General features: G+C 37.1%; 4 protein-coding genes, 1 long non-coding RNA gene and 1 other non-coding gene across 11 annotated transcripts in view; 5 read left to right on the top strand and 1 right to left on the bottom strand.

Annotated features, from left to right (window-relative positions):
• The first annotated feature begins 1,187 nt into the window (after nt 1–1,187).
• LOC131547438 (uncharacterized) lies at nt 1,188–5,006 on the top strand. The gene is made up of 4 exons (XR_009272933.1): nt 1,188–1,991; nt 2,718–2,833; nt 4,530–4,602; nt 4,693–5,006. It is a non-coding gene; the product is annotated as an uncharacterized LOC131547438 (long non-coding RNA).
• A 31,909-nt stretch (nt 5,007–36,915) lies between these two features.
• On the top strand, nt 36,916–112,726 carry tmeff2a (transmembrane protein with EGF-like and two follistatin-like domains 2a). Its single transcript, XM_058788233.1, has 10 exons — nt 36,916–38,505; nt 46,025–46,134; nt 66,011–66,140; nt 72,501–72,527; nt 99,695–99,794; nt 108,929–109,077; nt 109,394–109,453; nt 109,558–109,681; nt 110,745–110,903; nt 112,311–112,726. Exons 1-10 carry the CDS (start codon nt 38,322–38,324, stop codon nt 112,405–112,407), a joined length of 1,140 nt encoding a protein of 379 aa, XP_058644216.1. The 5' UTR covers nt 36,916–38,321; the 3' UTR covers nt 112,408–112,726.
• A 1,521-nt stretch (nt 112,727–114,247) lies between these two features.
• On the top strand, nt 114,248–129,810 carry cavin2a (caveolae associated protein 2a). Of its 3 annotated transcripts, none has more exons than XM_058787380.1 (4): nt 114,248–114,265; nt 116,553–116,616; nt 116,978–117,518; nt 127,468–129,810. In XM_058787380.1, the coding sequence occupies exons 3-4, from the start codon at nt 116,991–116,993 to the stop codon at nt 128,308–128,310; spliced, it is 1,371 nt and encodes a 456-aa protein (XP_058643363.1). In that variant the 5' UTR covers nt 114,248–114,265; nt 116,553–116,616; nt 116,978–116,990; the 3' UTR covers nt 128,311–129,810. The 3 variants fall into 3 exon arrangements, with proteins under 3 accessions (XP_058643363.1, XP_058643362.1, XP_058643361.1); XM_058787379.1 differs by lacking the exon at nt 114,248–114,265 and adding an exon at nt 114,902–115,143; XM_058787378.1 differs by lacking the exon at nt 114,248–114,265 and adding an exon at nt 115,312–115,569.
• A 4,751-nt stretch (nt 129,811–134,561) lies between these two features.
• trnas-cga (transfer RNA serine (anticodon CGA)) lies at nt 134,562–134,643 on the top strand. The gene has a single exon. It is a non-coding gene; the product is annotated as a tRNA-Ser (tRNA).
• A 1,774-nt stretch (nt 134,644–136,417) lies between these two features.
• nabp1a (nucleic acid binding protein 1a) lies at nt 136,418–142,455 on the top strand. The gene is made up of 6 exons (XM_058787381.1): nt 136,418–137,414; nt 137,649–137,787; nt 138,025–138,096; nt 138,939–139,023; nt 139,343–139,403; nt 139,688–142,455. The coding sequence occupies exons 1-6, from the start codon at nt 137,321–137,323 to the stop codon at nt 139,888–139,890; spliced, it is 654 nt and encodes a 217-aa protein (XP_058643364.1). The 5' UTR covers nt 136,418–137,320; the 3' UTR covers nt 139,891–142,455.
• Nucleotides 142,456–142,660: 205 nt separating this feature from the next.
• ftcdnl1 (formiminotransferase cyclodeaminase N-terminal like 1) overlaps nt 142,661–144,179 on the bottom strand; it is a 3,766-nt gene continuing 2,247 nt past the window's right edge. For 3 of the 4 annotated variants that reach the window (XM_058788160.1, XM_058788159.1, XM_058788158.1), the window contains exons 6-7: nt 144,042–144,179; nt 142,661–143,349 (exon numbers count right to left, since the gene is read on the bottom strand). The exon at nt 144,042–144,179 is cut by the window's right edge and continues 51 nt beyond it. In XM_058788160.1, coding sequence (XP_058644143.1) covers nt 142,913–143,349; nt 144,042–144,179 — 575 coding nt within the window. In that variant the 3' untranslated portion in view covers nt 142,661–142,912. The remainder of the gene's footprint in view (nt 143,350–144,041) is intronic. The other variant, XM_058788162.1, reaches the window with a different exon arrangement.

Raw genomic sequence — 144,179 nt, 5'->3', positions numbered from 1 at the left:
ACAGTATGTGCTAAGAATGAGAAGGAATGGATGGTTATGATATGTGAACTCAAAAGTGCAAGTGATTCTTAAAAAAAAAAAAATCAAAGTGACAATGCCATCTCCATGAAGATGAACAGGAATGCTAATGATAAACTTTTGCCAGTTATAGTAGACCTCTTAGAGAAGTAGCACTCCTCATATTTGCAGCACCCATTGGATGTTCAAAGTCTTGTTTTATTATGTGCTGGAGAGTGAAGACAGACACAGGAGGGTTGTTGATGATGTGCATCCTAAAGTGCTTTCATTTTAAATACAGATACAAATCAAAGGGGATATAAGAGAAAACAGAAAGGGCCGCAGTGTCCTTGATGTTAGAGACAGAGTTTATTGTCTTGGTGGTTGCCCGGTTATGTCATGACCTTTCTCATACAGCACATTGCTTCTTTTATTAACTTCATGTGCCTCGTAACATTCTATGAGAAGCATTATTTTTTGGCTACATCACAAGAAAAAAAAAAGTTTCTCCAGTTCAGTGAGACAGGATTTTTAAAAATGCTATAAACTTAAAAGATACCAGATTCCGTAACACTTTATTTTGATAGTCCACTTTAGACATTCTATTAACTGTAAGCAACTATACGTCAACTGCCAGTCATTAGAGTATTAGTAGACCGTCTGCTTCATATCTGCAAATACTTTATTTTGATGGTCCCCCAACACACATTCTGCTGACTATAAGTTACTTTCTACCTGGTCTCATGGCATTTACGTACCTGGGTGCACTTTTTAGCGTGACATGAAATACGTACAATAAGTACATATCAGTTTCCAAAATAAATGAACACTTTCACACAAATTTACAGAGTTGTGATTAATAAAGCGTAATTTTCGCACAATTACTTGAAGAATATCATGCTATGACTTCAAAACAATATTAATATGCTGGGAGATTTGAAAACTGATGCTTTTGAACGTTAGCATGGCACACATCCAGCTTCATATCTATGGGTTTTCATAGAAGATAAGTTTGTTCGGTAGCTCACGGAGTACGGAGACGGAATTAAGAGACGAGAAGCACCGGTTCGAATCCCATGTAACTACGGTTCGACAAAGCAGATAAAATTTGTGTAAAAGGAAGTTCAAACAGTTGCATCAGCTAATACGTTTTTATATCAGTTTTGCATTTGTTAACACTATCGGGTAGGTTTAGGGCTGGATTTGGTGTATACTCTAAAAAACGTTGGGTTATTTACTGTACCCAATATCTGGGTTAAACATGTTGGGTCGCTTTGTTGGGTTATTACTATGTTTATTGGGTTATTTCAACAACAACGCAACCAGTTGGGTTAAAATTTAAATTCCAACGGTCGATTGGTGCAGCTGCGACAGATGATACAGTGGTAAATTAATATGTGTGCGTTATGTGTTTCGTTACAAAGTGTCTTCATGCCCTGACACAATAATATTTCTGTTTTTCCTACGAGTTTGTTTACATCTCCTCTGTTGACTGAAACTTTAATTCGTTTTTTCTGCACTCTTGACTAACGACACGAGCGTTTGTAGCAGATCGATTTCAAACGTATAAAAAACGTTTTCCTTACTTTTTCTGTTCGTCTCGACAATTTTGGGGATTTTTTTTTTTTTTACATAACTTACATTTCCGATATTAGGCAGAAGCGCTCACCTTGAAGACCAGCGGAGCCTCTTTCGTGGTGTCGTGTCCACTCTGAGTGAAGGTATGTCGCCATTTTATTCAAATGTAATGTCCTTTCTCCAGGAAACTACAGTGTAAAGTTAAAACACTACGAAACACGCAGAAATTAAGCATTTTATTCTCTCTAAGTTGCTGGTTACCAGAGCAATCATGTAGTGATTATTTTCACCAACAGAGGGCGCTGCGAGCTACACTGATTACACGCGCCGCTTCTTCAGCCACGAAGAACTGAACATGGAAGAGAGTGGGGCATTGTTATCATCAATTATCAAAAGATACCGTTATCGGTTTCAAGGTATAGTCACATACAAACTGTTCATGTTAAATTAAATTAATACTGATTTTGTGTACTATATTAGGGTCTGAACAGGATGCTGGATTTTATAAAATTTTTACTATACCACTTGGATGAAAGTGCACTCTGGTGTGGATAAATGAAAATACAACTAAATAATTGGACATGCAACTATTACATTTTCAGAATGTAATTACATTTTATGCTCAAAAAGAAGCTTAAATGCAAAATAATAAGGCTAATTAAAGGTGAATTTCCAAAAACAAACATAATCACATTTGAAAAGTTAAAAAAGTTTGTATTATATATGCACTGCATGTAAGTTTGTGAAAATGAAAATATGATTGTACACTAGAACTTGTTTAAAATATTTGTTAAGTAGTTTATATTTGTTTTATTTATCATGTTCTCATATTTATTTTTGTAATGTGTTTGTGTGAAGTCATAACCTTGTAATAATGTAGTACTGTTTTAATCTGTTTGCTATTTGGAATGATTTAGGTTTAATATTTTTCATAGTGTGATTTTTGGTGTACTGTATTAAAACCAGTTAGTTAATTAGAATAATATATGGAACCCACAAAACCATAAAAATGCATGTCTCTGTTTTTCAATTGATAGATAATAACAAGTGAGATTTTAATTATATTTTGAACACTGAAGTAGGAAATGTAGTCATCTTATGTTAATGTTTGATTTTAACTTCCATTTCTTTGTTAATTTTAGATTACTCTGGACTAAGGTATATTATACCCACATGTCAGGGATATATAGACTTTGAGCTCTAAAGGGCATGGAGAGATGAAGAGAGCCTTGGTTGGATCTTCTGGATGTTTCTTCTGGTGAGAAAATCCTGCTCTGTATTTCATGCCAAATTGTAATATTTTACATTATGTACTGACAAGCACACCAACACACACTAAAAGGGTTATTTCACCCAAAAATAAAACTTTTGTTCTCATTTATTCGTCCTCGTGTTATTCCACATCTCTATGAGTTTCATTTTTCTGCTGAATACAAAATACATTTTACTTTCATAGTATTAATAAAAACACATTCTACAAAATCTTTTGTGTTCAACAGAAGACAGAAACTCATACAGGTTTGGAACAACTTCAGGTTGAGTAAATAATGACAAAAGTATTCCTTTGAGCAATTGCACAAAAACAAGAGTACTGTGAAGGTGTTTTACATAGCTGAGTTAAAGGAGAAGTTCACTTGCAGAATAAAAAATTCCTGATAATTTACTCACCCCCATGGCGGCCAATGGTATGAAGGTCCAAACTACAGTTTAAGTGCAGCTTCAAAGGGCTCTACATGATCCCAGCCAAGGAATAAGGGTCTTGTCTAGCGAAATGATCAGTCATTTTCTTAAAACAATAAACATTTATATACTTTTTAACCACAAATTCTCGTCTTGAACTAGCTCAACCTCACACATTACATAATCACACATGCATGACATTGGTGGAAGTACCGACCCAGTGTTTACAAAGTGAACGTGCAAAGAAAATCAAATGCCCTTTACAAAAAAGGTAAAACAACAATGTTGAACGATTTTGAAGTTGGAGGAGAAAATGAGATGGAGTTTTTCACCCTACCCTAACTTTTTGAACCGGAGTACACACATGAAGAACTAACCACACGTGACCTTTTTTCAACATGATTACATAATGCATGAAGACATACATGCGCATCACAGAGCTAGTGTAAGACGAGCATTTGTGGTTAAAAAGTAGATAAATGTTATTTTTTTTAAGAAAAATTATTCTTATTGTTCAGCTGGGATTGTGTAGAGCCCTTTGAAGCTGCATTCAAACTGCAATTTGGACCTTCAACCTGTTGGCCACCATAGAAGTCCACTATATGGAGAAAAATCCAGGATTGTTTTCCTCAATAAACGTAATTTCTTTGTACTTAATTTGTATTCTGGAAGTGGACTTCTCCTTTAAGGCTGCTTGTGCCAGCTCAAAATTCTCTGTATAGATGCAATGCAGCATAAAAGGTAAACTAAATTCCAGCTTTGACCCGTTTCATAATCTGAGTATGCACTTGTAATTCTGTAAAGGCATTTATGCCCTGAGAGGCATTAAACAGTATTGTAAAGACACATAAATGCCACTTTCAGAAGTGCTTTTGTGCCATCTTTATAGTGTGAATTTGGCATTAGACTCTAGATCATGTATGAGGCCACAGATAACCACAGCCTGCTGATATAGAGTCTAACAGCACGATTACGAGTGATATAGCTTTTACATAACTAAAATTTCATTCAGTATGTCATTGATACACTCACATTACCACCCACTAGTTTAACAATGTAACATGCAGAAAGAGTTCAAAAATTCACACACCTGTCTACAATGATACAAACACAACTCTTGTAACACACGGCTAATCAAATTGATATATAACAGACATTAATCCATTATTACAACAGTAAGAAATCAAATGAAAAACTGCTACCATGGCTTAGAAAAGATCCCCCTTCCCCCATTCTTGTTTGGAGATTAACCCATTGTTTTTTTTCTATTTAAGTTGGTCTTGGAGATTGCATTAAAGTTGCAGTAAAACCCTGCCAGATATCCTCCTTCATTGCCATACAAAGTGGGTAAGTGCATAATTTATGACAAAACATTTTTGGGTATTATTTGATCCGATGTATGTGTGCATATTTACCATTTTAAATTTCTGTTTAAAGGTCGGAACAAATTTCATTCTGTATTTGGAGGAGGAGGAGCAACCAAGGCAATTCCCTCATAATCAAGCCTTCATTATTGTGGGAGAAATGGCACTGAAGCAAGGCCGTCTTTTTTACAAGCAGTTGATACATGCTTTAAATTATTTTACATTTTGAACATTGAGTATCCCAAACCTGTTGCAACTGTAATTGCATTGTCTGTACTAGCTTTGTTCTGTTTGTTTGTTTGTTTGTTTGTGAATTTATATTTATCTTGTAAACTGAAACAATTGCATATAACCTAATGTGATAAGGAAATAATAACACAATTTCAACCAGTCATTTAATTTAATAGAAGTATTTGCAACTTTTAATGTAATGGAAATAAAGCATTTTCCATATATTTGTATGCTGTACATTATTATTTATTTACATAGCAATAATAATGATGATGATGATAATAATAATAATAATAATAATACCAGGATGGTTAAAGCATTTTAAAACATTTTGGCCAAATAACCCAACAAATTAGTTATTTTATAACCCAATGCATTGGGTAAAACTTATTACCCAATCCATTGGGTTAAAATAACCCAACATTAGGTAGGTGCTATAGTAACCCACCATTGGGTTATCTGTTGGGTCATTTTTAACCCAACTATTTTTAGTGAGTAGGGCATATTTCCAACACGATAGAGCATCAACTTTTAGCGACAGTCCCCGGATATTCGAATTCTGAACCGCCGCAATACGTATCTGAAGCAACGTAATAAAAAAACAGCAATACGTACCAATATCTACATAATAAAAACGTGCCAGGGTTCACATATTGAACCTGTGTTTTAGCGCCACTCAGTGGACATTTCTATTTGAAACTTCGGCGAAACGTGCAGCAAGGTACATAAAACGGTGTCGCACAAAAAGTGCGCAGAGGTACGTATTTTTATGAGACCAGGTTGGGTACTTTGCAAGTACATGTCAGCTTTTTCTACTAACCCTAATCTAACAGTCTACTAATACTCTAATAAGAGTTAGTTGACATAGTTTCAAATTAAGGAGTGTCAGCTGACATGCAGACATTCTATGTCTAAAGTAGACTTTAAAAATAAAGTGTAACCACAAAATCCAGTGTTGTTGAGTATATTGTTGGATCAGTATGTTTACTCTGCTGGGGTTTGTAGGGGCAGCATGAACCAGACTTGAGTCCAAATAAAATCACCAAAGAACAACATAAAACAAATCTCTCTTGTGCTATATCTGTTCTTGTTGTTTTATTTCACCTCTGAGATCAATAAATAACCATCTCCCAAATACAATGACAAATGGCAAATTTACGACAGTATGAAGAATAATGTTTTTAATATTTTTTCCCTCTCTCTCTTTGTTTCTGTTGTGATGCACACTTGAAGGAAGAAAAATCTATAAGGCCGTGTTCACACTTGGCGTCTTTTTTGACTAGGAAAAGTCGACGAGCGCTTTTTTAGTAAAATAAAAAGCTGGCAGCGTTTTGGCTACAAATAGCAGCCGAGGGTGTCTTTTGTTGCTATAACAACAGCTGAAATGTCGGCTTTTGAAGTTAACGGCGAGGGTGTCGGTTCACAACGGCGTTTGTGGGAGCGCGACATTATACGGGGAAGGAAACTGTATGGCGCTTCCAACAATTTAGTCCAGGAGCTCCGGTTGGATGATGCACGGTTTCATACTATTCCTTGTGCTCCGAAACTAGTACGATCTGTCTACCGGCCATCTTCTCCTTTTTTCTTGTTGTTTTTGTTGTTATGGAAACGACTCGCGACTCGCTTGTCATTGGTCAGCTGTCAAAAAGGCGCTTGACGTAGGGCGTTTTTTTTCAGAAAGGTTCAACTTTTTTCAACTTGAAAAGACGCTCTGAGCTGCAGAAAAAGACGCCGGCGGTGGCGTTTTAAAAAGCGCTCAGGACATTTTTGAAAACACGGTTTACTCCATAGGATTATAATGTAAAACAGACGCTGGCAGCTTCACAAAAGACGCCAAGTGTGAACACGGCCTAACACTCTCTTTTGGAAACAGATTGACAAGTATCCCACCTAAAGCCCGGTGTGCTGTGCACACAGTTGTGCCATCTGAAACAAATAGTTTATTTCGTCATAGGAAGAAATCTTAAGTCTTTCCTTTCTGTGTGACATGTTAACTTAATTGCCTTTGTGTTAAATCCTAGACTCTGTCATTATGTTGGTGTGAGCATATGTGTTTGAAAATGAGAGACGTTGCTCATCTTGTCAATGTAAATATCTCATTATGTGCAATTCATACTACCAAACTGACCTTTCATTTGCTCTAAAAAATGAACAGTCCACAAATACACTGTTTTCCAGGCTGAATATTGCTGACATTAGCCCAAGGTTTTGCTTAGGTTTGTGAAATTTCATTTTCATTTTTAATGTAAATGAGGATGTCAGTCAAAAAAGACTGGAACTAGTGACTTTAAACGTCTTGCTAATGCTGCCAATAATGACTAATGTCTTTGCTAAGATGCATGTCATACAGTCTGACATTGAAGACTGTCAATGTTGTACATTCTTGGCAAGATCTCACCGGCTCATATACAATCTGACAAGCAACAACCACAAAGTACAGAAATCTGTACCATATATAAGCTGTTCTGCAGACGATAATGGAAAGAATATGTGTTCATCACTCAACCTCATTGCTCATAATTCCAGATTAATTGATTTTTGAGCTGCTTAACAAATTGAAAGTCGTGCTGTCCTTGTAGGTGCCTTTTATTCAATAAGAATGTAATCATCACCTGTAAATGAAAAATAAAGTTCACACTCACAGTTTCTATAACCTTCTGAAGAGTGCAAAAGATTGATTGCAATGGCTCTGTGCTGGTCATTTCTGTGCCTTATCAGTCTTACTTTTATCTAAAGTAATTCTGTGCCAATTCTGGTTCATTTTAATGACAAGTATATAAATAGTCAAGAATGAGGACATGTCTCAAAGTTCTTGTTATTTTTTTTTTTTTTTTGCTTTAGAGAGCCACTGCTAAACTATAGTTAGATTAATAAGTGATGAACAGCAGTATGGCAGATTTAGTCAAGACGTGATGTTTAATGTTTGGATTAAACTATAATACAGCAATTTTGAGTTTTTCAAATAGTACAAATTGGGATCAGTATTAAAGCTATTTAGACAAGCTTAAGAGCCTCTGATTGCAAACAATCCAAATGTTAAAGAGTGGAACCAGTAAAATACAATTATGAGCTCAAATTTACTGCATGCTCCGTTTTATTATTATTATTTCAAATGTATTTCAAACTAAGCTGTATAAATATCAGTTTGAATCCATGAATTTAGTTTCCTTTTTTTAATGTAATATAAATTAAAATCATTCATAATTCTTTTTGCCATTGACATTATATATTGCTGCTAAAATAGCATAGTTTGTCCATTTCTAGCTTATTTATGGGAGTAATGTAACATTTAATTAAATTGTTAATACTATAATTGTACAAATGAAGGTGATGGGTTGTTGGATAAAAAGATAGGTCTGAAAAAAAGGAAAAGGAAAGACTCATTAGTAATGCCTTAAGCAAATAAAAGTTTAGTTTTTTTTAGATTTTTTTCCAGCATGCAGCGAGAATTCAGTGCTCATTGCTGTGTTAAAGATTATAACCGTTCAATACTATGAACATTCATATAATACATATTATAGCACAAATTCATTCTATTTAAACATTTAACTATAATATAATATTTAACTCTTAATGTAATTGTCCCACTTTGATTCATTTGAAACAGTATTAATGTTTAAATACACATTTGATTTACATAAATGGTATTCACTTTCAGTCCTTGAAAACTCATTCAGTGAATCAAGGTTGAGTTCAGTATGGTGTGTTGGATGAATCAGGTGTAGTTTAAAGAAAAATGAAAACCAGGCAGGGGGCCAAAATCATTTAGGAGTGCACTTCAAACTACCAGTGAGAGAGAGTTCATAAAATGAACTTTATTCTCTAATCTACTGGGTATTTTAGATGATTTTTATGTCTTCTGTACTTTCCCTCTAAGAGCCTTCCCTCATGTCCTGTTTAGACCCTGTAAATGAGTGCTTTTCTACTGGTGGGCCAGTGAATGTGATAGGGTCACAGACAGGAGGGGAAAAGCAAAGATGAAAGCGAATAATAAAAGATACTTACCCTATAGTCATATACACTGGAGACCAAAAGTTTGGAATAATTAAGGTCTTTAATGTTTTTGAAAGAAGTCTCTTTCTCATTAAAGCTGCATTTGATCAAAAATACAGCAAAAACAGCAATATTGTGAAATATTATTACATTTGAATTCTGCTGAAAATTCAGCTTTGCAATCACAGGAATAAATTAGATTTAAATTGTAATAATATTTTACAATATTACTGTTTTACTGTATTTTTGATCAAATAAACACAGCCTTGGTGAGCATAAGAGACTTCTTTCAAAAACATTACAAAATCTTAATTGTAACCCTGGACCACAAAACCAGTCTTAAGTGTCGATTTTTCAAAATTGAGTTTTATACATCATCTGAAAGCTGAATAAATAAGCTTTCCATTGATGTATGGTTTGTTAGGATTGGCCGATATACAACTATTTGAAAATCTGTAATCCAAAGGTGCAAAAAAATCAAAATATTGAGAAAATCGCCTTTAAAGTTGTCCAAATGAATTCTTAGCAATGCATATTACTAATCAAAAACAACGTTTTGATATATTTACAGTAGTAAATTTACAAAATATCTTGGAATATGATCTTTACTTAATATACTAATGATTTTTGGCATAAAAGAAATTATATAATTTTGACCCATACAGTGTATTTTTGTATATTGCTACAAATATACCCCAGCGACTTAAGACTGGTTTTGTGGTCCAGGGTCACAATTACTCCAAACGTTTGGCCACCGGTTTGAAAATAAATGGGCTTTAAAAAAGGATGAAAAGACATCAAGAGTCACTTCAAAGACTGAAATTTTGACGATATTAACATGAAAATTCATATTAATAACTCTGTAAGGATATTTTGTTGACTTCTGTACCATACATTTTGGTTGCCATTTGACGTCCAATGTAAATGGGTTCTTAAGGAAAACCAGCTGAAAACAACTACACTAAATATCATTATCTCTCTCTTCTCATTCCATATCCTTCTTATCCTACATTCTTTACCATCTCTTTTTTCCTATCCTTATTCCTTCTCTTCGGGATGAAAGAGACGGATTAGGCGTGCTGCCCAGGTGGGGAGGCATTCATCTTTTTCGGCCCAAATGCCAGCTGGAGAGCTGCCCTACAAGCGCCTGGGTATATCAAAGGGGTCCTTTCTTAGGCGCCTAGCTTGGCGAATATGGATGACAGGGAAAGAGCTTCTCAAACTAGTCCACAAGAGAAGAGCTCAGCAAGCGACAGAGAAAAGGTATTATTTCACAGAGACAATCCACATGGAAAGCATATATAAATAAACTCAGATCTGGTACTTCAAGTGTATCAATTGTATAAGGAGATCAGGTATTTCATTTTACTAATTTTCACAGTTATCAGGAGAAAAACTGTTAGATAAATGAACACTTCATGCATGATAATGTGAATTATTAGAGAAGAGGCCATTATTATTCAAGGGACCACTTGATGAGTCGAACGATTTCCGCAAATGTGCTCAAGAACCTATTTTACAGCAATTACACCAGGGAGCCAGAAGAGAGTGGCATTATCAGCCTCTTGCCCAGGGCAACACAAAATCTCTATCAAAGCCCCCTACCTCTTTTGATCCCATTGCAGATTTCCAGAGGAGCATCCGAGCCGATCTGACAGATGTAAGAAAGCCAGATGCCAAAACTGAGCGTGGATCATCCCACTGAAAGATTTTTGACTTTGAATGCAGATTTCCAGCTTTGTTAATCTACACGGTTTGGACTCCGACTGTGGCTGAAGACCTTTGTGACTGGAAATATACAGCAGCCTGCTAATGCTAATCTGGCGCTGCAAACTATAGCGCTCTCCAAACGCAAGAGATGGAATGAGATTGGCTAGCACTGATTGTGATTCTGTCAGGCTTCAGAGTGAGTGAGGTTCAGACTTATGAATGCAGTAATTACTGCTTCAATAGCCGAAACTGTTCACAGAAGAACTCAGAGAACTAATTAAAAAGAGGACAGAGATGTGGCTTATGTTCCTCAGGGCTGTAGAAGTCAGACTGTGCTTAGTATTTTGGCGTCGAAGAGTCAATAATATGGATTTTCTTATTCTCATTTGTTGCTGTTTCAAAATGGACAGCAGCTTTTCAAAATGAAAATGTATGAATATTAGCAAAGCTACAGACTCTACATATTTTTTTTTTTTTTATGCAATTGTAAATTACAATTATTGTGTGTGTGTGTGTGTGTGTGTGTGTGTGTGTGTGTGTGCAACATATGAGGAATTACTCGCATATTTTAACCATTTTTTTTTATTCGTTTTTATTATGCAATTGTAAATTACAATTAGTGTGTGTGTGTGTGTGTGTGTGCAACATATGAGGAATTACTCGCATATTTTAACCAATTTTTGGCCCTTTTTCCAGAGAAATATGTAAAAGTTTGGAATACTTAAAACAAACTAAAGCAGATACAGTATATTTGACTGAAGAACAATGAGTCATTTCATTTGGCAAGACAGCAGTAACTCAGATGTGCAGGTGTGAGTCAGTTCATTTTATTTATTTATTTATTTGTGTGCTGTTTGTGTGCTATTTTGTTTTTCCTTTTACTTTAGAATGAAAGATAAAAGAGCTTTCTCCTCTGTTCTTATCATCTATACCACAACCATCCTGAAATTGACCTTCTGGTCCACCTGGGAAATATATTGGCTTGCTGGAGGGTGCGGGCCTTAATACAGGCCAGCGTAAGAGCTGTCAGCCAGCCTGATTACCTTCATATACACAAGCACCTGCTGCCATCACACACAAACTCCCACCATCTCATCTCAGGGTTTCTGCAAGCCGATGGTGGCCTGATTAGAACCAAATGTACACAACTGAGCATGATATATATATATATATATACATAGACAACTTCTCCAATGAAAAAAAATACAATTGAGGCCTTGCACACATGCAATGACGCACTTGCATATCTACTCACATATTCTAAATATAAATATAACCATGCAATTTATTAACCAGCACGAGAAGAAAAGTCCCACTCACTCTCTCTCACATACACACACACACACACATACAATCTCTCTCTCAGACAAACCCGCCGTCTCTCGAGCAGAGACTGTCTGCCCCACTTTCAAACGGGCAATTTTTCATCGGGCCCGCTGAAAATTTCTCTATTCTTACCACAGGAAAGCTAATGCACATCATCTATCTCAAAGCAGCCAGCAGGAGCCAGAGAATCCATGCTTATATATGGTCTCATTAGCCAAGCAACTGATACCTCAACAAACTAAATATGCCTGTCGGTGTGATCTTACAGCGACTGGCAGACCTTGAGTACAGTTACTCTTACAAAGGGACATTAAAGATCATGGAACCTGAACAACAGGCAATATTTTCACAGACAGACCTGGACTTACTGTGATTAAGAGATTTGTGGCATATCATTTAATGTGCAAACAAACTTGCATATGACAAATCCTGTGTAAAAAATTAATTTGAGTGTTTTACAGCACATATTTGTTGAACAAAAATAAAATATATTGCATATAACGATTTTTTATTTTTATTTTTTTTACTCAAGATTTGCATATTTGTAATTCATCTGCAAAATTATATGAAAAAAAAAAAAAAAACATCTTGCCTAAAGAAATGTGGGATGGTAACTCAAATTTCATTTACAATGGATTTTGGTTTCTGGCAGAATTAATGGAATAAATGTGAACATATTTAGCGAATTGTATTTGTAAATGCATGTCCTGTAACTGTTTGAAAACAGTATCAAGCAAAACTGCTGTTGGTCCGAATAGGTAACCACATAAGTGATGATACTAATTCAGACCAACAATATTGTTTTAATATAACAGCAATAAACAGTAAGTCAAGTAATTTATATTTTAGACAGAATACTTATTACTTACCAATTACTTTTATGCACTTTCACTCCACCAGTGAAAATATTTCCAAAAGCCACAGGCATAGTAGTGTTTAGTTCCTAAATTAATTAGAAACTAAACACAAAAATCAACGATAGTGGTGTTTCATTTTAATTTAAGGAAAGGTAAATGATTCAATGACTCCCTCATGAAGACAAGAATCAGTGCTTCGAATCGGTTGAGTGAACGATTAAAATCACTCGCTCATAAAGACAGTCACTTTTTGTCACCTACTGGTGTCACAATATATCATGCAGAAAGAATAACTGAAATGTTACCACCAATGACTGCGAGAACAAGTGGAGTGATACAAACAGCGAAAACTCCCAGGACTGTATCAGCACTCGTAGAATGCCACTCAGCCAGAAATCGAGGGCCAGAACTACCTGTTGAACCAATGGCTTTTGAATTTTCTTGTCAGTTTTCTAGCAGTTATCATCTCAAGAGTACACATATAAATATAATCACTGAATGGAGGACAAGAAAATGTTTTTGGCTTATCCACGCTTGAGGACTTGGGTCCATGGAGAGGTAAGCAGCGTTAGGTATATGCTTTACTCAAGCCTTGTAGTTGGTTGGATTAAATAAACATACCCTGGCACTTCTCTTCAGAACTTCACCTGGCTACGGCTGAGTTCACTCAGCAGCAGAATACGGTCATCAATGCTGTATTTCATGGTTACGCAGTTCAGATATTCATGAGACAGACACTCGCATTTTATAACCAAACTCAAATCTGTAAATTATCAGGACTCACAACTGCATTACAGGCGAAAACCTACTGTGTGAATGGGTTAACCACTCAGGTATAAAAGCCACCGTTGGTTTGTCAAGATTGTACTGTTGGACTGATGTGGTACTGTTCGTGGTGTTGATTAAAGAAACAGAACTTTTCGGAACTTTGAATCATTGAACCAATTGATTCGCAAAATGATGCTTCGAAATGCTGAAACACAGGCTGGCCACACCTACTGTGTAAAATAGTGTAAATGCAACAAAAACTCAAACATGAGAAAAGGAAGCCCAACATGTTTCTTACTAAGAATTAGTAAGTATTTATTAATTGTAAACTTGGTCAATTTCAAGCAATTAAGTATCATTCTACTTTCTGTATTATGAATCGGATGAATGTTCCAAACAGGTGTGTAATTCAACTATAGACACTTTAGACACTTTAAATTCTCCATAGAGGCAAATTACTACTGATTGTTCCTTTACTGGTCCACATGCTCTTTTTTCAGCTTGCTGAAGAAGTCGTTTTACTTCAACAGAGCATTAGGTACCTAGCACTGGCTAATATAAGTGGTATCTGTAAGTGTCATGTTAAACCCAAGACACAGAGTTTGTACCTGAGGTTAAACAAGATTTTTCAGTCTTTTCTACCTAGTTCATCTGACCCTGCTTACCCACAGTTTTCTAGTAAATAATAGTGAAGAATACTAATTAGTTGCTAAATATTTGAAATACGATTTTAACAAAGAAATTCTTATAATGACATGAACATGACATAAACCCTATACCTGTACATCAGATTCCAATAGGAATCCATTTTCTAAGGTGCAGTCAAATTAGTGAAATTTTCCTGGAAAAATTGTCTATTGTAAAATAATAGTTCACACAGAGGTTACATTCAAACCAAGTAGCTTTCTGTTGGTCAGTGTGGCAAGTTTGCATGACCAGCTTAAACCTGCCTGCATAGGAAAATGGTTTGTTCTTATGAGGAATCCTATTGAAAGGACTGGATTTTGGGCATGAAAATTTACCGAACAAAGGTAAATGTGGTCAGATCTTTAGGGGGCATTAACACAACTTTTTCGATCTCCTTTTAACTTGAGTGTTGCATTTCAGAACACCATGTCGATGTGAACGCTCAATTACAAGGCTCAAACACACATATTTGCATAAAAAAATGGAAAAGCAGTAGTGAAATACAAAAACATATTCTGTATGAATGGCCCCTTATACAGGTTGGTCATTTCAGTGTGCAACTAAGTAAATAAATATCTCGACAGGTCATTTGAGAATGTCAATGCCTCCATCCACAGTGCAGCTGAGAGGATTTTGAGAGGAAATTGGAGCTCCTAAGTTTTAGAAGCATATAAATCTGCCTCCTCTAAAGCTTTAACTGCAGAGTCTGTTCGACTAGAATGACCAAAGATTTGTGCCCTATCTCTGTAAAAAAAAAAAAAGTTACACAGTAAAATGGATAGCAGTGCATTCCAGCCTCTTCGCTCCTGCAGCAGCTTAAAGATTAAGACCCAAGAGTCAGTAGGTTGAATTGCAGGTTAGTACTGTTGTTAAGCAAGTAATGAAATGCTAATATGCAGCTTGACTTATGCCCTGTAGCTCTACTGAATAATCATAGTGTAAGTCAAAGTAAAAGAATGACTCTTTGAAGCAAGAAATGTGCATAGATTTTTGTTATTTCTACCTGTTTTTGGGGGTTCTGAACAGTATTGTGTAGATTTCTGTGCTTTGTGGAATGGATGGATGGATAGATAGAGAGGGTGCAGGTGCCTGCTTGTGAACGTGGGATTTTCCTATTCATGAATCAGAGCTTTAAACACCTGTCTCCTGGGATGCTTTAGTTTTAATACCAGCTAATGCACAGAAATTCAGGATATGTACATATCTAATTTCTGCTTATGTCTCTTGCTAATCGTTCCATATTACATAATCACATAAACGGATCAATTTTTTAATTTTGTGGACATGTCTTTTAAATCGCAACCCTCGGAGAGAGGACACACACCCACAGAGCTCTCACTGCTGGAGCCCTATTGCATCTCCCCAGCACATTAGCCAGCATTAACGTGCATTAGCAGGGGAGCTAAGCCTCCGGTTCATCTCCCAGAGTCTCGACCTCCTACCTACCAGAACAGCGATTAGCATGCCGGCTAATGTGCACTAATGTGTCATGCTACCCTATAGTGAAGCTGTTGCACTCACGTTCAGTGCAAAATTAAGACCCTCACTGAGCCTATCAGACTGATATGAAGTCTTGAAAGCGAAGCCATTTTTCTGGCTTAAGGTGTAAAACCAATAGTGCTAATGAGAATTAGGATTGTGAATGAGAAGATAAATTACATAATCTGTAGCACAATTTATTAGGGACTCTGTTTGACAATTTAAATATAGCTTTTCATGTGGATCAGCTTCCATAACATAGCTTACTGATTCTTAAGACATTTGACGAAACAAGTTTTAGTAGCAATGAATTGTTTTGTATCAATGTCTATGGCATTCATGTACAGTTTTCTGCTTCTACTTTCTCATTAAATTTCTTTGCTGTTACTTACAGTATGTGCCTGATAGAAAGTAGTGTGCTGTAGTCAGAGCCATGACCACGTGGATGGCGTTCCAACGTGCAACAGTGCTTTTGACCCAAGGTCGAGTCCCAGCTCTTGGCGCTTTCCCAGTCCTACTGCACTATTGTTTCCTCTCTCTCTGCAGTACTTTCAAAATAAAAGAAGCAAAACATATTATATTGTTTATTATAAAAATTGGCAAATTTAACAGTTTTTAATGAATAATGAGTTCAAACTGATTTTCTGCTCCATGTATTGAGTTGCCACAGCTGCAGTAGCCCCTCACTGCAGAACAAAGATCCAGGGGGCGGGGTTGGATCCACATCTAGGGGGTGGAGATTGGTAGGTTTAGGGGTGGAGATGGGTGGGTTTAGGGATCAGGGGGTGGAGACGGGTATTAGGTAAATGTAAGGTAGAAGGAGTTGGATCTAGATCCAACCACACCCCCTGGATCTTGTGTTCTGCAGTGAGGACCATCTCCACAGCTGTCAGATATCTTACTGTGTTGACAATATAATAAGATTTTGCATAACACATACAATATGTACTAAATGCAGTAGTCATTTTGTTTTTCCTATTCTCGGTAGCTGTAATAGTGTATATTTCAAATTAAGAAGATATTTTAGATATTTGAGAATCGGTCAACCAAGAGGTGATATATCATTGCAACCAGTAGCAAGTGAGTTATGCAAAGATGACCTTAGTGATAATGGCTGTATTCATTAATATCTGTTTTAAGTTAGGGACATGCCTAAAGGTACATAAAAGGAATTAAAGTGTATATTTAACAATTTTTTTTTTTTTAAGAAAAAAAAAATACATGTACACATTAAATTAATCAAAAGTGACAGGTCTATTCATAAACGTTTCATGGTTTCCACAAAAATGTTAAGCAGCACAACTGTTTTCAACATTGAAAATGAAGTCAAATCATGTGACACTGAAGACTGGAGTAATGTCTCCTGGAAATTTTGCATCACCATCACCGGAATAAATTACATTTTAAAATATAGTAAAATATAAAACAGTTATTTTAAATTGTAAGAATAAAAAATCAAATAAATGTAGCCTTGGTGAGCAGAAAATATTTCTTTCAAAAACAATAAATAAATAAATACATACATACATACACACACACACATATATATATATATATATATATATGAAGAGTTCAGATGCAAAAGCCTCTAAGTGCTGTCTGAAATTTTCTTCTAAAATGAGCATTTTTCCCAGGCTCCTATGTTTCTGTTCAGTTATTTCACTTTAATGACAAAGAAAAGAACCTATTCATTGCCATTAAACTGTAATTACTGAACCTACACATAGAAGCCTGAAAAAAAAAAATGCTAATTTTAGAAGAAAATTTTTGGCTTTTATATATATATATATATATATATATATATAATGGCATGCCTTTCAGGAAAATTTGAGTATATGGAATGGAATGAAACTTGATTATATGGAATGAAACTTGAATATATTGAATGAAAGTATGAATATATGTTTGAATATATGGAATGAAACTTAAATATATTGAATGAAAGTATGAATATATGGAATGAAACTTTAATATATTGAATGAAAGTATGAATATATGGAATGAAACTTTAATATATTGAATGAAAGTATGAATATATGGAATGAAACTTGAATATATTGAATGAAAGTTTGAATATATGAAATGAAAGTCTGAATATATAGATTAAAAGTTTGAATATATGGAATGAAATTTGAATATATGAAATGAAAATCTGAATATATAGAATAAAAGTTTGAATATATGGGATGAAACTTGAATTGGATGGATGATTGACATTAAAGAGTATGTATTTTGAAACAAGTGAATGGTATCTTACAGGTAAAAAAAAAAAAAAAGGCACATTGCTTGTGTGAACAGTACATTTGTGTAGTTCTGTATTAATCTTCATCGATGCTATTTTTGTCGACAAATAAAAATGAGACAAAAATTCCCAGTCAGAACTGACGTCCCGTGTGATAGATGTGCACATATGAATTGTAAAGTTCTGATCTAACCGCGGGAAAACTCTGCGCTGTTGCATGTTCTACAGGCTCGAACAACAGTGCATCAAACTGATTCAGAGCGGTTTGCAATAAATGAATAGCACACATTTATGACAGGCAACTGCTTATGAACTAATGCTGATTAATTATAGCGATGTTTACTTTACAATGTTTATATGGTAATGTGTTTTAGACGGTTGTAAGAATGCATATTTTATCTCCCTCATGAACTTGAATGAACAGCCTGCAAATAAGAATTCCGGTGTATTTCGGTCTTGTTTCAGGGATTCCAGTCACAGGAAGGAAAGACTATGGACATTATTTGACATATTATTCAATAAATAGATTTTACTATCAGGATTATTATAGTTAACTAAAGCCATAAAAAGTATGCGTTAGGCCCTGATGAGCACAGAATTTAGCTCTATTTTGTCTTTTTGCACTTGAATTGTCCAAAAACACACACAATTGTCAAACTGTCAGTTTAGTCATGTATTCAAGTAACAGTTGTGTGATACTTAAATGCTTAATTAATGCATTACAGTTTAACCAAACTCAGTAGATTTTAGTCGAACAAATCTACTGTATTTTTAGTCGACTAAAACTAAAACAATTAAAATGACTAAAATATGACCAAAACTATATGGCATTTTAGTCAAAAGACTAAAACTAAATCAAAATGCTTTCAGAATTAACACTGTGTGAGAAATGTCTGAGATGATGGGATATCAAGATGATGGGATGTACACTCCAAACTGTTTGTATTGTTTGTTTGGAATATGATCAGCTGTTGCCAAAATTTTTAGTTCAACAAAGTATTGGAAAATTTGAAGAAATTATATTTTTAAAGTCATTCAATTCAGAAAACTATTGCTCTGATAACAAGGATATAACTAGCTACAGTATATTATTATTCATTAAATACTGTCAAATTTGCATTTTAATTTCATACACTGCAAATTTCATTCCATATATTCAAACTTCCATTCAATATATTCAAGTTTCATTCCATATATTTATACTTTCATTCAATATATTCACGTTTCATTCCATATATTCAAGTTTCATTCCATATATTTATACTTTCATTCAATATATTCAAGTTCCATTCAATATATTCATATTTCATTCAATATATTCAGACTTTCATTCCATATATTCAAACTTCCATTCAATATATTCAAGTTTCATTCCATATATTTATACTTTCATTCAATATATTCACGTTTCATTCCATATATTCAAGTTTCATTCCATATATTTATACTTTCATTCAATATATTCAAGTTCCATTCAATATATTCATATTTCATTCAATATATTCAGACTTTCATTCCGTATATTCAAACTTCCATTCAATATATTCAAGTTTCATTCCATATATTTATACTTTCATTCAATATATTCAAGTTCCATTCAATATATTCATATTTCATTCCATATATTCAAACTTTCATTCCATATATTCAAGTTCCATTCAATATATTCAAGTTTCATTCCATATATTCATATTTCATTCAATGTATTCAGACTTTCATTCCATATATTCAAACTACCATTCAATATATTCAAGTTCCATTCAATATATTCATATTTCATTCCATATATTCAAACTTTCATTCCATATATTCAAGTTCCATTCAATATATTCATATTTCATTCCATATATTCAAACTTCCATTCAGTATATTCAAGTTCCATTCCATATATTCATAATTTCATTCAATATATTCAATCTTCATATTATAAATACCATAATTTCCTGAACGGCATGCCATAATATATATATATATATATATATATATATATATATATATATATATATATATATATATTGGTGCTGCCAATTGATAAAAAATGTAATCGCGTTAATCTCAGGCATGGACTGTGATTAATCATGATTAATCACACATTTAAAATACTAGGATTTACCTGTAAACGTGTTGAAATAAAGAAATGCATGACAAACTAGTTTAAGGAAACAGAACCTTTCACACTTCCGCCAGGTATGAGACATAATCCTTATTATTCTTTTATCATTATTCTTTTGTTTTTATTCAGCCATTATCAGTCTTTAAACTGGCAATAAACCGTTTACCAAGCCACATCGCTTCAATCCCAGTATACATTTACCCAACTATTATCAAAAGTATTTCTAAATAAATACAACAAAACATTTCTTGCAACCTTACGTGAAGTATTATGACAAAATGCATTATGAAGAATTGGCCCTGTTCTGCAGCTGCATTAGAGCTAATATTAGCATCATGCTACATAAGATAATTTATGAGATTAATAGTACACTTTTACTCAGAACTCACTTCAAACCACCATCGACTGTTTGTAATAACTTCCTTTTACGATCACATGTGGAATTTGGTCGTTTATTGTTGTTAAAATATGCTATTTATAGCCTTTTATATCACTGCACAAATTAGCATTTCAGATGTACACATTAATCTAAAAACAAATCACATACAGACCATATCCTATCGTAATCGTGTGTTTATTATCTTATATAATCTATAGTGGCTTTAGTCATGTTTATTTCTGCTGTGTAAAAGCCTTAACATGTGTGCTCTGGCTGAAACTCACTTTGTTTGATGTTACAACCGCCTCTCCGTTCTTAAGTTGCCAGGGATACATTCCAAGTATAATACACATTAGTAAAAGGATCTTTTTAAATTTTATTTGTCTATATACACTTTGGGCGGTCATGTACATTAAAAAGTAGCCCAAAAAACCTCAACCCACGGCTCTGTAATTTTTCCCGCGACTGTATTTTCAAAATAGCCCACTTGTGCCGTTACCCTGGCAACACTGGTTCGCTGCACCCTCATCACACAATGATGAGGGTGCGCTGCGATGACGGGAAGAAGTTGGGGTCAAACCTTATCAAGCGATTAATTTGCGTTAAAAAAATATTAACGCGTAAAAATTTTTGATTAATCGCATGCGTTAACGCGTTAACGTTGACACCCCTAATATATATATATATATTATTGCTTTAAAAGTGCGGATGGCGATGGGCGTCCCTCCTGCTGGTACTTACTGAAACTCATCTCTCACTTTGCTCAAAGTGAGCCCCTCTTTGATCGAGTACCACTTTGAGTGACGTGCAACTGCTGGGCATGCAAACAATGTGCCTGTTACATGAAATGGATTGAAAATTTAATTAACCACAGCGTGACTTCCTCTTATTAATTATGCTTCAAAGACAAGACATGAAGCTCCGTATCATGATGGGCTTGCAGAAATTGTGACTACAGTTTCCTGACAAGGAGAACGGCAAACAGTAAACAATGCAGCGCCTGTAAACACATACTTTTGAGTGTTTGAGTGTGTCATTCTCCAGTCCCTTAGATTACTGATATACTGTAATAATGTTATTTATAGCCAACAAACTACCCAAAGCACTTCTTCTAGCAGTTAAATTGGAAATGATCAACAAGAGGCATTCAATTTCACTCACTCCACTTCTTTTTAACCGAATGCCAGCCAACAATATGCTGTTTGTTTGGTTGTTTGTATTAGCTTTGATTTATGAAGCACATCTTTCATAAATGTCAGCTGTTGTCCACTTCCCTTTCGTCTGTCTACGGTGATAGGCTAGTCGGGCTTGACTTGACATTCTCAGTTGAATGCAGGAGCACAGGTCACTTCCTCTTTTAATTTGTTAGCGCTGGAATTGTTTTGAACGGTTCAAGATTGAACTGCCAAACTGGATTTGTGGCTAAACGCTAGCTAAACCTCTGACTTGGCATTTGGCTCTGATCCTATTAGCATGTAAATGCAGAATTTACAAAAGAGACAAAACAGTGAAGGAAAAAGTATATTGTACTGGAAGTACATTTTCATTTGTTCAACTCTGTCTTAAGTTTTTTTTTGTTTGTTTTTTTTGGTCATTGAATCTATGGCAGGATATTTTTACTATGAACATGAAGGTTTTTCCAAATTGTGTCCATTGTCATTTGCTTCAGTTGTAGGGATGTAATGAAGCCCCTCGAGTCAGTTAAAAATTGGTAAATGTGATGATTCTAGTTGGTTGAGATGGTAAACGAATCGCGATACAGTTGCGGTGAGGGTTTATATGAATGTATCTCTGGGTGGAACTGACTGTCTTCAGAAGAGTTTAAATGGTATTTTCTTTTCATCTTGCCTCTGTATAATGAATATTAAAATAGTGCTCATAAGCGTTCAGATATATTTTGTTTATATAAAGAGATTTATTTTTTTTGTATTATTTATTTATTTGATTTGGGATTTGCTTTGTTATTAGACATATTTCAGCTTCACAAAGAAATGTGCAGTATTTTGTCTGAGAAATAAGAATGCCTTTTCACGTCATAATTTTGTGTAAATTGTAATTTTGTTTAAAAAAATCGTGAGAAAATCGTATCGCATCATGAGTTGAGGAAATCGTTCTATCCCTATTCCATTGTCATTTTAGCAGTACAAAAACATCTCAAGGTTACGTATGTAACCATGTTTCCCCGAAGGGAATGAGATGATGCGTCGCACGCTTTGGGAACGCCCTGGCGAGACCATGTTCTGAAGCATGTGTGAAATCAGTCCAATAGCAAAGCGAGACATCACAAGCAGGGTGCCTTGAGCAACCAGGAAGCATAAAGGCGCATTCGGCAAGTGCGCATGTTAGCTTCTATGGAAGCGAGCACCTGCAGGGATGCAGGGAGTATGGCAGGGATATGCAGCGTCTAATTCCCTTCGGGGGAACCATGGTTACATACGTAACCTCGAGATGTTTCCCTTCAGGAACTTGAGCTGCGTCGAACGATTTGGGAACGAGAATACCCACTACGCCATACGAGCAAGTCCCTGTCTGGTGTGTATCTGGCGAGCACATCAAGGCGAGAGAACTTGGGACCCTGGGGTAGATGTCAGGTCCAGACTGTAGAAATGAATGTGTGCAGAGAGGACCAGCCGAAGCACAAACATCCTGATGGGCTACACTCACTGATAAGGCCTGAAGGTCACCTATGTTCTTCAGCGAGGATATGGCGAGTAAGAATATCGTCTTAAGCATGAGGAGCTTTTCAGAGATATCTTCAATGGGTTCGAAGGGAGCTTTACACAGAGCCTCCAGAAGCACTGCCAGGTCCCATGAGTGTACCTTAATGCGTAGTACTGGCCTCAGCCTCCGGATACCACAGAGGAAACGTGTAACTAACGTGTGTCTTCCCACTGACTGGCGATAACCCTGCGGAGAATCGCTCCTGCAGAAACTCCAGAACTGAACCAGCTGGGCAGTTGACTGGGTCTTGCAGTCGCTGTCCGCATCAAGAAGTGAAAAGTCTCCACTTCAAGGCGTACAGTTTCCTCGTGGCAGGAGCTCTGGACTGGAGTATGGTCTCAACAACCTCAGTTGAGAGACCGGATGCTATGAGCTGTGCCCCCTCAGGGGCCACGCCCACAACTTTCATAACTCCGGGCAGGGGTGAAGGATGGTGCCCCACTCCTGAGAGAGGAGGTCCCTCCTGATCAGAATCTCCAGCGGAGAGCCATCGAAGAGGGACACAAGGTCCGAGAACCATACTGGCCGAATTCCCTCTAAAGGAGGTTCATCACCTCTGGGTGGAGCCTCCATTCCCCGGGCCTCAGCCCCTGTCTCGACAGGATGTCTGCTCCCTGATTGAGATGCCCAGGGATGTAGACTGCTCTTAGTGAGAGGAACTTTCCCTGAGCCCACAGGAGAATCTGGTGCACCAGCCTGTAAAGGGGGCGCGAGCGCAGACCCCCCTGCCGGTTGATGTAGGAGACCCCCGATGTCTGTGCGGAAAAGCACATGATGTTCCCTTAGGTTTGGAAGGAAGTGTTTTAAAACTCAAAACATGGCCAATATCTCCAGGCAGTTGATGTGCCACGTGAGATGATGGCCTTCCCACAGACCTCGGGCAGAGCGGCCACTCATGACCGCTCCCCAACCCATGAGGGAGGCATCCGTCATTAGCATTACACGATGACAAGGAGCCCCCAGCGACAGGCCTTGAGACAGGAACCAAGGTTCTTCCACATGTCTAAGGCACGTAAGCATCGCCGCGTGACCTTGATCATGTGAAGCGGGTTCCCCCTCGGGGAAAACCCTTTGGTCCTGAGCCACCATTGCAATGGTCTCATGTACAGCAGGCCAAAAGGTATCAGGTTGGATGCAGCCGCCATCAGATCAAACAGTCTCTGAAACTGTCTGACAGTGAGTGACTGCTCGCTTTGCTATTAGACTGATTTCACACATGCTTCAATTTATTATCGTAATCATATATGCACTGGTTTTTATCAAAAATAGTTTTCAATATCACCGTTTACTGCACTTTGATTGTTTTCTAGTTATTTACCTATAGTGGATAATGAAACAGAAGTCTTGCACATTCACAGGAAATAGCTTACTTCTGCGCTGAAAAATAAGGTGGGTAGCGGAGATCATTTTCAAACATTTAAACCAGACAGGGTTAACCTTACAGTACTCAACACTGATAACTGTCACACTTTCAAAATCCTTCATCACTTGAATTAAGATTATAATAAGTAAGGGATAATGTACATCTTTATTTTGCGATAACGACAGAATGTACATTATCCCGCTTATTACACGGCTGCTTGCCACAAAAGTAAATAATTAGACATGAAACACTGATCTGAGTTGAAATATTTGAACGCAAAGCATCCATGAAGAAAGCAATTGCTAGTAAGTGGCAAATTCAAACTAGACGGACATTTAAGGAATATGGTGCAGTCATACCACTTTGATTACACAACATTTGACCACATAAATAATAAGTATTAGTACTTACAGTACTAGTTTGTTAGTTATCTTATAATCCATTACTGTGTACAAAACAAAATGGCAGCAGCTGCGTTTTTATGAAACGAGAGAGCGAGTCCATGATACCAGGTTGACAGAATTAAGGAATTGTATACATAATATTGAATTGAGTTTTAATATTTAACTAGCTAACCAAACGCAAAGCTTCCACCAAGAAAACTTGCTGTTCCTAGCAAGCGTATAGCACCGACTTAAGTTATCTGGATGAGTCTGTGTTATTAGCTTTTACCAGTTGAATAACATACCTTAAAATGTCACGACTGACCAATCAGAATCAAGCATTCCACAGAGCCGTGTAATAATTTAATTTAAAGCACAGCCACCACAAAATCAGACTTAACACCTGTTATTTACTTTGAGATCATTCTGAGGTTAAATACAGATTTAAAATCATAATAAGAAATAGGGTAACACTTTAGAATACTGTTTCGTCTTTAATGAATAACTACACAGGAACAAATTACTAATGCACTATTAACATTGTAGTAACTACTATTTACTAACAAGAAACTCTGATTAACGATATATTAAGTAATAATGCTGAGTTGAAACTGGTAGTTCACTATTAGCTAACCAATAACTCCTTTTTTTTTCATATATCCTGAGAACTTCTAAGAACTACTTTATACAGGTTCATAATTAATGTGAATTATGCATAATGAATAATTAATTCTAAAATGAAGATCATGGTAACCCACTAGTAATGACTCAAGTATTACCAAATCCTTCTAAATGAACTACTAATTACTTGAATCAGTATTCTAAAGTGAAAATCAGCATAACTTCCTAATATTGACTGATGTCATTGTGAGCTTTTGAGATATATGTAAGGTTTTGGATAGTAATGACTCAAGTGTTACTACATCCTTCTGAAGAAACTACTAATTATTTGGATCAGTATTCTAAAGTGAACATCACCGTAACCCACTAGTAATGATTTAAGTGTTACCAAATCTAGCTAAATGAATTATTAACCAGGACCTTACAAAAACCTTGAAAGTTTACAATGACTTCAGTAATTACTAGGGAGTTATCACGATCTTCACTTTAGAATACTGATCCAAAAAATTACTAATTCCTTTAGAAGGATGTAGTAACACCTGAATAATTACTATTCAATACTTTACAAAAACCTCAAAAGCTTACAATGATTTCAGTCATTACTAGGGAGTTATCATGATCTTCACTTTAGAATACTGATCCAAATAATTAGTCATTCCTTCTGAAGAATTTGGTAATACTTGAGTCATTACTAGTGTGTTACCATGACCTTTACTTGAGAATGAATTATACATTATGTATTATTCATATTAATTATCAACCTGTATACATAGTTCTTGGGGAGGTATGAAAAAATAATAGTTACTGATTAGCTAATAGTGAACTACCACATTCAACTACCACAAAGCGCTATTACTTACTAATTCATTAATCAGAGTTGCTTGTTAGTTACTAGTAGCTACTAGAGTGATAATATTGCATTACTCATGTGCTCTTGTGTAGTTATTCATTAATAATGGAACAGTATTCTAAAGTGTTACCAGAAATAGTTTAATAGCTATGATACTGGTTTTGAAATGAAATGTTTGCATAGTTATGACAGAAAACACTGGCATCTAAAAATGCCTAGGAAAAAAACTATTAATCTTAAAAAATAAAGCATATGCATAAACCCAAATAGGAAATAAACAGTTATCGAATAAGCATGTGTCCTATTCTGTGTCCAAGACTCCTGAAACACTGGTGTCTCATTTTAGAGCAGTCAGTGCAATTTATGAAAGAAGTCAATTAAATCTGTATGTGTGTGTGTGTGTGTGTGTGTGTACCTATTTAACCATATTTTGAGGACAAATTTGTACCCAAAAGTGAGCTAAACCTGACAAAATCTCCAAAAACCTCCCTTTGGGGACGTCCTCATTTGTATAACCAGTTTAGAAATAAAGTAAACAAAGGTTTTTTGAAATTGTAAAAATGCAGAAAGTCTCCTGTAAGGGGTAGGTTTAGGTGTAGGGTTGGTGTAGGGCAATAGCACATACAGTAAGTACAGTATAAAAACCATTACGCCTATGGGATGTCCCCATTTAGATAGCTAAGTAAACGTGTGTGTGTGTGTGTGTGTGTGTGTGTGTGTGTGTGTACCTACTTAACCATATTTTGGGGACAAATTTGTACCCAAAAGTGAGCTAAACCTGACAAAATCTCCAAGGTTTAGGTGTAGGGTTGGTGTAGGGCAATAGCACATACAGTAAGTACAGTATAAAAACCATTACGCCTATGGAATGTCCCCATTTAGATAGCTAAGTAAACATGTGTGAGTGTGTGTGTGAAAAAAAATTCAGATGTAACGCCCTTTGTAATCATTAACATTTTCAAAAGTAACTGTAATTTAATTGCACATTTTTTCTCAGTAACTGTAACTAATTACAATTACATTTATTTTGTAATTAAATTACGTAATTCTGTTACATGTAACTAGTTACTACCCAACACTGGCTATCAGGAACTGCTCTACCGGCATAATTCATAGTTAATTTCCCCCAGAACCTGAATAGCTTGGAATGACTGTTTGTTTCTTATGTTATCGCCCACTGATCCTCCATGTGTGTTCAGATGGCTTTCATGGACACGTTTTTATCTCCATGTCATTTTCTGGGGCTTTCATTGATGTCCCTGGTGGTCTCCAGCACACACCTCCGGGGCCTGTGAAATGAGCCTGTCTGATCAATAGCGCTCTTCATTCCTTGCAGCTTGTGTGAAATTCACACAGGTTTAAGAAGATAACAGCAGTGAAAAGTAACTTGAAACATTTTCAAGCAGAGATTGCTTAGTTTGACAGTAAAGTTTAGATTTTTTTTTTACAGGTGTAAGTAGTGTGAATAAATTGTAATTATGAGTGTGAATTTCAATGGAGATTCTCCAAGAGTTTAGTTTGCACCTAATTTTTTTTTTTTTTTCAGTAAATGGAATATCCAATGCTATATATAATATCACTTATAGGCTTCACAGTTCATAAATTATGTATAATTAAAAAAAAAAAAGAAGTGAATAATGCTAGAAAAAAACATTAAAATGCTGAGGAAAAAAATGTATATAACAGTAGGGTTGAGTGTTTTGAGTTCCCAGCATGCACTGGGGAATGAATAAATAAAATGGATGCCTCGTTTTGTCAGTTTAGTTGTTATTTTTGCTGTTTTGTTGATCAACTTCTTGTCTTGTGATGTCAAGATGTGTTTGTTCCTAATGCTAATTAGATTGTCATCCTTGTCCTCTTATTTCATCTACCATGTGTTGTGGTCTGAGTGTAGCGAGTCAAGAATTTAAGTGTTTGTTGTGTTAAGAGTGGTCATGCGAAAAGTGTTCATCCAATGTTATCATTAGTTTAAGCAGTTTGTTCTCCATTTCTTATAGAAAACTAGAGATGAAGCACATACTGTAGGACTGAATTTAAAGCCATGCAAATAAAGAAAACCATTTATAGTCCTTTTAAGTTGAGCCAACATAAGATCGCTTCTTAATCTTAATAGGCAATTTTTCAATTATGGTAAATTCAAATAAAAGTCATAACTTAACATTTTAAACTTAGCGAGTCCATTATATAGGTGTGTGTGTGTGTGTGTGTGTATGAACTAACAGTTGCCTTCATTTTTTAAAGATCTAAAGTTGCCCGGCTAATAAATGATGATTAATTATTGCTTTGAGGATCTTGACCTCTAACATAAGGCGCCCATGAGATGTCTTCAGGAGGTTTTCTGTTTTCCTTTTAAATGAATTACAGATCCCACGATGTCTGCCATTAAGGTTTATACCGGTTGCGGCCTCATGATAGTTCTTTTATCTCTGTCATCCTGCCTCAATCTGCTCTGGATTTACTTTGACAACGTTTCCCCATAGGTTTTAGATTTCATTTATTACCCTGATCACAGAGGGCCATCACCAGTATATGGTTTTCCAGAAGGGCTTTGTAAATTACTCCTAGCGCTCAGTAGTAATAATAAGAATTTTCACAGAAAAGTCAATGCTATTTTGAGGAGAAGTGTGTTTCTTGGGAAATCCTTAGAATGTTTCTTGGGCAAAGGACATATCATCAAATTAGGGTTGACTGTGCCAAGACCAAGGTTAGCAAGGTCCAGTTAGGCCCTGCTGGTAGATTACACTATTCTCCTGCTCCTTTGACAGCCATATTCTAACTATACATCTGAATATATAATATTATATTAATACAATATATCATATTGTGGCATGTATTTCAATTATTCTTTGTAAGTAATGTATTCTGTGTTTGTGTAGAAGTTTATTTCCATCACACAAAAAGAAAAGTAGTTTCTTCTATAAATACCGGTTTGCTTATACACCTCTATGCGGAGCAACAGGTCAGAAATGATCAGCTCGGGTGTAACATCCCTCATTCTGTGCCGTAGCATGGCATCGGCCAAACTCTTTCTGTGACCTCTCTGTACTTGGACAGCTCTTGACTGCCGCCACAATATCACCTGCTGTTTCGAAGAGGAGTGCTAATTAAATTTGGAATCCAATTACAGCAATGGTAATGAAATTTCCAAATGGGGAAACTCTTAATCTGTTCATTGAGGTGTTTAATTACTAGTGAGTGTGTGAGTTAGAGATAGACTGCACCGCTGCATTTCAAGACGGCCGTTGTGGAGAAACACGAAGAAACGTGCCTGTATAGGTCTGTGTCCAACATTTGACTGAATCCACACAAAGAGCTTTAGTGGACTTTTTTCACACCAGGGGTTTGGTATTTGACGCAAGGCTAATTTGAATGTCTGCGAAAATGAGGAACTGAAGGAGCTTGGTAAAAAAGGATGAAAAAAGGAGGTAGCCTGTAGAGACTTGGGAGTTTAGAGATCACCTGGCATGAAAGATTTTATCCATGCATGAATGGACTCTTTTTTTTTTTTTTTTTTTTTTATTCTCAGCTTGAAAGAACCTCACTGAAATCCCTTCTTTTAACCCCAGAATATATGGGTCAAAAATGTGGGTGTCCCTTTTTCCCCTACATTTTTCATATGATGTTTCTGACACTGAATGTTTTCAGATGTAGTATATATTTATTACATAATATATTATATTAATAGGACATTTGATATCTTAAAGCGTAAATCCTGTTGATAAAATTTACATTCTGTGGTTTTCCTGAGAAGGAGCAATAAAGTGTTACTAAACAGCCTTGTTAAAGGCAGTTTAGCGGCCCTCATATTGCTGTGTTGTTCGTGGTTGGCAGTCTTTGATTGTTCTCATGAAATGCTCGCTGTTTATTGCACAATCCACAACACCTATTTGTAGTATGACATTTTAACTGCTGCTTTTATACCAGAGCCTTAATAACAGAGCTGTACTGAATGAAGGCAGAGGCTGAATTCTTTTGTTCACATTAAGCTATTTAAATGCTCCATGATTACTCTGAGATATGTCTAGTTTAGATGCAGGCTATAAAGAAACATATTATTTCTGATAAACAGAGCAGAAGTAAAGTTGATTCACATGTGAAGGTTAAGTTTTTGTAAGTTCCTCTGAATAAGAAAATGCACACTAAATGCCGTAAATGTTAACAAGTGGGAGGATCTAGGAGCAAAAGTAGAAAAGTTCATGATTTAGAAGTTCAGGTTAGGAAATTCAGTCGGGGGCAGAGTGATGCAGTCAGTTTACATAATGTATGTGGGGGCATGTTCAGCTCAACAATACAAGGAAATGTTTAAGAATATGGATATTATACAACAGGTCATATATGTGAATAGGCTTGTAAAACACCATTATTTTCCACTAAGATAGATAGATAGATAGATAGATAGATAGATAGATAGATGCAGTTGCTTTAATGTCCACAGGAGGCAGCATGTGGTGTTTAAAGACTTCTGCAATAAACCCATGAGGCTGTGCAGGGGTTGATGGGTAAAGCCTGTGGAGCACAAAGGTTCGGGCAGATAAGGCTGTTGTGTGTCCCCATGGTGAATCAATATTTTTCATCGTAGCAGCTTAGCCAGAAAAAGGAGAAGGAGGAGTTGGATTTCACAGCCAGAGAGCGTGACATTTCTGCAGGCAGCTCGCTCAGCCTCACAAAGTATCAGAAAGCTCTATGTCGCTCAAATTTCCAAACTAACACTTTGCTGTGGTGTTTTTTTTTTTTTGTTTTTTTTTCCTACTGTGGATGAGTTACACTTGCTGTAATTTACACTCAGTGGATGGTAAATAAAGAAAAAACAAACTGTGAAAATGAAAGTTTCAGCAAGTGCAAATTTACAGGTTTAGAAATCTGAAAGTGCCTGTAGCTTTTTTCTCATCATAAATCTCACAGTAAAAAAAAAAAAAAAAGTATTGCTTTTTAATCCAGTCCTTTCAATGATGGGAACTTCAAATAACAGGTTTAATGTAAATTCAAACCCTGAAATTGAAGTAATTTACCTCAGAGAACATCTGATCTACTTAATCATGTGTATAAATCACTAATCCCTAACTCTGTACGTGGTACTATTATTAAAATAGAAATGGTAATGTTATTAAAAATGTTTAAAGAAATAGTTCTGACACCTCTTTGAAATTAAAGAGCTTGACAGTGTCTTCAACTTCTTCCTTTCTTTCTTACTTTTTAGCTTTAGAAATTAAAATGGGCAGGTTAATCTCTCATTATCATACTAAATTCATTCACCTCATTTCAATTAATAAACCTACTAACTTAAAAAAGTTATCCTAAGCTTTTTAAACAAGCATTTCTAAAATGTGGCATTTGTTTAGGCATAAAGCTAATATATACTGTAGTTATCAGACATCTGTAGATCTCTGTCTAGAAGCTGACTCTGAAGACTATTTACTAATTTAGTGTTAATATGAATGTTAGGTTCAGGGAGAGTTCAAAGATCACAATAACGGTTAAATTCACCATTAGTTTAAACAGTTTATGAATGAATATACAATACATTTTTAATTCAGTTCTTGATAATAATGCATTCTTCCTTGACTGACCCTCGTAGTCATTTGAAGGTTAATAGACATTATTCATTATGGCAGTCTTCTGCCCTTCACACCTTTGCTTTTATTTCAGTTTCCACTACTTTGTCCACTACAGATGTGTTATCAAGCATTGAGAAGCTCGGGAATAGTGGCTTTCATCCTTTAAATTCTTTTTAAAGCTGGAGTGCTCCTACATTAACACTCATTTTCAGGTTCAAAACCTGAGTCATCTTTGCTTTAAATAACACTGCTACAGGCAGAGTCCATAACTGCAGTGATTATGTCACTTGTATCATAGAAATTAGCTTAATTTTAATCAGCGATTGAAAATTGAACAGCAAAATATAATTTGCTTCTCTGCTTCACATAAGAATAGCTGGATTTAAAGTTGTGATTGCATTTAACTCACCATATGGCTGGAAATGGAAGCATTTGTAATGTGATTATTGATCATCATACTTTGAAAGCCACATGAGGTCATGACGTCTTGCTGTGGGACTTTCTGATCAATAGATTACAAGCAAAAAATAGATGCAGTGTAGCTTTAATAAGCTGACGTCAAGTTATTGTTTACATGTTGCTAGTCCACAAATAGCAGTCATTCAGATAACAGCTTGCCAGTCAATATCTCTCATCTTCAGTTGCATTCATGCACAATAAACTGCAATGGATAATACTTTTTGTCTGCATCTTTTTTTGGAGCTTGACAGCCACTTGTCACCATGCACTTTCATTGTGCCTAATACTTATTTTAATCCAAACTGTACTGTAGTGTTCCTCAATATCTATGGGACCATGCTCGTATTTCACACCGCCATCTCATATCCTGTGTGAAACAAGCACCTTCTCTGTCAGTCTGTGCCACAGTAGGCCTTCGGGGCCCTGGCCGACAGCTGGAAGTGGCAGTTTGCCAGAGGTGCTGTTATTTTTTACTGCTGTCAATAAGACTCTGAACTGGCAGTAACCCATGACTATAGCTGATTGGCAAGACTCACCCATGGCCAGGTTATGGTGTGACAGGGCTATGATTAAAGAGCTCATGAAACTGGCCCTGTTTAAGCTTGTGTTGAGATAATGTGGTCCATCAGTTTAAAGGTGTGAAGTTGCATGGTGGTGTGCTAATTGATTTGATGTGATCATTTTGCAAATCTGTGCGAAGGCATACATCATTCTGATATTGTGCCAGACAGAATCATGCCACACTAAAGGTCGTGACAAACCAAGTCAGCGGTCAGTCGTCGGCGAACATTGGGCCATCCCTAAGCAGCTGTCAGCTCTCTCTGACTGGCTGCTCAGTTTAGCGAACCAGTACAAAAAAATAATAATAAATGAATGAATAAACTAAAATAAAGTGATAAAGCAAATGATAAACATAGAAGGCTGTTCTAATTTTACATCATCTTTCCAAAGCATTGTAATATGCAAATATTTTCATGATTACGTACATGATTAGTGGTCAATATGATTCGTATTCAAAAGTGTTCAAACTTTGCAGTGCAAATTAGCGAAGTCGCAAATAAGCAGAGCCGATGCTCATCAAGTGTGGGTGATCTACTTACAACACAGGCGCAAAATAGTTTAAGACATGCCTTTTTGGGCATTAAATAATGTCACAAATACCAGTAATTTGACGGACACAAAGTAAATCACGTTGCGTGATTCATTTTAATACTCTCCTCCCATAAATTTTGCTTCTGAAAGGAAACTCTTACAAATGCATGTTCAATAAGGTCAGGCGCAAAAATAGCCTAACTGTGTCCACGCCTTTTTAGCACTAATTCTTCCCTATTTCCCTACTATTTTAACGCCAAAAGAAGGTTTGTGCTAGTGCAAGCTGTTAGTAAATCTGGCCCATTGGCTGTTACAATATTTCCTCTCATTCAGTCGAAAACTGAACATTTAGTTGGCCATTGGTTTTGCGGTATGTTCAAGCGCAACGTTTTAGCCCAGATGCACATGACGTGAGGTGACAACACATGGGTCATTATACATGAAAATGTAATAAGAGTTGATAACAAACATTTATTCAATTCAGCAACCCTGGGAAATTTGTCCTAGAGTAATTTGGCAACATTTGGGTTTGCTTGTTGCATTGAACAGTTCAAAACTGGAAGCAAATTAGTGAATTCATAAATATCCCCAACAAGCCATATAATTTCCTTGGCATTTGTCTAGGATGTCCAAGAAGGACGATAGCAATTAATTTGTTACTGCTGAGAAAATTCACAGCTGTACTGAAATCTGTGTGCCGTATCCAGCAGCAGAGAACAAAAACATCTGGTCGACTCTGTATTGTGAGGGAATGAGATTTAAAAAAAAAAAAAAAAAACTGTTCAATGGGTAAGCAGGAGTTCAACTGTGAAAACAAATCAATTAAGTCATAAAACTCTCCAAATGACTACATTATTCACTTAGAGTCTATATGGATTATAGATTGCATGCCTGTGGTACAGTTGTTATGTAATAAGTGATTTACAATTTTCCTTACTGAGCTATTGTTCTAAAGGGAAATTATTAATAATACCAAACTACAGGCGTCTTGGGTATGAAACTATCAGTTAAAGAATTTAACTTTTTACAGAATATACAATCTTATATGATGCCATGCAAAGAAGATCAATATCCATTATTTATTCACATGATATGCTTGGCAAGTTTTTTTACATACACAGATAAAGAGAAGAGCTTCTCAGCAGGAATGCCAAAGCACCAATAGAACTTAAGGGAGCGTTTTAAAACCGCCTGCATCATTAACGGATCCCATGCTGCTAGAAGACTCAAACACCATACGCTCCCTCCAGAGATGTGACCTTCTCACCGGTCCCCAGGCAGCCTTCCTCATTACCCTGCTCACCATACTCTTCCAGCGAAGACTTACATTTAATGAAACCATGAGACTCCAGTTGCCATGTCAACTCTCCAAGTATGTTCCACAGGGGATTTTTCCAGTCTGGGTGAGAGATGACATGTTAGATGTAATGTAAATGAATTATAAAAGGTATGGATCTAACTGGGTGGAATGGGGACAGTTGTTGTAATGCAGAAACCAATGCTGGGACTGAACAGTGGCCCACAAACTACAGTAAATGAGCCTTTACCTGTCAGGGGAAGAATATACTGAGGATGGCACTGTGAAATAAGTCTAGGTTAAAGAGTCTAGAGAGAACAAAGGCAAGCTTCTATAAACCTAATTTATCGTTTTATCTTTGACACCATTACTACTTCATACGCTTAATTAAACCCACATTATACCGTATATATTCCTTTGAAAATGTTAAATTCTTGGTGTTCATTGATCCTGAATATTTTTGCTATATCAAATAACTAAAAGCAGCTGAGGAAGACTTGCCAAGACTCCTTTTAAAGGTGTTTAATTTCATAAAGCTCTGATAGGAATAAAGATGTCAGGGCTCAACTCCATTGAAAAATCAAAAATCATTCAAAAATACACTTTTTAACATTGCCGTTGGTTTGAATATCTTTTATCAGTTTTCTTCCTATTTCTGAACATGTTCTATAAAGGACATGAACCTTTCCATGTCTCCTACAAAACTGAATGATTAATTAATGTTCCATAGTCTTAATTACAAGGACAGATCCATCATGTGATACATGATACCGCATTGAGAAAACTACAGAAATCCTATGGCAAGGGTGTGCTGTTTTATCTGTCAAGAGTGTCTGTCGGTGATAGCCCAGAGCCAGCTGCTCTCCAGAGGAGCTCTGAGTTGTGCTAATAATACCGAGCTGGTATGGAGCCAGACTCCAGGAGAAATGTGGGAATGATCAGGTAGGAGAGAAATGAACAGTGGAGAGTATATCGTAATTTTTCTTGAGGACATGCCCAGAAGTCCAGCTTTAAACTGTTAAAGCAACAGGTCTCAAACCTATTTCACAAATGTGCTCTTTGCTTAAAAAGAAAACACACAAGTAACTAAAGACGTCTTATTGGGAAACGCATATACTGTATGACAACATTTCTAAGAAAATAAAAAGATTTGAGTTCATTCATCTTTTTTATTTGCTGACATGAATTTGATAGATGAGGCATGTCAGCATGTTGTCATCATTTATTAGTTCTGCACTCAAACAGCCTTCAAAATGACTTGCATTAGTGAAAAACTAAGAGTATTCATTTTCATAAAGGACAGTGAGTTTAAAAAGCTCTGGGAAAAGAAGAAGAGCTCACCCAAAAGTAAAAATGTTGTAAGAACTAAAACACCACAAAACAAAACAAAAAAAAAAGCATTCTGACTTAGTACATGAAATTGCCTTCCATAGGTTTGACATAAGTATCATCAAATGCCTCTGGTTCTCCTTTGTCTTGTAACTTTGGCTTTCATTTTGTGGGAAAGAGTTGTAGAAACATTTATTGTATTTTTGTGTTACACAGTTTGTAACAGCGAAGGTGGGTAAATGGTCCTTAAAAACTCAGTGACTAAGAAGGAGATTGGTGAGGGAGGCCATCAAGAGACCAGTGACAAATCTGATGGAATTACAGGCAGAGTTTGGAGAAACTCTGCATTCAACAACTGTTGTCCAGGTGCTTCACCACTTACAGTTTTATTAAGTGGCAGAGACAGCCACTGTTAAAAAACCCATATGACATCTTGGCTACAGTTAACCAGAAGCCATGTGGAGAATTATGAATCCAGCTGGAAGAAGGTTTTATGGTCCAATAAGACCAAAATTGAGCTTTCTTTGCCATCAGACTAATCGCCAGATTTATGGGTGGACTTGAAAAAGGCTGTCCACTCACAGTCTCCAATTGGGAAAAATAATAGTGACCTGATAGCTAATGGAGACCTATTAGCAAGACTGTAATTGCTGCTAAAGGAGGCATACTAAATAACTAAAAAAAAAAAAATACATTTGACTCGTTTTTTTTTTTTTTTTTTAAATCATTTGAATTTTTTTAATCCTCTTTGGTTCAAGTCAAACATGAACTAACAATTTTCATGTAGATACTTTTTGAAACACTGTATGACAGGGGCCTCAAAGTATTTGTAGGCTACACTTTATCATCTGCAAACGCGTGTTTCAGTCACAAATTTCCTCGGGTTTATTTTTTAATAAATGCTGTTTGTTTTGATGTTTTGTTAGCCTATATCATGCCATACATTTTAAATGAGGCATAAGGGTCCACATATTTTGTGCATTTCTCGCTGCGACTCTCTCTGGGTGTTTACAGCAGTCTTTAACTTTGCCTCTCCGAATCAGATAGAAATAAGATACTGTAGAGGTTAAAAAATCACTTTGTTGCACCAAGTTCAAGTTTGATCAGGTATCTTGTATTGTCCTATAGGAGCAACGGGCAACACGTTATTGGAATGTTTAAGTGATAGAGAAAACCAGTCTAACGTAAGTCAATAACATACAAATTGCTTGCTATAGAATGTGAGCTATTTTATCATCGTCGATGATCCTTGCGAAAGTAGCTTTTCTGAGACGAAATGTTGCGTCAATAAATGCCGTTAAAAATGCCATTTCGTTTGCTCATCTCATCAACGTGTCTCTGCATTTCCATGTCCACCGCCGAGATCATCCGCGAGCGTCGCAGACAGTCGTGAACTCCGCCTGGTCCCTCGGTTCTCTCGTTTAATGCTGTAAGTCTTTTGTTTAGGACAGGGGGATCATTGCACAACACCGCAAGTTTCCGATCGATTTCTGCTGCCATCGTGCTCAGAGCAGTAGTGCTCAATTACTAAGAAGACTTTCTCGGCATGGCTCTTCGCCCACGCGTTTGCAAACCTAAGCTCTGTAGACTAGGGTACACTATTCTGCACTGGCCGTCGATATGCTCGAGCTGGACCATCGCCTCGCTCCCGAAACTCCTGCATCCCTCTCGACCAATCAGAGCTCGGCATCGTCCCGCCCCTCCCGGTTACTTGAGAACACGTGATCCGAAGCGGTCTGGAAACCTGCCGCTCGCCTTCAGTGCGTTATTGTGGTTCACAGGTACAGAGGAATGGCCCTCCGCGAGACTCTGACAAACTCACGGCTCTCCGCGAGCGCACGGAGTGAGGACCGAGGACAGTCTCTCTAAGCCGCGCCTCAGTGGATGTTGTAACTTCGGCATGTCACTCGAATGGGATATATGATTTTTTGCCCCACTTCTGTTTCTTAAAAACACCCCTTGCGTCTTTTTATTCTTGCCTTGCGTTTTGAGTATCTCGCTTACCCACTTCCCTCCCGATACCATCCCTCCCCCTGTCATCGCATCCAGACCTCTCTCATCCCGCATCTGCACCCTTTTGCTTCGGGCGGATCCTCGCTCTGGTCATCCACAAACAACTGCTTCATGGGGCACACTCCGTCCGTCGGAAAATGTCCCTCTCTTGGCTTCTAAGCGCACCGGCAAAGTTGACAACACAAGGACCAGGGCTGTCGTTGCGCGTCTGCGAGCAGCATCGGGGGAACTGAGATGGGTGTCACGGTGGCGGCGGCCCTACATGAGCCCCGAAGTCCGCACCAGTGGAGCCGGATAGTGGGACACTGGGTATGGATTGCAGTCTTGTCCTTTCTCGCCACTTTCCCGGTGCAACAACTTGGCGCTTTCCCGTCCTCACTCAGCGACTGTCAGACTCCGACTGGATGGAATTGCTCGGGTAAGATGTTCAAGAAGTCCGTTGAAGAGAATAAGGTTTGACGTTCCCTTGGCAACGGAAGACGGTTGTTTATCACATAAGTAGCATAAGTTATGCACCTAAAATGATCCCAATGTGTGGTGGAGCAAGCTTACGCAGTTCACTGCTGCTATAAAGATGCTGAAGACCTGTTTCAGTTAGTTTACTGATGATCAGATCGAGCTGTTTGGTGCGTTACCGTGTAAATAGTTTATTATTTATTTCCTGTTCTTCCTATTCTTACGCGAAATGTAAATAATTCCGTTTTCATTGGAACAAAACTGAATAGTTTTCTCCCCCACAATTCGCCTCAAATAAGTGTAGCATGTAACCCAGTCGATCTATAATCGTTATTATTCACCGCAATAGTCAATAAACTGTCAACTGTTTTTAGATATTGTTTTCCTGCGGTTTAAATGGCTCATTCTTGTTCGCACGGATGAAACCATGATTAGTCTACTAACAGTCGCTGATACCACATTTCCTACATTAATTGACCTGTTTTTCAAGTTCAGTTCGTTCAAAGGAAAAACGGATGCTTCTGCATTAAACACCCTGAAAACCCAAAAACAGGCAGATTAGCCTATCAAATATGAAAATAAGTGGCCAGAAAAGCGGCACTTGTCATCATTCTATCTATATCACCTGAAGTTTCCAAGGAAATTAACTTTTGCTCAGAGTTCTTTATTTTCATGTATGGAACAATATGTTTTTGTTTGTTTGTTTGTTTGTTTTTTGGGTAGAAAAAAGACAAGCATACGGTCCCACACTATCAATTAGCCTATGTTCAGTAGAGAATAACACTAAATTAATCTGCAAATGATTGTAACGTCAAAATTTGTATTTAAAAAAATCGTTTTACCGTGGACAATTTTTAAACTTCTCGTTCCTAAAGTTATAGCTACAGCGAGTGAACAAATGGCGATATTTTGGTCAAGTTTAAAAGCTTGCCGTCTTGAAGAATGCAATGCACGTGTAAGAATCCTTTTAGAAGCCGTGCTTTTCTTGGTATCAATTCCATCAAGTCGGCATAATAATCTGGAGCATCAGTTCATTGTAGACTGGAATATTAAACGGGTTTTGATTTGGATTGCGGCCGACCTCTCACCCTCACTGTCAGAGCGCCGTTCAGATGATTGCGGATGCACGTGAAATAATCATCATGCGCGCCCTGAGGCGCGAGAGACACTCGGAACTCGCCGCATATTTCTGCTCAGTTTCCCGCTGTGGCGCCTGACTATCAATCAGCAGGTTACCGTGGGCAATTAGGTGTCGTTCCAAAACGTCTATCCTTGCCTCTTGCTTGCACTTTGATTATACAACTCATGGCAATGGCATGCACGAGACGTGGGAAGCTCTACCACAGGCATGCCTGAAGGCCACTTTAGTGTTTCCATGATTTACAAAAAGGTGTTGATAATATGATGAAGATGAAGATGCATTTTACTAGTAAACCTTGACTACAAATGCAGTCATACAACCAGTGCAGATTTAAAAAAAAAAAAAAAAAAACATAACACAATTGCCATAATCAAACAGGTTTACAGATAATGGTCTATTCAAACAGGTGTGGCCAGTGTTTGGAATTATAAAGTGAGTTTTTAATAGCAGATATGATTGTCAGGAGTGCCATTTAAAATAATTTAGTGACAGTTATTCAAACAGTTGTCAGCACATTTGACAAGCATTTTGAAAAAGTGTTCTTGCCTGTTTAATGAAAATAAGTGGTTGTTTTAGAACACATTTACAGGATTTTCATATTTCTTAGGTTAGCTGTCCCTTTACAGTATCCACGAATTAGTGAACACAGCAAACAGAATGGCTATATATTTGGACATTGCATTGCAGTGCATTTACAACAACATAATAAGAGAGGAACCTGCACCTATGGCATAAAAACTGAATTTCCAACTGACTGCATGTAGTTTAAATTCCCAGCACAGAATTATGTGCTGAACACAGCAACAATGTCCAGCAAAACAAATGCAAGCCAGCTGTTTAGTCAACAGTCCTAACCTAAGGCCATTGGCAGTGGACACAAGTAGTGTGAATACTTTTGCAAAGTAAGTGCCTTATTACTGAAGTATCTTTTCTGTTCATGATCAGAATTCAGCGTCAACTCTGTAAGCTACTTTGTATCAATTTTATGCTAGCTACTGCCTCAAAGTAAGTCACTGCCCAAAGGGCCGTAAGCTTTTATTTGTATTGTTCATAGATGTCAATAGCTCTCCTTTGGAGAATTTTTTGCAGTGCTGGCTCACCGAGGGCTTTTGCATATCAGCTTTAAAGGAGGCGAGACAAGCACAAACGAAGTAGGCGAGAGGAGACAGCAGACTTTTATGAATTTGAAGAGACACAACAACATAAACTGCCAGTTTTTGGTAGCTCAATTGAAGACTTAAAGGGATAGTTCATTAAAAAAAATTAAAATTCTGTCATTATTTACTGTCCCTCGTGTCATTCCATATCTGTACTGTATGGCTTTTTCTTTCTGTGGAACAGATGTCAATGTTGTTTAGACCATAGCGTTCTCGAAAAGTTCTTTTTTTGTGTTTCACAAAAGAAAGTTATACTGGTTTGGAACAACATGAGGATGAGTTAATAAGTTTCATTTTTGGGTGGCATCGCGAACATTTGCTGTCTGTTAGATGTTTGTTAGAAGGTTTTTTTCATATTAGTTACAAAGTATCCAGATATTTAAAAACACACTTGTTCTACTTCTCTATAAAGAACGGAGAATTCTGAACAGATTCTTTTGTATTACACCTCAAACAAAAGCCAAAAACATTTTCAACTGATAACAATGTCCTGAGGTTTGAAATCCAGCTCTTTAATGGCCAGACAACTGGTCTGATGTCTCACTCACAGGAGCTGTCTACACTTCACCTTTAGAATATTTGTGTCTCTGCCAGCTTGCTTCTTTCAATTATTCACCTCGCTGGCAAGGCAGAAATAACAATCTGCATCTCCCCCGATACTCTCCCGTTTGGCACATTGTGAGATGTAACATTGGCTCACACTTCTCGTTTGTTTTGATAAAATTACAACACTCTTGAGGAGAGCGAGGAGACCTGCAATACCAGGTGTGTGAGCCAAACAAAGTTTCCTATTTCACTGCAGAATGAAGAACCAAGCAGCTGGAGGTAGCACTGGCAACACCCTTAATTTGGACTGTTAGATCTCTATTACTGGTGAGGTGGATGTTGTTGGCTAATTATAATATTGGAGGTGGAATTTTTAATTAGTAGTCTTGTGTTCTTCATGTGTATTTGTAAGTTACGAAGTTCTGCAACACATTCTCTATACTAAATCTGCCCTTCACCTTGTCACTTTTAAGTTACAGCCATAACTCACAACCTATTTGTTTTAAATTGCCTCCATTAGCTACTAAATAGCTATTATGCAAAAGTGGCTAAGCCATAGGACAAATTATGCTGCTCCAAATACCCGTTCAAAAGCTCTTACCAAGGTTATACTGATTATGAATTTTTTTTATAGAATTTGTTGCTTTAGAATCTTAAACGAACGTGGCGGAAATCCCTATGAGGCAGTATGCAAATATTTGGCCTTATATATAATGTCTTAAAGTTGCAATGAAACAGAAATAGCAACAGAGGTTTTCTTCCAGATTGTACCGTACATCTGTATGCAACTAATTATCAAACAAGAAAAAAACAAAAATGTAAGTGTGGGACTTGGTTCTGCCCATCAGTTGATGATTGGATTTTGAGGAAGAGTTTAATCAGCCTAAATGATTGGAGAAGTCTGATGTACATCACCAGAGAGAACTATGTTGATTTCACTGGAAGATCGAATTGATATTTTTGATTAAACATTATGAGGTCTAAAATACAGTATATCATTTTAGTAGTATGTTATGCAGCGTATGAATAAAAAAAAATTAAACCAGTTGTTCACAAAAAAATTCAAAAGACTTTTTTTATTATTAAAATATTTTTGCCTGTAGAGCATCATTGTTCAGGACTGTCTGTTTTTGTGACCATTGGCAGATGAAGAAACTATGGGAAATTATATTTAAAAAAACATTTTTGGTAATATTTAGTGGCACAAATATTACACATATCTTTTAAATAGTGTTTTAAAATATGAAATAATTAAAAATATTTCATTTGTATTGTATTTAAAAATATATATTTATTGATATGAACTTAGCAATGTATTAATGCTACAGGAATAGTATAAATTCTATAACCTTCCTTTAAGTCTGTAATATGTATTCTTGTTCTGAATGTAATGTGTTCCAGAATGTTTTGATGTCAGTATAAGGCTGTTTATGGGGAGGTTAAATATAGTGTTTGCCTTGCTAGTGACAGCTCCAAAAGAATCGACTCTGCAAACCATTGTTGTGGATAGTCATGCATCAACTGTTATCTTATTTACGGCCGTGTGTCATGCAGACTGTTTGCACGTCACATTTTCATATACACATACCTTGAAGTTCATAAGAGTCCTGTGTTTAAACCGAACTGTTTTCGTACTTAGAGAAAGTCTATTTTGGATTCAGGAAGAGTTGCTTTAACTTGTTTTTGTGGGCCGTCAGATAGTAGAGCATCTCAGGATGAAAGATGTAATTTCCTGTTTGGCTGCTCTAATCATTGCTTTGTGACTTCAAGGAATGACTTTGAGGAATTTTTATTGAAATTTTGTTGTCCACACACATACAGTGCTTTCTTCACAAAGAAAAGGAAAACAGATCTTATCTCTCCATGTAGACAGCTACTGAAAGATTGTCCTGCCAGAGAGACTTTAAAGAGAGCAGAACAAAATTCCTTTCCGCTCATGGTAACTCACCCCTGCTCAAAATGCGTATTTACAGTTAATCAAATTATCTGACTGATGTCTTGGTTAAGTTTAAAATGTAGTTAAGCATTTAGAGGCCTTTCAGTGTCCTTGATGAAGAAATTACTGTAATAAAATTGCAAGGATGCCACTGCCTGTTTCCAGAACTCATTTCCTCTAGCGTGACCTGATAACTTTCCTCAGTCTCTGTTTTTACTTTCCTGTCCTAACTTTATATGGCTTTGAAGTTTTTGATGGTCCAGACCAGAAAACATGGACCTCAGGGGGTACATAAGAAGCTTCTTTAGTGTTACGTAAAGGGATAGTTCACCACCACCAAAAAAAAAAGGAAGAAGAAAATTTGTACCAAAACCTTTCTTTTGTGGAACATAAAATATATTTTGAAGAATGTTTCATCTGTCCATCCAATGAATGTCAGTGGGGTCCAAAACAACGCTGAACTCCACTGACTTTCACAGGTCCTGACTTTTGAATCATTCTTAATGTATTGTTTAGTGTGTGTGTTAGAATATCTCTTTTCAAGGTCACTTGGTGTGTTTCTGAAACGGTGGCACCTCATGTGTTGTTTTTTAATGGAATGTGTTTTTTCAGTGTCGCTACAGGATGCCACTGCTTCAGATTAATTAGACTGAATAGAAGGATTTTGTGTCTGGTGAGAGAAAAGCTCCTGTGACTCAGATCTCCATGTTCCTCTCCGATCCATTACACCAATTCCCCCTCCTGCTCCTGTTGCCAAGTGCCTCGTTGAATACTGCATGTTTCAGACATGCACTCAAATGTGTCTACCTGTGTTGCGAGGTCAAACTGTATTATGACACAGTTACAGAAGGGCAGCCAAGCAGTAGAGGTGTGACAAAATGCTTTGCATCTGTATGCCTTTGCAGAGGGAGTGCTTGCATCAATAATGCAAGCAGATGCATCATGCCCGCTCAAACCAAAGAGCAATGTGCCACATTAGATTTGTGAGCCAAATGGATCTTAAATGCAACTTCCAGAACAATTATTTGTATGTTTGATAATAAAACTGTATGACTGATGTTAGTAAAAGAAGTATCTCGAACACTAATTCCATTTCTCAAGTGTTGTCTATACAGTGAAAGTCAGTGGGGGTGCAATGATGTTTGGACAAAAACATTCTTAAGAATATCTTTTTTTGTGTGTTCCACAGAAGAAAGTGATTTTTTTGGTGAATTATGCCTTTAAGGCACCAAGTGATCTAGGACTTCTACTGATGCTGCTTAAAAACTGTGAGGAAAATGTTTTGTTTAAGAAGTATTAGATTCAAATTAAGGCATGAATTCTCATTTTATCAGTAAGCCAAGGGACTGACAATGGTTTTGACTAATTAGCTTTGGCAAATACTCTGACTAGTATTTGTTGCTTCAGTAGGCTGAATTGATTGAATGTCAGTTTATCACAGCTCCTTAAGAACAGATTGTGAACAAGAGGAATTTTAATGAAATATTCCTGCTGCAAAGCATGAACAGCTACTAATTTTACACGAGGGATTTATGCACATACCAAGAGCCGGCGTCATTTCTCAAGGTCTCCAGAACTGAGTCTGAGGCACACAATGTGATTATTGCAACTGTCTCGCAAGACTACTATTCTTTTTTCCCCCTTGTAGCGGTTGAAGTGCATTGATAATTTTTAGCTGAAATGCAAATAAGCCACAAGGTTATGTAAGACATATTTCCACACTGTATGTGGCCCTTTAGCAGGGCCTAAAGTAGCTGCATGTCCTCTGGTGTTGTCGTTACAATGAGCAATGTTCTGGTTCTTTCTAGCTTCCAGGCCTCACCGGATAACACAGGGTAAAAATACTGTGTAGCACTTGCAAGAAGCTTATTTGCTTTGACAGCAAAAATCCCAGGGCACATGAGCGGACCCACTGTTTTGTGTCGTATAGTCTTATTATGATGATATATGGCGCTTTGTGTCGAAATATATGCCGGTAATGTGGAATGTATCATGAGATATTATTCTTTGCGTAATGTTTTTGTCATTTTTATAATATTAAGCAAATGATAGAGATGCTTATTTTTGCATAATTATAAAAGGTATCAGATAAGGGCCGAATTATTTAGTGCCTAATGGGTAAACTCATTATTTTGGGAACTTAATTGTTAAATGAACAGCAGTCAGCTTTTGTACGCTGAATAGTAAAATTAGATTTTGACTCAGCCGTGGCCTGTTTTTGAAACAACTCATCTTAATTGTAATCATCTTAAGGAATCCGTGTGGACTTAAACTGTCTGTGAGCTCTTGATTTTTGATGAAGTGCAATTTTTTCAGAGCCTGTCCGGCTCCTCAGCAAAATAAGAATATTTTGCAGAGCCTGTACTCAGCTTATTATAAAAGCTGAATAAGGTTCTCATGCGGAGATTCAAGAAGTTCACCATGTGCTGAATCTTTATTCCTCCATGAGCACTTGTTTTATTCCCGATAAGAAAATGTCTCAAGAGTAAAATATGGTCTTGGCGAATGGAGGTGCTCATCACAAGTTGATGAACCCTTCTGAAGCCCTGCCAGCCTGCCTGCTGGATTCGTTAGTTCTGCTGACTTATTTTTATCAGAAGTGTTTGAAAAAACATTATCCTGCTTGTGCTGGTTGTGTCTTGACACTGCTGTGTTTATGCAGAAATTCATGATGTTTTTTTGGCTCTTCATGTTGTTGCAGGGGATGATGACCGGGACACAGATCTCTTTCTTTGTGACACCAACACTTGCAAGTTTGACGGCGAGTGTCTCAGAATTGGGGACATAATAACATGTATATGCAACTTCAAGGTAAGAATGAGCCAGCATTGCTAATTCAGGTTACAGGTTACATCAATACGGTAGATTAAATACTTCAAAAATAAAATAACTTTCATTCATTCATTCATTTATTGTTTGTTTGTTTGTTTGTTTGTTTATTGTTCTATTGTTATTTTTATTTGGGACTTGGGCGCAAACCAAATAAAGCTCTTCATAATCTTTCATTGCCACAACATTTCACTTTACTTAAAGTAGAAACAAAACTAATAATAATTTTAATAAATGTATAATGTTCTGACTGGATGAGCCACAAAAAGCAGAACCTTTTAGGATTTCTTTGGGACTCCCATGTTTCTTTGTTGCCCTCATTCGAAATAATGTAAAGCAGTCTCAGTCACCATGAAATCAAAATGACCAAATCTAATTTTCTTAATTTTTTTTAAATTATACATTATACGTTATTTTTTTTAAATACATGACCCCATACTCTTTAATTAAACAAATTAACATTATCATGTGTATACCATTGGGTGGTTATGCAAGGTTGTCCAATACAGAACATCACACTAAAGAAGAATCTGCAAAATCGATGCAGTTGGTTGCCATTCATAGCTGTGCATCACGCCAAAGGCCCTTTCAAGGAAAGTATATAGACGGTCATATTTGCGACGCCTCCAGGCAGCTCAAACAAGACCAAGTCCTATATAAATGAATGGGGGAATCCTGAAATCTCAGATGTGCTGAACAATTAAATTACATATTTCAAATCAGCAACAGAATCTGAAATGAACCGCCCCATGAATGTTGTTTCATATGCTCAAATAGCTTTTAAAAAGTAAATTTTTCAGGCTAGACCAGCCAATGCACATGCTCAGTCATAACGAGCTTAACACTGCACATGTTCATTGGCTGGTCTAGCCTCAGGTTTTTATGGGAACCGGAGCTTCTAACAGCCGCTGCAGTCAATCAGCAATTGGCTCTTTCATTTAGAAGGCGGGACTATTCCGCCATATTGTGTGTTGCAGTTTCTCCCATTCATTAGTAAACCCTTATAAAAAGAAGTTTATTCGAGTGTTCTATTAGTATACTTCTTTTAAACTAAAAAATAGGAAAGTATACTTTTAGTCTGCTTTTTATGTACTTCTCAGAAATGGGCTTTATGTACTTCTCGGAAATATGCTTAAAATGACATTTAAGTATACTTGACTTAAAAATATATTTGAGCTATACTTGTGCTCCGTTGTTATGTGGTAGGGGGCGCTAGTACACATCTTCTGTACAGAATTTCCCCAAAAAAAAAATACAAGCAAAGAAACCTAAACAACAGATGCTTCCAATCCACATGTAACCTAATATGATCATCTGACATAAAACAGCATCAAAACTGTGTAACGTTATGGAATAAAATGTCACCAATGAAGAGGTAATAATGACTGTCAAGCTTTGGGGTGTTGATCGACTCCATCTACGTTTTGATTATCATTCTGAATCCAATTCATAGTCTTTTTTCAGCTTTTTGTTCAAAATGTTGTTTATTTGTTTATTTTTTATTTATGAAACTTACCCACATTCAAGTGTTTAAAAAAAGAATGCATGAAGCTAGAATAAAATGTTTTTGTTTACAAGCAGATACCCTGTTCTTTCTTTTGATGTTTTGTATGTTCAGATATTCATATAACAAAATATATACAAATTAATAAATAGGGACATAGTAGTATATTTAAAGTATGATGTAAAGTTCACTTAAAGAAAACTTACGAGTATACTTGCAGTATAAAACTACTAAACTAGTAGTTTACTGAGACTATTCTTCAAAGTGTACTAAAAATGCTACTACAAGTATTTAATTAGTAAACTATCAGTATACCTATAAGTTCACTTTTAGAATAGTTGCAGTACAAGCTAAAAACATTGATGTAAACTAGTTGTGTACTCAAAGTTTACTACTGTTATACTTAAAGTATACTTAAAAGTATATTTTATATACTAGAAAGTGGGCCAATTTAGTCCCAAGGAGTATTGAAATAGTACACTTACAAGTATACTACTAGTACACTGATTACTTGAACTTTACTTAAGTATACTTAATAAAATAAACTTGAAGTATACTACTTTTTGGTAAGCGAAGGAGTGAACCGTCTTTGTATTTCTATAGTCTCTGATCACGTGGTATAAACTGCACAGTCATACTGCACAGTCCGATGATAGGTTCACTGCTTTTTATCAACCCTCACCATTTAGCTCTAGGTTTTTAGAATGTTTTGAATATTTGTTGAATGTAATTTGGAATATTTTCAAAATATTCAAGCATTGATGCTACGTTTCATTCATTGAGCAGCCACAATGCTTGCCCAAACCCTACCTCGATTACAATCAGCAACTGGATACAGAATAATTGTACAATCTAATTTAATTAAAAATGTTGATTGAATCTTCATTGTTTAATCTTTTCACAGTTGTTTTTACGATTTTAAAACCAATGGCCTTTATGGTAAAAAAAAAAAGATATGCCTCTACTTAGACACAAGACTTTGATGCCATGATAACAGTAATTTCAGCTAATCTTCGGTATATCTGCCTTTTGCTGTTTTCAGTCTAAACGATTTTTAAGAGGACTACTAAAAAGTGGCCCCCTTTGTCTGCTTTGGCCTTGAGATCAGAGTGAAATGAAGACGGACAGAGTTGGTCCTAATAACATCTGAGTTTGGTCTAAATGAAAATGCATTAGAGTCCCTCCAAGGCACTGAGCACATAGGCACTCAATGAGTCTGTTATTTTTATCCCAGCTTGCGAAGGCACATTAGTTTCTTTGGAGAGATAAATAGCATTACCTGTTTGTCCCCCTCCCCCTTTTTTTTTGGTCCAAATAGGACCATGATGGTGCTGTGTTTTTTAGGACAAACCCCATTCTGTGTCTGGCCTCACTGGGTCACATTGTTTTAATTTGTTTTCAAGTGAGGCACTAATGCCATCGGCGAGAATAGGATCGGCTTGATTTAGGCATCCTGGACTGTGTGCCACATGTGTGCAAATGAAACTCTGGCGTCAGCTTACTTAAACCTAATAATGGTCAATGTCTTTATTCCATTAAGTGAAATAATTCATCAAAGAAAGATCTTCGAGAGGCTTGTGACGGGTATGAAGCCCAGGGAAGTCTAGAGTCAGGGAGGTAGTGTTGCTGAAAAGAGGAAGACGGTTTGATCTGCCGATGAATAGAGGTCATTCAGCCCCTAACGTTCATTTAGTGATGTTTATTCACCTCACACCGGCTCTCAGAGGCTCCCGGCACATCACTCATACTGTGATGTTTATTTAAGATTGGTTCTTTAATGGTTTTTTAAGTATTCATTATGTCTGGATGTTTGGTTGAATTTTACTGATTTCTGCATGGCTCACAAAAACAAGGTCGCAGGGGTCTGAATATAATATCACTTTTTTAAGTGTGTCTTCTGTATATACCACTCAGAGGAGAGAACCCCCTTTGAGGGAGAATGACCGCTTTTACACTTATAAGTCTACTTCATCATACCACGCTGAATTAGAATTCATTAGCAGAGGCAGCCAAAGGGAAGCTGTTTGGCTTTGTGTGTATAGTAGTGCTGTCAAACAATTAATCGCATCCAAAATAAAAGATTTTGTTTACATAATATATGAGTGTGTACTGTGTATATTTATTATGTATATATAAATAAACTCATGCATATATATATATATATATATATATTTAAGAAAAATATGTTATGTTTATGTATTAAATATATTTATATATAATATAAAATATAATAGTATAAATCTATATACGTGTAAATATTTTCAAAATATATACTGTATGTGTGTGTATTTACATGTAAGTACACATACGTATATTATGTAAACAAAAACTTTTATTTTGGATGCGATTAATCGCGATTAATCATTTGACAATACTAGTGTATAGTAATAATTTTCTTTAAAATTATTTATCAAAATAGGAACTGCATTATACATTACACAACGATTCAAAAGACTGAGGTTTTTTTTTTTTTTTGGTTGTGTGCGTGTGTGTGTGTGTGTTATTAAAAGAAGATGCTCATCATGCTTGCATTATTTGAACACAATTACAGCACAAACAGTAATATTTTGAAATATTATTACAATTTAAAATAACTGATTTCTAAATTCTATCTTATTGTATTTTAAGATGTAATTTATTGCTGTGATTCCTGTCTTCAGTGTCACATGAGTCTTTGGAAATTATTTTAATATGCTGATTTGGTGCTCAAGAAACATTTATTATTATTAATGTAATAATATTATTATTATTATGTTATTTTGTGGAAACTTTGAAACAGCATTTATTTGAAATAATGTAAACTACTTTACTGTGCACTTTTGATCCGTTTAATGCATCCTTGCTAAATATAAATATTATTGTTATATATATATATATATATATTTTTTTTTTTTTTTTTTTTTTCAGACCCTGAACTTTTGAACAGCAGTGTTTCAAGTATGTGGTATTTGATCTGTTTTGACTGAAATCTTGAAACATGGAAAAGTTTTAGTTTATTTATGGCAGATGCAACTCTGCTTTTCCTGATTTGTTTATTTTATGTTTTCTGTTTTTGTGATCCATGAATTTTTGAATAAGCATGATGAAGTTCAAAAAAGAAGTATGAAATGTAAATTATTACAAAAATTAATCAAACGCACCAAAGTATCCCTGCGGCCAGTGGAAAGCAGAAACTGAGAGCAACGCAGAAATGAAAGTCATTTCATTTACGTAAGTACTTGTAATACTTACAAAAACTTTCTTGAGTACCTTATTGCATTGTGAGAGGTTGGTTAACCCCAAAATCAATTTAGCTTTTTTTATGTGATTTTTACCTGCTGGGAAGTATGCAGTATAGCTCTCAGTTTATATAATGTAATTTGCAGTATGTCTTTGGACCACTGAACAAGTTAACTTTGAAACCTGGGGACACAACATGAATCCCATAAATGGTTTTCCGAAACAAATTTGATGCGGTGAGGTAAGACTTCTCCATCAGAGCTTATAATGGATAAGATTACTAAAGATGCATGTCTCTGACACAGCAGCAGGAGTTCTGGAACAGGGTGACAGGTCAGTTTTAATCATCAGAGTGATTTCGTGTTGTGTTCAGGACAAAGACTCTAAACAAAAGAGGGACAATGTATCTCTATTTCCTTACACTATTGAAAAATGAAGCTAAAATGCTTCAAAAATGGCCGCTGTCAGCTGAAGGACGTCATTTGGAGTCTGTGCAGATTGTGAGGTAGAGCCCCATCCGGTCCATCAAGGTCCCATCCAAATTGCCACAGACTCAATCACAAGCACACAGTCATGAATTGGTTTAGGATGCTTTCAAGTGTTTTGACTTTTAGAGTCTTCTGTAATACTGAAAACTGTCTGTTAGCATTTCCCCTGACTTTAGTGCCACTTTCTCATCTTGCACATGACTCCTTGGAAGTATGAGATTTCAAATCTTTTATCTCTGCTCATAGGCAGTCAATTTTTATTATTTGTTATTGTGCAAACACACAAGGCAAGATTCACATTTGCTGCCAGAAGAGAGTAATTAAATTTTCTACCAGCAGGAGCTCTGGGGGTCATGCTAAGCAGCCAAACTTTGAACTCTCTGTCTCTCATATTCTTTTTGGCAAATCCTAGATCATTAAACTGTTCGTTCACCCAAAGAATACAATTTTGTCATCATATACTCACCCTCATGTTGTTTCAAGCCTGTGACTTTATATTTTGAAATATGTTTCAAATTCATTGTATGGAAAAAACAAAAATCCAAGTATAATGTAATGTTTATATGTTTATTTTTATTTCTAGATATATATATATATATATATATATATATATATATAATTTGAAACTTTTCAAACTTTTGTTGTTTTATAGATATATTTCCAAAAAGCCTGCTGTTGAAATATCTGAAAATACAGCAACAGAACGTGCACCTGCCCTGTCAGATTTTGCCCTCTTTCTAGCAAGTCTTCGATTGTCCTCATCTGGACATGTACCATCATGTCATAACGGATCGTGTTGTGATTCTGCATGTTCAGTCATGCTCGTGCTGATGACTCACTGTGTTATGACACCTCTGATCCAAAGCTCTGATGCTCAGTCATTCATGTGCACTTTCATTGCTTACTCGTGTGATTCATTCTAATGGGGGGTTATTGCTAAGCCACAGACTGCCTGGGCTTTTTGTTTTTGGCTTGTTTGCAAGCTAGTTTATGGCATTGTCCCTTGACTGTTGATGTGTGGTCTTGATTCAGTTTAACTTGACTGATCAATTATCGCAGCCATCTTCTCTCTGCTTGACTCGTCTCTCACACACTCTGATTCTGGTTAATACACTATCCCTCCAGCCATCCTCGGATAACTGAGGTGTTGCCATTTTAAGATGGATGTGGCCCGGCTGACGTTTGAGTTCTAGCCAAGGTGCAGCGTTCAAGAGAAAAGCAGCATCTCCTTCAGTTCTCCTTTAGCGTGAACTCTGGGAATGAACTCGCAGGGCGCGCAGACAGTGGCAGAAGGTGGACGCCTTCCCTCCGGACCTTCGGCTGCCCATCATAAAAGCCATTTTCAGCCAGACCTCTTTGCATATATTTCCATGCATTTGTGATCCTTTTATCCTCCAGTCACATGATTTCACTGTGGCTGGAGACAGATTAAAAGTGGGGCTTTATTCCCTGGTGCCATTAGAGAGTCCTACAAGACTACGACCATGAATCATGTTGTACAGGTGCAATACTAAAATGTTCTTGGAGTGCCTGCAACTGCAGTTTTGAGTGTATCTTCATGTTTGTGTTGAGGAATAAGCAATAGGTCGCTTTGCAGAGTCAGAGTACCTAAGACCCAATAACAACGCAATTTTCTTCAATTTGTAAGCGCACAGTACACATTAGATGGTAATAAAAAGATTAATAATCAAGACTTTAAATAAACTAATAAAAAGCTTTTTCTTGATCACTCAACTTCTTATTTCTTTTCAAATCTGGCATCCATGGTAGACCATCTGGATCACACGCATGGATCACACACATGCTGTTGTGAACTTGTTTCTTGGTTTTTAATCCATTTTGTGTTACTGAAGTAGCAATTCTATTCAATTGTCTCAAGTTAGTATTAAAGGCAGCTACTTTAACGTTTATAATATGGTATAATAAAATAGTTTGGTAAACATTTTTTATTTTATTAAGATTGATTTCTTTTGTCTTTTTTTTTTAATTTAATTTTTTTTACTTTTTTATTTCAGTTGTTGCAGTGTTAACAAACTTAAAAATAACCATATGTTATTTTTCACAATTGTCTTATTTTTAATAATGAGGTCTATTTTTTTTAAACATTCCCTTTATAATTCATACAATAAAGAAATATTAATTGATTATTAGAATGAATTTAGAATTCAGCTTATGTGTGATCACAGTTGTATGGATTTATTGGCTGTTTTATATTTTGTAGCGGTTCTTCCAGTCACAATTCAGAGTCATCTTAGAAATTTTTAAAAATTTAGTGTGTAATTTCTAGCCAGTGGCAGATGGACAGTGTGTTTGGAACCTGTTTAAAAATCATTATTTTGGCAATTGCGTCTGCCACTAGTGGTGTAGAAATCTTTATCCCTTTTCCTTTAAATGGCTTTTAAAGGAGAAGCACATTTTAATCATTTTGGATGATGCAGTAGTCTTTGACCAGCATTTCATGGCCGCCCATACATGAAAATTTTTCCATTCAGCCTATTAAAAAAAAAAAAAAAAACAACCCTAGGGTTTATTTTTCTTTTGCTCTCTTTATTTCACGTCTATCACCCTTAATAGCTTCTCTCCATGAGCTGCCACAGGAGATAACTTCCACCAATATATCAAAAATGAAGCAATTAAAATCAGGAAGGAAGTTATTTCTGGGTGGAATTAGGTCCGGTTTCCTGTTAAAAGTCAGGCTGGTGGGATTGAAAACGCAGTCGTACCGGCAGCACCTGTTTTTTCCTCCTGGCTATGTTAGATGCAGAATGTGTCATACATCCATGTACACACAGACCCTCGGCTGGCATGTGCTAGACATGAGACCGGTTGACAGGTTGGCAGCTGGAGAGTCAGTGGTGTGGGGATTTTACCGAAGTAGGTGATGTTGGCTTGAGCCTGATGCCACTCAGGATAGCAGCATCTGTATCAGTCCCCGCGCGGCTCCCCTCAGCCTGTCAGACGCTATTACCAAAGAGCCGTCTCCCCTGACAGGGCCCGGGAGCTCCTCGCTGGGAAGAGCGTCGCTCTAATCAAGAGCAGACTGCCAAGCGGTTAAGGAGGGAGGCAGGAGCCTTTCCGCCCTCCCCACTAGCCTCCCCCCACCCTCATCAGAGGCGAACGGCACGTACACGGGCATCCTGGGAATGGGAAATGTCACTCAGTCACACAATGGCAGGCACGTCTCTGTGTGAGGGGGCGCAAAAAATACATCATCTGGTGAGACATGCACCAGATTCTTTTTTTCTTCTTGTTTGTGCCTCTCCGGGATATCGTGCCTGATCTGTTTCTATTTTTTTCCCTCCCATGACCCTATTGGCCACCCTCCCTGAGAGCTGTCACAGATAATGTGCTTCTTTAAGAAAGAAAGCGTTGAATCCAAATGCACTAAGACGCAGTTGCTCTCTTACTTTTCCAGATGAGACTGTAGTTAAATGAGTATCGCGAGTTCAGAACAAGTTAAGCTCATTCGACAGCGATGTGGCAACACTTACAATGAAAGTGAATGGCGCCAGTTTTTAGAGCTTTTAAAAGCAAAAATGTCAAGCTTAAAAGCATTTACATCAATAATGCAACTAATAATTACACTTGTGTGTTATTTGATGTTGTTTAATTAACATCAGCCAATATGTTTTAATTCTAAGCGTCTGGATAAGTGCTTTTATTTTGACAGCGATAAGAATGCTGTGTTGTTTAGTTAGAGTTTCTCTAATGGTCAGTGTGTATTTTGTGCACTCAATGTGAACAAGCAACAACAGGTTGTACAACAGCTATAGGACACTATAGGCCTGGGTTGGCAACATTGATCTCTCATTTTTAATTAATCTTCATTTTGATCAACAAAGATTTTAGTCTATGCTGTTTTAGTTCATGCTTCAGTTGATGCTTCTTGTCTCTATATTAAATAATGCGATGTGCCATCCACCACCTTGCTCTTTGGCCACAAAAATCAGAATTGAGTTTTTTTGTGAATTCAAATTATGCCACAAGTGCTTTTGACCTTAACTTTTACTGAATTAAAAAAATGATCTTTTAAATTCATCGTTTCAGGCAGCTGTCACAAACCTAACCCCATGATGCATTTCTCCAGTCTGTCAACTGAAGCAAGCGATATTTTGAAATGATGAGAAAACAAATTACATGTGAATGAACACACACCCTCACGTCCTTGTGCGAGACTCTCCCGTTCACATTTCTCCACTGGTTTAAGGTCAACTCATCCCTTTGGTACGGAACTAATGATCTGACAGAAAGGCCCAGTTTTCCGTCGTCGTTCCCTGGAGCTTTTACTCTGTCACAAACGCTGTGCCAGACATCCATCACTCCACAGGGCCAGCTGACAGGGCCACTCAAAGATGCTATCTCTGTCTTTTGTCACGAACCACAGGTGTTCCAAGTGCCTGGAACATTAAGTCTTTTTAGTGCAAGTGCCACTTGTGACGTCTGAGATTTTCTGATTTCAAGGTATGGGCAGTTTTGTGTTTTCCAAGGAAACAGTGGTTGGAGTACCAAGGATGTCACTGGAATTCAAACAGACGATGTCCTGACTTGTTTCTCCGCTCCTCAGGGCTTTGACTCCATCTTTGACAGGTTTGTTCTCCTGATAAGGATCAGCTGATGTTACTGATACACAGCCGATAGGCTTTACGTTATCTTAATGGAAGAGAAAAAACAGGCCGGGCAGACTTCTTGTCTGTGACTGTCTCTGTACATGTCAGGTTGAGCTGTGCGTGCGTGTGCACGCGATGTCTGTTTGCAGTCACAGCCGCTCACTCACGGTGCACTCTGAGCATCGTTCTGGCCTCTCATGTTTCTCGAGTCGTGCTGTTTCAGCCCTCGTAATGTGCCCATGGGTGAAAAGAAATGCTACATAATGCCTAATGAATCAAATGGGTTATATCATGTTCCACGATGCATAATTAACTCGCTATGCCTGTTTCATCTCAAGCTGTTGTGTACCCACTGGAAAGTCGACAAGTACACACATTTGCTTTTCTTACTCCATATCGGATCAAGACTCCTTTAGCGCTTCTCAGTCTGTTGGACCATATGGGAGTTTTGCATCTGCACTCAAGATACTCCTCTGTTTTAAATATGACACTCGGATTTCACACTTCCTCTTGGATATCCTTTCATTTGGAGTTTCACTCCCTCACAGTGTTGTACAATAAACACCAATGACAACTTCACTTAAATACATGGTTTGGTGTGGCCAAACAAACCAGCTGTGTTTTCACCTGTTTGCTAACACCACATCTTAACCATTTTATAAGGGAGGCATTGCTATAGTGATTCCCATCCATGTTAAAAGGTATAATCTAATAGTGTATTGTATAAAAATATATATTATTAAAAATGGTGGGTTTACATTCTCACACAATACAAGGTAGGAGACTTACACATATTTACTATTAAGAGAAAACCCACCCATATTTCAGAGCCCATTATCTGTCAAACATATTTTATTGGTTTGTAATATTTCCACTCTTGAGAAAATTGGTTTATTCAGACACTCTTAAAAAGGTTTTTAGTCAAATTTAGTTCTTAAATACCTTCTTTATGCTGCAATTTAGTGTATGATTTACTTTAAAATGATTTCAATCCAAATTTGGTAATAAATTTGACAAATAATTGAATTAAAAGTGAATATTGAAGTAGCAAGATGCAAGTAGTATTTACTCTAAAACATAACTACTTAATCTTTGTTTTATTTAAAACTTAAAAAAATTAATTTTAATAATTCAAGCATGTTTTGTTTTTTGTTTTTTACATCAGAAATAGCCAATGAAATAGCTGCTATCACATAAAAAAATAATAATAATAAAATAAAGAAATCCAAACATCATTTCAACAGCAGTTTTCATTTTTACTAATATTGTAAACTAAAAAAGTCCTCCAGAAGTAGCTAAATACAGGACCCGAATGACTGAATACAGCACAAGAGTGACATTTAGGTGGTGCAGGATACAAGTCTCTAGAGTGGCATTTTCTTATGGGAGTGTGTTGTCTTAACATGTCAGCAACTGTTTCGGTAGTTTTCAGTGCTGTTAGCTCTTCCTCTTACAGAACTGTAGACGCAGTACGCAGTCAGTCTTATCACCGCACCGATCGCTTCTGCTGCTCACTGTGTCTGACTTTAATTGCCTGTCTTGGCTCAGTCTAGCCCTACTGCTTGAGAAGTTTCTTTGTGTAGGCTATGGCAGTACAAGTGGTGCCTAGCATAGATGGATTGACTTGTCAGAAAGAGAATGGCTGATTTGTGCCTCTGAATAGATGAATAGATCAGCTAATAGACGGACTGACTGATGCGGGAATGAATGGCTGGATTGGGGAAAAAAACTGATGGATGGGTAAAAAACAAGGAATTAATGGCCTGCCACGTGCTTGCTCTAATAATACTGCAACACTTTACCGTTGGCCTCCTGCCTGTGATTAAGTGTGACAAGGCATGTTGTGAATGAAATGTTAAAACGTGGTAACACAGGTGTCTCTGAGTGATGTTTGCAAGAACTTTTTCGATGTTGTGAGGTAAAAGAGGCTTTAAAATAAGTAAAAGATAATGAGGGGAAATTGGAGCGAAAGCAAGACCTCACTGTTAGTCAGAACACAGCACCACAGCAGCCCCTGCAGGACGAAACTGGTACTGCAGCACCTCCAATGGCGGTTGAAAGTCAGAGGAACCAAAACACAATGCATTAGAAAGATGGGTTTTAGTTCCTCTCAGCTGCAAAGGCAGATTATTCTACACAAGCAAACCTGCTCACACGTACACAAATGGCTTCGAAGCACTGTCAACTTTTGGTTCTAGAGACAAAAGGCACAGGTATATCAGTATAACAGACCATTTGTCAGGAAAGTAATGAGACAAATTAGAACCCCCTTTTAGTTAAAAGAGCCAATCACCTGTTTGTTTAGTCTAGAAGCATGTATGCACATTAGCTGGATCTGACCAAAAGTATTTTTGTGTGATTTGACTTTAAGAGGCACACTTTATGATATCACTGTCATTTTCTATTGCTGATTTAAAATACAATATTGTAACAAACTTGACAAACATTTTTAAACACATTTCTCACACTTTCAGCGCTACAATATAGTATAAAAGCAGACACCTCAAGAGATAAATAATGAAGTACAACAATAGATAAAAGAATTATACATCCAGTTCAACAGAAACAAAATGGAATAATCTTTATAAACAAGTTTAAAAATGTCTTTTTAATCATTTCTTAAAGTTAGCAGTAAGATTTCAGACCTCTCTTATAGAGGTATATATGGTTAGGCTGGGAGAATTTTTATCATCCACTGCTTCTCTCCCCTGTGGCCTTCCGCAAGGCTCTATCTTGGCCCCCTCTGTATTTTCATTATATATGCTACCTCTGGGATCTATTTTTAGAAAACATGGGGTGTCGTTTCACTTTTATGCCGATGTTACTCAAATCTGTTTACCTTTTAGGAAAAATGATCCACTGGCCATGACTGCTCTTTCATCCTGTTTAGATGAGGTTAAATCCTGGTTATCTCAAAAATGTTTATCCTTAAATGAGGAGAAAACTGAAGTAATTGTTTTTGGCCCTTCAGAAAATATGAAAGCATTTAATTTTGACCTGGGATCCCTATCAGCTTTTAGGTCCTCGCAGGTACGGGATTTTAGATGACTCATTAAAATTTCACAAACAAATTTCTACTGTAATTGGGTCCAGTTTTCCTCAGCTCCATATACTTGCAAAAATTAAACATTTCCTTACTGATAAGACTTTGGAGATGGCGGTGCATGCTTTTTTTACGTCACGTCTCAATTACTGTAACTCGTTATACTGTGGAATTTCTAAATCCCAAATTGCCCGTCTTCAACTGGTCCAAAATGCTGCCTCTAGATTTCTTTTAAAAAAGAAAAAAGGGATCACGCTACTCCGCTTTTAAAGGCCCTTCATTGGTTGCCTGTTCAGTTTAGAATACATTTTAAAATCGTATTATTTGTTTTCAAATCTTTGCACAATCAAGCACCCGGCTACCAATCTGAATTGCTGCATCAGTATATCCCCTCAAGAAGCCTAAGATCTGGTGACCAGAACCTTCTTTTAATTCCACAGTCCAGACTTAAGCGTAGAGGTGACTGTGCCTTCTCGGTAATTGGTCCTCGTCTCTGGAATGACTTGCCAGTGGAAATCCGAATGGCCCCTGGTTTGACCATTTTTAAGTCTCTTTTAAAAACCCATCTGTTTTCATTGGCCTATTAGGTTTTATATTCCTGCCTATTACATTCTCTATTAGTGTTTTATTCTGGTTCTTTGTTGTAATCTGTTTTGTTTGTTTTTACTACTCTTATGATGCTGTTTCTTCTGTGAAGCACTTTGGTCAGTCTTGTGGCTGTTTTAAATGTGCTATATAAATAAAGTAAACTTGAAACTTGAAGTAGATAGGACTTGTACTCACCTGTTTTCTACATAGAAAATAACTAAAAAGGTGTTTGTGAGATGCCCGCTGAGTGAACTGACTTGACTTAAAGGTACTTAAGAGCCATAATGTGTAGTGTGTCATTTTGTTTATTGGGTGAAGACATTTGTCGACCTCCGCCCTGAGTGTTTGTGTGTCTGGCCTCTGTTGGGAGGCTTATTGCATTAGATTGCTTTTGAACACATGCTGTCCAGCCTTATGGCCGTCTCTTACAAGTTCCTTTATCTCTCCTCCCTGTGCCTGTCCCTGTCTCATTGTCTCTCCTGTCTTCCTTTTCCCTACCAGCATGCCTTGATTTGTAATGATCAAAATATTTATTGCTTTAGTTGAGAATTTGTTGTACTCTTCACATTGTATGAGCAGTCATGGCCATGTTTTTACTTGAGTGTATGAAAATTTAAAGAAATGAAAATTTGCTGAAAATGTACTCACTCTCAGGCTATCCAAGATGTAAATGAGCTTCTTTCTTTATCGGAACAGATTTAGAGGAATTTAGTGTTACATCACTTGCTCACCAATGGATCCTCTGCAGTGAATGGGTGCCGTCGGAATGAGAGTTCAAACAGCTGATAAAAACATCAAGCAACGCCAGTCTATATAATGTTTTGTGAGGGAGACAGACAGATAGCCAGTATCTTTTGGTTTACATCACAGTTGTGAGAGAACCATGATTTGCTATTTAGCTGCAGCTGTTGTTTATAATCATTCTAGAAATTGTCTGATTGGACAAAATTTCTGTGTAGTGCAGGATAAGTAATAATTTTTAGAACATACAGTGGGGCAAAAAAGTATTTAGTCAGCCACCAATTGTGCAAGTTCTCCCACTTAAAAAGATGAGAGAGGCCTGTAATTTTCATCATAGGTATACCTCAACTATGAGAGACAAAATGAGAAAAAAAAATCCAGAAAATCACATTGTAGGATTTTTAAAGAATTTATTTGCAAATTATGGTGGAAAATAAGTATTTGGTCAATAACAAAATTTCATCTCAATACTTTGTTATATACCCTTTGTTGGCAATGACAGAGGTCAAACGTTTTCTGTAAGTCTTCACAAGGTTTTCACACACTGTTGCTGGTATTTTGGCCCATTCCTCCATGCAGATCTCCTCTAGAGCAGTAATGTTTTGGGGCTGTCGCTGGGCAACACGGACTCCAAAGATTTTCGATGGGGTTGAGATCTGGAGACTGGCTAGGCCACTCCAGGACCTTGAAATGCTTCTTACGAAGCCACTCCTTCATTGCCCAGGCGGTGTGTTTGGGATCATTGTCATGCTGAAAGACCCAGCCATGTTTCATCTTCAATGCCCTTGCTGATGGAAGGAGGTTTTCACTCAAAATCTCACGATACATGGCCCCATTCATTCTTTCACACGGATCAGTCGTCCTGGTCCCTTTGCAGAAAAACAGCCCCAAAGCATGATGTTTCCACCCCCATGCTTCACAGTAGGTATGGTGTTCTTTGGATGCAACTCAGCATTCTTTCTCCTCCAAACACGACAAGTTGAGTTTTTACCAAAAAGTTCTATTTTGGTTTCATCTGACCATATGACATTCTCCCAATCCTCTTCTGGATCATCCAAATGCTCTCTAGCAAACTTCAGACGGGCCGGACATGTACTGGCTTAAGCAGGGGACACGTCTGGCACTGCAGGATTTGAGTCCCTGGCGCGCAGTGTGTTACTGATGGTAGCCTTTGTTACTTTGGTCCCAGCTCTCTGCAGGTCATTCACTAGGTCCCCGTGTGGTTCTGGGATTTTGCTCACAGTTCTTGTGATCATTTTGACCCCACGGGTGAGATCTTGCGTGGAGCCCCAGATCGAGGGAGATTATCAGTGGTCTTGTATGTCTTCCATTTTCTAATAATTGCTCCCACAGTTGATTTCTTCACACCAAGCTGCTTACCTATTGCAGATTCAGTCTTCCCAGCCTGGTGCAGGTCTACAATTTTGTTTCTGGTGTCCTTTGACAGCTCTTTGGTCTTGGCCATGGTGAAGTTTGGAGTTGGACTGTTTGAGGTTGTGGACAGGTGTCTTTTATACTGATAACGAATTCAAACAGATGCCATTAATACAGGTAACGAGTGGAGGACAGAGGAGACTCTTAAAGAAGAAGTTACAGGTCTGTGAGAGCCAGAACTCTTGCTTGTTTGTAGGTGACCAAATACTTATTTTACCGAGGAATTTACCAATTAATTCTTTAAAAATCCTACAATGTGATTTTCTGGATTTTTTTTCTCATTTTGTCTCTCATAGTTGAGGTATACCTATGATGAAAATTACAGGCCTCTCTCATCTTTTTAAGTGGGAGAATTGCACAATTGGTGGCTGACTAAATACTTTTTTGCCCCACTGTATCTGAGCACTGAAGTGTTTTAAATGCAAGAATGCCTATGCAACATTATGGGAATATGGTGTAGTTTGGGTAATTCAGTTGTCTGTGAACAGGAAAGGGGGACTTGTTTAATGCTTTTTTATCACGGCTAACTGTGAAAAGATCAAACTTTTTCTGCAGTAGAATAGATATAGGTGTATTATATCTATCAGCATGCTTTTCAGCTGTTTCAAGGTTCTTTCATTTTATCATAATACTACTTCAAACCTACTCCTCTGACCTGCAAGTGAAAGGTTTTTTTTTTGTTTTTTTTAAAGTGTCTAAAGTGTCTGTCTGCTCTTTTAACAGTTAGTGTGTCAGACACTCATTACTTGCCCTGAATTTATTTCAATTAACTTTTCTATCATAATCACCAGTTATTTTTCTGCAAAGATGAAGTGCTAATGCACTCCTTCCCCTCAAGGGGTAAAGTTAAAAGGACCAAACTGCAGGGGCTCTGCAAAACAGGCATTTCTCGGGGCATGCTGGGGGCTGCCTGGGGCTGGGCAGCCTTTCTCACTATTGCATCATGCCAGGCCAGAAAGATTGATTGAACACTTGAAGCTGTAGAAATGTCAAAAAAATGAAAAGGTTTAAAAGCTGGTAATATCCATTTCGCTCTCTCCTCCTCTTCTCATTCTTTCTTTGTTTATTTTGAGATGATCTCGATGCTTTGCTCTTCTGAGATTTCACTCTGTTTTTCTATTCTGGTGTCTCGGTTGCGTTTTACTGTCACTCAGTCTTTTCTTTCACTCTCCATCGCAGATGCGCTAATAGTGGAATATTTTTATCAAAGAGAACTCAAATCGCATTCGACCTTGGTTGAATGAGGGCTTTTTTGGGAGGGAAAAAATACAAACTCACTGCTCAAGGGCATTAAATCACAGATGTTTAATGTTCATTGTTCAAACCTTCAACACTTCGGTTAACATTGTATAGTAATTAATTACAGTGCCTAAATTTCCTTGAATCCAACAGCACTGTTTGTATCACTCCACTTGTCTGAGTTTCTTCTAGACAGGCTGTCAGTCTGTGTATTAGTGGTGGGTATATTTCTCTTTCTGCAGGTTACAATAGCAACCCAGTAGGTTGTGACAGGCCTTTAAACGAGTTATTGAATCATTCATTACTGATTTATTCAAGATGCCAATTTCTTCAGCAACAAAACAAATGAGATTCACTGAATTATTTACTTAACTGATTCATTCAGGAACTAAATACTGTGTATTTCTCAGTGATTGGGTTCAGTGATCAGGTTGTTTTTACTTTGGCTGTTTGTCTCTTTTGCTCAACCAAAAAAAATACCCCTGAAGTAAGAGGCAATATTGCATCTAAAACGTAACATTTTGTTTCCATACAAGTGGAGCATGCAGAGTAGGAGAAGTATAATGGGTCATCCATTTATTGTTAGTGAATTGTCGCATCACACCAGTATTACTGATTATACAAGACAGTCTTACTGATTATAATGGGTTCTGTTGGCTTTTGACAGTTCGAAGGTGTTTGGCGAAATGTCCAGTGTAGACAGCCTTTTGCAATCCGCTTTGCAGCTTTTCCATTATTTTTCTATGTAAACATGCACTATACACAATGCATTCATTGATCGTTGCATTCATTTTTCGTGACTTCATGCATTTCATAGCATTCTCAAGTTTAAAGAAGTTTCCTGTTTAATATTTTAAAAAATGCATCTACACACTTTACGTTGTTTTCATTCCAGTGCCATGCCTCTCTCGTTTTTAAATGCAAAAACACATTCTGTATCCCCTCAAGCTTACAACGCAATTATGCACCAATGCCGAATCCAGACACATTGTTACTCAAGTTACTCGGTACTACAGTAACTTGTCTGTTGGAATACTTTGGGAATATTACGCCTTCAGTCTTGCTTTGAATGCCTGTAGTATCATCTTGGAGTTGTACTGACTGCAAACTGGATTTGCTCTTTTGACAGTTTTGTAATGCTATATTTTCTTACCAGAGGATATGATTAATGTTTAATTTGGTCCCACTTTATATTAGGTGGCCTTAACTACTATGTACTTAATTAAAAAAAATGTTCATATTGTATTGCAAAACACTTTTGCTGCTATTGAGGTGGGATATGGGTAAGGTTAGAGACAGGTTTGGTGGTATGCATAGGTTTAAGGGTGGGTTAAGGTGTAAGTGTAACTATAAATGTAATTACAGAAATTAATTACAGATGTAATTACATGCAGGTATTTTTAAAAACATGTATGTACACAATAAGTGCATTGTACCAAATGATTAATTTAAATGTAAGCGCATAGTAGTTAAGGCCACTGAATATAAAGTGGGACCGTTAATTTTTATAGTTTTATATATATATATATATATATATATATATATATATATCCCCCTAAATTAATATTAAGTTCTATTTATAATAAAAATCCATCCATGTCTATCGTTTTCCTTTTTGTTGTATTATATCCTTACAGTATAATCATCTCCTGTAAACCTAGTTTTTCTTTTTTTCCCTCATATTTCACCCCCCTCTCTCTGGATCTCTTGCCAGTGTTGGCTCAGAGCTCTCTCATCCTGCATAATATTGCTTCTCAGCCGATAAAACAGCAAGTACAAATCCCGCTCCAGAATCGATGGGCACAGTTATTCCTGTGACCCCTGCCAACCAGCTGGCCACCAGCCACACAATCCCTCAGCCAACATGTGAGCTGACAGACCACTGCAGCCCTGCACTGTAGCGGCCTCCCCGGGGGCCTGCTGGACCAGACACTGTGTGTCTCTGTGTGTTCAGGTGCATATGTGTGTGCGCTGTGGTCAGACTCTTCCAAAATACCTGCGTGAGGTTTGGAACAGGTTCATTTTCCACCAGGCCACCTAGTGAGTTTAAAATACCTGCTTCTCATGAACTCGAACTTTAGTGGGTTTCAAGAGATTGACTGGACTATTTGAGAAGCACTGAAGTAGATCTTTGTCTTTCTCTTTGAATAGTTTTGCTTTTCATAAATATGGGGATGCACTAATATTAAAATTACGTGTGAAACAGATTCAATAAATTAAATCTAGATATAACAAATTTTGTTATGGCCACTATTAAAATATATGTATTTATTTATTTGTCAGATTTTTTTTATATGTCAATTTATCTTTTTATATTTCCATTTTTAGAAGACATTTTTACTAAACATTGTGCAGAGATTATGATTAAATCTTCAAACCTAAATTTCATTTTAAAAAGTATAACCAGTTACAACCAGACAACCTGAAAATTGCAAATGTTTCACAATATTTTGGGATGTATTCCTTCCTGGCATTTTCTTATACTGTAATCATTTTTTTTCCGGCTGGTTTGGGAACGTGGGCAGTGTAGTTGGCAGGCTGTATTTCGGCCCTCAGAGCTCACAGTAGCTTTATTCACATTCAGATCACGCAATTCTTATTCTCTGCTGTGAGCTCATCTAAAACCCCCAAAATAAAGTGCTGCTAAAACATCACAATTAGGCTGAGAGATATATAGGTCAGTTTCATACTTAATTCTTATTCTTGCGTAATACATTACAACATGTTCTTAAAGAAAGACCCCTTTGTTCCCATCTCATGCAATGCTTAATCTGAATTTTATTTAATAGATTTTTTTTCCCTCTGAAAACTACTGTAGTAATATTAATATACAGTTTATTTCAATGTATTTGCAATTATTTATTGCCCTTATATTCCAATTCTGCAAATAACACAATCAGAAAGTTGAAGTACTATAATGCTAATATTGGTCCCATGTTTTCCACATCTCATTTTTCTCAAATTTTCTAATGCCTAAAATCCCTCTTTTTTTCAGTGCAACAATGATTATGTTCCTGTGTGCGGCTCCAACAACGAAAACTATGAAAACGAGTGTTTTCTGCGGAGAGACGCCTGCAAACAGCAGACCGAGATCCTGGTGGTCTCTGAAGGATCCTGCCCAGCCGGTACGTTCAGTCGTGTGTTTGGTGTCTCTTGAAGGTTAATCCACAGCCTAATCATTTGCCCATAAAATGTGAGTATGAGGTTATCAGACTGAGCAGAACTGCAATTTACTCATCCCTCAGGTCTGAATCAGACAGGGACTCATATCTGTGTTGTGTTAAACATGTTATATTGTACTATAGCCAGCCAATACCCATAATACCTTTTACAGGCTAGAACCGTACATTACTGCTTTGTGTAAAGCTTTTGCTGTGTTTTAAAACCTGCATTCAGAGCTTTTAAAAGCACAAAGGCTGTTTCACAAGACTGGGTTGTTGTTGTATATGATTTCAGAAAAACGTCCCCCTTTTTCCTCTTGTATTAAAGGAGTAAGCATGGCGTGTTTATGGCAAATCAAAGACCAAATGATACGAGCGAAAGTGTATTCTGTGGTCAGTAAGATGGTGTATTGCGGAGGCTAAAGCAGATGTTTGGTTCTCTGGGAGTTGCTGAGTCAGACTCCATTAAACAGTGCCTAAACACACTGAAACCTCTAAAAATGATCTCTAGGGAGAGAGAGAGTGGGAGGCGGGTATTTGTGCTTATAGAGCATACAGAGAATGAAATGTTCTCCTCACGCTGTGTGTGTATGCAGGTAAAGTCATAATTCAGTCCCAGCAGGATGTTGGTTCTCATCTATGCCTGAATGTGTACGAGCATGTACTTGTCTGTAGGTGTTCTGGAAGGTAAAAGCTAATTTACTGAAACAATCTGCAGAAAACAAGAAGAGTGTTTGTCTTTGTCTCTGTGAAGCTTGAATGGCGCCACTGAATCATCTCTCATCATCTCTCTGTTTGGCTCTGTCTGTCTGAATGCTTTCCTGTCATCTTTTGCTTTTATTTCTCTTTTTACGTTCATGCATTGAATGTACATCAGACCAGTCCAGTTTAAGTACCTCATGGATATAACTCTGAAAACAAAAGCTAAAATTATAGTTGTGATCAAGGATGTTTTGTTTACATGCTAAGTGCTGCAAAAAAAATCACAGTTTTGAATATCTTTCATGGTTTGATGCCATAAACCTCACAAATCCAGCAACTTTTTCTCCATACGTGCATGTAATAGCCTGGTATTTTGTAAACATTTCATTTCATTTGTTTCCTTCACGATTAAGTAATCAAATTAGCCACATACCATATTCTAGTTTGCTGAGATAGTGAATTGGTGGGTTTTTGTTAAATGTGAGCCAAAATCATCACAATTAAAAGAACCAAAGACTTAAACTACTTCAGTCTGTGTGCACTGAATTTATTTAATACACGAGTTTCAAAATTTGAGTTGAATTACTGAAATAAATTAACTTTTCCACGACATTCTAATTTATTGAGATGCACCTGTATATCTGTAATTGCAGAGAAAAGTCTCCAATTGAAGATTCAAAGACATTACCATATTGTGACCATAGACTTGCAAAATAAATAAATAATATATAATATAATATATAATATATATATATATATATACAGTATATATATATATATATATATATATATATATACACACACACACACATATGCATATATATGTATGGATTTATTTATATATACACTACTGTTATCTTATGTTCAAGAAGGCTGCATTTATTTGAATACAGAAAGTAATATAGTAGAATTTAATAACAATTTAACATAACTTTTCTATTTGAACATGTTTTAAAATTGTATTTATTCCTGAAATGGCAAAGCTGAATTTTCAGCAGCAATTACTAGACTTTGCTGTCACATGATGCTCCATAAATCATTCTAATAGAAACAGTTGTGCTGCTTAATATTTGTTTAGAAACAGTGATTTTTTTAGGATTCTTTGATGAATAGAAAGTTAAAAAGAAAAGCATTTCTAATCTTTTCTATTACTATAAATGTCTTTACTGTAACTTTTGATCAGTTGAATGCATTCTTGCTAAATAAAAGTGTTCATTTATTTTCAAAAAAAATCTTACTGACCCCCAACATTTTGTATTATAGTGTGTATATATACAACTGCCTCACTAATCTTGACTTTAAAGTATGGATGAACAACTACAAAACTATAAAGAAATGTCAATAGAGTTTTTCACCATATTATAGTAGAGAAGGTAGAAATTGTAGTAGAACTCATAATTCAAACCTGAAGCCCAACAGACATTCTCAACAGATGTATTAAATTCCAAATGTTCAATTCAAATTTAATAGTTCATTTTACCCACATGATTATGCCAAGGATTAAATTATGTGGTTGAACAAAAAATGTAATTTACCTGAAACCCTACTGAATGCTTAAAGCTCTGTCTAAAAGAGCTTTAAGTAAGACCAAAAGAATATATCCACAGCCCAATGAGATTTTCACACTTTCAGCCCTGAGGACGTCGAGGAAAGAGACAGAGAAATGGACTGCCTCACAGTTCTGATGCTTGTACCAGCTCATCTAACTCTTTGACACTGATTTCCTCTTCACTAATTCCCTGGCAAATGATCCAGCAGCTGACAGATGACCTACAGAGATAAGTGAAGTGTATCACACTCTGCTATTTTCTTTATTTCTCCAAGGCTGGTTGCAGCTCAGCTCTTCTGTCTTTATTCATACATCAGTATCATAACTGAAAGTGAGCACCTTCATGCACCAGTAAATAGAACATTGATTGTAATAACCGGAGAAGTATTAAAGGCGTCATATCACATGGTATTAAATTTTTATAGTTTGTCATATTTTAGGTTTTCATAGATTTCCCACCCTTTGTCTGGCTCTTTTTCATAGATATTTCTCACCCTACACCTTATTGCTTTTAGAATTAAATGCTTCTGTACCTTTAAGAAACACCTTTGCCATGTAAACATTTGTGGCAAAGTTCTTATCCATTACAGTATAATTTTTTACAGTATAATATTTTTGTAACATTCTGTTGGACAGATTTTGTTTTGTTTTGTTTTGTTTTGTTTTGTTTTGTTTTGTTTTGTTTTGTTTTGTTTTGTTTTGTTTTGTTTTGTTTTGTTTTGTTTTGTTTTGTTTTGTTTGCACAAGGTTTCAGATTTGGGCCTGTGATTGTTGCTCTCCATGGTGCTGAATCCCATTCTGCATGTTAAATAATGCTAAATGGTTTTGCGCTTGTCAATAACAATCCTTCAATTCTAGTGTAGAGTCAGTATTAAAAGTTATGGTGCTGTTTAAAGTCCATGAGTTACTGGCATAGTCACTAAATTCAGCTGTAATCTCATTCACCAACAGTCACTTCCAATACTGTTTGGTGAAATCATGTTATTTCCTTGTCCCACTAAGTAATTTCACCATCCTTTACTGCATCAAACCTCTGCTCCATCACACTTGGCTACCAAAATTTGACTGTAGCTTAGTTTCTTGCTGTGCTTTATTGAAACTTTCAGAAGGGTCTTATGTGCCAAATATTAAGAAGTACGGCAGAGATGAGTATATGCTTCTCTCTTTTTTTCTGGCATTGATAAGTGGGCTATTTACCTCGCAAACGGTGACAAGTTCACCGCTGTGCTGCTGTGAGATCAGAGTGAATAATGCGCTGATTAAGGAGACGGGCCATGTGCGTATATTGAGTTTTCAGTGCAGCGCAGGGCAGCTAGCCATTAGCTTAGTGGTGCGTAACTGTAGAGAGGAGAAGGCAGTTCATTTTTGACATTGGAAATCGAGGTTAAGATAGCCTTTCTCCGTAATCGCACTCCATGTAGTGCTAAAGTAGCTTTCTCCATGCAGGGAGCATGCATCATATTCCAAGAAATGACTATTACATTCACACAACTCTCACATAAACAGCTCAACGAGCCTAAGTACTGATCACTAAGTACTGATATGTTACCTGACACACACATGTCGGTCAAGCACGCTGTTCTGGAAATAGTTAATTGTGTGTTGTAACAGCGGCCATGACATGTTAAATCACAGCTGCGTTTGTCTCTGCTGACAGAGACCATCTGCCTCTGAGCCTCTAGCTCAAGTTCACTCAACCCATTGCATCGTGGGAGCCCAGATAAAAAAAGTGCAAAGTCACCGCATAACACATTCTTCCTGATAAATGACAAAGGCAGAGGAGATGCGTAACCCGCTGATTCCTCTGAATGAGGAACAAAGGTCTCTTATACTTAATAAGACTCCTGCCATTGTTTCATGCCAGCAAACTCAGCAGAGTCCAGTCTCACAGGAAGAAGTGTGCCGAGAAACAGACTGTTCGTCTCGCTTTACTCTTCCAGCCGCACTGTGAAATAGTCTTTTTGATGTACTAGGGAACTTCATGAATTTTTGAGCCAGTGGAAGGTTTTCCACTTTTTTGACCCAGTGCTTCAGGACAGGTTCATTGGTTCTGTTCAGTTTTTGCTTTTTAAGGTCTTCAGTTTTTATAAGGAATGATGAAGTACAAGTATAGCTGTTAAATGTAGACTATTTATCTGTTTAACTCTATAAAGTTGTATATATCATATTTAAAATATAGCTTACTGATGACTCTACATTATTAACATCATCAATACCAGAAAAAAAACTTTTGTACTTTATTTTTTACATATCATTTCCAAAATGTCAGCCTCTGTGGCACAATGCGCACATACCTATGTGCTGAGAAATTGTTGAATTTTGATAAAGCAATGGCAAGATTAATAATAATATGTTGACTGAAGCAATGTAATTCTACATTCATTGACAAAATCAACAACCAATTTTTCAGTTTATGATACAGCAGGTATTTTAGAAAAAATTATTTCAGTCATCTTTCTGTTGTAATTTTATGACGCAGAACACAAATAAACATTATCATCAAAACATTACATTTAAATTAATTAAAATCTAAATATCATTATATCAGGATGTATTTAGGGGAGAATTGATATATGAGTTTATACATATATATATATATATATATATATATATATATACAGTGTGTTCTGTCATTAAATTTTTAGAGTGAAAATCAATTCAGTTTCAATAATGTTCTTTTACCAGATTATTGCTCATAATAATACATGTGCACATTTTGTTGTCTGGCTGTTATTTATATGTCAGGCTTTAAAGAGTTCATTTTAAACTCATTTTATACACATATGCAGGCAAAATCATGTGAAAGCATATCAAATAAACAGTTGAAAGTATTTTGACAGGTTTTGACATATTCATTGCATTAAAGCAATAGCTGAGTTTTTCATGTCCAGATGGCCAGAGAGCATCACTCAGATGGTTAAAGACAGATTGTGTGTGACATGTCTCTGAATTAAGAATGTAACTGTCAAGCAATTAGAAAAACTGACAGCAAATAAACCAGTCTGAACTTCTGTGTGTGTATGCATGCGGTTTCACAGTGAAAAAAAACAAACTTTTTTTTACCACTGGACACATTGCTTCTTTTTAGCTTCTTGAAATACAAACTGGTGTAAACTGTACAGATGAATTTAGGAATCTTAAAATCTGATTTTTTTTTTTTTTTTTATCTGAAGAAAAAATACATAATTTTTAAGGATTCTAAAAAAATATTGCTTTGTATGCAATTATTGCTTTGTATCTAACACATAGACCTACACATGTAAATTACAGTGTGTGTTTGTTTGAAGATACATATGCATGGTTTTGCTATCCTTTCCTCATTTTCACTTGAGTGTCTTTTTATATCTTCATATCCAGTCAGAGTGCATCATTTACATTATGATACTTGACTATACTTGATTTTAGAGTCATGTTTAAACAAATATCATGGCAGTACAACCATGAAGCCCTGGACTTTTCTGTTGTTATGCGCAAAGTGTGTGCAGAAGGGTTATAGTTTCTATGGTTTAAGCTGAAACACCGATTCTAAATCAGACTGCGATGAATCAGAGTATGTGTGCATTTATAATATCTCCCTCTTGCATCATTCGTGCAGCCCACTTCTGCCTACAGGAGCCAAATGGGTCACATATTCACCTTTGATCCTCCCACAGTTCAAGTACATAAGACCATATTTGTACTGCATACTGGAATAGTGTACCCAGACTCCAGAGACCCAGATGAGCAATAATGTACACGGTTTATCCATCCATCCATCCATTTTCCAAATCGCTTGTCCTATAGGGTCATAAGGTTGCTGGAGCCCATTCTAGCAGCTCTAGACTTAGACAGGAAAACATGTTGGATGGATGGCTAGTTCATTACATGTACATTCTTAAAAATGTATTTCATTCAATTTATTTACTTTTTTTATTATTGGTCTGGGAAGTCGACAAATAAAAAACATGGACATAAACTTTAGATGCGGTAAAGCCTGTGTGAATTGTTTGACCCTTATTGCATTGACTAAAATGACAGAAATGAAGACTTCAGAGAAGACATCGATGTAATGTTCTGCTTTTTGTGTTTTACAGATGCTGGTTCAGGATCGGGAGATGAAGGTAAGGCAGACCAGCTCAAAATATTCCAATTTTGACACCTGAATTTGTGTGCATACTGCTCATTAAATCACTCTGCACTTGTTTACACTTCCCCACAGATGATGCTCATAAACACACACTCACTTCCTCTCAGCCTGTCAGCAGTCATCTGCTCTCCTCCACAAGCCGCCCACTGAAACTGAGATTCAATTACACCCACTCACGTATTGTTCAGAGAAACAGAATTATTACACTCTTCCCCCCAAAGTGCAATGTCTGACTGACAGTAGAACAGTCTGTGGCTCGAGCCTTATATTTGCATCGCTTAAAATGTGTCACTCTTTTTTTATTTTAATCTCTCGCTCTTCCAGTCAACCCTTTTATTCTTCTCTCTGGCCACATCCGCTAATTGAGTACTGTAACATCCCCCTGCATGCTGCTGCTTATTGTGGTCTTGTTTTGCTAGCCATTTCCTGTTTACTAGATGTGGTCTGTGTTTTTTGCAAATAGCAGTAGCTTTGTTGGTATATGTGTCATTTGGACGGGGCTATTTTTCCCTGAGGAGGTTTGGGAAATTTATATTTCACAGTACTTTGTGATTTTAATCCTCTGGGGTTTTCGGAGAAATTGAATCCCATCCGGATAAGAATGTCTGCAATTGGGGTATATTATTTTTTCACAATTTTTTTTTTTTTTTTACTTTCAGTAAATATAGCAACTAAACTTACATTTCTTGTCATGCTGCCTTTTGGTTTGACTCAAATATAATATTAATATTGTAATACTGTAAAATATTATCACTATTTAAAAATGTATCAGTTTCTTTAAAAAAAAAAAACACCACTGACACCGAACATGTTTTTTAAAGGGGTCATATGATGCGATTTCAAGTTTTCCTTTCTCTTTGGAGTGTTACAAGCTGATTGTGCATAGATAAGATCCCTGAAGTTGCAAAGACTAAAATCTCAAAGCCAAAGAGATACTCTTTATCAAAGTTAGGACTCTGCCACGCCCCCCTAAAACGGCTCATTCAAACACGCCTGTCTACGTCACAATGTGGAAATATTTGCGTAATGCTGCCCAAATGTTCACGTGAGGAAAGAAGGCGTGGTTTCAGTAACCTCAGTGGTGTTGATGCAGCTGTGTCAGGGAGACGCTGTGTGTTTCTATGTGAAAGCAAAAGCACTTTATTTGGCCTTATGAAAGTAGATGCATTAAGGAATCATTAAGATTACTTACAACAGAACAGCACAACCCAGATGTTATCACAATGCATTTTATGGACGACTGTAATTCTAACTTTGCTATGACAATCTGGCGCTTCTGAATCAGCGACTGTATGTTTTGTTATTAGTTTAAGTATCTGTTATTGACTGTTCAAATGCGGAGTTTTGCGCGTTGTGTGTGTGTGTGTGAGAAAGAGAGAGAGAGTCAGGGTCACATCACAGTAGAGGTCTGCAAGCCCGTCAGGACGGAGCCCGACACGCTGAGTCCATTCGGGCCGGGCTCGGGCCATTTTTTATAGATCGGGCTCGGGTCGGACTCGGGCTCATTTAACCTTTTCTCCTTTTATTGTGCCCATATACGCGCAGAGCACACATGGCTACTGTATTAAATACTGATTATATTATAAATATTATACATCGCCTAAGCAATACGCAACGCATGCAGGCATTAGCATACAGGTGATAGTTGACCATGCAGAGCATCAGGGAGAAGTTGGAGCGTGGAGTTACAAAAAGTTCCCAATGCTTCGGGAAAAGCTGCATTTTTTGATCAGCCATGCATTTGCTGATGATCCTGACTCGCCATCTCCTCACTGGATGCGCCTTTAGAGAGAAATGCATCTTTAGGGATTTTATAATGAAAGAGTTTTTGTTTTCGATTCGAATTATTTCGTTTTAACTCTTCGGAGTCTTGGGCTATTTTGGCCGTTTTTGAGTACTTTTTTATTTTTTTATTTTTTTATTTTGCGACATAAACAAATTTATACCATACCAATGTTTGGTATCATTTTTTTCAGCACAACATCACCTATATGAACAAACAATTCGTTTTTCACTTTGATGTACTGTATCAAGATACTGGACCCAAAATCACACAAAAAATACAAAATCCGAATAGAAAAATTATAGTTTTTTTACTACAAAAAACACAAACATGCTCAATGAAGCATTTTAAAAGGTTTAAAATGTAAACACAAGTTGTAAGTGTCAACATATACAGGTACAATTCAGATATAATCAAGCTATATACAAAAAATATGATTTAAAAAACCCAGGTGTAGCCATAGGCTTTTTTTTCTTTTAGCTTTGCCACTTTTTAAAACAGTTCATGCACAAAATTATACAGAGAGCTATATTTAAGGCCTTGCATTCCCAGAATATTAGGGTTCCCAAATAGTGCAAATACAACATAAAAAGGTAAAATTGAGATAAAATCTAACTATATACAGCAAAAACAGGTGTGGCAATAGGCGTTTTTCTTTTCTTTTTGCTTATAAACTCTACAAAACACTTCATGTACAATTACACAGACAGCTACATTACAGGGCTTTCACTCCTGAGTAAGAGGGTTCCTAAAAGTGCAAATATACCATACAAAAGGTCAAATGAACACAAAGTCAAACTATACATACAACTATTTACAACAAATATCAACAAAAAGTGTGTTGTTGTTTTTTTTCTGTGCCACTCCTCAAAACAGTTTCTGTCAACAATGAGACAGAGGGCTACATCACAGGCCTTGCATTTCCATGACAAAACTACCTAAACTATCTAAACTACTCCTAAACTATTCTCAAAATCTACTCAAACTCTTCCAAAAACTAGCAATAATATCTCTCTCTCTAATATGTGTGTGTCTCTCCGTCTACTCCACCAATCTCCCGCCGGCGCCTTTCAATTTCGCTTCTTTGCTCAGTTGGCTCCTCCTCCACTCCCTGAAATGTGCAGTCTGAAGAGCAGAGTCAGCAGATTCGCACATTTTTCTCCGTTTTGTTTTATGACAAAACCGACGGTTATTAGAATAAATGCAACGCCTGTCGCATCCCATCTTGCGTTCTTTTACGAACGCGTCAATATTTTCAATATTTTTTTATATAAAGTTTAAATGATCATATCTCCGTTTTTACTTGGTCTATCAACACAAAACAAAAAGTAGTATAGAGTTTCAAGCCAGCACTTTCGATAGAAGTGGACTGCAGCGCTCAACGTGACTTTGTTTTTATGCTTCAACGTCTTAAACTGGTCATGTGTCTTGATCACGCCGGCGTGATCGGCGACTAGTAGTAATTCAAAGCTTTCTATAGATATCAAGTCAGTGTGGCAAGTAGGCTATATGCTGTGTTTCGGTTTTTCAGAAGCGCTCCGCGCTTTTTTTTTCTTCTTCTTTTTTTTATAAAAGCATGTTTTGTTGATATTGTGAGTGCACACAAATAAAAGTAGACCCTTTACAGTTCCGAACAACGTAGCCTATTACTCTTACCTTTATGAGCAAAAATGACAGCGTATTTTGAAATGTTTCCAATGTAAATGATCGTTCTGGCACGTCCTTTAAGCGCGCTTCAGCTTCCACTCTCCGCACAAACTACTGGATATGCATCAGTGCACATTTATCTAGGTCAAGCGTTTAAACTAACATTGTGGAGCTGTTTTATAATTATAGATTTAATTTTAGAGAAGTCGAGATGATTTGAGAAAGCTAAATTGATCAAACATAGGATAGGCTATGATAAACTTGCTGTCTGCCGCTGGCCGCTTGGTCGTTACTTTGAAAAACAAAAACTTACATTTAAAAACTCCAAACGTTTTTCTAAATTAACTTAATAAAATAACGAAACGAAATACAATCACTTTGCCATTTCATACAAAACTGAACTATTTTAATAGCTGAAACAGTAGTACAAAAGCTGTTTTGGGAGAAGGGGGAAAAAAGACGGGCTCGGGTTGAACTCGGGCCGAGAATTCTGATGAGCTGTCGGACACGGGCCAGGCCAGGGCCTGAGCGTCTCGGGCCAGGGCCAGGCTAGGGCCTAAATTTTAGGCCCGTGCAGGGCTCTACATCACAGCACGTCAGCTATCTTAATCACGGCTTATGTGTGTGTGTGTGTGTGAGAGAGAGGCGAGAGAGAGACAGTCACATCACAGTGGAGTCTTAATCGCGGCTTGTGTGCAAACACATACGAGCTTCATCACTGTGTCTGTCACGCGACACTGTTCCCCTCTCGGGCTTGAACTGATGGTAAAACAAGGGACATTATTAACTGTCTTTACTTTTATTTTGAAAGCTGAAGCTCGTGATTATGGAAAGGGGCGTTACATTTCCGACGAGTGCTTGTGGTGTTCAGCCAATCACAATGCACTGTGCCAGTTGGCCAATCAGAGCAGACTGTGCTTGTCGGAAGGAGGGACTTTGTAGAAAAGGAAGCATTTGAGAGAGGCGGGGCATAGAGGAACTACGATAATGTACAGTATTTGAAAAATAATGTGTTCTTTGAACATTAAAGCATGTCAACATATTCTGTTACACCAAATACACAAAATAATGATCTTTAAAAAAGCATCAAATGACCACTTCAAATGTAAGTCAGATTAACACAGATTTCATGTGTTAATAATTGTACCTTAGAATCACAAACATTGTTTAGAACAAGGATTTTTAAAATGAAAAATAGTAGTAGTATGCATGTTTGAGACTGTAAGTTAACTGTAAAACTGTAAAAAGTACTATACATACAAATTTGAATCATAAATGTTCAGGTTGTATACAATGATGTAATAGTGGACACTGTAATATCTTATTTCTTATTATCTTATCCTATATTTTCCAGCTATATACAATAATACTCTAATAGCTTACTTTGGCTTCAGTTTATAAACAACATGTTGTCTTTGGTGCACTTAACATTTTCTTACAAAATATAAACTGGTGTTTATAGCTGCCTTTATATTTTCCTTTATATATACAGGAGTAGTTTTCTAAACCAGGGCTTTTCAAAAATTTAGAAAACTACTCCTGTTCGAATAGTGCTCATGAAGGACTTAACTGATCATGAACTTCTCATTTAACAAGTATGCCAATTAAGAATATGTAGATATTTTGTAAGGAAAATGATTTTGTGCTAGTATATGAAAACAAATGGCTCTCTGCAGACCAGAACAATAGAGATAGAGAGAGTGGAGAAGACAAGATGATGAGGGCAGAGGAGAAAATATGTAAAGAGAGACAAAAGAAGACTGATAAGAGACCGGAGAACGTGTGCATCGATAAAATGAGTGGAGAAAGGAAAGGAGAGGGAAAGAGAAATGGAAGGCAGATAAAGAGAAAGATAAGTAAAGAGGAGGAAGAGAAAGATGAGGGTGATAAAGGTTGGGTGAGGGAAGGGAGAAATGATTGCGGTTTATGGATGGAACAGAAAGAGAGTGAGAAAGAAGGGCATTTAGGTAAGCACAGCACTATCGGTGTGATAAAAATCAAATGTATTTCAATGGCTGCAGATAAATCATATGGGTTGCCTACTGGGCATGCAGGCTGCTGGACACTTACGGCAGAGCACTGAGAGAAGCTGCCCTGAGCGCCATGTAACATCATCTGTATGAGAGGCTACATGCAGAATAACACAGTTTATGCTTTAGACTAATACAATATAGAGCAACCAGTGAGAGATTAGGCTTTTTCTGATTATCAGATATTTCTTAACAGTTGACATTACTTCTAATTCTAATTCTAATGAAGTTTAGTTACCAAATTATTTTATGTATAATGATTCTCATCACCAGTGCATAACATTGGATTTTAATGACTCCATTTAGTCCTATATTGATGTACTTTTAAACACACATCAAGCACTAATAAAATATGCATTACAGTATATTCAAAAATGTTTGCAGGCAAAAAATTGTGTATCACTGATACACAGAATGGTCATTAATAGACCTTAAAGGGATAGTTCACCCAAAAATGAAAATTATGTCATTAATTACTCACCCTCATGTTGTTCCAAACCCGTAAAACCTTCGTTCATCTTCAGAACACAAATTAAGATATTATTGATGAAATCCGAGAGCTTTCTGACCCTGCATAGACAGCAATGTAACTGAAACATTGATTTGAATATAAATGAAAATTTATAGAGAGTCTTTCCCAACATGCATGTGCAATAAAGAGCTGCTTTATCATTGACAAACAATAGAAGACATTTGCAAGTTTTGTTTCTTACAATGGATTGTTGGTATATGTTTTCCATACCCAGCATTATTTTTGTTCCTTTTTACAAAATATCCTGTTATTATTGCAGTTTGTTAAACCACACATGACTTTATCATACATCAATCCCGTTGACAAGGGATTTATCAGTAAAATTTTACTGAGGCACAGCGGTATTTCACAGAAGCTCGTGCCCTAGTATTGTCACAACTCACAACTTTCAAAAATGTTTTATGGAGTTTTTCAACAGTCGGTATGTCGTTAAACAACATTACAATCCATTGAACGCACTGTACCACTATGCCTCACAGCCTTGTTTTCATTCATGTCAAAAATTAACTATGACGTATGGAAAAAGATGCTGTTTGGAGTCAGCTGGTGTTGTTATGGTAGGTAGCAGGGACTAATGTTGTCATGCTAACCAGTGCAACATTGACCCCTTGTTTAAAACATTAAATGGTTTTTGTTGTTGTTGTTTAATTGCAGTCCTAATGTTTAAAGACAGTCTTGGAAAAGTACTAGAGAAACCACCTGAGAATTGTCTCATTAGATCTAATTAAGTTAATTTACTTAGTTTTCTCCGTTTGGGTTCCATGAGAAAAATATATGGCATGAGGGTGAGTAGATGATGATGAAACTACCTTTTTATTTTTATTTCTATTTTTATTTTATTTAATTTAATTGTATTTATTTATTTATTTATTGCTCTTTGCTTTTAATTCAAGAAGCAAATATCTTTGTTCCATCGCTGTGAAGCAAGAAACGCCCAATTTTATTCAATGATTAATCGCTGTATCACTTCAGCTGTCAAAACTGCAGCAGTACGGCTCCAGCAGCACTTCATTATTTCTAATTACTTCCAAATGTAATCCATTTACTGTGTATCCAGGGCTCTGCATCAAGGATCCATTATGTATTTAATTTTGGTAGATTTTCTATAATCAATACAGACAACACAGACACAGGAAGCAGTCTTTAGGGGAGTTGGCTTGTGTGCTTTGAGGTTTCGTTGTGTGTTTATTTGGTCTTTGCAGCTGCGGTCGACCGCGTTTGATCTTTCACATAAAAATGGTTGTTAAGTCGTGCCTTAAACTGTTCTAAAATACTTTTACCGGAGGGAAATTAATGACCTCACGTTTCTGAGGTGACGACAGTCAACTGCACAGCCGTCTGCGGGTGAGGACCTTCCTCAGTCACCGTGGTATCACCATGGTAACAAGCTTAGAGGAATGAGAAAGAGAATAATCTAATCTCCCCGTTTCAGCTGCTGCGATAAAGACGGGCGCAGTGCCGTCTGGAATGGGAGGTGAAGACTAAGGAAAAGTGTCTGGCTGTGCTCAGAGTTTGTGTGCTTAACATTCAAGCTGAGTGTGAACATGTGCACTGTTTCTGTACTGCAGTCCTTACTGAGTCAGATGCACTGTTTATCAGTATGTGTCACTGCGGCTGGAAAAGGCTTTTAAACCATCGCAACGGATATAATTCATAAGTTCATCTGATAAAAAAGCCCTTTTGAAAAGCTCTCGGACTGGGAAAACCTGTCCATAACCTAGCTTCAATGTGAGGGTGGTGTTTTATCTTGGATTATTACGTGTATATACTACTTCTAAGGCTGAAACCTATTTTGAACCAATAATTAAAGGATAGCACATTGTTCATCTGTTAAATTAATATCAACATATGAATTACTTCTATTGTTGAAAGATGGTTTTGGTTTATAATCTATTAAAACATGAAAGCTACAATAAATTGACTAACAAAGCGTAAAGAGGAAAAGGAAATCAGGCACTGAAACTTTGACATCCAAATATTAGCTAAATGTTTACCCTAGTGAAAAAATAGTATACTTAAGTACAATTTATTTGTATGTACTTAAATATGACTAAATACAGTATATTTGTGGCACACTGTAAATTGGTATACTTAAAGTCTGCTAAATTGGAATGACTAATTTTGTACTAAATGCATTTTAGTTAGTCTAGTGCAAAAGCAGTGCTGAAGTTCAACTAAAGTTGTTTGTGCTAAAGTGGAACTATTCCAAGTATACTTAAGTACACTTTAAATAGCCACTCTTATTTAATTTTTGAAATGCAGAGTTCATTCGGCATAAACTTCAAATGTATTTTGGTGACATTACAATTGCAATTCAATTACACTGTAAGATTGTTGAAGATACATTAATATTATACTGATAACAAACTGAGGTCATACTATCCCTTACTTTTAGTGACTTTAAAATGCATTGCAATGGCATTCCAAGTAAACTTGAAGTGTGCTAATGGGACAATTATTGTGTGCTTCTAATGCAATAAATTAACCTTAATAAATAATGGCACAGCTAAAGAAATTGCCTTTTACTAACACCCCCAGCATGAGCATACCAGTTAACTCAATTATCCAGAGAACATCAGACAGACATTTGAACATTGACTGAAGAAAACACTGCGGACTGGATTTGAACCTGGGTCACTGCGACACACGTGCACTCACTTTACCAGATGCGCCACCAAAGCAGACGTGCTGTGATAAACTGCGGTTAGCCTACTTTGTAGTCTTTCTATACTGTTACAAATACTACTACAAGTAAACAGTTTTTTTTCCATCAATTGACAGCAAAAATTATATGGACTTAAAGACTGCGAATCGCCAAAAAGTCTTAATATAGGCGCAGTAAGCAGTGCGTGGAAATAAAAGTGAAACGGCCTGTATAGAACACAAAAGTGCATTAAACTTGAAGCATAAATCCCGCCTACGGAAATTCGAATGGTTGGGGGGTGGGGAGGGGTGAGGTCGTGGTTAGAACCATAGATATGTCAGCCGCACCACACGGATACGCTGTTTTCGTTCAAATCAAAGCGTAAATAAATGTTGAAAACGTAACCGTGTGGCGCAGCTGACACAGAACAGCACACGCTATTTGCGTCCAGCAGATACTCTCTAAAATGGCGCTACGGTGACGTGGAGGAGACGAATTGTTGAATAAAGTCATTATTTTTGTTTTCTTTGCATACAAAAAGTATTCTCGTAGCTTTGTAAAATTACGGTGACATAATTTTTACGTAACATCTTTTTTGACGATGCCTTTCATACTTTTCTGGGCCTTGACAGTGTTATTTACTTGGCAGTCAATGGGACAGTCACAAGCCTCAAACAGCTAGTATCGATAATGGATGAATGAAGCAACTCATCTTATGATCCTGTAGTTGTATGAAGATATTTGTTTGTTCCTTCACACCTTAAAAGTGTCTTAAGTATTTTAATAATGTGATTATAACATCAGCCTAAATATAGGCTACAGTATGTTCAGTGATGGGGGCTTGATAAGTCCCTTGATAAGTCTCTCCTCACTTTATACTTTCACGACCTGTGAAATTCACCAAAAATCTGTTTTGCTGTACTTTTGCTAAACATCTGAACTCAGTAGAGTGCACACTATTGGGAATCTGTGTTGCGGATTTGGCAATTTTTTCAGAAGAAACTTTAAGAGTCTAGAAACTCATTGCAGCTAAAGACACAAGTCTGTATTTCAAATCTGAGAATGATGAAATTATTTTAAGATGATGCTGTGTAATTTTTTTTTTAAGGGCAAACCAAAGAAAATGTGAGGTATGAATTGAAACATCCAGTATGTTTCTGCTAACAGGTGCTGTAAGGGCAGAGTTTCCAAACACAACTTTTGCCTACAGCCCAAATGTAACAATGGGGGATTTGCAAATAAAGCAATTTAATTTGTTAAATATTGAAGTAATACTTCAGTAATTTATTCTAGCTGAATCCTCTGTTGACCTGTTATGATTAAATGTACAATACAATACACTGTATTTAAGTTCTACTTGTTGAGTATAAAAATAGTATAGATAAAAAAAATGTTTTGAGTTGCAAATAATTATAATAATAATTCATAATGATGCATAACTGTACTTTGTACAGTTATGAACTTTACCTTTTCAATAACTTAACCACATCAAATAGTGCTTTTCACAATTTTGCATTGTTGCAAAGCAGCTTTACATACATATGTGACCCTGGACCAAAAAAACAGTCATAAGTCGCTGGGGCATATTTGTAGCAATAGCCAAAAATACATTGTATGGGTCAAAGTTATCGATTTTTCTTTTATGCCAAAAATCATTAGAATATTAAAGGGATAGTTCACCCAAAAATGAAAATTTTATGTTTATAGGCTTACCCCCAGGGCATCCAAGATGTAGGTGACTTTGTTTCTTCAGTAGAACACAAACGAAGATTTTTAACTCAAGTCTGTTAGTCCTATAATGCCAGTCAATGGGCACACAATCTTTGGGAGAAAAAAAAACATGCACACACAAATCCAAATTAAACCTTGCGGCTCGTGACGATACATTGATGTCCTAAGACACGAAACGATCGGTTTGTGTGAGAAACTGAACAGTATTTATATCATTTTTTACCTCTGATAAACCTCAATGTCCGACTGTCACAACATCCGGTGCGTGACGCGTCAACCTGCTCTGGCACATAGGCATATATACATAGATGCCTCATTAGCGACGGTTTCTATGAGCTGCTATATGTAAGGATCTACGTATATATCTATGTATATGTTCCAGAGCCGTTGACGCGTCACGCGCCAGATGTTGTGGATGAGCTCAGGAGAGTTGGACATTGCCGTGTATCAGAGGTAAAAAATGATATAAATACTGTTCAGTTTCTTGCACATACCGATCATTTTGTGTCTTAGGACATCAATGTATCGTCACGAGCCGCAAGGTTTAATTTGGATTTGTGTGTGATGTCTTTTTCTCCCAAAGATTGTGTGCCCATTGACTGGCATTATAGGACTAACAGACTGCAACGGTTTGAGTTAAAAATCTTCGTTTGTGTTCTACTGAAGAAACAAAGTCACCTGCATCTTGGATGCCCTGGGGGTAAGCAGATAAACATCAAATTTTTGGGTGAACTATCCCTTTAAGTAAATATCATGTTCCATGAAGATATTTTGTAAATTTCCTCCCATGAATTTATATAAACTTAATTTTGATTAATAATATGCATTGCCGAGGACTTCATTTGGACAACATTAAAGACGATTTTCTCAATATTTTGATTTTTTGCACCCTCAGATTCCAGATTTTCAAATAGTTGTATCCTAACAATCCATACATCAATGGAAAGCTTATTTATTCAGCTTTCAGATGATGTATAAACCTCAATTTAAAAGAGTTGACCATTATAACTGGTTTTGTGGTCCATGGTCACATTTAGAAAAGTAAAGATATGTAAACAAGATAGTCATGGATTTGAAATGGTGAAAGAAATTCACGAACTTGATCAGAAGGTTCATTACTTTTGTATATTCACAATACACTCCAATGCACCTGTACCAACATGCTTTTTTACATTAATGGTTCTTTAATGTCCCGTACGGACAACGAGAATGCTGCACTTGGAAATGTGGACTGCAGCCCTTTGGGCTATCAAACTATTATGAATTATTAAATGAATTATTAAAATGATCCTGACCAGCCCTCAAAACTACACAAAAAGTTAAAATGTAACATTAAAATGAGACGTTAACTATATGAAAAGTAACAAAATGTATTAAAATAATTTCAATTCATACATCACATATAAATCCGCAGTGTACTGAGAGACCGTCAAACCGCCAAAACATTTCAATGCATTTTACATTAGAAACACTGCAGTGCATTGAGAGTTGAAGCGCGCAGAGACAACGGGCAGAGATGTTACGGATGGTTTTATTCCGTCTGCATGCACTGAAACATAAGCAGTAGGCTACGTTCACATTATTCCACCAACGAATGGAACTGTGTGTTTTAGAGCATGTACAAGAATAAAACTAATGTTATGCCGGTTTATCCAATTGTTTCCTGCAGCATTAATGGCAGATCATGTCAGATAAAAGGGAAGCAAAACATTCTGCAGATGATACCGTTTCTTGTTTATTTCCACACCGCTTACTGCGCCTATATTAAGACTTTTCGGCGATTCACAGTCTTTAAGTCCATATAATTTGTTCTGTCCTTGATGAAAAAAAAAACGGTTTACTTATAGTAGTATTTGTAACAGTATAGAAAGACTACAAAGTAACCGCAGTTTATCACAGCACGTCTGCTTTGGTGGCACATCTGGTAAAGGGAGTGCATGTCTGTGGAAGCGACCTGGGTTCAAATCCAGTCCACAGTGTTTTCTTCAGCCAATGTTCAAATGTCTGTGTCCAATGTTCCTCTGATAACTGAGTTGGCTGGTATGCTGGGGGTGTTACTAAGAGGTCATTTCTTAAAGGGGTCATATGATGCGGTTTCAAATTTCCCTTTCTCTTTGGAGTGTTACAAGCTGATTGTGCATAGATAAGATCCCTGAAGTTGCAAAGACTAAAATCTCAAAGCCAAAGAGATATTCTTTATCAAAATTAAGACTCTGCCACAACTCCCTAAAATGGCACATTCAAACACGCCCCCACATGTCTACGTCACGATATAGAAATATTTACGTCGCCCAAAGAAAGAAGGCGTGGTTTCAGTAACTGCAGTAGTGTTGATGCAGCCATGTCAGGGAGACACTGTGTGTTTCTAGGCGAAAGCAAAAGCACTTTATATGGCCTTCCGAAAGTAGATGCATTTAAGAATCATTAAGATTACTTACAACAGAACAGCAACACATTTTATGGATGACCGTTTCGTGAACCTAGGAGAGGAGGTAATTCTGACTTTGCTCTGACAATCTGGCGCTTCTGAATCAGCGACTGTAAGTATGTTTTGTTATTAGTTTAAGTATTTGCTATTGACTGTTCAAATGCGGAGTTTTGCGCGTGTGTGAGAGAGAGAGAGACAGGGTCATATCACAGTGGAGTCTTAATCGCGGCTTGTGTGCAAACACATACGAGCTTCATCACTGTGTCTGTCATGCAACTCTGTTCCACTTTTGGGCTTGAACTGATGGTAAAACTAAGGACATTATTAACTGTCTTTACATTTATTTTGAAAGATGAAGCTCGCGATTATGGAAAGAGGCATTACATTTCCGACGAGTGCTTGCGGTGTTCGCCAATCACAATGCACTGGGTCAGTTGGCCAATCAGAGCAGACTGCACTTGTTGGAAGGAGGGACTTTGTAGAAAACGACGCATTTGAGAGAGGCAGGGCATAGAGGAACTACAATAATGTACAGTATTTGAAAAATAATGTGTTTTTTGAACATTAAAGCATGTCAACATATTCTGTTACACCAAATACACAAAATAATGATCTTTAAAAAAGCATCATATGACCCCTTTAAGCTTTGCCATTATTTATAAAGGTTGATTTATTGCATTAGAAGCACACAATATTGTCCCATTAGCACACTTCAAGTTTACTTGGAATGCCATTGCAATGCATTTTAAAGTCACTAAAAGTAAGGGATAGTATGACCTCAGTTTGTTATTAGTGTAATATTAATGTATGTTCAACACTCTTACAGTGAAGTTTGAAGTAATAAAATACATTTGAAGTTTATGCTGAATGAATTCTCCGTTTCAAAAATTAAATGAGTGGATATTTAAAGTGTACTTAAGTATACTTGGTCCACTTTAGAACAAAAAAGTATATTTAATACAACTTTAGTTGAACTTCAGCACTGCTTTTGCACAACTAAAATGCATTTAGTACAAAATTACTTCCAGTTTTGCAGACTTTAAGTATACCAATTTATAGTGTGCCACAAATATATTTAGTTATACTAAAGTACATACGAATAAATTGTACTTAAGTATACTATTTTTTCACTAGGGAAGACTTTAATGTCCAGTTACAATTTTATTTATTATAAGCATTTCTAATAAAGATGGGGTCCTGAATGTTTCTTTATTCTACTGTTTAACATGATAAAATCCTCTTTCTAGTTGGTAAATGGTCAATTGGTAGTACCTAGTAATGCGACACAAATGAATGGATCATGCCGTGGGCAGACATAAATCATGTTGGGACTGCTAATATGGTCACTAAAAATCATTTTATTCCGTTATGTTGAATGAACAAATGATGTTTTCTGACAAAGAATTATTGAACTAAACAAAGAAGGAAAAAATCCGTTGATGTAAATTAATTGATTTGTGTGGAACACTATGCATGATTAAATCAAGTAAATTCAAACCACTTTTTCTGTATCGTTATTCTCCACAGCTGAGAGAAAAGCAGAATAAAAAAAGGATTTAGTGCTTCCTTAATGTATGAAAATTGAAAATAACATTGAAAATGTAAATGACTTCATATTCCACTTTTGTTCTTATCACAAACAAGACATAGATTCGCCCTTGTTGTCTTTGTAGCAAACCATTTCAGAGACTAAGCTATTTCCAGCCCCAACAAGAGGGAAAATGCAATCATTTTAAGGCAGCATCTACTCATTCGCGATTCGTTCCGAGCTCTGACAAATACCTCCGGAGTTATTAATATAGTCAGGGTCTTTGCAGATGAAATGTAAATCTCAGGCAAACGTGGAAAGCGCTGAATCAAATGAGACAAAGGTGTACTGGGGGCTACGTGAACCTTCTGTCGCTCAGAAATAAATGTACTGTTTTAATGTGGGTCATCCTTGGAGCAGAAGGGGATTTCTATTAAAATTTATTTTGGGAAATACAATATAATGATACAGGCAGGCTGGGGAGAATGGGAAAGTGGCAGAGAGGATGAACAGGAATCACACTAGACACAAAAAGATGAGCCGTTCACGGTAATGGTGGGATTATATGGAGATTAGCGCACTAGACGGGTCAGGAGACATTGTGATTGATGAGCCGTGGCAGGAAGTGGCAAAATGGCCTCAAGGTCACAAGAGAAAGTGAAAGAAAAGAGCAGAGTTCATTTTGGCTTATATCCATACAGTAGAGCCGAACAGAAATCACACACAAAGAGGTGTTTGAATTCCTTCTGCCAATAGACAGAATAAATTATATCAACATAGCATAGTGAGATTTACAGTCCAGGAGATGAGAAAGAAAACGTAACGTATGGAGAGAAAGATAAGACGGAGACAGAAGGGAACACTAGAGGCATTTTTACAGTAACTTGGGAAAATAGACTCGTTTTTCAGCAGCGACATCTATGAGGAGTTTAATCCCTTTCCGGTCGTGGATCTTACGAGGACACTATTTTCTGACAATAGTGAGCTTCATTTCTTGAGTGCCACTAAAACCGAACCTACTGCAATCCGTTCTGGTTAAAATCAGTAAAGCATCAACCCTCAGCGGTGCAGAAATACCCATCATAACAGCAGTCTCTAGCTTCCAAATTACTGGAACTAGCTAAGCCTGAACTCCTTGGAGACAAACCTTGGTGTTTGAAATGTAAACATCTAAGGGCTTGGTTGTTTATAGAGCTTTCAATTCTTAAAGGCTCATTTATCCTGGGATGCATCTGCAAAATCCGCTGAGGTTGTTGGTTTGTTTGACTGTCTTTGAATAGAAAGTGTAAAGGAGCAAAGAGGAGCTCCGCTGGGCTTGAGTCTGGAGTTTGTGCTTGAGCTGGAGGTGTTTTGGAATGGAAAATATGTTCACATTTCTTTGTTGATGCCCGTAACATGGTAGGGCTTATTTATGGCTAGAAGCATAAGTGTTAGCATTTGTTGTCCAGTTTCTTAAAACGTTTGCAGCTGGTTTAGAAGACTAGTGATTTTCTGACTTAGATCTTGTTAAAAATGTAGGTATTTTTGAGCTTCGCGTGATCTGATCACAAGTGGTTAGCTCTAAATACAGATGCCACTGGGGTATAAAGTGATCAGATCAATCAAACTGCATTGTGTGTGAAAAATATGTGAGTACATTCACATTTATAGCGTAATGCTAATGCACCTAGATAGTGAAAGACTGCCTATTCACATGTCAGTCAATCAATCAGTATACTAAAACAAGTGTTAGACCTTGCTTATGTCATTTACACTTACATTTAGTCATTTAACAGATGCTTTCATCCAAAGTAACTTACAAATGAGGACAACAGAAGCAATCAAAACCAACAAAAGAGCAACAATATGTAAGTGCTGTGGCAAGTCTCGGTTAGTCTAACACAGTACACATAGCAAGGGTTTTTCAGTTGTTGTTTTTTATAATAAATAAAAAGAAAACAAGTAGATAGAATAGAAAAAGAAAAGAGAACGCTAGTGTTAGAGGGTCCATTTTTAAAAGAAAAAGAAAACAAGTAGTAGAATAGAAATAGATTAGGGAGTGCAAGTGTTAGAAAGTCACTTTTATTTAAAGAAATAAAAAAGAAATCAAGTAGATTAAATAGAAATAGAATAGAGAGTGCTAGTCTTAGAGGGTCAAGTGTAGATGGAAGAGATATGTTTTTAGCCATTTCTTGAAAATGTCCTGCTTTAAAGAAAATAACAATCCTTTTAAAGAATTTTAGAGAAATACATGTATTGTTCATATACATGCACAAGATAAAGTATCTTTTTAAATAATTGATTTTTAAGGATCTTTTTATGTACATATGTTTTTATGTATCTTTTTTAGTTTCTTTTAGCTTACTTTTTTTGCTTTTTTGCAAAGATGTATTTTAAAAAGTTGATTTTTAAGGCTCTTTTTATTATTATTATTTTGGTAAATGTATTTTTTAAACAGTTTGTTTTAAGGCTCTTCTTTTTCACAACCTTTATATATTTCTTCTGCTGTATATGTATACTGTATTTTGAGGCTATTTTTACTTTTTAGCTTATAGGTATATTTTTTAAATATAATTTTTTTAAATGTATCTTTTTCATTTTAATTTAATTTTTTTTTTTTTATGTGCATTTTAGTAAAGGTACCTTCAAGTCGATTCACTTAATTCTAATGTGTAAAGGTTCTCCTCACTGACGTGAGATTGTAGGTAGAAGTTGGAACGTAGGAAAATTGAAGTAGGAAAATCTCTTGTGAAAATGCTTTCATTTGTTTTCATTTGCTTTTCATTTGTGCATTGGCTGTTGGGTGTTACATGGTCCCTGGTGGGCACATGTTGTTAAAGGCCAATATCTAAATTTGGTTTAGGTCTCTAAGCAATGAATCCATATTCCTTTGAGTTGAGAAATGACCTTTAACTTGAAACAGAAAAACAAAAAAAACTAGTTGTTCTACTGAGGTGGAAAATCTCACGTCGTCCTTACTAAATCATTCATCGTCAAATGAGTTCATAAGATCTGCTTCAGGGAAAATAACATTGCTCTTTTATAAATAGACAATCAGAACAAAGTGAATGAAACATAGCATTTTTATGTAAGAGAACATATTAAACTAGTTCTGTCATATTTTATGCAGTCCTCTCTGGAATAGCCTCGCTCTTGTTTACCAGCAACTTGCTTTGCTCTGCTGATTTGGATCTTTTCTAAAGATCAGCGGGTAAAACTGGAGTGAAAGATTGTCACTGTGGTGCCAGTGGGATTAGCGGGGCTCGATGGCAAAGACTGGCACCCACAGTGCTGGAACATTTCAGCTGCTCTCTGTGCCACCCCACGGTGTCTGGGAGTTTAGATGGAAAGACAAGGTGCCAGGATCTTGCTGTTCGGACAGTCACAATCCACTGCTAGAAGAAAGGAGAATTTAATGGGGGGCTTAAAGAGTATTTGATATAAATCATGTAATATTTTATGTAAATCTACATCAAATGTTTTATTCATATCATTAAAAAGAAAACAAAATGTTGTAAGTGGACTTACAAAATGAACTGCATGTTTGTTCAAATTCCAGATTTATCAATATACATTTTTTAAGATACAGAATTTAGGAATGCACTATGCATTTATTGGTACCATTATGGTTATTGTCTAACATATATATTTTTTTGTATATTGCATTATTTTTTGTAGATATTGAATATTTAACTTTTGCTCATTTTCATCTATTTCCTTGCCTTCGTTTAATGCTTAATTCAAGTTAATATTTAAAAACACTAATAATTTAACAACATTGTTTAATGCACTATTAAAAATAAAGGTTCCAACAGGAGGTTTCTGCAGTGATGCCATAGAAGAACCATTTTAGGTTCCCCAAAGAAACTTTTTTCTTAGTGTAATGAACATTTTAATAATCCAAAGAATCTTTTTATACTGCTCGATGGAAAGATTCCATGAACGCTAAATGTTCTTCATGGAGCCTTCAATGGAAATAAAGACCATTTATTTTTAAGACTAATATTTTGCAAATCTCTGCCTAAATTCACTAGCATTTAAGAAAATTGATTTTAGTTCCAGTCTGTTATTTTTCAACACAACAGTATTATGAAGGAGTTAAATCTAGCAGAAATATGCAGGGAGCCTGTCTTTCTTCAAAGCCTCAAAATTCAGCAGTCTTTTTCCACAGCTAGGCATGTAAGAAATCCTTACAAAACGCTTTTATTTTTAATCTAGGTCATCTTAAGAGTCTAATGTGAGATTGTGGTTTAGGGAAGGTCATTCAGTGGGTAAAGCACTAGTTGCTGTGGCCACTAATGCGAATGTTCATTTCAGCCTCGATCCTGGTCAGATCCCCTCATCAAGGCCGGCTTCTTAGCTTGCAGAAAGTGACACTTTATTGACTGCCCATCGACCGCTTAGCTGCTGGAGATGTTTTTTTTTCTGTCTCTTTCTCTCTGTCCCTTTGTGTTTTTGTCTCTCTTGGTCTCTGTTTATGTCTCTCATCATTCATCTGTTTTTGAACGCTCTCCGTCATTGTCGTGTTTACTTTGTTGTTTTGTTTCTTTCATTCTTTCTCCGTGCTACATACCACAAACGCCATTTTGTTTTCCTCTCATTTCTCGTCATCCTCAACTCTTCATCTCTTTTCCTTCTCCTGCACTCTTCTTCCATTATATATCTGAGAGCGGCTCCATCACGAGTGTTATTATGGGTGCCATCGGGGCAGATCATAGTCAGAGCCGGAGATCAGCACACGTGTTAGTTTGTGTGTGAATGTAAGAGTCTCTGAACCTCGCAGCACTTCTCGTGGGAGAATAATGGAGAGCTTTAGAAACGGTACAGCTGTATCAAATGCTAGTGAAATGGTTCTTATGTATTGGGTGTACATCTAATGGACAGTATATGTGATTCTTTCTGAGTGGTATGTTAAATGTATGTGTGTTTATTTTACACGGTTGACCCACGGTTGCAGTGTAATGACCCAGAGTGAAACCGATTCGTAGATCTTCTGCTGGGTCTTTTAGCGCTCAATGGAAGACTTTCAGTGAGCAGCACTTAATCTGGTCAAAGCTGGAAAAAATGAAGTTTTAAGCCCTAATTCCTTTCCTAATTCTTCTTCCCTAATCCCTCAAAGAGGGGCAGCCCGTTTCGGGCCTTCTTTCCTGAATTTCACACATTGGCTCTTACTTCTCTTGCCAATTCAAACCCTCATCTGGCTTTCAAAGTGCTCTCCAAAAGCTGTCAACCAGTGGAAGAAAAGGGCCTCGGGAGCACTCCACAAAATTAGACACCTTCGCTCTGCGCCACCGTCGTGAGCGGATTGCTGTAATTACATGCGCAAATGGGTCATTGGCAATGTCTTCTATGCTGTCAGGTGTGGATAGAAGAGGCAAAGTGCCAAAGGGGTTTTACAACATGCTTTTCCCAATGGCACTGGGACACTCAAACAGCCTTATTTGTGTGAAGTAGGCTTTAATGGACCCAATGTGGCGAAGGCTTAGTTGATGACCACATGATTAGAGCATTGAGAGCCTGGTACCTTATTTATGGGACAAGTTTGCAGGTCATATGTCAAAATATACATCCTTACAAAATGTTTAGACATTATTTACATTTTTAAAGTGCCCCTATTATGGATTTTTGAAAATGACCTTTCATGCATTTTGTAACACAGCTCTAAGTGAATGAAAACATCCTGCAAAGTTTTAAATCTGAAACTTTGCACCGTGTATAAAGTTATTGTCTCTCAAAAGAAAGAGTTGACTCTGAATCATTGAAACGAGTCGTTTTAAAACGAATCCCAAGCCGTTTCATGTTGATGTCAACATAAAACTTTAGCATATTGCCCACCCACCTGTTGGTCGTTTCTCCTTGAATGAAAATGAAAATTAATTCTTTGCCACTAGGCGCTGCTTTGGAGCGGTAAAAATAGCTATTTCCCCGGTAACGCTGTACACAAAGCAGCACTGTGCTCACAAACACTGCTTTATCAGGCATTACAGGCATGATGAAATGGAAATGAAACTGACCAATCGGACCAATCACCGCAGATTAGAGTCACGCAAAGGAGGAGTTTGGAAAAAATTAATCGTTGAGTGAATCGTTTGGGAGTCATTAAGCAAATTAGGTAAAAATAAATGCATATTATAAGACAATGAAAGTGTTTTTTGACCTTGCATGCATGTCAACCTCTTGTTGGGGACTCCCAAAACCAAAATATGAACCTTTCATTAACCATGATTTTTAAAATATATGTTAGAGTATTCAACTACAAAATCATCCATCAAAAATATGAGCTCTAGTCGATTGCTAAAGCACATCCCTAATTTTGTGGCACAAACACTTTGTGACAAACAGTGCACCATATAAAAAGCCATAAGCAATGTGTTGAAACACCCATAGCATCATTCCATAAATTTAGAAATCATTGCCAGAAAAAAAATGTCACATTACTGCAATACAAAAGGAGGAACAAGGCAATTTTCATCACTCTGGAGATTCTCTTGAGAAAGTAAGATGATTTTGTGGCTCATGTGTAAATGTCACATTCACCATGTAGAAGCGGCATCATTAGCTCATGGAGATCAGTGGAAATTCAAAGATCCTCTTTCAGGATATCATCTTTCCGCTGTAAGCATTATGCTTCCTACATTCTCTATTGATTCAAAGATGTAATGTGTCCTCTCCATCTGTAGAGATTCACTTGACCTTTGTGTCCCTTAAGAGCTCAGCATGTTCTTGTGTGGTGGCATCTCTTCTGGGAGTTATGGATGCAGGCTTTTCTTTCATTGCATGTTGTTGTTTTTTTTATTATTGTAGACTAATACAACATTGCATTATAGTAACATTGTATCTTCAAAATGCAAAATAATACACATGATATAATTTGACCTTTTGGAGTACAGGGAGAGCTTTCTCATTATTCTCTTTTTTTACGCAACTGTTTAACTGTGATGTTCAAAACCCCTTCCATTTCACAAATGGTGTGTGTGTGTGTGTGTGTGTGTGTGTGTGTGTGTGTGTGTGTGCGTGTGTGTGTGTGTGTGTTAATCTGAGCTGCTTTTCACTAGATGACCCTGGAGTTACAGTATCATCCATCCATCCATTCAGTCATTGTGTGCATTGCGATAAATACCACTCAAAAGAATCAAGTGGAATTCATTTCCATCTCATGCTTATATATGAAACAAAACAATTTATTTTGTGCAAATGGGGTAAAAATAATGTACTCTGTAGAACAATCATATTTATAAGCAAAGCTAAGTTAGATAATATCTGTTAGATAATAGGACTCTTGAGGTTTTCAGAGAATTTGTCTTTTTAATATTCAATTATGCACTAAAAATAAACAAAATAAGAATTGATAATGGGGTTAGAAAGTATTTATTTATCTGTTTATGATTTTGATCTTTTTATGTTTTTTGTTGATGTGTATGTTTTTATCTTATGCCTTTCTTGTGCTTTTTCACACACTACATGTGCAAAACAATAGTTATTCTGGAACACAACATTTATAAATTTGTTCCAGTGATTTAGCTAAAACTAGGAAACATTTTATATATATATATATATATATATATATATATAGTTAAAAAGGTAACACTTTACAATAAGGTTCATTAGTTAACTACATTAGTTAACATTAACTAATAATAAACTGCACTTATACAGCGTTTATGAATCTTTGTTAATATTAATTTCAACATTTACTAATACATTATTAAAATCTTGTTAACATTAGTTAATGCACTGTGAACTAACATGAACTAACAATGAGCATCTGTATTTTTATTAACTAATGTTAGCGAAGATTAGTAAATACAGTAACAAATGTATTGCTCATGGTTAGTTCATGTTAGTTAATACATTAACTAATGTTTAACTAATGAACCTTATTGTAAAGTGTTACCGTTAAAAACATATATATAGTTATTATTATATATTATATATAGTTAAGAAAATATTTTCTATATAGTCTCTTGGTGCTATTTTCACTTCACATGTGATCTCAGTTCATATACAGCTTCTCTGACCCAGACTGGAATGCTACGCTCATTCTTGCTACATATTTGTTGTGAAGGTCAGTTTCCATACACTGTGCAGGAGATGGGTGGCTTCATTCATCATCTGTCTGACAGCCCATGTTGTGCCCTAAATCCACCCCCACCTTTCTCCTTAGTTTCTGCACAAGTAGGTTTGTCCCATTAAGAGCCATTTTCTTGGACACTCACCATCTGTCTTCTGTTCATTTGAGTATCTCCTTTCCTTCCACAGCATTTACAGCAAAACCTATTCCTCTGCTCAGTGTGTGCTCAGATTGCTACATTTGAATGTTTCATAACCTTAAATGTCTTTGCATTATACATGAAAAGCACTTTAAAGATTCTTCATTAACAACAAGAAGACTACAAGACTTTAGATTTCTGTAGACATTATCCACAAAAAAAAACAAAAAAACAGATATATTAAATCAAGCATTGACCTTGGGTTTTCGCACACAGCGTAGATATTCATAAACAGGGTCAGAAGCAGGATCTTTTTGCAGATGAAACAGAGGGGGTTGGTGATCGACTGTGTTTCTGGTCAGGGAAAATCGATTCAGAGGGTCCGTCTAACCGGGAGATGGAGATAACTGTTACTGCCCCTTCCCTCCGACACGTTTCTCATTTCTACACCCTTGGGTCCATGCAGCCACACCTCAGGGAGACGCTGGGTGCTGGGTAATCAGATCCGGTCATGATGCTGGACATGAGATGTGTTTAGAGCAAAGCTTGATCTATTAGTACATGCTTGTAAAGTTAATGTTAGCCGTTGTGTTCACGTTAACAAAATAAAAAATAAAAATGACCTTATACTCATAGTTTTAGAAGAACAAGCATTTATTTTACTTTTTTCCCATTGATTTGATTTTAAATTTTTTGTCTTTTTTGCATGTTCCAGACAGTATTTTTTAGTGACTCTTTCTGCATATTACATTACTATGACAGTAGGTTGTCGACAAGTTTTTTTTTTTTTTTTTTAATTATTAAGTCTTTGAATTATTCTCTCAAGCGGTTCATTCAAAACACTGATTTGTTCTTAAACAAAACAAGTGGTTGACTTTAAGAGTTTTTTTTTTTTTTTTTAAATTATTAAATTAAAATAATAACTCCAAGACAAAACATAACTATGAACTGTGAATTCTGAATGATGCAGCAACGAGACACAACAGTTGATTCTGTAACTGTTTTCATTTTGGCGCTAAAAATTACTAATTTAGAGCACTATAACTGGCACTATTGTGTTTAAAATGCAAGTTACTTAATATTAGCTTTTTTTAATATTATACTATTAATACTGACAGATCATTAAACTATTGTATAAATATCTAAATATTCAGGACAACAGCACTCTCAGGTGATATTGCTCAATTAAAACAGTTTGGCATTCAAAAACGGTCCGTGTACCTTCGGATAATTCGTTTTTTTATTTAATATTGAAATCTGAAAAATGAAAAAAACGCCACATTTTTCGTTTTTCATTTGTTCAAACAAAACGAAAAATCAAGAATTCGGCTTCAGTTTTCGTTTTTACGTTCAGGGACAGAAAAGGGATAAACTACTTGAATATTCGATCTCTACAAGTGGGCGGAGTGAAACGCCCCTCTCCGCTGATTGGTCAACCAAACATTACAACATAATAATAGTCCTTAAAAATAATAATAATAGTCCTCTGCTTCTACAGATTCTTAACATGTTTATTTCTGCTACATTTGGTCTCTTTCTCTTCATCAAACAGCCAGATTAACCAATGGCTTGACACAAACCGTACCGAGGCAGAACCTTTCAGTCCTCTGGCACACCGCCTGTTTTATTATATAGCCACCTATCAAAATTTGTGTGGCAAAGCCGCGACGCACTGCAGCGCGGGGAAAATGTATTGTAGTGAAGCGCAGACCAGTATCAATGTATGTGAACGTACACAGAGTCATAACTTTTGTTTTAGACAATACGCTACGTTTTGGACAATGGAGGAACCTAAATAATATGACAGATATGACAAGATATGACTTTGTGTAATTTACCTTCACATCACATCTATTAGCTATTTTTCTATTTTGAGTTTTATTCACAGAGCACTTTATAGCAAATCATATTGTTATCCCACTGGCATGGGACTATTTGTTCCTCCATGGTGCTGTTTTAGTGAAATGTGAATTTGACGTCATGATTTGAAGGTGAACTCGGTGCTCACACCTCATGTTTGCGGCTAAATGCAAATTATCATAATTGACGGACAGCTATGCCCTGAAAAGACATCAGCACTCCGGCTGTTGATGTTAATAACGTGTTTTAATGTCGGTAATAATTTCACCACCATCAACGCATCTAATATTCTCTCTGAGTTTCCATGTTCCCTTACTAAAATTAGCCATGGTTTTAACACGAATAAATACATTTATAGTGGTCTGCGCTAATACAATCTCCCGCGCTGCAGTGCGTTGTATGGGAAGCCAAACAACCAAAAAATTTGAATTTGAAAATCTGGAATCTGATGGTGCAAAAAAAAAAAAAAAAAAATCTAAATATTGAGAAAATCGCTTTTGTCCAAATGAAGTTCTTAGCATATATTACTAATCAAAAATTAAGTTTTGATTTATTTGGGGATTTACAAAATATCTTCATGGATGATCTTTACTTACAGTAATATCCTAATGATTTTTGGAATAAAAGAAAAAATTGACAATTTTGACCCATACAATGTTGGCTATTGCTGCAAACATACCCTTGCTTTTTGTGGTCCAGGGAATTTTTTTATTTTATTTTATTTTTTTTTTTTTGGTCTCTAAAGACCAGGGAACATCCAAGGTAATGTTCTTTAACTTTAACAGTGCAATTTTATATAATGGCTACGTTTGTCAGGCTTTTCTCTACGCTACATATTAAATAAATAAATAAATAAAATTTAATTAATTGATTTAAAAACAAACTCTTTTCAAAATTGTAAATTGTATGTAAATTCAATATGATGTATTTTGAATTTTGCACTGCATTTATTTTAGGGTTATTAACTTAATACTGATCTTCATTATGTTAACGTGCAGGGAAAAATACGAACTTCTTATGTTCGCGCTGCGCTGTCAGTTCGGTGGCGCTAGCAAACACGTCCTCCCTGCGCTGTAGAGTCGGTCGTGCCGCTCGGTCCATTGAGCCTATGACAGGACAGCGCGGCGCAAACTCTTTAATATCGCACTGTTTCTCCCACTTTTGGGTTGTTTGGCTTCCCATACGTTGCGCAGTTTTGCCACACAGATTTTAATAGGTGCCCTACTAAAAAAAAAAAAAACAATAGAAGCCCATTAGAAACCATCACAGAAATTCCAGTGGTTTACATTAAAATACCATTATGAACCATTAGCTTTTTCCAGTAAAACCATTACAAAATTCCTTTTGTAGTGTGTTTTGGGCATTTTCAATAGGATTTAACATCCCACCAATAGAATCTATCACATACCAGTAGACACCACTATAGTTTCCATTAACACCAATACAATTCCCATCATAACCATTAAATCCATTACATTTTCTATTGTGTTTTGGGCAGGGTTCTATTGTTTTTTTCAGCAGGGTGGTTAGCTATAATAAATCAGGCGGCCGTGCCAAAGATGTAGGCTAGTAGGTAGTTGTGTGTGCAGGTACGAATTAAATTAATATTTATGAGATTTCAGGGGTAGGTTGCAGAATTTAAGCCTACACAAAAGAAATCTCTGTCTAGGCTCTGCCTCGGTATTGTTTGTGTCAAGCCATTCCTTAATCTGGCTGTTTGTTGAAGAAAGAGATCAAATGTAGTAGAAATAAACACTTTAAGAATACATAGTAGCGGAGGACTTTTATTATGTTTTTATGACTATTATTATGTTGTAATGTTTGGTAGACCAATCAGCGGAGAGGGGCGTTTCACTCCGCCCACTTGTAGAGATCGAATATTCAAGTAGTTTATCCCTTTTCTGTCCCTGAAAGTAAAAACGAAAAATGAAGCCGAATTCTTGATTTTTCGTTTTGTTTGAACAAATGAAAAACGAAAAAGGTGGCGTTTTTTTTCATTTTTCAGATTTCAATATTAAATCAAAAAACGAATTATCCGAAGGTACACGGACCAAAAACACTGAGATTAATTTAATTTTTGATTCATGAAAGGACATGGTGTCAGTGCAAAGTTTGCATTTGTTTTTGTCATCTACACCAAAATTTAAAAAAAGAAAAAATCAATATAGCAGAACAGTGACTAAAAACACCTGTGACTTAAACATTGTTCTTTGCACAGAAGTGCAGTATATTTTATTTGTTCTTGTTCTATCTTTTCTTACTTTTATCTGCCTGCCTTTCTTTTCTCATCTCTCTGTCTTTGCGGTCTAAGTTTTAAAAATAGCACCTCATAATGGAGGGTCAGGATCCAAAGGGGAACAATGATCCTCCGAGGAGGAGACGTAATTTAAATTCCATGGCGTACGGGATTGCTTTTCCCCGTCCACTGATGAGGGCAGATATGCGATAGCGAGGGGCTTTAAGCTTCGGCTCCTGGGAAGCCTCTATCGCCGGGGAGCAGGAGCGGCAAATCAGAACTCATCATGATGAAATGAGGGGCGAGGCTGAAGAAAGATCAGTGGGGGATTTGAACTTCTCGTGAGAGCCAGAGACAAAAACTGAATGAGAATTATGTCTGTCCTCTGTCTCTCCCTCCATCTCTCCATCTATTTATGAATGTTTGTGTGGGAGAAAGAGACAGACTGTGATTGCCTGCTCATCTTGACCCAAGTAATATTTGTCAGACCTTTGGTAGCTTATGCTGACTTGTCTCATCTTTATGTATCCAAGCAGGGAACGAGGGTTCGGCGGAGAATGGACAGAAGGAGACGTCCACCTGTGACATTTGCCAGTTTGGGGCCGAGTGTGATGTGGATGCTGAAGATGTCTGGTAAGCACAAAAACAGCCTGTAGGAGAAAGGAATAAAATTTAGATAAAAATAAGATGCCATCATTTTTTCGGGGGGAATTTAAATACAACTTGGCTATTTTAAAGGGACAGTTCACCCAAAAATGAATATTGTCATTATTATTTACTCACCCTCATGTCGTTCCAGACCTGTATGACTTTATTTCTTGGCAAAACACTAAAGTAGCTATTTTTTTAAGAGAGGTCACACTGCTTTATTTCATACAATGAAAGTGGATGGGGACATTTAAAGGACAAAAATGCATGATAAAACACTCTGTGTACTATATACCAAGTGCTCTGGAGCCGTATTAAAATTTGAGGAAGAGACTGAAATTTAAGTCATTATTCATAAAATTCTTGCCTTGAAAATCTTCCTTGATAGCCATGGTCTTTATTTCTCATTGGTGTCGGCAAGTCTCTTAGGCTCACCAAGGCTGCATTTATTTGATCAAAAATACATTAAAAACAGTTATAAAAACAGTAATATTGTGAAATATTATTGCAATTTAAAATAACTGTTTTCAGACAAATTTGAATATGTTAAAAAAAAAAAATCTGTGATGGCAAAGCTGAATTTTCAGCAGCCATTACATCAGGTTTCAGAGTGACATGATCCTTCAGAAATCACTTGCTCAAGAAATAATTCTTATAATATTTTTGTGGAAACTGTAATACAGATTTTCAGGATTCTTTGATGGCAGTTAAAAAAAACAGCATTTATTTGAAATAGGAGTCTTTTTAACAATATTTCTTAAAAAAAAAAAAAATTCCCAGTTAACTGTTCCTTTGATGTGAATACTTTCTCTGGTCAGTAACAGACAGATTGTTTTAGGTTGATTGGTGCTGTCAGTAGCATGAAATGGAATATGGGACACTGGGTCATTATGGGATATTTCACATACTTCAACAAATCTCAGTTCTTTTAATACGAACTTTAAGAACTTGCTCAAAATAAATGAGCAAGAAACAAGGCCAATTATGACAGTTTCATCATGGCTGATGAATGGCCACTTAGCTCCGGCACTCCAGCAATGAGAACTCATTATATTCAATAAAAAATAAGCAGAAAACCTCAACATCCACTTTGTTCTTCTAACAACATATTCATGCTATATTCCATGAGAAACAGTTATCATTTCTAGAAAATCTGTTTGAGTTGTAAACATGTGAAAAAATCATGACTCACATGATATATTTAAAATCCACCCGTGGATGTGGAAAGGAGGTTTTCGTTGCCCTGGGCGTCAGTGAACAGCTCAAACTGCCAGCAAGAGTGAAGGAGACTACCCTTTAATCTTAATAGAAGAAGGCCTCTCTTCCTCCCACCTGCCTATCTCTCTGAGGGTGTCTGAAGGGAATTACATGTCGGCCTTAGCAAAGACAGCCTGTAGATTCACTAAAGATTCAGCAAGCACTGGCTGGAGAGAAGGGGTGTTTGGAGGCATCAGAATGAAACAGCCCAGCCTCTCCCTCCTCAGAGATATCAGCACGATTTGAGGCATTTATGCCTGAGTCGTAGGGATGGTCCCATGACAGGCCCCTCGCTCTGATACACTTGACTGCAGATGACTCACTCACCTCACTGTTCCTCTACCAAAAACACTCTACCTCTCTCAGCAGCCCTTCTTTTTTTAGTCTCGCTCCATTTTCCCATCTTCCTGCGTCATTTGAAAGGATTACTGAAAAAAAAATGAGATGAGCGATTATAAATAAAATCAATGCTATAAGCTGCATTAATAACATGTCTGTGTGTGTTTGTGCACTGATTGTGTGTAGTGACAAGCACCGGATTTGTTTGGCTGTTGTTTAGGCCCCTAGTCACTGGGTTTGTGTAATAAAGAGAGAGAGCAGAAGATAGAAGTAATATTGATTTCAGTAAAGCCGCTAAAATAGGACGCATACAATACCTTGCACACACAAATATTGTGTAGAATAATCTGTTTCAATTAAACTGCACTATTTTCAATTTTATTTTTAATATGGAATGAATTGTTTATTTCTAATCAACATTTCTCACACCTTTGAGTTTGACGCAATGCATTCTTGGAATGTCTGGAATTAGGGCTGAATTTGGTCAGTATTACTGATACACGGTATATGAACAGAGATAGACACACACATAGATACTATAATCTGGTTATGGTTGGCATCTGTTGGTGCAGTGTGAATTGGCCTATAGATAGACAGGCAGACAGATAGACAGTCTTAATTAACATTTTAGGATGTTTTAAATTTGCAGACAGAAAATCAGCAATCGCAATATGGCCTAATGTGATTATTAAAATTCAAAAGGCTATGATTTAATTAAATTAATGTGAGCGCTGCACATTCAAAGTCAGGACGTGGCACTGTTGCGGATGGTTGTAGAGTGCATATTATATCTCCCTAATCTTTTTTAGAGAGCCGCTGAAAGTAGTAAAGCATAAGAAATAAGAGTCCCAGGCTGCTATATTTAAATGGTATGTATTAGGCATAGCTTTTTGGTATTTTGGTTGCACAATAAACTAGATCCAGCTTTTAATTCAATGTAAACTTTTGTTGCTTCTCCCAGGTCTGCCCTGTCACAGGAAGGAAAGATTAAAAATATTATTTAACACATTCAGTATATACATAGTATCAGCACAATAATCAAATAAATAATCTGGGATATATGTTTTTGTTTTGTTTTTTCTAAAGTTTGTATAGGCTTTACCTGTGTGTACATACAGTATTTATTTTATTTGTGCAGGTCTTAAAAAGTCTTAAATTTGATTTTAAAAACTCTTCAGATACTGTTGACAGACAGACAGATATTGGATTTTACCAATCCTGTAATACTATCTATGGTTAAAGAAAGGCAATAAACTGTTTATTTTGCCAATTATACTGTATGTTAAATAATGTTCTTAGTCTGTCCTCCTTGTGGCCAGGTGGTCCAGGGAGGAACTATGAGAGTTTATATTGAATAAACATTACATTAAAAATAAAGCATAAAACAGAACTTTTAATTATAACCAGCTCGAAATACACCAAGTCTCTTATTTGGATGGACCTATGAATGGATGCAATTGCAACCAAGTTAACACTACTAATCTAAATCAAACATTTGAAACATTGGGATCAAAAAGCCAAAACTCCTCATCTATCCTCAAACTATCAAAGAAACAAAACAGAGACTTATCCTCACCAAGTACAGACTTAGTCATCATAATCCTGCTATTGAGAGAGAGAGGGAGACTAAAGTGTGTGAGTAAAGAGCAGCTGGACAGACAGGAAGCCCACAGGCCATGCTGGAAAAGTTTAGATAACAGAGAAACCACATTGCTCTTACAAATCAATACAACATATCCCCTCGCTCAACAAGATAAACACACTCACACACATACAGAGGCTACCATACAAACAACCTGAATTTTTAAGGAAATCTCAACCATTCAGTTTGACTCACTCGCAAAGCCACTGTTATTTGATTTGCTATTGGAAATCTTTGATGTGTGTGTGCATCTAAGTGGATGTGTGAGTGTGTGCGTTGTTTACGCAATGCATTTGCAGTGTGTGTATGCCTAGAGAATGTGAGAGGTGGCATTAAATATTCATGCTCTCAAGACACATTAGCCTTTATGACCATTACAGACGGTTATACTGGAGAGCAAATGTGTGTGTGTGTGAGCATTACCAGTGCTTCACAATAAATACATCTCAATATCATTGTGCCTGTTTGTTTTTATCTCACATTCAATGTTCCGGGATGTTTTTAAATTACTGTGCATTACAGATCTCAATTAGCAATGGCAAACAATCAAAGCTGCCCTTGAGTTGACTCCACGCCACAGTTCAATTCAGTCAATGTCTCTATTTAAAACAGATATTTTTATCTCACGTTTGTAGTCAGTTTGCATTATTCAAGTAGTGCCAGAATACAAAACGGCTCCATATATCACTAAAGCTCACTGGCAGGGTGGAAATATTAAAAAAGAAAGTTGAAGACAAAAACACATACACAAAAATAATGACAGATTTATAATTATACTGTCATCTGTTTGCTGCAGTGAGAAGTGACTGGGGACAGCAGTTTAATTGTCATTTCTGCTCAACATGTTCCTGCAGTGGCGCACAGACAACACATACACACTCACACACACAGAGAGAAACTACAGCAGAAACACCTGAACGTTGAAGATGCAGAACATAAATTCATGTCAGCTCTTTTGGGAAATACTAATATACTCACAGAACATACACAATGAAGACTAGATGACGGGTTTTCGATTCTCTCAGGCGGAAATGAATGACTGGTTCACACACAAATGCAAAGGCTGCATGTTTTGCCGTTTGCAAATGTCAGAAACTTTGTCTAGGATTCAGTGCGTCTTTGTCTCTTCAGAAGCATACGCCTTTCATCCACACGCACATAAGCGCTCATTACCGTCGTTAATGAAGGTATGTGAATAAAAGCAGCCATTAAAATGAGAGAAGGAACATCAAAGTGTTGGAACTCATCATTTCTCATCGTTTGAATCGGAGCGTTGTATTATTCTCCACTGATGTGTTCGCAGTGCTTTGGTTGCTAAGCCAGTCTTCCGTGCTAGTCATTAAGCCCAAGATGATAGACTCAAGAATGTGCTATAGACTGAAAATCACTGCAGCATCCAGTTCAATCCCGTCCACATTCATTCCTGAGCTTTCCCTTCTAGCCTCACGCTGAGACGAGAAGATGAAAAGCAGACTTTACTCATTACATTTGCAATCTTGACACCCTTATCAAAATTTATAGAGTAGACACATCATAAAAACATTGTTGATGTTGGTGTTAATCTGTTTCTAATGGTAATTCATCCAGCCTCAAGCCAAATGGGCAATTATGAATGTCAGTTAATGTTTATGCGAGGTTGTCGTTTCCGCTGATGCAGACCTTTTGTAAAGGGGCCTGTATTTTTTACCATTGTAATCTGTGTATGTTGCAGGGCTGTAGTCTCGCAGGACGCCTGTGAAAATGCTGAGCTTAACACACTCATACATGATGGAGAGGTGTACATTAAAACCGTAATGTTCACCCTTTGCAGAACTGGCTTTTACAAAAGCAATTTTCTTGTAGGCATAAAAACAAGTGTTCGCTTGATTGATTGAATCTACCAGCAACAGAATAAATGAAATACTTAAAACCGTCCATTCCAGGCAAGTATGTTGTTTGTTGGACAAACTTTTGCTGTGTCTTTATTTTTTTCTTTGTTATGTTGTATACTTTTTATTCAAATAAATAAATTGAATAAAGAAACCCAACCGTTTTCAATATTGATAACAAGAACCGTTTCTTCAGCAATAAACCAGCATATTAGAATGATTTCTGAAGGATCATGTGAAACGGAAGACTGGAGTAATGATGCTGAAAATTCAGCTTTGCCATCAATATTTATATTAATATATTTATGTTATGACAGCTCTCTGAGAGTTTAGCAGGGTAATATACATGGCAGTGTTAATGTGTTTGGTCTTGAGACTTGCTACTGCCAATACAAATATACAGGTGGAGCTGGGGAAGGTGGAGGGTTTCTGAAGCCTGCTGCAACTGCTACAGCTAGCACTAGCCAAGTATTTTAATGTTGAGTAGCAAGCTCATATTTATAATATTTCACAATAATCAAGCATAGCGTTAGTTCTGGCAGGTCACATTAGTCAAGCTCGCATCAGGTGACTCTCAGCTGATCCACGTCTACCTACCTACCTATCTCAGCATTCCTACCTGGTCTCATTTACGTACCCGGGTGCACTTTTTAGCGTGACATGAAATACGTACCAATAAGTACATATCACTGCAGTTTCCAAAAGAAATTAACACTAGAGGCAGTAAAGCTCCTACACCTTATATTCCTTTTCACACAAATTTACAGAGTTTCAATTAATAAAGCGTAATTTTCGCACAATTACTTGAAGAATATCATGCTATGACTTCAAAACAATATTAATATGCTGGGAGATTTGAAAACTGATGCTTTTGAACGTTTGCATCGCACACATCCAGCTTCATATCTATGGGTTTTCATAGATGGTAGGTTTGTTCAGTAGCTCACAGAGTACGGAGACGGACTTAGGAGGTGAGAAGCACCGGTTCGAATCCTGTGTAACTACAGTTCGACAAAGCAGTTAAAATCTGCATAAAAGGAAGTTCAAATGGCACGGTTGCATCAACTAATACGTTTTTATATCAGTTTTGCATTTGTTAACACTATCGGGTAGGTTTAGGGTTGGATTTGGTGTAGGGCATATTTCCAACACGATAGAGCATCAACTTTTAGCGACAGTCCCTGGATATTTGAATTCTGAACCGCCGCAATACGTATCTGAAGCAACGTAATAAAAAAACAGCAATACGTACCAATATCTACGTAATAAAAACGTGCCAGGGTTCACGTATTGAACCTGTGTTTTAGCGCCACTCAGTGGACATTTCTATTTGAAACTTGCGGGGTAATGTAAAAAAGGCATGGCACAAAAAGTGCGCAGAAGGAACGTATTTTTATGAGACCAGGTTGCAGCATTCATATACAGGGTCTTTCACTATTATCAGCAGCTTTTACGCTTCTCAATAACTAATTACCCTCCTCCATTCCCAGCTCCTCCTCTCGTCCAGTCAAAATGTGTACTTTAAATTATCGAACATTAATGATATCTAATAATGATAGGGGGGTTATCGCTGCTCTCCCTGCTCTTATCCATGCTATAGGCTGCATGGATGCACAGGGAGTTTTTGCCCAGAATGAAACCATACAACCAATCCAAACTGTTTGCTAATTGTCAGTCATCTTTGATTATTCTTGTAATAAATAGTTTAAAAAAAAGAGTTTTTGCTTTGAATCATTTGAAGCATTAGTCGACTAATCACACGTTTATTAATAAACAATTTAAATTATAATAATGAGCCTTTAATTGCCTACATAGCCTAATAAGCGTTTAAGAGCACGCATAAAGCTTGCCACAACACTGGCAGAAGAAATGATTACGAATGTGTCAGGAGAAAACAGCAAGGAAGCTGCATTAACATTTTTTATAATTAATTGATAAAATAGAGCTTTCTTTGATTTTGGTTTAAAAGATGAAGTCGGCGACACTGACTCGTCATAACTGACCTCCGCAGTAGTGGATGCACCTCTATGCATGTTTCATATGGAAACATAATCTGAAAATATTTGTTTTCCGTTTGAATTGGTTTATTTGAAAGTAGACATTTTGCTCTCTATATATATTTTTTTATGTCTGTAAAGCAAACATACACGGAGTTTCGGAGTTTCACGCTCAAGTTCACAGAGACCGAGACGGCAGAAAGCGCATCCTGTCTGCTTTCATTATTTTACAAAAGCACAATGTTTTGTTGTTATTGTGAGTGCACACAAATAAACATAGAGTCTTTACAGATTCAAAAGATGTATTACTCTTATCTTATTTCATTACTCTTATCTAAATTCTGTGGTTAAATCCTATTTCTTTCATCTCTGTCTTCTCTCTAAAATCAAGCCTCTCCTCTCTTTTCAAGACTTTAAGAAAGTAATTCATGTTTTTATATCATCACATTTAGATTACTGTAATGTATTGTGGAATGAATGCCACTACCCTGGCCCGTCTCCAGTTGGTCCAAAATGCTTCAGCAAGACTCTTAATGGGCCTACGTAAATTCACCCATATCACTCCTGTCCTAGCTTCACTGCATTGGCTGTCTGTGCGGTTTAGAGTGGAGTTTATTTTTGTTTATTTGGAGTTTGTCTTTAAACAATTTAGCTCCCTCATATTTATCTGAACTGCTTTCCTTACTGGTAGTCTTAGATTGCTCACTGTTTCTAGAAAAGGGGGGAACGTGCCTTCGCTGCTGTAGGCCCCAAACTATGGAATAGCCTACCAGTTCATGTTAGATCTGCTCCTACTTTACAGGCTTTTAAATCTTTACTCAAACAACATTATTTCTCTATTGCTTTCAATGTTCCTTGATGTTTCATGTCCGGTTTCGACTTGATGGCAATTCCCGGTTCTATTTCTTATATTTTGTTTTATATATATATATATATATATATATATATATTATTTTTATTTTTAATATTGATGTAATTTGGTTTTTAGCTGTGATTTTATTGTTTTTTTTATTTATTTACTTTGGTTTATTTACTACTTATTTTATTTGATGCTGTAAAGCACATTGGTCAGCTGCTGCTGTAGTAAATGGTGCTATATAAATAAACTTGAACTTGAACTTATCTGTATGACCAAAAATGACAGAGTATTTTAAGAGCAAGTGAGCGCACCGACGCCTCCATCTGTCATGCAGAACGCGTTGCTATTCAGCTTCAAATTAGATTGAGCAGCCATGTAAAGTTGCTAATTCTTACATATTTCAGATAAGACAAGACATATTTGAGGTCGATGAATGACATAGGCGAGCGTTTGGATGTCCTGCCCGATGTAGCTACTACAGACCAGCCCTTAACGATCTGCGTGACTTCGCCAATTCCTTTGGGGTTTTTTTCCTGCGACTAAGCGACTAATAAAATTTTGGTCGACCAAGCCTCTTCTGGTCGACTAAGGGTTAGTCGACATTAGGGGGCAGCCTTAGTCCTTTATAATCATATGTACACAAAATTAACATCATAATCCAAATATATACCCAAATTAATCTGTTTTGAACTGAACTTAGAGCTTGTGAATCAAAATTGAATCAGGAACTCTTTATTGTTTCCCATCCCTAGAGTTGTGGTATAGTGCTTAGATTGAGCCCTGCTGTTCATTTGGCTGACGAGCCTTCTAATCTGCTTTGTGACATTCCTCCACTCTGTTTCCTCCTCTTCTCTCCATCATTTCCAGTCCTCTTTCTCCTAAAATATTAATAAAAACTGGTAGAAGGCCAAAACAGTTGCATTATTTCCAAAGAAGCCCTGAAAAATATTAATTGAATAGTGAAACTTTTGCATCGATATCAGGTGTGAAACCGAATCCCCTCCAGCAATTACTTTGAGTCCCCAGTTTGCATGTTTGAAGTGTTATTCTTAGCTGACAGCTTGATCAAACAAGGTGTGACACTTGTTTAATGATCTTTTTCACGGTCTTTGATTTGTCAGTAATTGGCTTTTACTATGCTGTTTCTCACAACACAGGTGCGTCTGTAACATCGACTGCTCTCACATCAGTTTTAACCCTGTGTGCGCATCAGATGGCCGTTCCTATGACAACCCCTGCCAGGTAAAAGAGGCATCGTGTCAGCGGCAGGAACGAATCGAGGTCAAGTTCCTGGGTCACTGTCAGGGTAAGAAGAGCAGATTTATGATTGCTTTATATAATGTATTAATTTCTTACATTGTTACATGATGTCTTCTTCCATTCAATTTGCATTTATATAAGACAACAACAGAGAGCACATGTAAAGATGAACATTATAAATCACTGTTACATAATCAAGTTCATTCATGTTCATATGATCATTAGTGTCTAGAATATAGCAATTTCCCAGATGAAATCTTCAAAATGACAATGTACAAATGAAGAGGGGGAAAAAACAGTGTTGTATTATATAACCAGCAGATCTGTTAATTTTAACATCTGAATTTGTTTCTATCCTGTAGGCGACATGATTACAGGCACCAAAGCAGGAGATGGACAGTATGCCAGGACAGACTACACAGGTGGGTGTGTTTAATTATAAAAAGTTGTTTTTAATATATTTGTCCTGTGGTTCTGAAGTGCCCTTGACTTTTAGCTGTTCTGACCCACTGTGTTTGAATTATAGAGGAGAAGCCTGAGGTTTCAGAGGTGGCGAGAGGGCTGTACATCCCCTGCCCTGAGCACTATAAGAACTATTGTGTTCACGGAGACTGTGAATATCCCAACATGCTCTCAACACCGTCCTGCAGGTACACACACACCCACACAAACTCATGATGTGTCTGATCACGCCAGCATATCCTGTCTACAAAAATACATTGTGAATCAGTGTGTGTGTGTTTAGGCACACACCTTTTGTGAATGTGTGTGTAGCACTATATCGCAGATCTTTGTCTCCCCCTAGTGTTCAAGCTAAAAGAAAGATCTGCCTCATTTGAAAAAAAATATTTTCCAAACACTCCCCCTTTTTCAGTTATTTTTGTATCATTTAGATATTATTATAATTTTTATTAACTTTTTGAATTTGTTTGTATGCTTTCAATTTTCATTTCATTGTGAAGTTTTAGTAATTTTGTTGTGTTTTTTGTTCTTTTTATTAGGTAATGTCTGTATAGTTTTTATTCGGTTTTATTATGGCCTTAGCAATTTTAGTGCTTTATTTAGTTAAATTTACTTAAACTAAATAAAAACGTTATGTTTTCTTGGCAACTAGCTGAAATAATATATGTTTATGTTTTATGGTCTTAGGTTTAGTTAACTATATATAGATAGATAGATAGTTAACTAAAGCTAAGACCATAAAACTCAAACATATTTTATTGTATACTGTATACGAACCCTGGTCTTTCATTGGCAGTACAAACAGATAAAACTCCAAACGTTGTCCAAAGGTTACCTTTTTTTAGGGAATTCAATCTACAAGTAGTTTCTACAGATCAAACTGGGACAGAAGGTATTAAACAGGAAAACTGTGCACATCAGCTTCTTTAAAAATAATTGAGTGCTAAAGTTGTGAAACTCATATTAAAGTCACCGAAAAACAAAGTAAAGGGTACTAGAGAGAAATGATAAGACAGAACAAGAGAGTCTCTCTGGCAGGTGCTGCAGTAAAACAGCAGGTGTTTCTGAGGAAAGACTTTGAGAGCGAGAAACACTGTGGTGTGTGTGTGTGTGTGTGTGTGTGTGTGTGTGAACAGAGATATTACAGAGAGAGTAGACTCTTTAAAACAACCTGAATAAATCCACAGAGGACTAAAACACTCACATCTAATCTAAAAAGGATATAACGCTGTTTCTTCCTCTTTTCTTCAGCTGTCACTCAGGATTCAGCGGTCCACAGTGTGACACTAAGGAGTATAATGTGCTGTATGTGGTTCCTGGCTCTGGAAAGCTCCGCTACGTCCTCATCGCGTCTGTCATTGGGGCTCTGCAGGTGGCCATCATATGTGTAGTGGTGCTGTGTATCACCCGGTGAGTATAAAAACACACCACAGCATCATATCACAGACGTTGTGCTACTGCGAAGCAAAGCAGTGGACAGCTACCTCCTGTGTAGATCGCACACACTCGCAGCTCTTTATAGAGTGAGAGTTCCTGCCAGCAGGTGTCTGCAGAATAACACACTTTACACTCCGTGAAAGGTCATTGTTGAAGGGTGTGTGTGTGGGGTAGTGAAATCTAAATCACTGGCAGCACTAAATAATTCACCCATCTACTGTAATATTTACTTTTCACATCAAAAAAGTGAATGCGTTCAATATGTAGATGTATCATGAGAGATTGTAGAAGTGACTGATGGATTATTAGACATCAGATAGCCTTCAGTCTATATATACTACCTTTTCAACATTTCGGGATCGGTAATATTTTGCTTTTGAAAGAAAGAAATACTTTTATTCAGCAAGGGCGCATTAAATTGATCAAAAGTGACAGAAAAGACCTTTATAATGTTACAAAAGATTTGTATTTCGAACAATTGTGGTTCTTTCTATTCATCAGAGAATCTGAAAAATATATTAAGCAGGAACTGCTTTCGACATTGATAATAATAACAAATATTTATTAAGCACCAAATCAACATATTAGAATAATTTCTGAAGTAATTTAACACAAGAATAAATTACATTTTTAAAATATATTCAAATAGAAAATAGGTATTTTAAATTGTGATAATATTTTGCAGTATTACTATTTTTACAGTATTTATGATCAAATAAATGCAGCCTTGGTAAGCATAAGAGACAAAATTGCACAAATTAGGATTGTTTCTTTAAAAAAATAAATAAATCAAACTCTTACACCATCTTCCATTGTTCGGACAAACTCATGCCTTTGGTTGAGCAATTGTTGTATTCAAAGATTGCTATTCCATTTGGTGTCGTTAGTGGCACAGAAATTACCCACTCAAACATAGTACACCCACAATAAAGGATAGTACTTTTGTTATAAAATCATGACATTACTCAAAGACTCCAGCCAAAACGTATTTGACAGAATAAATTTGTATGGGCCAAAGAAGCATATACATTAGGAATCATTGTTAATTTAGCTTCATTGTCAGTATTCGTTTATTTATTCTCTTCTCTAGTAAAAGAAACAGCCCCTTTAGGCAAAGAGTCTGTGAGCTGTTGTGCTGTTTCAAGTCATATCAGTGGAAAACTGTGATGAATACTGATGCAGAAGAATGCATGAAACATTCTTTTAAAAACTTCCAGTCTCTAAATAAGAAGCTATTTTTATAGCAAAGGCTTTTTTCAAGCTCTGAAATATGAGTTTTTTCCTTCCAGGCATTGTTTTGATTAGAAATTACGTAGAGCTGCCTGGTGGAGGCAAGTTACATGTATGATAAGGATGTTCTTTCGCTTCCTTCCTCTGCAGGAAGTGCCCACGGACCAACAGAATCAACCGACAGAAGCAGAACACAATGCACTACAACTCTGAAAACACCCTGCGCGCCTCCACCCGCCTCATTTGAGCCCGTGAGCAGAGAATCATGGGAAACGTAGTTTGGACAGAGGACAGAAAAGAAGAAACTCGCTCTCCGTCCCCACAGAGACACTGCATTCTGCTGGATGTTGGGATGGAGTAACGGAGGGACGGAGGACAACGGTGCAGATATAGCGGAGGACGATGGGTTCTACACACGATGCCTTGCACCTGTGGCACAGGACACAAACAGAGAATTTTAGGACACCATGATAGGACAAGTCCTGTTATTTGGTTATGTATGGGTAATATTTCCAATAGTTAATTTGTTTGTCTTGATGGGGTCCTTTTTCTGTAATGTAAATAAATAATTTATATCACAAAGCACAGTGTTTTTCCTTTTTCTTTTGTGGATGCCATGATTCTTAAAGGATCTGACTTGAAGGTATATGGTCAGTTTCAGGTGTTTCTAGCGAGGTGATTCAAACATTTCGTTTGCTGTTTTTAATGTTTGGGGTCCCAGAGAACCCAGTCGTGTAAAAAATATTGTTTAAAGGTTTCAGATCGGCAACATTTATGATAGATAGATTTTAATTATATATCAATATATATTTGTTGTATTTGGTCAATTTTACCCTATAAAAACAGAAAAGGCTGTAGAAAAAAAAAGACAAATGCATGTTAATAGTGTAGCTTCAAACAAACTAGTAACAACAGATGATGCTGTCAGTCCTGGATTTTGGGAAAATAAGTTAAAGTAGCTGAGTTATTATTATTTTATTTTTTTAAAAGCGAGATACAGAGAATATACTGACCTCTAAAGGTCATGTGGAGGACGGGACCCTTAGGACTAAGGAATTCCGGACATTCCTTGTCTGCAGAAGTTCTTCCTACTTCATCCCCAGACCAGTCCAGTGGAGTCCCTGCACTTCCTGTCCTGTCTGACAGTCTGTGTGCCACAGGGGTAAGAGGGAGCCTTAATGAAAATGAGCATTTGTCTGTTTGTGTTCTGCTTCCACGTAACAGGCTCAGGCTCATGTGTTTTCAACAATGCAGGACAAAATTGTAGCCCTGGTGACTATGAAATTGGTATATGATTTTTTTCATTGCGTTCCCCGTAGACTAATAGAGCTCCAGTCAAACAGAACTAAAGTGCAAGAGGTACATAGTAGACATACTTTGCATTCTCAGCAATGCTGAATCAGTTGCCAAGCCACATGAAGATAGCACTTATCTGATCCATTCCAACACCTTCATAACACTTAGGCTACCCCAGGTTTACAATCAATACATTTGCTTTTAGCTGAATGCCATTGTTTTATTGTATCTCAGTCTCAATGAGAATAATTGCAAGGTTTTGAACCAAATCAGAAAAGTATTCCTTTTAACTTTTATTACACTGGATGTCAGTGATTCATTTTTAAACTCTAGCCCTGTTTGGGAAGCACTGCTTTAAAAAAAAAAAAAAAAAAAAAAAAATATATATATATATATATATATATATATATATATATATAGGAAACAATTTTTGACTCCTGTTGCATTCTTGAAGATCTTTACAAAAATAAATAAATAAAGCAAGGGAATGTCATTTAATGTGGGTGGTTGGGAGGGCTTTGAAAAATAGTGTTCTTCAGGGCCGTCAAGATCTGAGGGAAAATTGTCAAATTATCTCTCAAATGTCTTTACCATCTACTGCTTTTTTCATCATTGGTCAAAAGGTCCCAGAGGCAAGAGAAAGAAATCTGTCTGCTATCATTCGGCTAATGAAGGCTTAAGTCGTTTTCGTTCTCATTACTGTGATGCCACAAGCGCAATCTCTCACCAGGCACCGAACAATTTGCATTCACCAAACAGTCATATTGAAGAACCTGTTACCAGCGAATCCATTCAAGTTTCAAACAAAGGTAGCAATTATATATAACACATGCATAACATTAGTGTGCTTTGCAGTGACTTGTCTTTGCATACTCGGGAATTTTCCCATGAAGCTGAAACACAAATCATGCAACGCTATGAGTGGCATCTCAATAACAGTCACGAATAATATGAAACTAATAAGAAATACGATCTACAGATCTGCAGACTCTCATTAAACAGAATCAACAACAGGATGTTTTTACATAACTGACAGGAAACTACACATTACTGAGTTGCTTTGCAGTATCATTATCCAACTGCAGAAGTGCATTCACTTAGGCTACTGAAACATTGACACATGTGGTCCAAAAATATAATCATTTGTACCTATCATAACATGCACTTATTTTCTCTGCTTTCGGGTTTTGTAGGTAGGTTTTGTGGTCACGACAGAGTTTTTAAAATGCCAGTGCTAAACTGCAAGTTAGTGAATTTATTGATTGGTTGATTTTATTTTTTTTATTTTTTTTATTCTTTCTTTTTTTAAGTGCAGTGATTACCTTCTACCTGCAGAGGTCAGGCCTCACTGCACTATGTGATGGTTGATTATGGAATAGTTGAAGAAATAAGAAAGCTTTTTTTAATGGGATAGTTAAAAAAATAAATAAAAAGAAGAAGAAGAAGAAGAAGTAGTGAATTCTATTGTCATTTACTCAACTTCATGCCAGTCCAAACCTGTATGACTGACTTTCTTCTGTGGAACATGAAAGTAGATGTGTTGAGAAGCAATGTTTTGAAATATTGGAAGTCAGTGGTCACCAAAAATGTCTGGTTTCTTACATTCTTCAAAATATCTTTTGTGTTCCACAAAATAAAGAAAGTCTTATATGTTTGGAACGATGTGAGGGCCAGTAAATGAATTCAGGTAAATTATCCCTTTAAGTATAATATAATTTGTTTTGGAATGACCTGTCGATGTCCATGTGCGGATGTGGGGTCATGGGTGATGGTTTTCGCTTTGTATCTATAGTCTGAGCACACGACAGAATACACAGACATACCCCACCAAACTGCAACATAGGAAACATTAGCAGTGTTTTTCTTTGTGCGTGCAGGCAGCCTAGGACAGAGGGAGGCAATCTCCTCAGTGTCAGGAAATGAACGGATGGGAGATAAAGTTAATTTTATGTTAGATTCTTGTCCTTGTCTGTTAATAACACTCCCAAACAGATATCTAAGTTATGCATTTTATTCTGTCGCTATTGATTGTCATTATCCAGAAAATGACCTCTGGTCGAAACAATAATGTGGCGCGTTTATCTTTGATACGAGCACCACACCAGATTTCCAGGTGAGGCGTTTATTTCGCAATGTTTACTTTCATGGTCACGGATCTATGAATGAGTTAGTGTCTTTCCTTCTCTTTGTTCATTTAGACTATTGTGAAATATTCAATACATTGTTAACATTCAAAGTCTGACATGGGTTTAAAACCTAGAAAAAAATCATAACGTTATGATTACAGGTAGTAATGTACCCTAATACACTTAGAATTTATGATTATGATTACTGTGAACTATCTGCTGGCTGTCCTTTGTCTGTTAGACTTCCATCCTGTACAATTAGCATTAAATGTATTATAAAATATGTTGCTTGTTCTGTCTGTGAATATGCAATATATATATAATTATTATTTCATTTTTGCACTCCTTATACATTCTTAAAGCTATAGGTCACTCAAAAATGGCTACTCACCCTCATGTCTGAATTTCTATTAGCTGTATGGCTGGACCATATGATTCAGTGAATCATTCATCTGTAGAACACAAAATTGGTAATTCATCAGTTCAAGCCAGTGTTATTTTATCATTGAAATAGTATTGCATATTATAAAATATATTTTATTAGTTTTAGCTGATTTTTATTTCAGTTATAGTTTTATTAATTTTTGTACATCAAGTTTAACTGAATGAAAATAAGGAATGCTGCTGAAATAAAATAAGTTTGGTTTTCTATATTTCATTTTAGTTACATTTCATTTTACTATTATTATTATATATATATATATTTTTTTTTAAGTTTATGGTTTTAGTATTAGTTAAATGTATTAACTAAGCTGCTCTTTTCCATATGATAAAGTTTTGAAAATATGAGTTCATGAGAGCAAATGATGACTGAATTTAAATTTTTGGACGAGATATCCCTTAAACCTTGCATTCATGCAGTGTGTGTGTGTGTGTGTGTGTGTGGTGTTTGAGTCTGGCATGCCACAGATGAGCTGACTTCACTGTTCAAACACTGATTTCCATATTTCCCCGTGTGACATTTCCCCAGTCTGCCGGACAGCTGAGAAGAGAAGCGCCAGCAGAGATTCATGAAGAAATGAAGAGGCATTCAGGTGCATTCACACAGACACCGATACACCTCCATTACTTCACACATACAACTTGTGTTGTCAAAATATGTCTTTTGGGCACATTTCATACATATGACAAACATAATCAAACCCATGACTGATTCAAACAGTACAGAAGTTGCATTGAGGGAAAAAGCACACATGCGGTGGCACACTTTCACACTGACACTCTTTACTCACATTACTCTGATGGGCAGGGCTAAATACCACGGCAACCAGGCCCCTCCCCTGGGTGTGTGGGGAGTTTTTAAGTGGAGTGTTGGGAATGTTGTTTTTAGAGAGGCGCAGAAGGCAGGAGAGTGTCTGTGAGAGTCAATCTAACCCTGTCATTCAAAACCACCAGCGTTGACTCCAGGATGGGTGAAGACTCCTCTCACGCCGAGCGAAGCACAGCCACCTTACCTAGGGAGGAAAGCACCCCGACACCACCAGCTCCAGATGCTCAGGATCTCCTCATTCCGAGCTTCAGTCACGGCTCAGTGCCCTCTTCCCCCGTCCACACCCTTTCCCGCCTGGGCTCCAAGTCCCCGGCCAGCCCCACGACCCCTGGCAGCCAGGTAAGCGCCATCACGGTGATGGCTCTGCTCGACAAGCTGGTGGTGATGATCGAGTCGGTGCAGGAGAACCAGCGGAAGATGGAGAAGAAGCAGGCCGAGCTGGAGGCGGCAGTGAGGATGGTGCAGGGTGATGTGACCCGGCTCGCCAAGAACCACATGTCCACAGCCAACAGCGTGGCCAAGCTGCTGGAGCGCTCGCGCAAAACTGGCCTCAATGTGAAGGAGGTGAGGGAGCGCCTGGATAGACAGAGCAGCCAGGTGAAGCGTCTGGAGGCCAACCATGCCCATCTGCTCAAGAGGAACCACTTTAAAGTGATCATCTTTCAGGTGAGAAGAATGAGATCTTTCTACTCTTGAAGAACCTTTAACGCTTTGAAGATGAACCAATCTAAATATGTGTCTGAATGAAGTTTTTCACACCTGACAAACCTCATAACATGTCAAAAATAATGTAAATATGTGGAGATTCTTGGACTTAAACATGGTAATTCAAAATGATTCATTTTTCAAAGACTCTCTCTCTCTCTCTCTCTCTATTCTTAAACTTGGTCTTTCTAAAGAAAAAAAAAAGACTACAAAGGACTATAAAACATTTGAATGGTAGTGTATCAGGGTTTCCACAAAAATATTAAGCAGCACAACTGTTTTTAACATTGATAATAATAAGAAATGTTTCTTAAGCAGCAAATCAGTATATTATAATGATTTCTAATGGATCGTGTGACACTGATGACTGGAGTAATGGCTGCTGAAAATTCAGTTTTGCCATCACAGGAATAAATTACATTTTAAAATATATAGAAAGAAAATTACATAAAGATATACATGCATACATATGAGAAATATGTCTGAGTGAGGTTTTTCTACACCTAATGAAACTTAAATGCTTAACTATAGCTACCAAATAGTTTCAATAGTTTGACATTCTTTCTTTGATGCAAGAATTTTGCATATGTATTTTTCTCTTTTTTTTTGGAAAATAAATGCACTGTCTTAAATATTTGCAAAATTATGTACAAAATAACAGCAGAAAAAGTTAGATTTATTGGGTTTTAAGGAATTTAAGTGATGTTTGATAGGACACGTGTGCAGTATCTTGAATGAAACTAAAGTGCATGGGAATTCTTGATGTGACAGCAGCTGAAAAGTTTGTGCAGATTGCAGTAGAATGTCAATATGTGTGTGTGTGTGTGTGTGTGTCTAAGAATATTCTTGCAGCATGTAAACGAGAGTTTCTATTGCTAAGGTCCCCGCAAACTCTAACAGTTTTCCTAATTCCTTACCATATAGCTCAAAGATTACTATGTTTACAATAGGCTTGTTTGATTAAAAGCCTCTCCCTACAAATAAATGTAAAACCAACTGAGATTGTAAGTCAGGTCTTCTGGCTAAACCAGCTTTGTGACCTGTGCTTTAGTTTGCACTAATCTTAGGTGAGGTGTTTTGTATGTTCAGGCAATGCAATTTTACACACTCGGGAAATGCTATTATACTTTATGCCAGTTGGTTAATGTGAAGGGTGCGTCGTGTTGATTTAAGCAGCTGCATCGGGCTCGTGCTTTTAGAAGAGTATTCTTATCTGATTGCCCCGGAGCGAGCCACATGCAGTTTTACACGCTGGGACAGTGATCTTTGACTTGTAGAAGCAGGTAGAGGCATTTCTTTGGGGTGTTAGAGTTCTGCTTTTCAAAATGATTTCTGGGAATCGGTTTTCCTGAGGCAAATGTTATTCAATAGCAGAATGAGCTAAATGTCAAAGCGAGCGTCAATAGATATGAAAACACAGACTTTTATCTAGCTCCTTTGAGACTCGTATCCTAATCCCTCATGTCAGCGCCTGATCATTCATGAAGGCATTGCCTAGCATAAAATGTCTCAAGTGGATTCATTTCCCATAAGAAGATCTTATTTCTTCATCAAAGTAACAGGCTGAGGTTAACAGTTTCTAAGACTCATCTTAAGCATGCTAATTCAAAATGATGTACTTTATAAACTTTTCCAGGAAATTGGGTTTAATAAAGTCTTTTAATAAAAGCACTCCATCATAGTAGAGAGAGTTGATTATTGGGGCGATGACTCTTGACTAATCCAGCTGTCAGAGAGGAAGGCCATGGGGCTGAACAGCGCAGCTAATGGCTGATCCCAAGTCTTAACCGTCCCCTTTGAGATCTAGCAGCAGGTGATTTTCTAAAGTGATAATCAGCCTGTATGCAGCCTGTTAAAACACTTTGGCATGAGTGCAGGCTTGCAGAAAGTATGCTGCAGGAGATTGTAATATCTAATTTGGGAATGTGTGCTGCAAGATGAAAAGAAAAGCTTTGCTAGACACACATGCACACACTATAGCACTCCTGCTGTGTATTGTGAATCTACTGAAATCCACTCTTTTTTTAAGAAATTAATGAATACATTTTTTCAGCAAGGACACATTCAATTGATGGAAAATTGCAGTTAAGACATGTAACAAAAGTATAATAATAATAATAATAGCATTAAAACAGAAAACAGCAAAATTTTAATATTTCACTGTATTTACTGTATTTTAATCAAATAAATACAGCTTTGTGAGCATAAGACTACTTTGAAAAAACATAAAAAATCTCACTAACCCCAAACCGTTGAACAGTAGTGTATATATGCATATGTTTGCAATAGAGTACCCACACACAATTAGTAAGTCTCAGGAAGGGGTGTGTGTGTTAATAGATATTGTCAGGCATGGAACCAAGTTTCCGCCTCAGAGTAAAACTAAATATTAAAAAAGGGCAAATGTGACTTTCCATCTCATAATTGCAATTGTTTTTTGTTTCGTGTAATGCAGCTTTGTTTCCTCTAATTGTGACTTTGTATCTCACAATGAGACTTTCTTATTTTAAACTTTATCTCACAGTTACCCTGTCTTGCATCGTCAGTTGCTTTAGTTCTTATATAAAAATTTTGGTCGAAACACACTTTCCCAAGTGGTAAAGTGCCTCAAGGAGTGACAGAACGGCACAGGTATGTACTTTCCCATCTTGCATTGACATATGTTTGGCATTATAGCTGCAGGTGATGTTTTTTTGCACGTCAATGCTATATGACATGCCAATGATCTTTAATTCACTGGCTATTTTGAGTCAAGCCACTTTTCTTTTCTCTTCTTTTTGTTCCTGGAAAGTGATGTGCATGTCCTTATACCATAGGCCATTAAAACAATGGTGTATTGTTCTATGGAACGACACTCTATTGAAAGTAAACACTGAATGCAAACACAAGGAAGAGCCATCGCAAATCTATTCGCTCTCAGGAGTTTGCTTTGGAAGAGTACTATTGCTCTTTGGTTGTGCATTTGCTTGTTTTGTTTCATTTTTTGGCATGTGACGATGCTCACCCGCCTGTGTGGTAATTATAAACTTTCTGTGCACCGTGCAAAGGCATTTGGAGATGGAAGGTGTGGTTTGAACACACAAGGGCCCTCCGAAAGAAACGCAGTAAACACACTGAGTTTGGCACTGAAAATGCATGTGTGTGGGAGAGAGACAGTCTGGTCAACTGCCTTGTTTCCCTTAACAAGCACTAATGATCTGCAGTAATTACTGCCCATTTAGGCCTCGATTTGTTTATGTTTAATGCATCACTGCTCTTTCTGTGTTCTCAAGAAATACATCAGTGTTGATTCTTGAAAAATGTGGTTCTACGTGCTGAGGCTCTTCACTGCAGTAACTCTGGCCTTTTTGTGTTTGTGGTTGCCAGTGCTTGTGAAAAGATCGTTAAATGTGTTCACAGCAATAATCTAGACAACTGCTCATAGTTGATGCTGTTTTTGCTAATCTAGATTGGTTATGAATGCATGTTGTCCATGACGGACTATGCTTTCTATACTTACAAGGGATAACATGCAACTTAAACGTCTTCACCATGGCTTGTGAAGTTTGGCAAGCTGCATGACTGATGGCAAACATGAGGCTTTTATGGATAGTCATAAAACATATTTTATTGCTTTTATGTTTTTGAAGCAAGGAACCTTTTGGCTGTGATGTTTCTGCAGCGGGCGTTCACAAAAACATCTGACAACTGTCATTTTTTACACCTTTGTAGTTGCTGCGATTCCCCTCATTAGTTCACCCTCTGAAATCCTGTTGAACATTGTCAGGGTTTATTTTGGCCCAGAGATGCCATGGAACGCCTTCATTAAGATGATGCAAGTCTGCTGAGATCCAAATAATGCCACGTATGATTGACCAGTTAGTCCATCAACATGTTTAATTGTGCATTTTCGCATAACGTAGATGTTTAATCCTCAAGATCAGGATCTTCAGTGAAAGGTAAAAACAAATATGGGTGTGTAAATGTGAATTATGGGAAAGTGGCGATCTTTCGGTGAAGGAGATGGAAAAACAACCCGATAGCCAGTGTTTACAGGAGGAAAGCTTTTTATAATGATGGTGCAGATTCTGATTATCAAAACACAGTCAGTCTGATAATTCTGCACAATAACATACAGCAAAACACATTCTTTCATCAGTCAAAAGCATGACTTCCTTAAAGATTTGTATCCGTTTCATGCAGTGCTCAACAACAAAGAGCATTCATGTGAATTTGATTGTGTTGTTTTGATCTCATCACTGATTCTGTTCTCTGACAGTGAGAGAAAATGTGTTTGCTTATTGTGCTCGGTGTGTGTGCCAGAGATTTGTTCTGGCTATTGTAATCTGACAATATACTGATTCACATTGCAATTACAATATTTTATGAATTCTTGCATATTTTTAAGCTCAGGATGAAATATGACGGTTGATGTCCTTTCATAATGACTCCTGTGCTGTTCCCTGAGCTCCACCCTCAACCAACAAAGATTCACCGAGAGTTGACAGAGTTGTGGAAAAGAAAGAAAGCAAGAAAGAAAGAAAGAAAAAGAACTATGAAAACAAAGCATGACTACTTCAAGGCCAGGGAATAGATTGTGATGGTGGAGGAAACAGCAGAGGAACAGAACAGATAGAATGAACTGGATGAGAACAATGGAAAACAAACTGAAGTATGAGAGAGAGAGAGAGATCTTCTCTGCTCGGGCATGTTTCAGCTCAATGTGCTGGATTTCTGGTTTGACAACTCGACTCCTCCCTTTATCATTGTGCTAACATACACGTACAGCTGTTTGTTTTTTACAGTGCTCTGAAATACTTGATTCTGATTGGTCAACCGCAGCATTCTGCAGTCAAATCTTTTGTATGATGACATCCAAACTGTGTATTTGACTGTTGCCCCAGTAACCTCCAGCTCTGTAGTAGTTTATATTTCTCGTATCACTCCACTGACAACGTATGGCCTACAAACACTAACTGATGATGACCAACTGACTGTAGCCTACTTTTATAACTTTTTTCTACTCATATTTTCAAGGATAAATAAAAAACCCTAATGTTTCACAGAGCTAATATGGAATTTCAGAAGAAGTGTGCTCATTTAATCGTGCTATGAACGCACTTTCCCGCCTCCTAGCCACGATTCCTCCAGTAACGTTTGCGAAGGATCATGGTTAAATGCGGTAGGACTCATTTCGCACAGCACAGATTTTTGTCCAATCAAATGATTTGAGGATTGAGAATGCCCCACCCCTGAATTATAAAAACCACCTGCAACTGACTAACAAACAGCAATGGTTAACTGCTTATTATAATTAAAGCCTATTGGCTATTTGTTCAAACCGACAAGCCATTTGATATGCTCCACCCAAACTTACCGTTTAAATAAGAAATACGTCAAGGCTGAGATCTGAAAAGTCAAGCCCTGTGAAGATGAAATGATCCAGACACACTCATTCTGCAGGTATTACTGGACTCACTCAAATAAATACAGTCTAATTAGAAAAATGATACTTCAGGGAGCATGACCAATCATGTGATTAATTCAAGCGGCCAGACAGAGACAATGAAGCTTTTTTAATATAAACCTGAGAGAGAATGAGATGGAATCAGACCCCTCTTTTAGACAGCTCACTTCTCATCAGCTCAGACAGAATTTGATTAAATTCAAAACAAAAACAAAAAATACTCTTCGGTTCTGCAGGGCAGTAAACCTCTGCTATGCCGAATTCAGTCAGTTGAGAGTCCACAGATGGCCCTTTAAATATCACTTTCCCATAGTTTTCACCACAGTGCTGCAGATCGGAGGCTTTGATAGCACATTGCATTGCCCGGCATCTCACTGAACTGTGTGTTCAAGCCAGTTGGCTGTTGCTTTCCACTTATTCTCTCCATCTGGAGCAAGGCCAAAGATTCCCTGAACTTCTTCCACACATCATAAACAGGTAACGGATGAGCGAGCACATATTTGTGTGGTCTTATTTTTTTAAAGCAAAATCCTGCCATGGCTGATGGGGTGTCACATGTGGGCTGTATGCCATGTGTTTTATAAGAATCTTATAAACATGTTACATAATCAATCTGAGAGAGAAAATGGCTTTAGACTTGAAATTCAGTCCTTATTTTAGTTAGACATTCATTTGCTGACAATCAAAACATGTGCAGATGGTGTAGACTTTTTCTGTATTAACAGTTGCAGAATCATTTCCCCTGCATGAGAAGAAAAATTTCAAAGACAGTGTACAGTGCTTTTTCTTTTATTTTTTTTTTTTAGTATTTCATAAATGTTGGACTTTTTTTTTTCTGTTTTCCTCAGTATTTCATATGGACTAATTCATGGTTATTTTCATTAACTTCTATGAAAACAAACTATTACAAATATTTTTGCTAATTGAAATAAAGCTGAAATATAAAATGTAATTCATTGCTTTGGCAGCTAACTAAAATAAGTACAGGTTGAAATGCTAAAATGAAACTGGAAAAATCAAAATAAACCTAAAAAAGCTATAATAGTATATAAATAATACTAAAATACAACTACGTTATTTTAGTGTTTATATTTTTCTATTAACCCATCATGGTTCTCCTTTTTGACTACTCTGTAGTGACAGACTTTGAGAGCAGCTCCTGGCATATGTTAACGTCTGTCTCAAAACAACACTTTCCCTTAGCAAGAACAAATGCAATACTGCTAACATCCAGCAGTGACACATCCTTCCTTTGTGTCTTTTCTTTTTAATAGTCCCGTCCTCCATTGTTCTTATATTTGTTTTTCCTCTGCTTCTTTCCTGTGCTTTCCGCTGCTCTCGTGTTGTCTGTTCAGATCCTACGAGCCTGATTGAGACACACTCACACACCATTTCTCTCATCTCTTTCGATGTTTCCACTCCAAAAAGTCCGGAGGCCTCCAGCGGGGCGCATTAATTATCCAGGCTCCCATTACACACTGAAACAGGGGTGTTTACAAAAGTTCTCCCTCTCTCTATCCTTCAAGTCCCCTCCTCTTTCTCTTCCTCTGGCCATTGTGTATTTAGATAAAGGTCAAAATCTGAATGGTAAATGTCTTGATTCATCACTGTGTTACAAGAGACAGGGCTGAGAAACAAATGTTAAGAAAGGTGGATACAGAGCAGGATCAGAAAGACTGGAGCAGCTTCAAATAAGAATGCAAATGATCAATGAAGAGTGAAACTAACAAAACAGAGACTATAATACCTGCTTTGGTTTTCAGCTTGTGTTCAAAATGTGAAAAAAGTCAATAGAATGATGTCATTCCTAAAGGATTTTGTTAAATATGCATCATTATATTGATATATATTAGTTTTACTTTTAATGAAATTTGTACTGTTGAGACTCTTTTAATACAGCCTTCAGATTGGGGTCAGCCTACTGTGTGAAATTTCCCAGGCTTTTGGAGATATATTTCATATGTGCACTTTTTATCTGACAAGGCCCTCAAGGCACAAACTAATTAGATTTGAGCTGAATCAACATATTTAAACAGGGAATCGTTTTACAGAGTTAACGTTTTTTACATCTCCTTAAATCCCATCTGTGTAGGTTCTTGGTAAATTACAATTCTTATATAGTGGACTGAAAACATAATATAAAGGTGTTGCCTGAGTTTCGCTCTATTATTAATTATGAAATAGAATACAAATGTAGCCATTACCAGGTTATCACAAATTAAAAGCTGATGCTTTTATAGAAGTAACCGAACACAGCCAACTCCCAGCTCTGGTTTCCATGTAGCTCTTGAACCTGAGGGGTGTTACTCTGTACCTTTGCTCATGAAGAAACTGGTTAGCCCAGAGTCAACACTGGTTTGGACTGGATCTCTGCCTTCAGGGTGATACTGGCTATTCAAAGGTGAAATGTTAAAGATGAGTACCATCCATTTGGACCACTTTTTGAAAATAACAATTAACACGTTTTAAGAAATGCACCTTTGGAAAAGGTTCTTCTCATATTAGATCATTTTTTTGAACGTAAAAAACAAAATAGGAGTTGCATTCCTTCACTGGAATTTGTAAACCAAGCTCTTGTTAATGGCACAGTTTCTTGGCCAAGGGCGAGGGGATGAGGATAAGGTTGTCTTTACATTACGATGTTATTCCGTTTTATAGTGCATATAATAAAGTGAATGTCCAACAACTGAGAGCTCTCAATGACTTGATCTTTATTACAGGTTAAAGGAACAGGAACAGTTCTTTTGAATTAATGAGCTTAATTCTAAACACAGCTAAAAAAAACTTAAATGAGTGATTTATAGGGTAGAAAATTCCTTGACTTGTAAAATCTACATTTTCCAGAGACAGGGGCATCTGAAGATCTGTTTATACTCCACAATTTTCAGCATATACTTCTACTTGCAGTTTCATACTGAAATACTGGCATACAGTAACAAATCTGTCATTTAGATGTTTAGAGCTTGGACAGGTATATGGTACTTGCTCTGAATTGTGTGCTAATGCCCTTAGGAGGGAGCAGGTGAGCGTGCAAAAGCTCCATTCGTGCTGCTAATCCGCCCTTCCCTGAGGGTCAGATCTTCAATTTACTCCTTAAGCGTGAAGCATAACCCCTGTAAACCTCAGCAGCCGTGTCTGGGGTGTGTGTCGGGTCTGCGTGTGTGAGGGGAGAGCAGTGAAAAGAGAATATTCTGCTGTCTGTGTGTCAGAGAGACATTTGAAATGGTGTGGCATATTTGGTGATCTTTTTGTTGTTGATTATTTCAGTGATTGAATGGTTATTTAATTATGCAAAAGATAGCATTTGTATATTTTCATTTATATACACGCATAAACAAACAATAAGAAATAAATATAAGCAAAAAAAGTGATAAAGATTCTTTCATGCAGTATACCCAAAAATCTTGACTTCACAAAATAAATACCTTTTTTTTTTTTCTTTTTTAGTGAAATATGATTTAAGTTTGCCTTGTTATGCATATGCATGTAATTTGTAAATCAAAGATTTTTTTAAAGGAATTTGGCTTGGATGTTTGTGGAAGAGAATATTCCGCACTCTGTGTGTGTACCTGTTTTCTATTCAGGTGGGGACTTAAACCTGAATACACAGAGACTCATGGGGACTCGTGTCACGGTGGGGACCTAAATTGAGGTCCCCATGGGTACAAAAGCTAATAAATCACACAGAATTACGTTTTTTGAAATCTAAAAATGCAGAAAGTTTCCTGTAAGGGGTAGGTTTAGGTGTAGGGCAATAGAATATACAGTCTGTACAGTAGAAAAAGCATTACGCCTATGGAGAGTCCCCACAAGGATAGCAAACCAGACGTGTGTGTGTGTGTGTGTGTGAGAGAGAGAGATTTGAAAGGGTGTGGCATATCTGATGTTTTTTTTATTTCAGTGATTAAATGATTGAGTACATATTTAATCATGCATAAGGTAAACATAATTTCTATTCCATGTCCATGAAATACATGTAAGTTAAAAATCAAAGCTTTTTAAAAGGAATTTGGCGGGAAACTTCAACCTCTTGACTTTTTTGGTTTGGAGTAACTCCAACACAATGCCTCCACATGTCTTGGATATAGCTTGCTCTGCAACAAACAGGTTTTTCAGTAGATTGCACAATATAACTCAGAAAAACAACAGACAAACTGACTCATCTGTTTGTTTTGTTTATTAGTACAAAAGTAGTTTGTGGACCTGAAACTAATCTTTACAGTATAGTATGCTGCTAGCAATGGCAAGGTTGTAGGTTCGATTCCCACAAAAAATGCATAAACTGATTAACTGCAATGCAATGTTATTGGCTAAAATCATCTGCAAAATGCAACACGTTTAAATACAGGTTATATTAGAGTTGTACTGTAACGCAATATCTGCGCTGTAACCTTAAAGGCAGATCTTTACACATTGAACCTTTCAGTCATTGTTAAATACATTTTTCTTTTTCTCCAATTTCAGGAGGACAATGAAATCCCCTCCACTCTGCTTACTACAGATGGCCTGGCCTCCACCTCTCAGGATGAGATCAGTCCATCTGCACCAACTCCGCTCACTGATTTAAACCGTTCTCAAGATGAAGGCCTGCAGACCATCAGCCTCTCCTCCGATGACGACGAAGAAAAAGGAGCAACGAGTCCTCTGGCAGAGGGTGGTGATGATTCGCTAGATCTGCATGAAGAGAAATTCCCAGGCTTGGGAAGCGAACGTCTGGAGCGCTCTCGTGCTGACAAGTTCAAGCGCTCCAGTCTGAAGAAGGTGGATAGTCTAAAAAAGGCCTTCTCACGAAGCAGCATTGAGAAGAAGATCAACAAGATTGTGCCTCCAGAACAGCGTGAGAAGATCAAGAAAAGCTTCATCCCCAACCACCCAAAGAGCTCCTCTTCCAAGAGCTCGACCTTCAATGTCAAGAAGGTACGAGATGGAGATGCTGACTCCTCCCAGCAGCCTGGGAGCTCACAGAGGAACCTCAGCCCAGTGGATGTTCCCAACATTGGGGGACCTGATGGTGAGCTGCCCCTGGCTGAGTTACACTCCTCAGGTGAGAAAACAAATGGAGACGATCTTCGCAGCCCCTCCACCCCGGGCAGCGGGGATGGAGAGGTGTTCATCACAGATGAGGGTGGAGATCTCGAGAACGGTCCATCTGCAACTCTGGCTGAAGAGGAAGTGGATAAAGATGATGAAGACAGTGATGGTAATGATGAAAACGGGAAGGAGGAAGAGGAGGAGAAAGATAAGAGACCTGCAGAAGCGTCCGTGTCTCCGCCGTCGACTGCAGCTACTGTTGAGCTGCCTTCTTAGATGTAGTTGTGTTTCTACTCCTCTGACTTCAACCCACTTCTGAGACTTTTGGAAGCATAGTTACTCCCTTGTGCCACTGGTATCTTGTTCCCAGGCTTGTTCAATGTTAACATGTCTGCTAAAATAACATATTGCCCTGAATTAATCCCTAATATAATTTAAGTATATCCTATTGTGTTAAATTCAGAAATTAAGCACGTTCTTGTAGGAGGAAATTGCATTTAGATTTCATTTCAAATAGATTCTGTGTAAAAGCCCAGAGAATGGTACAGCAGTTCAGACCACTGTCACCACAATGATACACCGAAATAGCTATATCTTCCTGTGGGAGCCTGTGAACACCATGAAATTGACTGAACTGAAACGCCTGAACTCTCACTCTCTATCTTTTTTCTTTGTGTGTAGGAGAGGCAATGTGTACCAATCTGTCCTTTGTTATGCTGGAGTCCAGACTCTCTTCTGTCAATGTACATAAAATGTAGTATTAAATTGCATACAAAAAAAGTAATATGGTATTATTATGATTTTTGGAAACAGTACTTAGTTTTTCATACATTACTTTGATGCAAATACCATGTAGAAACCATTGTATATTAACATGGTAAACATGAAATATATGGTAACAACCTGGAACATCATTACTGTACCATTGTACCACCACAGTACTTTTTGTATGGTATGAAACAGACAGCTACATAAGACAAGAGGTGCTGACAAAGTTATGTTTTTTGCCATTTTTAGAACTTTTATTAAAATATTTAGCAGCACTCCGTCTCAAAGCTTGAATACGTAGATGTCTATGAGGACTGATAGCAGTGGCATGGTAGGAAGGATGCGCGTTTACAAAATTTCTGGGAGAAAGCCAGCACAATTGACTACCATCTCCATGGCAACCTTGCCCACTGTCAACAACGCTCCAATTACTGCTATAGTGCACGGCAAGGGCACACACACACAGCCTGATAAATACAAACGTACAGTGAAGCAGAAGTATTTGTGTGTAGTCAAACATTCCATACTGCTGATTTAATAACTTCATATCCTGTTAAACACTAACATTATTTAGATCAGTGGTTCCCCAACCTGTCCTGGAGGCCCCCCTGCCCTGCGCCTTTTGTAGGTTTCCCTTTTCTAACACACCTGATTCCACTCATCAGCTCGTTAGTAGCGACTGCAAGAACTAAATTGGGTATGTCTGATTAGGGAGACATACAAAATTTGCAGGGCAGAGGGTCCTCCAGGACAGGTTTGGGAACCACTGATATAGATGATTCAGTGGTAAAATACAATGTACTCAGACCTGTAAATATAAAAACTGCTGCCATATAGCTGTAGCTGGGGTTTGCGGGGCCCTGGTGCTGGTTGTACCCGTGGGCCCTGTTTGAAATTGTGTAATAGCACAAAAAAGTAATGTTTAAGGTTTTTCAAGTTTGTAGGTGTCAAGGTACAGAAACTGAATAACCAAATGTAAAATATCATTGCCTACCTAGTCTTCACTGTATAAATAAAATTTTAATTCTTGTTAAAACTACAAAGTAATTCAGTAAAGAGCTGTGAGTGATTGTCTCTCATTTAATTTCTTGGATTGGATTGGACACAGACAGCAGCTAGTAAATTAGGTGCGGTCACTTTAAGAGACAATACATCCAATATAATGATACACATCCAATGTCTTTCTCAACTGTTTACATTCATTTAAGATATAACACCAAGAAGAGTTAGTTATCGTGTTATTTAAGACAGAACACGGCGCACAAGCACTCAGTTGAGTTCTTTCGCATTTTGTGCTTGAATGCTTTAAACTAGTTTGAATGTTTAAATTGGCAAGGCTTAAAAACATGTGAAATTGATAAGATTTTGTGACAACACGCAGCACTGTCAACTGTCCTGAGCATCTTTTTAGGCTGGCCTTAGCCAGTAGGTTGAAATCCCCCCACCCCACAGCTGTGGGCCCCTATAATCGTAACTACTCAGTAGGCCTATACACGCTTTATTTGAGAGACACACACACATACCAGGTGAAGGTGCATTCCTGGTTCTGATGGATGGCTTCTCAGCAGTTCATATGCCACTGTCTGGAAAAAGATAAGGTGAGAATGTATTGATGGCTAGTTTGCACAGGTTAGCTGAGGTATGGAATACCTGCATGCTCTACAGGTGTGCTGCTTACAGGCCTCTCCACCACACTGCTCCATGCTGGTGTCACGTCAACACTGATAAAACAACTTAGGTTTGGTGAGTTTTGTTTACAATAATGAACAATTATCTAGACAACATTAATGCATTTATTAATGCAATTTAAATGTGTGCAAGGTATGTTTTGAGTGTCTCAAGTCCTGTTGTTCTTTATAGCTGGGAAGGAATACGTGAAAAATCATGAAGATTGGGCACTTCTGGAAAAGTTTTTGATTTTTGGCAGGGTGTTAGGTATGGGCCTAAGGTTTTCAAAAATCCATGGATACAAGTTGTGGTGGCCCCCCTAGTGGTAGTTATCCATAAAATCCAAATTGGCCCCTGACAAAAAGAGAAAAGGTTATATCTCAACTTCCTTTAGTCTAATTGTTGTATAATTACACTTTTTCTACTTAATATGTTACAAGGACCATATGTGAGGTAAGTGTACAGTGATTTTACATATTTTAGTGATAGGAAACTAGCTTTTACTTTTACTAACTCTCGTCTCAGAAATAATTTGAAATTCTTTGTAAGGATTATCTAGAGGTGTATAAACCCATTTTCACCCACATTTCAAACATGGGTGACTTGATTCTGCTCAACAGCCTTCACCAGAGCTTCATGTTTGCTGATTAAAGCAAGGTAGGCCTACAGTTTAAAGTGATATTGATTACTGAGGTAGCTAGTCATACAAATGTAGCCCTGGAATGTATATGTAGCCAATTTAATTGTTAAATTAATTTAATTTAAAAGTCTCTAAATATTAGATGACATTTAAATTCTGATGTGGTAACCCTTTACATTTCAAGTTTCCCTCTTCATATGTCAAGCCTAAAGATCTCTCATCATGAGTGATGAAAATCCGTTAATTACAAGAAGAGAAACAGATTGGACATTGTGTTGCTTGTGTCAACAAAAATCTAACAAAGATTTGCGATGTCCATATAAAACTGACCGTCATCTTAAAGCATATCAAACCCTTGAACATGATTTGACAGCATTTGCTGAAGCTAATATCCCATTGCCTCTCGGAGTGACGGTGGAAAGTTTAAATGATGGATCAGGGATAGCCCGCACCTTGGAAAAAAATCAGGCTAAGTATCATCATGGATGTCGAGGACACTTCCGGTCTCATATTTTGCAGCGAGCTAACAATAAGAGACCAAAGGAGGAGTCAAACAGTGAAGTGACTGAGTCGAACAGTGAAGTGACTACTTTCAGTCCCAAAAAAACCAGGTCAAGTTTTAATGCTAGCCTAGACCGTAAAAAACTGCAGTGTGTTTACTGTGAAAAATATGAAGATGATACCACTGAGCCCATTTACAGGGCTAGGAGTGAGAACTGTTCAAAGAATCTCAACAAATGGGCCCTGGAATCAAAAAACTGGGCAGTTTATGCCAGGCTAAACACTGCAGTTGATGGGACAAGTATATAGAGGCAAGTCTCAAAACCCAGACTCGTGTTAAGCGTGGTGGGACAGCAGGGTACAGAACACGAGTCTCCGCTAAGATACCTCTGCCAAAGGGAGCTCAATGGCAGAAGTTCCTCAAGGACAGTCAAAATAAAGATGAGCTGTTTCAGTACATCAGTGACGAACTTCTGAAGACTACAGCTGGCTCAAAGTACCTCCTCCTCACAACAAAGGCTAATTTGGTCCTGAGCAACAAACCTACTGACCTAGAAGCATTGTCACCATGTCAGCAAGAGGAAGCAGACACACGAATGATGCTACATTTACATCATGCTGCCGAACAGGGTCACACCAAGGCTTACCTAAGGACAGTAGATAGTGATGTGGTTGTGCTGGCCATCAATCTATTCCAGGAGTTAGGCCTCTCAGAGCTGTGGATTGGATTTGGATCAGGGAAAGCATATAAAGATATTCCAATACACCACATCTCAGAAATGTTGGGATCTCAAAAATGCCAAGCACTGCCCCTCTTCCACGCGTTCACAGGATGTGACGTTGTATCAGCAATGTATGGAATTGGCAAAAAAACCGCATGGAATGCGTGGACAGCTTACCCAGAAGTCACCGACACCCTCATTATGATCACCCAAGACCCAACCAGCCTCACACTGGAATCCGTGCACATGCGAGTTCTCGAACGCTGGACTGTACTCATGTATAGTAAGAACTGCGGTGTCAAGTCAGTCAATGAAACCCGGAAGCTTCTTTTCACTCATGGAATCAAGTCCCTGGATTCAATCCCCCCGACCCAGCATGCCTTACTCCAGCATGGGAAGCGTGCCCTGCACACTGCAGCGTTTGTCTGGAAGCAGTCCCTCCAAAATCCAGAGATTCCAGACCCCAGTGAGTGGGGTTGGGAATGGAATGACAGAACCAAAGTCTGGGTGCCATATTGGACAGATCTGGAAGATGTCAGCAAGGGATGCTCACTCCTCCTCAACTGTGGCTGTGTGGTGGCCTGTAAGGGCAACTGTAAGTGCCACCGCGCTGGACTTTGCTGTACCACACTGTGCAAGTGTGAGGGAGGCTGTACTAATAATGATGAAGAGTGAAACAATTTTTTTTTAATAAATACATGACGTTTAAGTATGTATTGTTTTTTTGTGTGTGTTATTTGACTAAAATGTAATATTGATCCATGGTGAACAGCCTAAAATCATTTTTCACTGTGGCATAGTTCTGAAGTGTTAATTTAAAGCCTCAACAATGGTCTTTTTGGTCATAACATGTGATTTTTGACACTATAATGATAGTGACCTGTCCAATCAACAAAGAAAAGCATACCTTGGAGGTAAAAATATGGGTCTAGGGCCCTGAGTAATATTTAAATGTGACCTTTTCAGAGATATTGACAGTTTATTTGAGCTAAATATGACTATGATAATAGATTTAACATGGAATTGGACTTAAAATAAGAAGAATATATCAGAATTGGATTCCTTGTATCAAACAATGTAGAAAAAATGTCATTATACAACAATTTAAGACTAAAGGAAGCTGAGATATAACCTTTTCTCTTTTTGGCGGGGGCCAATTTGGATTTTATGGATAACAACCACTAGGGGGGCCACCCCAACTTGTATCCATGGATTTTTGAAAACCTTAGGCCCATACCTAACACCCTGCCAAAAATCAAAAACTTTTCCAGAAGTGCCCAATTTTCATGAATTGCATCCTAGCTATTACTTAGTAAATGTGGAGTATGTGAGGTAAGATGAATTGTCAGTCTTGACAGAAAACTTCACGGTTTCATTTTCTACATCAACCATATGTGAGTTTGGCAAGCAGTCTAAAATCTCTCTGGCTCCCAGGTAGACTGAGGGGTCGAGTTACATACTGTATAGCTGTCCAAGTTGAAGGAGGTTTTTTGAGGTACCGACAACTTCCAATGACTGTGTGAAATAACCTGGGAGGTATAGAGGATATTGTAGCTGATATAATAGGTGCCATAAAGAGAAGACATTTTCATTCAAAGGAAAATGTTTAGAAGGAAAAAAAACAAGGGATTCACACCCAAATTTACTGCTATTATTATTATTATTATTTTCTCATTGGCCAGTGGCCACCGTAGCTGGTTTGTGGAGCTGGACCTTTAAAATTTAATGGATGATGTTGTCTCCACCGTGTGGCCAAACGTCGTCAGTTTTCATCTGCTTGTTGACAACATAAGCCCTTGAAACTAAATGTAGTTACTTCTTAACGAAGTATAAATATTATAAATACCTTATCAGATTGTGATTTGAAATAATATATATTAATAATAATAATCGTATTCTAACGTCAATGCTTTGCTAAAAACAAGTGTACGTCGGCTTTTCGTTACATTTACGTAATAATTGATTTTACTTTAATATTATCGCCTCAGGAAAGTTTATTCGAAGATGTGCTAGTGTTTGCAAGCTTTTAGACAGTAACGTTAACTGACGTTTCAAATCGAGACGGGAACTATGCCTACGTAGAGTCGTATTTTAAGTTAGCTATTTATGTTAAACATATAGAGAGAAATTTTAGGCTATTTTAAACACTAAAAAAAGTCATATTCGTAGATAGTCATTTTGGATTGAGCTTATGTTTTTATACCGTATTTACAAGAATCAAAAATGGCGTCACGGTGGCCGAGAGGTTAAGGCGTTGGACTCGAAATCCAATGGGGTTTCCCCGCACAGGTTCGAATCCTGTTCGTGACGAACTTCTTTTCGCGCGAGACTGAGCGAATTACTGTTGCTGGACCTAGGGCTGCAAGATTCCGAAATTTTTGGTTCTGGAATCGATGGGATTCGATTCCGAGAACCGATTCCTCTGTTGTTTTCGATTCTTTTTATTCTTTCGATTCGTAGAAAGTATCCTTCTCATAATATGAAGCTTTATTTTTAAAAAATGACGAAGCATTTCTATAGCTATGATTGATTTTTAAATAGTAATTTTGTCTGCTTTGCCCGTGAAATTAGTCATAGCTCACTGCTCAGCAGGGACATGCATATCGCTATTATCGCATGAATTGAAAAAGACACGAAGTGTCTAAAATAAATGTGCACAGTTCAGCTGAATGATGAAGTTTACTTTGACTGTATGCTGTGGACAAAATTAACAAACTGTACACTGAAACGAAATAACCAGAACATTAACAATAACACTGATAGAGCTCGTGGTTTAGATGCGCTTTCGGCCACTGATCTATATGCTCGTGACGTTCTTCTTTTAGAATTATCATTGGCTGATAGAACTAAAAAATAGTATCTTAGATGGAAAAATAAGATCCTCAATCAGGTCATGATCTATTCTGTCGTGCAGCGCTCATGTGGACAACATAAGCCAGTGAATCTTTTTTTCTTTTCATTTGTTTTGAACTGGTTCGTTAAAACTATCCGAAAGAAAATTTTCGTGGAAACGAATCAGACTTCTAATCACGTTTAGCGAGCGTGAGGCGAAGGGTAATACAAATATAAAAATGAAATAGATCTTTTATATATAAAAAAAAGAATCATTTATCTCACCGCTCTCGTAATTACGGCTTTTATCGAGCATGAGGCGAATGGTGCTTCCCAAACGGAAGGCTGCATCCTCAAATTCAGATGATTTCAGTACCGACTCGTTTTCTTTCAGTTTATTTTCGTGAATTTAAATGTGTGCAGCCTTCCATTTGAGAGGCACCCATAGATAAGCTCTTTTAAACTGAAAAAAAGCTCTGAATGAGGAGTCGATTCCTCTTGATGGGATCGATTCCCATCCTTTGGAATCGACTCTCGATTCCCAACTCCTCGGAATCGATTCTTTTTGGAATCGATTCCCAGCTCCAGCTGGACCCCTAAAAACAAATGTATACATCTCAGCTGTGTTTTCACACTTGAATTCGGAAAGCACAACACTAAATGTGAGGAAGCAAGTATTGCACTTATCTACATGGCCTTTAAAAACGTGTTAGATTTCCTTGATGTTAACGCCAACGCAAGTTTAACTGCACTTCACTGATATACAGGGGTCACATATATACTATAGGACCCAGCGATTAGAATACAGTAAAACTGTAAAAACAACGCCTTGTAACTGCCATCGGTCTGTTGGATTACTGAGGTGATGATGCAACCCAAATACCTTTGGAAATATTTTGGAACGTGTAATCAAATCATATTACACAACGTCGACAATCGTACAAGGAAATGGTGTGTGGTTATTTCCTATCCATGTGGACACATTCTTCACGGTGTCCAATCAGATTGAGCTCAATGTAACAAGAACACGGTAAAAACCAACACTTGAGTCCCTAAAGCTTTCGTTCCTGTGCAATGTTGATGATACTGGATAATACAGAGTGAATCGTTTGTCATGTCTGTTCACTCAAATGTGCGTATATTAAAATCGCATTTGCGTATTTAACGGCGATTGCACATCTTTGAACACCCCTGGCGGAACAGTGAGATGGTACATCCTGTAGAATTTAAAGAACCGAACACACACTGGCGCAGATCAGACGCTTTGTTAGTGAGGGAGAGGCAGATAGCACTGTGAAATAGAGATTTCCCCTCTTTTGCGACAGTGTTTTTTTTTTTTTTTTAATATATATTCTCTTTCTTAGTAAGCTTGCAGTGCTACACATGTAGAAAACATGTTATAAATATATCAATTTTAAAGGCCATCAGGAAGTTTCGAACATAACGCACATTAAAGTTAGGTTATAAGTTAGTTATCTCGGCTGACATCCGTTTTAGATTTACTCTCGTCGCTTTTGCCTTTAAATGTCGTTTAGACACCAGATGAATGATTTTCGTGGAAGGTGAACTAAAGAGACGCGTTTTAGTGTTGAGTTTGACCAGCAGTGTGTGACTGAACTCACTGACACGGTTTTAAACGTAACCCGCAACATAACCGGCACGTTTATATAAAGAAACGTCCATTTTAATAGCTCTTTGTTAATTTGACGTCGTGTATTGATAGTGTAGGCTAACAGAAAGACCGTGACAATCTGGATGCTGTTAGACATTTCGAGCAGAGACAGACTTAGAAGCGAAGTCTTGGAGTCGTAGTTTTTTAGGTTTAGGAAAGGATGAAGTCTAAAATATCTGTCTGGAAAACGAACTGAGTGTTTTTATACGAACTGTTTTAATCGTGGAGGAAATATTTCCCCTTTTACTTTCCTTACTTTAGCTCGATGTTGAAGTGTGAAAACCAACTGCCTCAAATGTTACGTTAGAAACACCTCAGCCTTACCAAAAGGGTCTTGTAAACAAAGTTTATTTGCCAAGTCAAGTTTATTTGGCAAATATAACAACCCACTCAGAGCACAGATTTAGCTTTAGACCAAGAAATCCTCTCACACAGCTGTGGTTTCGCTAGCCGGTGTGCTAGCCTCCACCTCAGCTCTCAGAAATGTCGAATATCTCCAACGAAGCCGTGATCTTGATTAAAGATGTAAAGCCAGGATCGAAAAACCTTAATATCGTCTTTATAGTTTTGGAAATCGGTAAGTGGATTCACTGCTGTGCCCCTCGCGACCGTTTATTAGCACGAGAGAAGCTAATTTCTCCGTGCTAACATTCATGATTAACATGTCTAACGTTGCGCTTGACCTCTCTGTTGCTCTGTTCTTGTAGCTTTGACTTTTCATGCATCTGCCGCCGTGTAGCGCAGTTATTTGTGTGTTTTTAGTAGTTTTGTTACGGCTGAGATTTGACTGAACTTTGCTGTGCACGCGCAGGTCGGGTGACGAAGACAAAGGACGGGCACGAGGTGCGCTCGTGCAGGGTGGCGGATAAGAGCGGCAGCATCGCCATCTCTGTGTGGGATGAGCTGGGCAGCCTCATCCAGCCCGGGGACATCATCCGCCTCACGAGAGGGTACGAACCTCCTCCTGTCTGTGTAGTTCTTTTAGACCTTAGACACTTTAAACCCTGTGTGGCTATTGGATTGTCAAACTCAAAGTGGTCGAAAATGCTTAGCGTCCTGTAAGGCCGCATCAATAACACTGATGTAAGTGGTAACCATGTGCAGAGGATAAATGAATATGAATTAAGGTTTCTGAACATGGTGCGTTATGTTTGTTTTTCCTTTGAAATGTTTGTGTGTCTGGCTAGGTATGCTTCAATCTGGAAGGGGTGCCTTACACTGTACACTGGAAGAGGAGGAGACTTACAGAAAATAGGAGAGTGAGTATTAAATATTGCCTCTCACAATATATAATGTGCAATATAATCATTAGCCACGTTCATCATTTTGTGGTTTATCAGCATTGGGCAATAACCATGTTCACTTAACAGATAAACCAAAATGGTAATTAATCCTTGTGTTGGTTCCTAAATCTAGTGAAGGATGAATCATTGGGTAGATATTGCGTGATTTCTTTATGCAAATACTTTGAGTGTTCAGTAAATGTCAAAAAATTTCAAAATCTGGGTTTTTCCATGGTCATGGGAACCCTTAAATCTCAATATTTAATATTCTTACTTTCCGAGCCTGGAAAATCCATGGAAATGTCAATAGCATGGGTGTCCAGTCTTGTTCTTGGAGTGTCACTTTCAGTGTTTAGTTTCAATCCAATTTAAAGCCTTAAAAGCCTGCATGAAAGCGGCCCTCCAGGAGCATAATTAGACACCCCAGGTGTGTAGTGAGACATAAGTTTGGATTTTATGCTTTACTCAAACATTTAATGTTAGTTCTGATCATAAACGTGGCAGATGTACTTGGCAAAAGGTGTGGGAACACTGGTAATTTCAGCCATTGTCTCATTGATCACAATTTTCTATGCATGCACACGCATTTTTGTTATATAAAAAGTGATTGAGGGCTAGGTTTTCATAAGTGTTTCTGTAGCCCAAACAGGAGAGCATGGCACCAGCAATGCCAAGGTCATGTTTGATTCTCAGGGAATGCATGAACTGATAACGTACACCTTGAATGCAAGTCACTTTGAATAAAAGCTTCTACCAAAGGCATACATGTAAATGCAAATTCATTAAAAGCATATTTTATATTGTATTGTCTTTCACAGGTTCTGTATGGTGTATTCTGAGGTTCCTAATTTCAGTGAACCAAATCCAGAACTGCTAGCACAAGCTAACCAGCAGAACAAGACGGTGAGTGCAGTCTTCCTGTTTATGCAAAACGGTGCCTCAGTGTGATGCTTCAATGAGTATACTTCCTTTCAGTTATCTGCAAGCCTAAATTTGCTTCCGTTATTATGGAAACATTGCCTGTTTTGCATTCTACCTCATTTCAAAGTCTTTGTTTAGAACTGATAAATTGGAATGTAAAAGTAATTTATGTAGCAGCAAACATTTGGTTTGCTGCTGCTGCTGTACATTCAAATACCGAGCCATTAAACTGCATAACAGGAGGTGCTGGTTTATGACTAAAGTCAACACAATGGTGTCTTATCTCTCATCCTCTCAATAGGGTAAAGAACATCGGGGAAATTCTCCACCGAATCAAAATGCAGGTACTCCTGCGCAGACAGGTAAGCAAATATGGCTAGTGCTTCTCCGTCTGTCCTACTAAGGTAACCAGTGCTTATTTAGTAGTGGTAGCTTTATGGTTTGGAATCTAACGAAGGTTGCAGGTTCAATCTCAGAAATTAGATTTACTGAGATCCCGCTCCTGTTTGTACCTACCGTTGGCATACTGTAAGTTGCTTTTGATAAATGTCTGCTTAATGATGCAACTAGAGTAACAGCTGTAACGCTTACTACAGTGTCTCTTATGTTAAGTCTGTCGCATTTCTTTTAACTATTTGTCCAACAGGAAATGGTACTGTGCCAGTATTTCCCAATAACAGTGCTGCACCTGTGCCTCGGGATCCCAATTTTGGGGCTCCAGGAAGACCAAATGGGCGTGTTCCAGGCAATGGACCACCCCCAGTAACTGCAGGGGGATCCCCTGCTCCATCCAAACCCACAGTTACCATTAGCAATGGCAGAGACCCAAGAAGGGCTTCAAAGAGATGAGACTGCAAAACCACTTCCATGTTCCCACTCCTCCCTAAAATCCCTCCACAAACCATCCATACAATACGCAAAACAATACTGCCAATCAAGAGATACGAGGTTCCATGCTACGGTTTTACCACCTGTGCTTTTTGCTTTGTCATTTGCCAATATTTGTATAGAATGACTGTTTGTTTATCATGAAAGGTTAGAATTCAACTTGTTACAGTTAATGGTTGGCACACTGTTTGCCCATTGAGTGCTGGTTCAGTGGCCCACCGTTTATTTCCTTTCCCTAAATGTGTTGTTGAACTATACGCCCTACTTGAACACTCGATGCACTTTCTTCTGTTAATTTATAGTGAATGCATTGTCATGTGATTCAGGAATGATTAACTGCTGTTGCAAATTGGGGAGTGAACTTCAAAGTGACTGATGATTATATGGGTTGTCCCCACCCCTTTGGCCAAAAAATTTACCAGAAGTGACCGTGTGAAAGGAAAGGTGATAGTTTGATTGAACACTTAGGATTATTTAATTAGGAATAAATAATCGAAACAAAATATTGGGAAATTAATCCCTGTGGTTGTTTTTGTAATTGTTCTACTTGATCTTTTGAGTGGCATTTACAGTGAAAAAGACTGTTGCCTTTTATAGAGCGCAAAGTGACAACGCTGAAATATTCTTATACTGTAACACCTTTTGTGTAATTTTGTTATACAGGCACTTAATGTTACATCTGCAGCTACTGTTTTATTTCAGATTTAGTTTTAATACATTAACATTTGCCGCATAAGTAAAGCTAATGCATCTAGGCAAAGTGTTGCTTGTGCACAGGGTAGAATGTTTATTGCTTCTGGTGTAAAAAAAAAAAAGTTAGACCATGAGAGGTGACTTGAAATTTTTCCCATTTTGTGGTCTAGCATCCAACTATATTCATTCAATCTGCCAGGTAAAGTATGTTACTGGGTGTTTTTATATTTCCAGTGCCAACGTAGGACCCAGATCAATTGATTTCCTTGAATATGGATTGTGCAATATGACTGTACTATTAAGATATGGTCTAATATGTAATTTACTAGTTAATCATTTAATTACATTGCTTTTCATTTAGATTTTTTTTTTTTGTAGTAGTTAGTTTGTGAGCACTATTAAAATATGAGCCAGGGGTTTATTGTAAAGGGAAAACAGCTGGATTAATTGTGGAAATGCACTCTGTTTTTGTGTTGGTGGCTTGGTGAGTTTCTTTATGATTGTGTTAATTTACTTTGTGATTCATGCTTGTGAAAATGACCCAAGCATGTACTACATTTTGTGTGTGTGTATTTGAAACAACAGAATTAACATCAGCGCATTACAGCACTGATATCTGATTACAGGCTATACAATTTAGATGTATAGTGTTGTGATCTTATATGGGAAGCTATATCGTTATCATTTAAAACTCCATATCCAACTCCATAAAGTCAAAACAGTGGCATCGGTAATAGTTTTGCAGCTGCTTAGTATCCCATTTTTATTTTAATCTGTGCCAAATGTGGATTGCTTGAACATCGGATGAAGTGTACGATGAGTGATTACTGTCCCCTTGTATTTTCTGTGCCATCTTGACAGTTTTTGATCTTTGACAACACTGATGCAGCACAAGTGAAATGTTTACAGGTGAGGAAAAAAAAACTGAATCTTATGTTTAAAGCACCACATTTAATTTGACCATCTCTGTGCATAAGACTGTCTCTGTGTGACAGTTATATTTCTCTTCCAGATGGAAGCATAAATATAAAGTCAGGATGCTTTGGTTTTATAATCTGCACAGTCAAGCACAAACTTGTGAAAATGTTTTCAAAACATGTTTATTGGAATTTTTGTTCCTCTGAAAAATATCACTGAAGTCAATCTTTAGCAGTTTGTGAAATTAGAGTTCCTGTTGCTGTCTGTACTTGCTAGCCATGATATTCTTGCAATGCATTTTTGTAATAATACGTGAGCAATAGGAGAGGGTTCCTCCCTCAAGCACTAAATCACCTGAATGTCCCAGATCTGACATCTGTAACTCTCAGAATGAGATCATAAAGGGGTAGCCAAATTGCTTTGGCCTAATTACCCTTTGTATAATTATATACACCTATGAGCAGAACATCATGTGATGAATATGTATGGATAAATTAACCCAAATTATGGCATTAAAACCTTTATATTCACAGACAGAATGCAGGAATTAAAAATATATCCCAAACAAGTAATAATTACATGTTACCCATTAACATATAAGGCACTCTATATTATATAGTTACTCTAAGCATAACTATCCTTGTCCTATTTGACCAAAACTTAATTATACCCAGAATGTAGGCTTTTTTCATCAACGTAAACTGACACAAAACATGAGATAAATCATCATTAATCGAGCGTTTCAAGCTTTTATAAGATAAGAGTTAATTAAAAGTTGAAATTCACATTGTAACCAATTATTAATGGAGACTACTAAATGAAAATTCTGTCATTTACTTACCCTCATGTCATTCCAAACCTGCACTCTCAGAAATAAAGGTACAAAAGCTGTCACTGGGGCGGTACCTTTTCAAAAAGGTACACTTTTGTACCTATTAGGTTCAAATATGTACACTTTAAGTACCAAAATGGACCCTTTAGGTACAAACATGTACCTTTTGAAAAGGTACCGCCCCAGTGACAGCTTTTGTACCTTTATTTCTGAGAGTGTGCATTACTTTCTTCTGTAGAACTCTAAAGGAGATATTTGGAAAAATGTCCCATTGTTTTTGTCTACACGATGTAAGTTTATGGTTACCATTGTTCCTAAAATTCTTTTTTGTGTTCCACAGAAGGACAATAAGACATATAGGCGTTGGGAGTGACATGAGGGCGAGTAAATAATGAAAGATTTGTCATTTTTGGCTGAAATATACCTTTAAGCACTGTTCTTGTAAACAAACAGGTAAGTTGTTGATGGCTGAATCGATGCCCTCTAATTAACCCTTGATTAGTCTGCAATTTAGCACAGAGGTGAAAGCTTTTGGCTTGTTCACATGTGCACACGCTGCAGCTCTTTCCAGAACTCTCCAATGCCATTTGAGAGTGCTCCCACTGCCAGTCTCTGGCACTCATGTGGGGTAAAGCCCACCAGGGCCGTACCCTTGATGGCCACACCATGGTGTCTAGCCAGTTCTGCTACTCGTGCTGTGATTAGTGAGGCTGGAGCATGGCAAAAGTTTTGCCCTCCAACGGTAAAGCTTGGCCATTTTTCCTCACCATAAGATGAAGATGGAGGACCACCTTGAACACTCTCTACATTACAAGCGATCTCCACAGCACCTTCATGTGGTAGAGCCATGACCTGAACTCCAGGGATACCGCCAGGACTGGATTCACGGATTGCTGAAGCCACGATTCGGCCCACAGCCAGATCCTGGGTTTCAATGGTCACGTTACAGTTCATAACATAGGGGCTGGCTCCAACACCTGCAGATTAGATAACTGTTATTTGTTTTATTTGAGGGTTCAAATAGTAATTCAAATAATTGAAACACTCTCTTAAAGAGATAGCTCACACAAAAATGTCATCATTTACCACCCTCATGTCATGCCAAATCCAAAAAAACCCAGTAAGGTCAAAAAGGCCTGAATTAAACCTGTTAATCAAAAAAGCAATCAAATCTTTTCACAAAACTTGGATTAAACTGTTTGTTGATAAGAGAGTCAGCAAATGATCACAGAATTTTCATTTTGTGTGAACTATCCCTTTAAAAGAGCACAACATTTTCAGCAGTCTTGGTTACTGAAGTGTTTTTCCCATTCATTTTCTCCATAAGAATAAAAAAAAATTAAAACATATTGCAAACTATTCATGTATACCCAAATATAAACAATAGTCCAATCACTTGGAATTTGGCTGTTAAATAGTATTATTTTGTTAAGCAGAATTAAAAAAAAAAAAAAAGATTGTATTATTTTTTAAGAAATTATGCTGATAGTTGCAACAAAAGCACATACTATCCATTAAAAATGTGTCCCATTCTTGGAGAAAATACATTAGATTATTACTTCTGGAACCCAACTGCTGTGGTCTGTTCATTTATTGTGATGCAAAATCTACCTTGATCTTTCATTTATGTTCTATATTTTGTAATTGTAGATTTTTTTTAAAAAGTTACCCGTAACACCATATTTCCTTGTGGGCTGTGGACCTACATCTGGCTGGATGGTTGACATATCCAAGACCTTTTTGAACCAGCTAATCTCCTTTCTCCTCTTAGCCAGACCTCGATGCTGAGGAGTATCAGCCCAGCCAA

The sequence above is a fragment of the Onychostoma macrolepis genome, chromosome 09, assembly GCF_012432095.1.
Source record: "Onychostoma macrolepis isolate SWU-2019 chromosome 09, ASM1243209v1, whole genome shotgun sequence".
In the NCBI taxonomy this organism is placed as follows: domain Eukaryota; kingdom Metazoa; phylum Chordata; class Actinopteri; order Cypriniformes; family Cyprinidae; genus Onychostoma; species Onychostoma macrolepis.
The sequence above is the reverse complement of the archived record's forward strand: the minus strand, read 5'-3'. Positions and strand labels throughout refer to the sequence as shown.

What these genes read in the sequence shown, in the direction of transcription:
- tmeff2a (XM_058788233.1), top strand. Translation starts at nt 38,322, where the DNA reads ATGGGTGTCACGGTGGCGGCGGCCCTACATGAGCCCCGAAGTCCGCAC. An exon ending in TGCCAGGACAGACTACACAG is followed by an intron (nt 109,454 to 109,557) that starts GTGGGTGTGTTT and finishes TTTGAATTATAG; the next exon opens with AGGAGAAGCCTGAGGTTTCA. An exon ending in CTCTCAACACCGTCCTGCAG is followed by an intron (nt 109,682 to 110,744) that starts GTACACACACAC and finishes TCTTTTCTTCAG; the next exon opens with CTGTCACTCAGGATTCAGCG.
- cavin2a (XM_058787380.1), top strand. Translation starts at nt 116,991, where the DNA reads ATGGGTGAAGACTCCTCTCACGCCGAGCGAAGCACAGCCACCTTACCT. An exon ending in TTAAAGTGATCATCTTTCAG is followed by an intron (nt 117,519 to 127,467) that starts GTGAGAAGAATG and finishes CTCCAATTTCAG; the next exon opens with GAGGACAATGAAATCCCCTC.
- nabp1a (XM_058787381.1), top strand. Translation starts at nt 137,321, where the DNA reads ATGTCGAATATCTCCAACGAAGCCGTGATCTTGATTAAAGATGTAAAG. An exon ending in CTTTATAGTTTTGGAAATCG is followed by an intron (nt 137,415 to 137,648) that starts GTAAGTGGATTC and finishes GTGCACGCGCAG; the next exon opens with GTCGGGTGACGAAGACAAAG. An exon ending in CTAACCAGCAGAACAAGACG is followed by an intron (nt 139,024 to 139,342) that starts GTGAGTGCAGTC and finishes TCCTCTCAATAG; the next exon opens with GGTAAAGAACATCGGGGAAA.